We start from the raw sequence: 134865 nt of genomic DNA, 5'->3' as shown, positions 1-134865 counted from the left end.
TAGCCAAAGTCAGTTGCTGGTAGCACTATTTGTGTGTTAAAGCGAATATGTGTAGGGTTGAAATGTATAGTATATTTCGGGCATCCCCAAACTCAGCCCTCCACATATTTTGGGACTACAACTCCCATCATCCCTAGCTAACAGGAGCAGTGGTCAGGGATGATGGGAATTGTAGTCCCAAAACATCTGGAGGGATGCCTGGATATTTGGTATAGCATGCCTATGAGATAGTCTTACCCCACATATGCCCATTTGGCCATTTTGATCGGCGGAATCGGCACGACTACAGGTGCCACATCCCACCAGTTCCATGTTTGTAAGGACTTGATCGTTGAGTGTGGCCTTTGGAACTTCCTGCCTACTGAGTTCAGACAGGCACTTCCATGTAATCTTTTCGGCGCCTGCTGAAAGCAGTCTTGTTTACACAAGCCTACCCAGATGCTTATAAATTTGAGGTCATTTTTTTAAAAAATAATAAATTTATTTGTTTTCAATTAAGATCCAATAATAGCTTCATCATAACAATACCAATTTACAATACAATTACTAATACCAATTGTTCAAATACCAAATTATATAATTTATATATGGTTTGGTGGTTTTCTTTATTTCTGCGTTCCAAAATCTTAACTGATTTTAATTACATTCCAGTCATAATAATAATAATAATCCCTTATACAACAGATGCAATATTAATAACTTCTATTCATGCTGACACATTAAACGATTGATAAAACTACAATTTGAGGTCATTTTAATCCATTTTCATATTTTAACTTTTAATATGCTTTGAAGCAGGGTTGCGATTCCCCCCCTTGATTTTACTGTCTTGTCTTCGTAAGCTGCATTGAGGTTTCTTATGATCGAACGTTGTATATACATGTTATGAAATAAATAATAATAATAATAATAATAATGTCCCCACACATGCCAATTCCGCTTCCAGTCTTTGTACTCTGCGACTGAGACCTCTTTTCCAACATGCAAAGGTCAGGAGTGAAGCTGGAATGTGCAGGGACACAGGGGCAGGGCTTGCACGCCCCTCTCACCACTTTAAGCCTGCAAACTTTCAGATGAGCACATAAACAGGGCTAGCTACTTCTTAGCAGGAAAATAATTGTTTGATTTATTTCACTTAATCTATTTTTTTTTTAATGGCTTATAGCAGGCATATCCAAACTCGGCCCTCCAGATGTTTTGAGACTACAACTTCCATCATCCCAAGCTAACAGGACCAGTGGTCAGGGATGATGGGAGTTGCAGTTCCCAAACATCTGGAGGGCCAAGTTTGCCTATGCCTGGTTTATAGTCTTGGAGGATAAGGTTGTCAATGGCTTGTTGTTTAGTCGTTTAGTTGTCTTTGTGACCCCATGGACCAGAGCATGCCAGGCACTCCTGTCTTCCACTGCCCCCCCCAGTTTGGTCAGACTCATGTTGGTAGCTTTGAGAACACTGTCCTTTTTTTTTTTTTTTTTTTTTTTTAAATAATGTTTATTAAAATTTTCAAAAATACAGAAAGTAAAAAGTTAAGATACATTCAGAACCTTATTTTCGTATATCCACTTTCTGGGACTCCCCCCTTCCCCCACCCCTATCATATTCCTGTTTCATATTGTTGGCTCCACAAGCTCTCAATTCTGATTAAAAACTTAATTTGTTTAGACCATTGTTCGAATTTAAAATTTCTACACTCCTCATCAATACCCTTAATAAAAAGCCAAAAATTTCTTTCCCAGGGCCCACCCCATTTTTATTCCACAATTTCCCTTTCTTTTTAAATAATAAAAACACCCCACATAATAGAAATATCAGAAATAAGAAATAAAAGATATAATAGATGAAACAAAACCAGTTCAAAAAAAGAGATTGACAAGCCTTTGGATTTTAGTTCTCCCCCTCTGTCCCCGGTTTAATTTCCCCCTGACCACCAAACCATATTATCCGCCTGGAACTCTTACAGTCCATAAATCGCCTATTTTCCCCCAACTCCTTGCTGGTTTTTTTTTTGTTTGTTTGTTTTTTTTCCTTTCATAGTTATTTTTTAAAACACTTAGCTTCAGATCTTTAATAAAGCTCCCCCCATTGTTCTTTCCAAATTGTAGTCCAGTTTCCTCTTGTTCCGCTGCTGAAACGTTCTAATTCAGAAGCTTAGTAAGTCTGCAGGGATTATTGTTATTCAGGAACAAAAACTTGCGTTCAGTCCCTTCCTTTCTCCAATAGAAAATTCTATTGTCTCCTTTAGCTGTACACCCTGTAGACAAAATATTATTTCCGTTTTGCAGCTTTCCCAGAAGATAACCAGTTCTATAAAATTCCAATGGTATTTTTCCACTTACGACCATCTTTGTAATGTCCCGAAACTCCTCTAGGGGGATTGTTGTAACTTTGTTTTCTCTAGTCCAAAAGTCCGATTGTTATCCATGTTTTCGCCATTTTGTATCCAAATTTTAAAAAGTTGTAGCAAATTGTAACAAATTTAGCCAGCAAAGTTCTCATAATAAAATCCTCTCTGCTTTCCGACTTTGACAGCTACTTTGACAGCTGTCAAAATCTCCGACTCTTTTCACCAGGCTCTCTCTTCAATCACCCCGGTTCCCAGGGGGGGGGGGGGTTACGTTTCTTCTCCCTCAATTCGTCCTCCAGCACAGTTCTTATAATTTCCCATCGTGGAATTCTTAGTTTTTATCAACAATACAAATCTTTTTGGACCTTGGTTTCCCCGTCCTTGTCTTAGAAGGTTTACAATAGGGGGGGGGACTGACTTCCTTTTTGGATCCCCCCCCGCTCGTGTCCAAATCGAAAGGAAATTCTTTTTTTTCCTCCTTTTAAACCCAGTTTCCAAATTACTCACGGGTTGTTGTTAAAAAGTCCGAATTTTCAATGGAAGAAGTCAGCGCTCTCCGCCGGATGGCATGCGGCTGCGCTCGGCAGGGATAGCAGAGGACTCAAAGCACCACGCTTCTCCCCGGCACCCGATCCGTAGCCTTTAAAAAGGCTCCTTCACGAGTCGGGAGGGCGCTGACGGTGCCAGCCGAGTCTCCATGTCCACGGCCCTCGTGGCCGTGGTTTTTAAGGGTCCCCGCATCGCCGGTGCGGTAGGACCCAGCCCCTGCCGAGCAGGCTCCCTCCGGAGCTCGGAGGGAGTCCGCCATTCGGCGATGGCGCCAACCCGGAAGTGTGCTTTGAGAACACTGTCCAACCATCTCATCCTCTGTCGTCCCCTTCTCCTTGTGCCCTCCATCTTTGCCAACATCAGGGTCTTTTCCAGGGAGTCTTCTCTTCTCATGAGGTGGCCAAAGTATTGGAGCCTCAGCTTCACGATCTGTCCTTCCAGTGAGCACTCAGGGCTGATTTCCTTCAGAATGGATAGGTTTGATCTTCTTGCAGTCCATGGGACTCTCAAGAGTCTCCTCCAGCACCATAATTCAAAAGCATCAATTCTTCGGCGATCAGCCTTCTTTATGGTCCAGCTCTCACTTCCATGCATCACTACTGGGAAAACCATAGCTTTAACTATACGGACCTTTGTTGGCAAGGTGATGTCTCTGCAAGTTCTGCCTCTATAGGCAGAGGAAGCAATGCTTCTGAAAGCCAGTGGCTGGAAGCAACAGGAGGAGAGAGTGAGCTTGGATCCTGCTTGCTGGTTGGCCACTGTCAGAACAGGATACTGGACTGGATAGGCCATTGGTGTGATAGAGCAGTATTTTCTTACGCCTCTCGCTCATCCATTGCATCCAAAGCAACTACTATTAGAGGGCATTTTTCTTTTGCACGTGGTTAGCCTTCCTGATCTTCAAGACAGAGCAAATTCTCTCCCGGAAACTGGAGATATATTTAATCTGGTTAACATTCACACATTTTGTTTTCATACTTTCACACTTTACAAACTGTCCTGAGAAGTTCCTGAACAGTCTGGATCTGTGACAATGTTTGGCTTATCTAAAATTATTTGTGCCTCAAAGTATTTCTATCTTGAGAAAAATGTTTAATGCACAGATAAAAGGCAAAATACGCATGGAAAGTGGGTGTTGTGTTTCACTTGTTGCCAAGCATTTCGGTGGGTACACCAGCAACAAGGGCAGGGGAGAGAACTTGATCACTGTCCCCTCCATGCCTCCAACAACCATGGCCCCTGGAAGTTTTAAGGCCTGGGAGCCATTGGTACAATCTGGAACAGCAATGGCAGGAATAATGGCAGCAGGGACTTGATGAACTTGGATGAGGATGCTGAGGAACATCTGGCCTGCAGTAGAAGAGAAGAAGAAGAAGAAGAAGAGTTTAGATTTGATATCCCGCTTTATCACTATCCGAAGGAGTCACAAAGCGGCTAACATTCTCCTTTCCCTTCCTCCCCCACAACAAACACTCTGTGAGGTAAGTGGGACTGAGAGACTTCAGAGAAGTGTGACCAGCCAAGGTTACCCAGCAGCTGCATGTGGAGGAGCGGGGAAGCGAACCCGGTTCACCAGATAACGAGTCCACCGCTCTTAACCACTACACCACACAGTAGCTCTTTCACTACCACTGTATTTGAAGGGAAGCAGATTCTGGAGCCCAGGTTTGTTTGATACCATGAAAAGCACGTAGTCTTGCAAAGACACGGAGGTCAAAGAGGTGGCTCGTTCCTCTCATCTGGGGAATGTCCTCAGACCATCAGGATACCACTATTAGGAATGTAGCTTCTGAATACCAGAAGACACTTCACAGGATCTGTCACTGTGAGGGCAATATCACCAAACGATAAATCTGACTCAGTTATTGTGAATGGCTTCAATTGTTATGGCATATAAAAGTTAGGAATTGGACTCAAGAGGGTGAGACAGATGAGGAATGGTGGAGATCACCCGCCACTTCTCTTCATGTTGCAATAGAAAAGGAATGCAGCATTGATTTGCAGCAGGGGTTTGAGGAAGGTCACAGCTCAAAGATAGATGAACAAAAGAGTTGGGAAGTTTTAGAAGAAGGGAGGGGGGAATTGCAACAGGGCAGCCAGCTGACACATTGTCACTGGAGAGTATTTCTGACCCCCCTTCTCCCAGAACGTGGCGTTCATTAAGGGTGCAGGAGCAACGGAATCAGAGACATTTGACCATAAAGAAGGCTGATCGCCGAAGAATTGATGCTTTTGAATTACGGTGCTGGAGGAGACTCTTGAGAGTCCCATGGACTGCAAGAAGGTCAAACCTCTCCATTCTGAAGGAAATCAGCCCTGAGTGCTCACTGGAAGGACAGATCGTGAAGCTGAGGCTCCAATACTTTGGCCACCTCATGAGAAGAGAAGACTCCCTGGAAAAGACCCTGATGTTGGGAAAGATGGAGGGCACAAGGAGAAAGGGACAACAGAGGACAAGATGGTTGGACAGTGATCTCGAAGATACAAACATGAGTTTGCCCAAACTGCGGGAGGCAGTGGAAGACAGGAGTGCCTGGCATGCTCTGGTCCATGGGGTCACAAAGAGTCGGACATGACTAAACGACTAAACAACAACAACAACAGTCACCGTAAAGGGAGATGCTGTTGTTAGGAAAGAGGGAGGAGGAGCCCAGTTTGGAGCAACGCCATTGTTAAGGCTCATTGCGTTCTTTTGTCTCTCGCTATTAGGATTGACTAAAACTCATTAAATAGGACTCTGCCTTGTTTACTCTGCTTTGCTGCAACGGGGGAGGAATAGCTGTCCCGAAGCCTTGGCAGAGCCTTGACAATAAATTTCTGCACGATAAATCAAAAATGAATCCTCACCACGTCCAACCCAGCCTGTTGCTCTCCTTTCGCCATAAAGCCTTCTTGTGATTCTTTCGGCAGTCGTACTGATCGATCCACACCACTAATTCTCAGTTTGTGTGATGGACATGACAATGCACCTGCCAAAAGAAATCAGTTACAAGATGCTGCAAGCTTCAGTGCTTGCCCACAATGGATGGCACCTGTTACCTGTCTGAAGGAAGCTCTGTTCTGGCCTTCTTTCTTCCCATGCAGCCTTTGCCCTGGGCATGTGATTCTGCCTCATTTTCTACATCTGGAATCACTAAGTCATTTTTTTAAAACAGCAGAACTATCTTCCCTCAGAAAATGTTGCCTGTCTCCTTTGTTCATAAGCCCCTGCTCCAGACTTGTTTTGTGGCTGATGCTTTTGTTTTTGTAAGAGTAACATCTGGGTGTAAGCAAATGGTTTACCTTCCATTGTAATTCCGGGGTGTGGGTGGGTGTGGTGCCTCAGCTATCAGAAACCGGAGGTGTGCGTGCAGCAGGAAGTGCCCTTAGTGAAAGTGTGCCTCAGGATAAGAACGGTTTCAGCTTAAGAATGGACCTCCAGAACGAATTAAGTTCGTAACCAGAGGTACCACTGTATATATATATTTAGTGCTATCCACATAACCTAAAAAGCCAAGCTGGTCAAGATATGCAGTTATCTATGGGCTAGAGGTTATTAATAGGCAATAAAGACAGAGTTTATTGAAAAGCCTCTACAGACGTACCTTGGAAGTCAACTGGAATCAGTTCCGGAAGTCCGTTCAATTTCCAAAATGTTTGGAAACGAAAGCATGGCTTCTGATTCACTGCAGGAAACTTCTGCAGCGAATCAGAAGCCATGGAAGCCCTGTTGGACATTCGGCATCTAAAAATAGTTCGCAAACCAGAACAGTCACTTCCAGGTTTGCTGCGTTCGGGAGCCAAAACGTTCGAGAACTAAGCTGTTCAAAAACCAAGGTACGACTGTGTTTGTACACAGTGCTAGAGTCCAACTGTGTTAATCCAAGCTAACGTTACCTGGATTGGGGCCTTTATGGGCTTACTGCATGATTTCAACAGCCTCACTTTACCTTACTATGAAATGCAAATATTGATGAGCTCAATGAATTATCTGCGAATCATATAATTGTAGGGTTGTAAGGGACTATCATCTGGTCCAAGCGAATATGCAGCTGTCCCATATGGAGATGGAACTTGCAACCTTGTCACTAACCAACTGAACTATCCAAGCTAAAGATCGTAAAACCCTTTGCTGCAGAATTTTGTCAGTCCTTCGGCATAGCGGAGGGATGCCCATGACACACTTTACACAGGTGTGAGGGAATTGTGGGGTTGTATTTGGTAGGTTCCCCTCCTCCCGTGCAATGACACATGTGCTAAGCCCTACAGTTGGCACAAATATGAAGGGGTCCTTCACACAACTACCACACATTCATTGATTGGAAGATAGCCCCAACAGCTGCCAAGCATATGGTTGGTCATGAGAGCAGCCGATGAGCACATTGCCGTATGGGGTGAGACTAGCCCGCAGGATCCTATGAGCTGCCATACATGTTTTTCAAAGTACAAGAGAGTTTCCTCTAGAAATGTCCCTGAATGTATCAACCTTAGCATCAGCAGAACATTGTGGGACCAAGCATGTAACTGCTGATTTTTAAGCCTCCGCTAACCTATTTTGCAATGGTAATTTCAGATATTACGTACATATACATACGTACATATACATGGAACAGTAACAACGCAAGCTTATTTATTTTTAACCTTTGCCTTAAAAGGTAAAGGTAAAGGGACCCCTGACCATTAGGTCCAGTCGTGACCGACTCTGGGGTTGCGGCGCTCATCTCGCTTTATTGGCCGAGGGAGCCGGCGTAAAGCTTCTGGGTCATGTAGCCAGCATGACTAAGCCGCTTCTGGCGAACCAGAGCAGCACACAGAAATGCCGTTAACCTTCCCGCCGGAGCGGTACCTGTTTATCTACTTGCACTTTGACATGCTTTCGAACTGCTAGGTTGGCAGGAGCAGGGACCGAGCAACGGGAGCTCACCCCATCACGGGGATTCGAACCACCGACCTTCTGATCGGCAAGTCCTAGGCTCTGTGGTTTAACCCACAGCGCCACCTGCATCCCATATACATATACATGGAACAGTAACAATGCAAGCTTATTTATTTTTAACCTTTGCCTTAGGAACCTTTAAACCTGTCCTATATTGAAGCTAATCATTTATGAATTTAATTTAACTAAACTTAAGATCTTGCTTAGAAAACTTCAGCGCCCTTTCTAAATACATTGCAAACCTAATTCTAAAGCAGGTTGTTTTCCTAAGGTGGGGATAGAACTATCATGCATTCATATTATTTTCAAAATTTTCAAAGAAACTTCCATCTGGAGCATTGCTGGGGAGAAGAACGCTGGAGAATTTTGAAAAAAGTGAGAAATGCTCCAGTTCCTGTGTTTGCATCTGGTGAGGAACAGAAATCAGTCAAGCCAATATGATTGATAGTTGTTGTTCACATCTCTGCAAATGATACATAATTTTCTTTTGGGTTTTTTTTACATTGTTTTGACATTTGCTTTACAGCCATTGGAATGGATTTAAGTTAGCTAAATAGTTACATAGTGGGCAATGAGAGGAATAATGTAGTATCTGGCAGAAACTGAACTGCAGGCAAAGTAGAAAGAGTAGAAAAGAGCAGAGAAGTGACTGTAGGAGTTTTGAACTTTTCCTTTTATTTTCTGCCATCTATTGTAAAGGCCTTTGAATATATACGAACAAAAATGACTTGACTATAGGAGTGTCTTCACTGCTATTTGCAATGCCTGTTAAGTAAGAAACCAAAGTTTTTATAACCTATTAAAAAGTTTTTGTTTTGTTTTTTTAAAGGAAAAGTTGCTACCTTCTCTCAAAAAATTGTAACCTCCTCCCGCAATTGGCCAGTAATTTTCAAGCCCCCTTTTCACTGCCCCCAGTCTCCTTTAAAAGCTTTCTAAGGGGGAAACAATCAGATCAGCACTCCTTTGGATAAAAAGTACTGCATCTTCTTTTGCATTTCTCTGGAGACCTCTAGTGGGGAAAATCTTGTAAACATTTTTGTTCACCTTTCTAAAAAAGTTTTCATCTATTGTGATACAAAGCCAGCTTGCTTGAGTTTTTTAAAGTTGAGTTTCAAGAAAAGAATACAATATAGTAAAAAAAAGAAAAGAAAAGTGTGATACAGCATGTTTGCAAATGCTCAAACGTTTGCAGCAAGGATTCTCATACAGTATTGGATTCCAGACAAGAATACACATGTTTCAGTCAAACAGCATGACTGGCCTCCTCTATCAACTCATGCAGCTTTAAGGAGTGATATGGAGTTTGACTGAGTTAATACCAGCCCAGCCTTTCTCTTTATGCTTGGCTAGCTGATGGTTCCCTGATTGCTTTGCCTAGTGTTTGTTTATCCATGTGTTATGGACTGTATATTTGTGGGAGATTTCCCATTGCCTACTCATTTTGCTCATGAACAAATGGATAGGTGTACATACTCTGAGGTCGTGGTTGTTGTTTATTTCCTTGCTTGATTTTATTTGCTATGGAAAGGGTTATATATAGCCTCTTTCTAGTGTGCTTTCAAAATAGATTATTCTTACCTTGTCTGCTTCACAGACGCTTTGGCTGGATCTACACTGACCTTCGTAACATTATTAGAATGGTATTAGATATATTGTTATAAAACATTGCATACTGGTAAATTGAAAACATTCCTTACCTTATTTTGTCCGTCAAAAGGCAGTTCCCCTACTGTGGGTTCCTGGTTGCTGTGATAGGAATTTTGAGGTCTTAGATATATGTTAAATGTTCATAAGTGTACCAACCAAGCACATACATAGATCAGCACAGGAAGACCAACCTGGAACCATTTTATTCCCAAACTGTCCCAAACTGACCAAATGTTTTCTCTGCAAGGTCAAAGGAAAATGGAAAAGCCTCCCCGTTGTCTTTTCCTTCACAAATCCTGTCTTAAGTGTATGTCTGTGTTTGAATAGGGTGTGAGCCTGTGACCTGGCCCAGGAACTAAGTATTTATCATTACAAAAGAAGGGCCAGGCTCCCCAGGAAATCCAATCAAGTAACCTGCCAGACAGGAGATAAACAACGACAGGAGAAAAACAACATTCAAATTTCTGTTTTAAGACCGTCTTTTCTGTGATGTAGGTATGATGTATCTGAGGGGTGGTCTTAGGTTACATCTGTTCTGTGATGTATGTATGATATTTCTGGGGGTGGTCTTGATCTACAGGATGTGAATCTCAAAAGTCTTTATAAGGCCTTGTGCGTCATTTTTCTGGGTTCCTCCTCTCTCCTGTGGGTGAGGGGAGCACCCTGTTGCAACAGATCAATAAAGATCAAGCTTACTAGCTGTTTTGCTTCTCAGTATTCTCTGGTTGGCCTCTGTTATTCTTTCCTACCAATAGGGAACCTATGTAAGGACTCTATAGGGGCTCTTGGATACCCCATAAGGGAAAAGGGCAATTTTTGTTTACAACATTGCTCTGCAGTGCCCTATGGTGTCACATTTTAAATAACGCATTATGAACGTTAAAAGCAGAACTTAATGTGTCCATTCACGCTATGAAAACCCTTCCTTAACATTATAAACCATGCTGCATCACACTCATGACGTCATGCATGTGCAATGCGCCCCTCCCCCAATCTTGGGCGCAAGACAGCACCTCTGTTCCATGCTAGGGATTCTCAGGAAACAATTGAAAATAAGACTGCTGATCTTATAATGCTGTTACATAAATCCATGTTGTGACTGCATTTGGAATATTGTGTACAGCCCTGGTCACCTCACCTCAGAAAGGATCTGGTGGAGATGGAAATGGTTCAGAAAAGGTTTTAAATGATGAAGGGGGATGGAGTGGAGGAAAGGTTGCAGTATTTTGAACTTTTTAGTTTAGAGAAAAGGTGAGGACAGGTCGACATGATAGAAATGTTTGCAATTATGGATGACAGGCAGAAAATGGATAGAGAAAAGCGTTTCTCCCTCTTTCATAACACTAGAATTCAGGGACACCCATCAAAGCAAAATCTTGAACAATTCAGGAGAGATAAAAGAAAGTGCTTCTTTGTGCAAACTATGGAGGTTCTTTCCCACATAAAACTGTGGTGACTACCTGTCAGGGACTGGACATCGGAGGACAAATGGTGGAGACCTCCTCCCCCTTCTCCAAACATCTGACAGGGCTTCCGCGGCTTCTGATTGGCTTCAGGAGCTTCCTGCAGCCAATCGGAAGCTGCACTTTTGTTTCCGAATGTTTTGGAAGTTGAACGGACTTCCGGAATGGATTCCGTTCGACTTCCAAGGTACGACTGTCTTCTGCACCCCACATCCATGCACCTTCCAACCATGCATCTATCTCTGTTACAGGATTAATTAATGCAACATTTTAATAGAATTTTGCCCCTCCGAATGCAGCTGCAAGTGGGAATTTTCTTTATATGGAATGGATCGGGGCAATAATTTGTAGAGAACTTCATGAAAACACACAGCCTGAATCTTGTGCTTCTGGAGGTGAATGTATGAGATCAAAAGAGCAATTTATATCTGGGGTTGGGGCAAAAGGTTTAGCATTTTTCTTCGAAATTGATTCTTACCGTGTGTGTGCGTTACAAGCAAGGAATGGAAGTACACGTGCTCCTGTTCCTTCTCCACTGGTGGCAGCCTGCTGTCCAAGGTAATTAGCTTTGCCGTTTGTGTGCAACACAGTGGCATTTTCAGCAGAGAGATCTCCAGCCCCAGGTTGCTTTTCCCAGCATGCCTCGGCATTAGAAAAAAAAACACCTGCTTTTAGGGAACTGCAAGGAGAGGAAAATGGGAAAATATTCTCGCTTTTATTGACAAGTTAAGTATTCTGCACTTAGATATGTTCAGAATCTGGATCATACAGTGTTCGAGCTCCTGCAGAGTTAATTGGGCTATTTCATTTGGATATGTTAAAAACAGCAGAAGGCAACTAAAATAAGTCCACTTTCTTTTTAGCATTACAAATGGCAATCATGCAGCGCAACTATTCAGAAGTCAATATTAAGAAGGTGTCATTGCAATTACTTTGCAACAGGGGCTGCTGGGGGGTTTTCTTCAATAAGGAAGGGCTGAAATCTCTCCCACAAAAGTATATTTTAAAAAATGAAACAGAATAATCTGAACATTTACTTTCTCCTCATATATTGTGCATTGCCTGGACACAGATACTGTGACCTGTGCACTGGCAACCTCACAACTGGACTGCTGAAATCTCCTCAGTGTGGGGCTGCCCTTAAAGTTGGATTGGAAACTGCAGTTGGTGTATAATCCAGCTGCTATACATAAAGAAGTTGCACCGGCTGCCAATAAACAGGGTTAAGGTTTTTGTATTTACCTACAAAGCCCTAAAGGGACACGGGTGGCGCTGTGGGTTAAACCACAGAGCCTAGGACTTGCTGATCAGAAGATCGGTGGTTTGAATCCCCGTGACGGGGTGAGCTCCCATTGATCTGTCCCAGCCCCTGCCAACCTAGCAGTTCGAAAGCACGTCAAAGTGCAAGTAGATAAATAGGTACCGCTCCAGCAGGAAGGTAAACGGCGTTTCCGTGTGCTGCTCTGGTTCGCCAGAAGAGGCTTAGTCATGCTGGCCACATGACCCGGAAGCTGTACGCCGGCTCCCTCGGCCAGTAAAGCGAGATGAGCGCCGCAACCCCAGAGTCGGCCACGACTGGACCTATTGGTCAGGGGTCCCTTTACCCTTTACCTTACAAAGCCCTGAACAAATTTTGAACCATAATACCAAAGGCAGCGCTGTATAGGGAAGCTTTTTAAGCTTTAATGTTTTACTATATTTTTATGTATGCTGGAAGCTGCATTATTATTATTATTATTATTATTATTATTATTATTATTACCTGAATGTACCTGTCTGTCTAGAAGTGTGTGTTCATGTGTGCTAAGCACCTGGCAGGCAAAACAAACATGACAAACTTCAGAAGTTACTACAGTGGTACCTCGGGTGCTGCCGCGCTGCCGGAGCACGATTTCTGTTCACATCCTGAAGTAAAGTTCTTAACCTGAGGTACCTCTTTTAATGGTGTCAACATGACGTCCTCATCCAAGTGGCAGCCTACACACACACACACACACACACACACCCTGCAGATAATCCGATAGCGGAAGAAAATAAAAAATAAAACCACAAATTAGCGGACCCTAGATGTACTGAACTGTATTGTGCTGATAGACTTCTTTACATGTGTGTTACATACCAGCCCAAAGGACAGGATGCAGCCTGCCCCTTTCCATCAGTTCTTGCTGTTTTGGCACTTGTATTTTTAAAACAGCAGAACTGCTCTTGCAGAAGACAGCTGTGTTTTAAGAGAAAATAAAACTTGCCCTTGCAGGTACAGGATGTGTGAAAGGAAAAGGGAAGTACAGTGGTACCTCGGGTTAAGTACTTAATTCGTTCCAGAGGTCCGTACTTAACCTGAAACTGTTCTTAACCTGAAGCACCACTTTAGCTAATGGGGCCTCCTGCTGCCACTGCGCCGCCGGAGCATGATTTCTGTTCTCATCCTGAAGCAAAGTTCTTAACCTGAAGCACTATTTCTGGGTTAGCGGAGTCTGTAAGCTGAAGCGTATGTAACCTGAAGTGTATGTAACCTGAGGTACCACTGTATTCTCTGTATGTGTAAGACGTACATCACAACCAGATTATCTTTGTAAAGTAGCTAAAAACACGGCTGTGAAACATTCCTGAGCCTGGTCACATTTTTTTTGTCATGTCTTCTGCATTATGCGCTCCCACAGTTGAACTGGTCAGGTTGCAGTAGGCATGTGTCAATCTGAATTTTTCTGTGTTTTCTTATTGTAGATGATGACATAGGGAAGAAAAGTAACATAACCTAATATAGCAAGAGATTCCCCCCCCATCCCAAACTTTGGTGACACTGGTACCAGTCAGATCCCAGCCTCATCTCCTGAAAGGCATTCAGGAAATTCTGAGTTCCTCACATTTTGCATAGAAGTCAGCACATGCAAATTTAGTTTCCAAGTGAAGTCCCTGAATGGAGACCATCAAGAAGATAATGTTAGATGATTTGAAGGCAGAGAGCAGAGAAAATGTAACCAGTTCAGTCACAGCCCACTGGAATGCTAGACTTTCAAATGCTTAATTTGCAAGAAAGGCAAGGTGAGAAACGGGCAAGAACTCTGGAGGAAGACAACAGAAACTATAGGAACTGGTCATCTCAAAGCCCCCTACCTAAAATTTGTAGTCAATGGCTCTCTTAGTTTTAACAAGGACCTTCATTCAGCTCAGAGTCACAAGGAATGAACACACACGTGCTTAAGGATAGCTATACTCTTCCTCCCTTGCCGTCCATTTCTTAGCTTACTATTACTGTGAGTCCTGCTGACAAAACTGCCACACTAACGTCTGTAGGCTTTTGAGACTAGATAGGGATTATTCCACTCTTTAGATCAATTTGCTGCTTGCCTAAATTGTAATTTCACTGTCTGAAACAGCATTTATGTCTTCTGCCATGTTCATTCATATAATAAACCAAGCTTCCTTTGTTGACGTGTTTTTTGAGAATCTAATAGTAAAACTATTTATTTGCCTTTAAACATTACTGGCTTGCCCAGCTGATAGTTAACAGGGTGTTAGGATCACCCACCCAGGACAAAAAATATATCAGGTGTCAGGAGTTTTATTTAGGCAGGAATAGAAGCAAACATATATTCATAAACAGTCACAAGTTATAGCTCTAGCAAAAGATCCCCAACCTCCTGATAGTGTGTGCATGGCTACACGTGAGTGCTGGACACATACGTGAGTTCAGACATGTACTGTGACAAATGTCATCCATTTGTTTATTTAAAACATTTTAATACTGCCCTTAAGACGACTGATTCCTCACCTTACAAGAGGAAAAAGAAAATATCTAAAATCAAGCAACAGCTAGCAGATCAAAGATCATCAAGTCAATATGTTTCGATTGTTGCACTCAAATAGAACACGCTCTATTGATGTGGAGATCACGATAGTCCTGTGCTATCCCTTTTTAATCAGCATCAGTTTGCCATGTTCTCTGCAAGAATGCTGCAAGGTGAGAGTGATTCCTATGAAAATCAATTGGAGCTGCTTCCCCAGGTTCCAGCAGAACTCTTGTTAAGAGCAAGATAGGCTCTTAAAAGCTTAAAATAAAGAACAGAGTCCTCTGACAATGATCTGATTTGCAAGATTGGGTGCATCATCCTTTTTGTGTGAAGCTTTCCAGACCCCTAATAATAAAGGAGGCCTGCTAAAAATTGTTTTCATTTTAACCACATTACTAAACATGTGGTGTTGCCAGATTTAGTTTCGTGCTATCATAGCTGTCAAGGGTAGGTGTTGGTTTTTCGATGTGCTATAAACAAACAAAACAATATATAGTCTTCTGGATCGGGCATATTGCATTGAAAAGCAGGAGGATTCCTGGTGTTCGGGTGAGATTATCTTAATGATGAGACATTAAGGTCTTCCTGGAAATTGAAACACACAGAGCTGTGATACTGTGAAAGCTCCATCTGTTTCTTCATCAAACCCAGAACACTTCAGTGCACCTTGAATGCAGTGCTAAACTGTTCTGAGAAATAGAGCAAAAAGGTTACTGGAAATGTGAGACAAAACTTGTAATGTGATACTGAAGTCTGTGAAGTGATAAGGCCCTTATTCAAGAAAAAGCTTTAGGTTCAACACACTTCTGGCCACCTAGAGTCAGTCCAACCCCCAACCCCGCTTATAAGTTTTAGGATGAATGACATGCGGCTGTGCCAAACTGACAAGGACCATTTCTCAGACATTTCACCCCTTGGTTACCAGCTGTTTTGGAGGCAAAATCCCTCTGAGAATGAATAGAATCAGAATGACTGCTATCCCCTGCTCCCCAAAAGCCCCGTTTGAATGCTGGGAAATTCAAAATGGTGGTCGCCATAAAAAATGGCCGCTCAGTGATGGCTGCCATTAGACTGGACAACAGCTGAATATAAAGGTCATATTGAATTGCTGTTTTAGGGGTTGTTTTTAAAAGTCTGGAACGGATTAATCTGTTTTGCATTACTTTCTATGGGAAAGTGCGCCTTGGTTTTGGAATGCTTTGGTTTTGGAATGGACTTCCGGAATGGATTGAGAACCAAGGTACCACTGTATTGATTTAGAAGAGTGGTTTGCAGAGGGGCATAGCCCAGAGGGGGAAAAGCTGGGAAAGACTGGGTGAGGAACAGCTAGAAGAGAAAACACCAGGAAACAGCTGGCAGATTCAGTGTCCTTGGACAACATTCCTGACCCCAACCCTTCTTCTTAAGACTAGACAGGCTTTGAGAGTGATAGAACAGAGAGCGCAACAGCAACAAGCTCAGATTACCCGACATAGGTGTGATGTAGATTAATGGGGATGAATTAACTGGGAGCAACACCATTTCTAGAGAGATATGCATTCCTTTGTCTCTCGCTGTGATCATTAAAGAAACTAACTGGTAAGAACGCTCCTTTCATTTGATCTGCTCATTTACTGCCACCAGGGGAGGGATCCAATTTCCCTAAAAAGGAGAGAAAGCCTTGGTACAGTTCAGTGCTGTGTTTCTATAACACGCCCTAACCTGTAGTCTTTTCAAAATATAGAAGAAACACCATCAGGAATGAGCTCTGGATTTAAATAATAGGTGCTGATGATGTGGTTTTTTTGTTGCAAGTATGAGCCATTCTGTACTCTGGAAGCTCCCCAAAGGACAAGCCTGCTGAGCCACATTGCAAGGTGTGTTGGTCAAGATCTGCAGCTCCACAGGTAACCGGGTGAGTCAGTGTAGTGGGAGGATGCAAAAGAACATGGCTCTTTCTCTTCCACCTCCAGTGAAATGGGCCCGTTTCATTCATTCACCGCCTTAGAGCTACATGCATATTATTCCATTTTTGTTCACACTGTGAAAAATATTAAGAGAGAGAGAGGAAAAAAACAACTACAATGTCCTTTCAATACAAAGCACAGTCGCAACTGATACAGCTGAAAAACACTTTTTCCATTACAGGAACTGTAATTGTTACTTCATGTGGTTTTCGGATATGAAAAAAAACTGTATCACTACCATGGGAATGTAAAATTAGTCTTTTAGAAATGCATTGTAAAAACATATTTCATTAGCGTGGATTCACACGGAACCTTCGAGGATACAGTACATGATCCCAGGCGGGAGCACTAGACTTGCATACCCTTCAACTTTTTCTACCCCAAACCCCACCAGGCTGCTGCTGCCTGCCCACTGACACCCACCCACTTGCTGCCAGAGCCCGGGGGCACCTTCCCCCCAAATGGGGCTGTTCCACTTAATACAGGACGCTTAGCACCTAGGTACAGGTGTTGGGGGAAGAAAACTAGACATTATGATGCCCATAATGAGCTCCCCATCAAAACCACACTCATTGACTTTAAATGTGTGCTGAGTGTAGCATTTCTGTGAGTGTAGTAATGTGGCAGTTAGACTGGTGATTGGGAGGGGCTGCCGAGACCACATAACACCGGTTCTGAAAGACCTACATTGGCTCCCAGTACATTTCTGATCACAATCCAAAGTGTTGGTTTTTACCCCTGACCATTAGGGACCCCTGACCATTAGGTCCAGTCGTGGACGACTCTGGGGTTGCGGCGCTCATCTTGCTTTATTGGCCAAGGGAGCCGGCGTGCAGCTTCCGGGTCATGTGGCCAGCAGGACTAAGCTGCTTCTGGCGAACCAGAGCAGCGCACGGAAACCCCCTTTACCTTTCCATTGGAGTGGTACCTATTTATCTACTTGCACTTTGACGTGCTTTCAAACTGCTAGGTTGGCAGGAGCAGAGACCGAGCAACGGGAGCTCACGCCATCGCGGGGATTCGAACCGCCAGCCTTCTGATCAGCAAGCCCTAGGCTCAGTGGTTTAGACCACAGCGCCACCCACGTGCTGACCTCTAAAGCCCTAAACAGCCTCGGCTCAGTATACCTGAAGGAGCGTCTCTACGCCCATCGTTCAGCCGGGACACTGAGGTTCCAGTGCCGCGGGCCTTCTGGCGGTTCCCTCACTGTGAGAGGTGAGTTTACAGGGAACCAGGCAGAGGGCCTTCTCAGTAGTGGAACGCCCTCCCACAACTATCTGCCCTGTTTAGGGAAGATTTTAATGTTTTATTGTGTTTTTAATATTCTGTTGGGAGCAGCCGAGAGTGGCTAGGGAAACCCAGCCACATGGGTGAGGTGGAAAGAAAGAAAGAAAGAAAGAAAGAAAGAAAGAAAGAAAGAAAGAAAGAAAGATTAGGTTTTGTTCTGAACAATTATCCATATAACACACACACACACACACACCGCCCCGGGATGTTCGCCACTGAAGAGACACAACATCCTATTTGGGCATATCAGAGGCTGGCAAGTGACACAGATTGGGAATTTTTTCTTGCTCAAGAGAGATCAGAACTATGGAGAGATAAACGTCAGTGCTCCCATTCTAAAAACAATTTAGATTATATGGGATTGTATTTCCGGATGTCTGGTGGAAGAGAAGTGTCTCCTCGATATTTTTGAGCTGAGACCTAATGCCCTGTTACCAACCACTAACATGAGTAAATCAGATCATTGTGTGTTGCTATGGCAATCCCAGGCACAGAAAGCACAGTCATTTGCGACGCTGCCAATGAGGAAGACCTTCCTTCCTCTAAGAGAGGGAGTCTGCAACAACAGCACAGAGCATCGTGCTACATGTGGTGTGGGCCTGGTAGCAGGTTAATCATAACATTCAGCATAGAAGGTACTGCCTCAAGTGTAGTGCGGACCAGAACTACATGAACAGATTTCAGGAAGGGTTGCCAGATCAGGAGTCTAAACCTGAATCCTAGGGGCAGCCCCTGGTGATGTCATAGGAGACGGCCCCCAGTGATGTCATAGGGTGGGCTCTCATGATGTCATTAAGTATGATGCATTAAGTGTTAACCACAATGTCTAACTAATGAGAAACTCATAGAATGGTAGAGTTTTAGAGTTGGAAGGAAACTCTACAACTCTGCAAGGGAACTTTTGCTTTCAGTTATCTATGCTCTCTGCCTTACCGCAGCCATGCTAAGTAACACCATGATGATCACTTTAGAACATGGTGTATCAGCCTGTCCTCCTCACTGACGCAATATGGTGAACAGTGAAATGCTAACTGGAATGGTCAATTTGCTAGAACAGATGTTCAGATATGAATGTAGTGTATATTAGTCTTTTTATAACATAAAACACCAGTCGTTGATGAGAAAGAAACAGACTGTTTAATTTCAAAAATTATTTTGGCTGACAGTAAAACACTTGTTTATGAAAATACTCTCAGATTAATAATATTGTACATTTAAAAGCCAATGGGCGGTAGTCAACTTTGTTTTAGTCAGAGTATACCTACTGAAATTAATGGGGCTAACGCAGTCATGTTCATTAATTCCAGTATGTCTACTCTAAGTAAAACTTAGTTGAATACCAGCCATCGTATTTATTGTGCAAAGAGTCAGAAAGGAGGCCACCAATATCTCGGAAAGAGACTGAATTCGTTTCAGATTTGTCTTTAGAATATTTTGAATGATTGTCATAATTTGATAGCACATCAGTTAGATTATTCTGAAGCACTCTTGTGTTGCTAGTGAAATACACTGGGATTATGAATGCAGAAGTGAAAAGAGACTTCTCGCAAGAGTACGACTCACAGATTAATCCAAGCTTGAGTGTGTGTGGAGAGTCAGAACTGCTTCCAGGTTATCATTCAGAGACATTTTATAAAATATGCTCTCCCACCCCCCACCCCCCGCAACCCAGACCATTGAGGGGTATGCGTGTGGCTTGGAAAGGCTAAGGATGGATTAACCCATTTTCCAGCAAAATGCATGTGCAAAGTTGCTTTGACATGGGCATCTTCCACTAAAGAAGTCTTAATATTTTATTTTGCTGCAGGGTTATATCTGAAGTTTTCAAATTTAAAAATTCGGCTGCAACATTTTTTAGGTATGGAAATGGTGATCGCTAATAGGGTATACATAAATAACAAATTTACGCTATTTTACATAAATAGCAAAATGATTACTAGTAAATTATAGGCACTAACAATTTCAATAAATTATTTCACTGTTTAAAATTTTATTTATAAATAAGATTTCTAACTAGTTAAATAATTTTGGGTAAAGCCAGCTAAATCATATTCAGAGCAGACCCACCAAAATCAATCTATTCAAGTTGTCCATTGCTTTCAATGGGTCAGAGTAGATATCCGACATTAATCATAGAGTAATACTGGCTATCACCCTTTGACAGAAAGCACTGACGATTCTCTCTCGTCCATTTTTAGGAATCCTAAAAAAAGGTTCATAAAGGCTCGCACCTTTGTTAAGCTACATTTATTTGCATAGAAAAATATTTACCATAGGCAATTAACTATCACAGGAGAGAAATGGCATTTATTTCAAATTGAAAAAGATAGCTAAAAAGTATCTGTGGGTTATTGCAACAGTACAAGAATACAAGATGCTCCCATTTAATAAAAAATGTAAAAGAAGCTGTGAAAGCTAAAGCAGGCTACAAAACAGAAGGCGCCTCCATTTCCTCTTCTTCACTGAGCTATGTTACAGCTATGTTGCCTCTGAATGCTTTGATTCTTTATTTTCTGATTTAAGCATCACCACCGCCAAGTGTGTTTCTATAGGCTTCTGCCTCTGCTCATCACAATCTTGTCGTCAGGTAATTGTCCTGAACAATTGTTTCTTGTTTCACAACAGAGTCACTACTACTGAAGTCCTGCTCATTGTCTGGAGAATCCTTTGGTGTGGGCAAATTAGCCTTCTTTATTTCAGAAGCAGCAACAACTTTCTCATCCACCTTTGAGTCCAGCGCCTCATTTCTGGCCTGATTATGAGTGCCTACGGTACAGCTTTCGCTGAGATCCCGAACGTTGAGTTCACAGTTCACAACCAATGCTTTCACTCCCATATCAGGAGTTTTCTCACATTCTTCTGTTTGTTGGCGGGAAACTTCTTCAGAAATCGAGTAAATACTCGTCCTTTGCTCAGCACTTTTGGATTGTCTGTGAAAGAACCCAAACTTCTTCACATCACTCACAAAATTCACTTTCCTCTGCTTTTCCTTGGAGGAAACTCTCGTCATCATGGCTGACCCATTGCTGTGGCTGTGGGCTTCAGAGGCTCTTGCCACTGCTTTGGGGTGAATCATTGAAGTTATGTCAAAAAGGCTAAGGTTTCTCTTCTTAATTTTCTCGTCTCCTCCATTTTCATTTCCTTCATCAGATTCCGGCAAAGAGGACTCTTCTCTGCTGACTTTTGAGGACTGTAAATTAGACAGCTTGTTTCCTTTTAACAAACCCAGGACTTCAAAGCGGAAACTGGAAATATCTTGCTTTAACTCCTAAAACATTAGAAGAAAAATGCTATGCTTAATGTGAAAGGAATTGTAAATAAATAAATAGCCACCTTTCATCCGAAGATCTCAGGGCAGTTCACAAGATAAATGCTGGAATATCATTAAATTGCTATTTTAATAAGTATCTTGCTATTTATGAGTAGCAGAAATGTTTTCGGCTGTTGAGAATTGACTATAGGGATGTCAGAATGAGAGATAGAAGGAAGTCTAAGCTCACTTTGAGCAAATAATATAAGTTGTGAATATGTGTATTGAATTAAATGAAATATGGGAAAATTTAATAAAAATTATGTTTAAAAAAAGAGAGAGAGAATTGAAACTTGGGTTTGGGGATGCAGTGTGGGTTTTGGAGGGGGAAGGGGGAAATAAATAAAAGTTTACTTGAGGCCATTTATAGTATTCCAAGTTCTCCACACCCCCACTTAGTGAATTGTTTCACGCAAGGTGAATACAGTCTGCCTATGGAAAGGTGCAAGAGACATCATAAAGTTTAGCTGTTACGATTTTTTCACAAACCCTTCCCTGCTATGTTATGAGATCATTAAGTGACAGTGTGTGGATTCCTGCCATGTTTTCCTCACAAGGCATCCAGATTTCATGGGTTGGCTGTGCTTCTAGGTCTTGGTTCATTTCTACATCCAGTAAACCCTACAGACTGTGTTTCTATTTTTAATGTTTCATATTTGATATTAGACACTGTATGTGAAAATTGTTGCATTACAATGTATTTCATGTACGTTTTTGTGTGTAAATGCACTCAACTTTCAGCAGCAAATATCTTAGATTATTCCCCACCACCACCACCACGTGAAGCTCTTTAATGTTTTGATTCATTGTTATTAAGGAGTCCAACGTAAGAGCAGTCACCTTAAAATTCTCTTCGGTCAACCCCTCTTCAGTTTTAGCATCTCTTATCATTGCAGCCACGTATCTCTTAACCAGATTTCTCATGACCTCCTGAAAGATAAGAACAGTCCAATTTTGACAGCACTTCTAACTGTCCTGCTTGACATTTGATGTATCAGAAATTTCATCACCTTTTGCTTTAAATTATGCCATTACAAAAAAAAAAAAGGACTAAAAAACATTATATGTAGAGTAATTGCCAGCTGGTCACTTTTCTGGGAAACAGATTCTGCCACACAGGAGTTGTAAGGATCCAGGGGAACCTGTCTTCATTTTGACCCTTGTTTATAGAAAAATTAAATTTGTGCAGGTGCCATGTTTTGAACTGAGCTGAAGGGCCACAATAGCCCTTAGCTTTGGCCCCTGACTTACTCTAGCACAAGTTGAGACATCGGCAAAAATGTCATTAATTTTCACAGTGAATGGCACTGCTCACTCCAATTTACTTGTGATCTGACAAGTGCCAGTCATTGAGATGCATAAGGGAGGCAATGTTACATAGACACAGTTGATCTTCACACTTTACATGTGTTAACAGTTGGGAGAAAGCAATTGAAGTAAATACATTTGAAAGTAGCTTGCATTAGCCCAAAGGTGGATGCTGTCCATTACATTCAATGAGATGATCACCTGGCTGTACAACCAGATATTCAAGCAAGTGGGGATGCCTTCCTGGCTTTCAATGAGATGTGCACCTGCATATACAGTGGTACCTTGGTTCTCAAACTCAATCCGTTCCGGGAGTCCGTTCGATTCCTGAAACGGTTCGAAAACCAAGATGCAGCTTCCGATTGGCTGCAGGAGCTTCCTGCACTCAATTGGAAGCTGCGTCGGATGTTTGGCTCCCAAAAAGCGTTCGCAAACCAGAACACTAACTTCTGGGTTTGCGGCGTTCGGGAGCCAAGCCGTTTGAGTACCAAGGTACCACTGTATATTCATTTGCAAATTCCCCAGGCACTAACGTTTGCACCTGCAACTGGAAGCATTTATTCTTGGACAGCTTTGGGCAGAAGATAAGCTCAAATAATTGTATCCAACAACGGAACGGCAATATCTGTGTTGGAAACTAAATCGGTATCCTATCCTGAGTGACATCCTGAGGAAAATGCTCAATTCCTTCCAGTAAAAAAAGTAAAAGACAAGATTGGTTACCTGATACTGATTATGCCTTCTCAAATTATCAGCTGCACGCCTCTGAAAATAAAGAACATAAATTAGCTGGAATGATATTTGAAAAGCAATTATGTCTGAATAGCAGAAATGTCCACCGTGGCCAAAATCATCCACAAAAGGACAGCCTCAAAATTGGGCTTAATTTGATGCAAACCTTTTGTCAAAAAGGTAATACCCAAGGAAGAATATGAATAGTGTTACATCTTAATGTGAAGTCCATGTCACTTTTACAGGAAAGACCCATTCACAAGAGCTCCCAAATTAAACCTTTTATTTCAAGGAGAGTAATACTTGGCTAGGAGTGATGGTCAAAGAAGAGGAGAAGAAGGAGAAGATTGATTGCTTAAGACAGCTGCAAAATGATGAGTAGAAGTGAACATGGATCAACTTCAGTGTCCAGGAAAGGCATTAGGATTTTGAAAACAGAGGCCACATTCAGACTACAGTGGTACCTCGGGTTAAGTACTTAATTCGTTCCGGAGGTCCGTACTGAACCTGAAACTGTTCTTAACCTGAAGCAGCACTTTAGCTAATGGGGCCTCCTGCTGCTGCCACGCCGCTGGAGTACAATTTCTGTTCTCATCCTGAAGCAAAGTTCTTAACCTGAAGCACTATTTCTGGGTTAGCGGAGTCTGTAACCTGAAGCATATGTAACCTGAAGCGTATGTAACCCGAGGTACCACTACTGTACTTCTTGGATCAAGCCCTGGCTCATGGAAATTGGACAGTGTAGGCAGAGCAGATATGAGGCAGTCAATAAAGAGAAACTTTGACTGAAAATTTAGTGTGTGTGTGTGTGTGTGTGTGTGTGTGTGTGTGTGTGTTAGGGGTGACATAAGACCTTATGGAGAATGTGCATATAATCTGCCCATGAAGAAGGAATTGTGTTCATTTCCTGGTCAATATACATAAACCAGCATGCATGTATCAATTGCATTTTGTACATTCTCTAGTCAGTAATTCATAGCCTCCAAGGAACATGCTCTTGTCTTTTTTAATCTATCTCTTGTTCAGAAGTGTGATATCTGTGCCCCCCTGCCTTCTGCTTCTGGCCCAGTGTCTAATCTTACATGGATTACAACATGCCTTCCCTGTGATCAGTCAAGCACTGGAAAAAGGGGGTAGGTCTGCAGATAAATATTTATTTATTCTGTTAAGGATTGTGCAGAATGGCCAGAGAGTGCACAAAATGCAGTTGGAGAAATTTAGTCCATTTTCCCAAAGGCCTGTTGGTGTGGGGGTGGGGGTGGGGGGTTTCATTTATTGACCAGGAAAGGTGCACAATTCCCTCTTCATGGGCAGATTCTTCAGGAGGTCTAGTGAATCACAATGGCCAGTTTTTATGCATATTAACTGCTCATCTTACAGTACACTAACATATACATTTAGGAAAAATATCCTTTGTAATGAGGAAAAGAAAGTGGCAAAATAGTGACTTGGGAGACGCATGACTACAGCCATGCTCGTGTGTGTGTGTCTGTGCGCAGGTGTGTGCGTGTGCGCAATTCCACACTTTATATGGCAATTAACTAGGGCTGACTATTGAATGTCCAATCCTGACTCCCTGATGTGTGTATTAATATGATACACATGCACAAACATTACTAATTCAGCAGTCTTTTTACATGATAGTAAGTCGGGAGTTCTCATCCATAGCTTTTTGGTAATTAAAACCATTGGGAATTGCTTGGGGGAAAGTTATTTTAAGATGTCAAAGTTACGGTATGTCTTTCCAAATTCGTAACACCTGACTCATTATTTTGGTGGTGATAGGCAACACCGATCAGTTCTGGTTTCCCTTAACCAGAAAAGGGAAGGGGTGGATATTTTCATTTTGTGCTTGTCTCCCAAAAGTAGTATAAGATAGATGGAAAATAGTAGTGCCCAGGCTGGCTTTTGCCCAACATGCTGGTGTCTAATACCTATGATAACACCTAAACATAAAGAAAGGCATGTGGTGAGGAAAACGGCAATTATTGCTTACCCCAATTGTTCCAAAACTTTCAGGTTTCTTTCTGATTTTTTTCCTGAACACTTGTCTCCACAGCCATCTGATCAGGTACCAGAGAGATTTGGGACTTGGTATGACATTAAACGGAGTAGGCAGAGTCCCTCCTTCTTCAAAGTAACTCATCCAAAGTTTTGTTCGAGCAAATTTCCATTCAATGTCTGCATGATCCTGAACACAGGAAATATGGAAACATATTTTCATTTCTTATTGGAGAGATCTGGAATTCTCACTATCTGTTTTTACACAGGTGCTGAAAATCTTTTTAGTCCATCAGGTATGTTACAGATAATGGTTTTTATGTTGTCTCATTAGCTTTTAAAGCAAAAGTTTGAGTTATTTCTATTCTAGAAATTGGACCCAATTTGGATCACGGCTGTGTTACAATGGGAAAGGAACCTCCTCAAGTTGTTACTCTATACCAAATTAGAATCCCCTGTAGCTTTTTTAGGGGAAGCACAATTATGTCGGGAGATCAAATCATGGATTTTCCACATAACTTTTACTTTGGTTCTAGGAAAGGGGGAAATAGATATAGATCTTGAAGGCAGAGAATATCTTTTTCAAAACCTGATCTGTAAAGCTATTTGAGGAGCCTTTTCTGCTGAAGAGGAGGATGGGAAATAATAAATAAACAAAGACACAGCAGTTAAAAGTAAAGAAAGAAGTAGGACAAAAGTAGGTGTGTTCAATGTATGATAAGTAAAGCAAACTGAATGGTATGGGGAAGAATGTAGGGAAAAAGGAAAGAACAAATGAAGGAAAACAGAAATGAGAATAATGGGAAGAAGATAGAGAGACCCAGACAGATTTGGTCTTCTCAGTACAAGGAAAAATAAAAGTATGAATGTAAGCTGATGAAACTGAGAAGTATCTAGAAAAGAATCGAATGTATATAAGAGAATATAGGTCTAATAAGATGGGTGGCTAGGAACAGAAAGTCAGTAACACTTTGGCATACTTTGGCAAAACTAGAAATCTCAGCTTTCTTGCTTAGAAAAGTAGGTTCTTTATATGTCCCCCAATGCTGAATACTGATTAAATTATGAGATGTTGGGTGCTGAATACCAAATGGTATGCAAAGCCAGGCTTATTTAATTTTGCACCTGGTGAAAAATTATTCGTGCTGGAATGCTCAGGTAGCTGATTTCTGCTTCTTTGGAGGCTAGAGCACATTCTAGGGAACCTAATTTTGTAAGCATACTTAAGCACAGGGCTTATTGTTCTCAAACAGCTGGAATTTTGGTCAACTGACAGATACGGCTTTCAAAGTGAACAAGAATCAAACCAAGGAACTGACAGCAATGAGCTGATAGGAATTGTTCATCATAGCTATCAACATGTTGAGAAGGACGACCAGAGAGATGACATTGTAGGTCCCAAACATGGTGGCCCCAACAAACTCAGTGAATTCATGTCGTGCGTCTACATTGGTCACATAAAGGTTGATGAGCCCAAACACGGACCAAAACAGTGACTGGAGAGTTTCAAACAAACTGCAAAGAAAGAAAAAAAGGAAAGGAAAAGTCTTAAAGAAAACAGAAGCATCTCATTTGTTTTAAATACTACGGTACATCCTCACCCCAAACTTTAATTAAAACCTTTAAACTTAAAACAGCAAATGAGACATTTAAATGCAATTAAGTTATAGCCCAGTTCTAGGCTGTGCTCACTGGGATTCGAGCATTGATTAGCACATGGGGAAATCTGGTCCTCTTGCAAAGCCTCAATGGATCATAAAGGGATTTTGGATAGCAGGGAAATAGCGAATAGGGAGGGTGGGGTAGGCTATCTATCGTCCCTGGCATAGCATCCTAAGGGCACGTTGGTACCAGTGGAAACAGTGCAGCTATATAGGACTGGGTGGCTTTTACATGGCACTAGATTAGGTATTGAAATGCAAATTGGGGCTTGCAGTTCAGGACTGCAATTAAGGTGAAACTAGATGTTACAAATAAACACTGAGCTGCCGCTGAAAAACATCACCCCCAACTGAAGTCCCCCCCCCCCGTACTTATATATGTGCTGACATCATCATGCTTTGTATCTCCCCAGCTACTGCAGCCAATTATGCTGCCTACATGCAGGAAAACGCACAGGATGAGAAAGCATCTGTACATGATGTAAGTTTTGCTGCATGTTACAGAGAGGAATAACTTGAAACAATGCTGTCACTTTGGGTGGCAGCTCCATTTCATCATAACGTCTAGATCTCCTATTACATTTCCTCAGTCAAATTTTTGGTACCGTAGGTGGAATATTATTTCTTTCACATCTGGTTTTTTTTTAGCAACATTAACGGTATGATTCATAAGAATATAAGCAAAGCCTGCTAGATCAGGCCAATGGTCTACAGCAGGGGTGTCCAACTTCCAAGAGACTGGGATCTACTCCCACTATTAAAAAACTGGCAGCAATCTACCCATCAAAGTTGTTGGGCTTTTTAGGGGAGAGAATGAGCCAAAGTTGCTGCGATCGCAATCGACCTGTTGGACACCCCTGGTCTACAGAATCCTGCTCTCACAGTGCTCAACCACATGCCCGTGGGGAGCCCACAAGAAGGATTTGAGGACCCTCTTCCCTCATGTGGTATCCAGAAACTGGTATTCAGAAGCATTACTGCCTCTGGTCATGGAGGACAGCATAAACCATCGTGGTTAGTAGTCATCAATAGCCTTCTCCTCCAGGAATTTGTCTAATCTTCGATTAAAGCTGTTATGTACTGAGTTGAATAGGATCCAAAATGCAGCAGTCTGATTGGTCCTAGAACAATAGGATCCAGAATGCCGCAGTCTGATTGGTCTGCAGGAGCCACCCAATCCAACTCCAGGTGGAAGTGAATCCACAACCTGATTGGCCTACAGGAGAATCCCAGAATTAACCAATCATGTGGGGCCCATTGTGTAACTAATGTATATAAAGCAGACATTTTGGTGGAACTTCCATTCCTCACTACCATGAGCTGAATAAAGAGCATGAAATCCACACTTGGCTCCAAGTATATTTCACTGGCGATGAAGGTGCGATCCCACTGAGCTGACCGCCACACACAGCACCGCCACCTGCCACACCGCTGCCTTGCACCATGTAGCCAGGCTTCAGCAAAGCCATCTAAATCAGTGACCATGACTGCCTCCCATTGAAGCGAGTTCCATAGTTTCTATGTGTTATATGAAGAAGTACAGTGTTACCTCGGTTTTCAAATGTCTCCGCTGATGAACATTTCGGTTTTTGAACATGCCTCAGAAGTCGAACATGTCACACGGCTTCCACTGAGTGCAAGATCCTGAGGCCTAGCTGTTGGCTATTGAGTTTTCAGATTTTGAACGTTTCAGAACTCAAAAGGTCTTCCAAAACAGATTACGTTCAAAAATCGAAGTACCACTGTACCTTATTTTATCTGTCCTGAATTTTCCAGCATTCAGCTTCATGAGATTTCCATAGGTTTTAGTGAGATGACAGTGGGAGATTTTTTCCCCTCTCTAGCCACTTTCTCCATGCCATGCATAGTTGCATAAATTTCTATCATGTCACCTCTTGCTCTTCTTTTCTCTAAACTAAGAAGTCCTAAATGCTGTAACATTTATTCATAGGGAATCACTCTTGATCATTTTGGTTACCCTTTTCTGACGCTTTCCCAGACAGCATTTAATATAGTGCTATATTCCCCACAAGAATCCAACAATGCCTATTCCTATGTAAGACTGAGCTGGAATTTCTCACTTGAACTCTTTTGGCTCAGATAGGCTTGTGGGTGCCTTCATTTTGTGTGTGTGTGTGTGTGTGTGTGGCAGCAGCAGCAGCAGCAGCAGCAGCAGCAATATCCCTTCCTGTGGCTGTCATTCCCACCCATCCCAAGAAAATCTGCTGCACACTATGTCATGACCTAGTATCACATCAAGGAAATTTATGGGGCAGACTGCTTTTCTGGGGCAACTACCGTTTTTCTTCCAGAAGCCCCCATCCACAGTGTGACGCAGCATCATTCAACAGTGTCCTGGCAGCAAAACTGTGACCACATATTCCGAAACTTTTGTTTAGGAATATCTCTTACCCCCAAGTTACTGATCACTGAATTGACAGTAATTAATCAAAATGAAAGGTAATCGTTTTTGATTAATGCTTCCGGAGGTAAATTCCATCCCTTCCAGTCATAAAGTCATCCCAGTCCCTGAAATTTGCAGAAGTCCCTTTTGGTTCTAGAAAGTGTACTTATGGCCCCTTCTGTTTTCCACCAATGAAATGAAGAGTGGTTAAGCAGCAGCAATTATAGGAATGGAAAACGTGTTATGTTTCCTCTGCAACCTCATTGTGCCCAAAGGAAGCCTAATTCATCATCTGTACAAGCTATCATAACATTTTAAAACACCCTTCCCCAACTCTGTGCTCTTCACGTGTTTCTAACTACAACCCCCATCATCCCTGACCACTGATCATATTGGTCTCTCCAGCAGAGAATTAGCCACCAGACAGTTTTGACGTAGTCTAGCTCACATTATTATTGTTGTCAAACAATAGGTTTTGGTCAATGTTATGACCAAACCTTTAAGTATCGGTTTGTTGCCTTGTATGTTGTGCATTTAAATTCCTTCCTTAAAATGAAACCAGTTTGCCGCCCTAGACAACTCTTTAGCAACAAATCAACATGGAGCACTGTGCAATACAAAAAGAATACTATGAATCATTTAAGTAGCTAACTTACGTTGAAAATGCATTATTTTGATTTTCACACCGAATCCCTTTACAGCGATTGGCATCATTTGTTTCATAATAGAAATATAGCTGGTTAAGTCCATTTGCGAAAGCTAGCAGCACAAGACAGTAGATGAAAAGAAACTTTAAAATGTCCAGTAACATTCTTCCAAGAGAGATCTGCAATGGTCCCAGATGAGAATTTGCAGTGAATAATGAGATCAGGCGCAGAGAACTAAATATGTTTGCAATAGCAAACAGTGCCTCAGCCACCAGTGTTGGGTGCCACATATCCCAGCTCTGTCTTGGGAGCAGCCCACTGTACTGAAAACAATAGAGTTATGCAAAATTAGCAAGGTCTTTCCCCAACAATACAAAAACCATTATGTTCTGCAATCACTTTTCATTTCAGCAAGACCATACTCTTCCAAGACAGACCCTCAATGAGTAATTGTTAGATGTGACTCCTTTCATTTGCTGCTTCACAATCCTTTTGAGAATACAGTGGTACCTTAGTTCTCAAACGCCTTGTACTCAAACAACTTGGAACCCAAACACTGCAAACCCGGAAGTAAGTGTTTACGAACTTTTTTCGGAAGCCGAACTTGGCTCCATTTTGAGTGTTATGCTTCCAATTCGAGTGCCACACATCCGTTTTGAGTGTTATACTGAGGTCTGTCAGTTTTTGCTATTTATTTTGCATTTTTATTTCTGTGGCTTTTTGTTTTGTTTTTGTGACTGTGTGGAACCCAGTTCAGCTACTGATTGATTGATTGTGTGACTGCAGTACATTGTTTCTTGCTTTCATTTTATGGATCAATGGTCTCATTGGATAGTAAAATTCATGTTAAATTGCTGTTTTAGGGGCTGTTTTTAAAAGTCTGGAATGGATTAATCCATTTTGCATAACTTTCTATGGGAAAGCGCACCTTGGTTTTGGAACGCTTTGGTTTTGGAATGGACTTCTGGAACGGGTTAAGTTTGAGAACCAAGGTACCACTGTAATAATAATAATAATAATAATAATAATAATAATAATAATAATATAACAATAATAATATATTTGTACCCTGCCCATCTGACTGGGTTGCCCCAGCCACTGTGGGTGGCTTGCAACACATTTAAAAACAGTATTTTGTGAGGGACCCTATATTCTGAGCAGATGAACACTCCTTCCCCTATAACTGCGACCAGACCACTCACCTGGAAATTCCCCACAGATAGTTACTCTGTGTTTTGTTTCTGAATATGTATCTTCCAGAATATACACCTTCTTCACAAAAGCTAACTGGCCAGAACTGGGTAGATATTTTGACATGTCACACTCTACAGTCATTGGGAAAGAGAGAGCAGTCTCTAAATAAATTTCTAAAACATCACCTACACTATGCTGCAAAATCGAAGTTAAAACATCACAAATCTCTTGCGATGATGGCAGTCCTGTGTTCAGGACACTCATTATCTGTGCTATCCAACAAAGTCTGTATAATCCATGTTCCAAAGTTAATTGTCTTTTATGACCACTGGATGGTGACCCCACTGGGCACAGTAATCCAGTCAGAGAAAAATGGTGGCAGACTATGTTTAGGGCACCTTTTCTAGCCCCTCCCCCTTTTTGGAGTGAGCAGAGTGGATCCTAAATAGGACTGCTCAGTCATGGATACAGCTGCTGAGCTACTCAACTGCTTCATTCCTTGAGTCGGAACAACTGAATCTGTATTCACTGCCCATGTGCCGGTTCATGACGAGGGGCTTCCAAATTTCATAGTCCTGCCCCCATTACCATTTGCCGATTGCCATGGGACTTCTTTGGGTCCGGGATACGCTTTTGGAAGACGCCTGTGCATGAATTTGTTTTATGTTGCAGTATTCACAGTAAGGCTTTATTCCGATGGCATGAGTATCACAACGACCAGTAGGTTCTTATCTGCTGCAGCCTTCATCTGCCTTCACAGCCATTGTAACATACCACTTGTTATCTTCTGCCTGTTCTGCCGTTGAGGACGTCTTGGATTATTCCTTGTCTCCCTTTGACCTTACTGCCTTGGGTGACCCTGCTGGGAGTACGAGACTCCCGACAGCTTTGTTCAAAGGGTCATATGAACATGCAAGCCCACTCACCACGACAAGGTGATGATCCAGCAAGTGAGACATCAGGAATGGAACTGAACTGGTACATAAAATAATTCATCTCCACAAGCAGGCTGGATTTTACTGGTCTCAGATACCTATGAAGTTTAACCTGAAATTGAATCCAGTCAAGATGTGCTTTGCAGGCTCTTGAGTTTGGGAAATGAGTAGATTTCCTGTTCTTGCTGGGATTGCTCTCCCTTGGAGAGTTCAGGTATGTTGTTTGGGAGGTACTCCCTGATCTGATTTCATTTCACAATCAACAGAAATTATTCAGGAAATTGTGACATTTGAATTCCTTAACAGTGAATTTCCATTTTGCTTTTGTCCTATTTGTTCACTCCAAAAATTCTAATTCAGAATGGGTATTTTCCACAATGAGCCAAAACTTTTGTTTAGGATTATATTTTATCCCCAAGTTACTGATTACTGGATTGGCAGTTATTAATCAACAACGAAAGGCAATATAAAGAGAACAGATCCTGAGAAAGGGAAAACAAAATAAAATCACATTCAAAGTAAATGTCAAGTATATAGTATATTCACAATATGAATAGATGTCTTGATTACCTTTGAAAATGCAACAATTTTTAAAGATATTGTTGCCAGGTACAATGAGTTCATTACAAAATCCATCAGGTTCCACCAGTCATGAATATAATCCTGCAGGCCGCCATCCCACATTTGTTTAATTTCACCCCAGATAAACCCTGTAAATATAGAAAGCAGTGATATAAGTTAGTTGTATGAATTGCTTAAGCTGTTGTGTTTATTTGCTTAAAATGAAATAAAAGCACATGACATTTTAAGCATGCTCAACTACAACCGTAATAACCATTACAATCTATTAGTCACATATATTGTTATTTTTCATTTGTGATTCACGTTTCCAATATATATATATGGCATAATCAATGGGAAAATTTCCAGTGCAGTCCCATGGAAGAGAACAGGAGCTGCAGCAACAATGGTTACTATTCTGCTCACCATGTACTTTGGTTCCACTGACTGTAGCCTAAAGGCAGTGGGGAGAAGAATTACTCTGAACTTGGCAGGCTGTGAATTCAGGTTCAAATTTATAACTGCTTTTCAAACTTTGATTTTTGACCTTTAAACAACACTTCCTGAAATTTAGCACCAGTGGTCACCTGCTGTTTAAATGGCACTTCAGAGGAACTGTATGTGATGAAAAACTCAGTCACCTAAAGTGAAATTTATTATTGGGAAATAATTGTTTTATTACTATTCACAGCAACGAACACCACCTTTTTGTTTTCCATAGCAGTCATAACTGATTTAAGACACTCATTCTGGGGAACAGCTAATAGGATGGCACTTATCAGATGTTATGCATACAGGTAGCTTTGCTTGAACAAATCAGGAAATATTTCAAGCAGCTAATAAATTTTAGTGTGGCTGATATACCTTGGAAAATAATAGTTCTAGGGAGAGAATGTAAAGAACCTTTTAGGGTGTAATCCAGTACTGAACATCCTTCAGCTGAGGGGCTAAAGGATTTGGTGGCAAACATGGTAGATGCACTACCTCTGCGACTCCAAAAATACAGGTGAAATGGCCAAAACAGGGCAGACAAGGGTGAGATGTGGGTGGCAAAGGAGAGTAAAATACTTGGATCAAATCTTATACCCTTAGAATTTTACAACAGCCACAGACCTGCTGCAAAGAACTTTTCTCCTATTGCATTTTTTTAAAGAATAGGCAACTTCCTGTGCCATCACAAGAGTGTAGAATGTGAACTCAGCATCCAGTTACAGCATATTGCTGCCATATATAATTTCCCAAAAGAGATACCATAACTCAAGATGACAGGGTGAACACAACATGGGATTTGGTTATATATTTTTGTGCACATTTAGGAGTTCTCAAGGAGGAGCCCTTAAATTCCAGCTTTTTCTCCATCACATTCACACATTCCCAAAACATTGCTAATGGTCTTTTTGATCGTCATGAATAGCAAGAACTGGAATCATTACAGCCAGGACCAAAATAATAATGCCAAATGTATTCAGCAAAAGGACTTGGAAGTTAAGCGCATGCTTAAATCTCTTCTGTTGATTGAAATCAGTGGGTGAAAAAGAACATATGAGATGGTAAACAGCTTGGAGGAGATTCTGATCAGAAAAAGGCCAGGAGTAAAGAGAGGTCAGCACTTCCTTCCATGTAACTACTTTGCTGAAAACGGCAACCAACTGGGGCTGATTTTAGTTGTTGTTTTTTATTTCTAAAGAGAAACTTGCCAAGACCTTATTAATGTGCACTTGCACGAAAACACAGAGTTTGACAGTCTATCTTTTGCTCTACTGGTAATCCTCTCTCTCCCCTTCATCTCCGGTAATCTAGCAAAACCAATAAACATTAACCTATATTGTCTCAATACTAAGGTCAGTGACACAAGCAATTATTTTAGGGGAATGTCGCAAGATGTTTAGTGAACAAAGAAGAATGGTAGCCTCTTTACGGGAAACAAACATTTTGAAACTGCTTTTAGAATAAAGTCAAACTGTTCAAGATCTGACAAGAATCCCAGGAGCATAATGACAGGAATGATTAATATATTTGAGGCTGCATTCCTGCTCACGCCAGTCACAGGTTTCTTCACATAAACCCACTAGAACTTCTGCTTCCTACCCCAAGCAACTGCTAAACTCACTTTTCACCTTACCAACTCCATTTCTGCAACCACTTCTCCAACAGCCCTACAGCCCTGATCTGGACCTGTTTTCCACCTTTGCCCCCATGTCTGTGACTCCCCTTGCATCTTCCTCCTACCTTGCAACTACTAAACATCCTTATCATCCTCCACCCAGCTAAGAAGTCACCATCACCTTACATATTTCAGACACTTTCGTGTTCCTGCTTTCATCTTTAACCCCTTTCCCATGCCTTCTACTCCCTCGTTTTGTGCAACTCCCTTTGCACCCCATATTTTCACCTCCACTCGCTTTCCCCCTCTACCTTCCTCATTCTTCTTAAATCACCCCCATTTCCATGCCATCTCCTCTTCTCCTATTGCACAGCCCAATTTGCACACATACACCATGCTGATGTATGTCCGTTGCTTTCAGATGACTATAATCCTAACAGCAAGCACGACAGCTTGTTCTGTTAAGAGAATACTAAGTTCAGTTGATTGGTGTTCATTTATGGGTGTTTGTTTGTTAATAAACGCACGATTGTGGGAAGCTACGATGGAATATTTGATGGCTTCACATACTTTGCAGTGTCAGTTCTAGGAGTAATGTAGCTGAGGGGGCCGAGAATCACCCCCTTGGGGGAATCTCTAGTGCCTTGCCTTGAAATGCCCTGTTTTGGGGCTCTCCACTTGCTTCTGCTGGTAGCTTACTGAGATAGGGGCCCCGCCCCACATCGGTGGCACTCCTATCCATCATCAAAAGCCAGAAGAGGGGTCTGTACTATAGTCTACCTTTCTACTGATCAACATCAGGTGTTAGGATTGCAGCCTTAGTGTTCATTGCATGTACCCTGATATGTATGTGCACTAGGCACAAAATGAAACTGACTAAGAAAAAAACAGAGGGAACATAGATATGTATCAAAACAGGGACAATTAGGTGTCCCAGAAAGCTGCCTGAAAACAGGGACTGCCCCTAATAAATTAGAGCACATGCAGTAACAGTCTCAAGAAACCGGCCCAAAATGCAATGTCAAAAAATCAGACTTTGCCACAAATCAGTCAGTTATTGGCTCTTCAGTGGAAAGATATGAGTTATGGGTGCAGATTCTTATTTATATGGATGGATTGTTTTCTATTAAGACTGAAGAACTTCCATTAAAATGGTGGAAAAAGCCCAGACTTTTGTTATGCAATTTACTGCTGGCAATGAAGCATAATGATCTATTTTGTGTTTTCCCTAGTGGAATGGTGGAACTTTGTTTCTGATTCCCCCTCTCCCCATATGTTTTTTTTTTTTAAAAGCTACATCATTTCCCATTTTTAAAATCTAGAGCAAAAATGCTAGTTTAGCCTATTTGTCCAAGTGGAGAAAAGCATCTGGATCTGACTGCCCACCATTCAACATATTAATTTGAAAGTAATTTTAATTCTGAAATGAAATTAAAGTTGAAATTCCTTTCCTTAAAAATTCCTTAATCTTAAATGGAATTTTCTGTTATTGACCTAGATGGGTTGCGGATAGATTACTGAACTAGTTTATAATAGAATCATAGAATAAACTACAATGCCCTGCTGTATATGCTAGGCAATGCTAGACAATTATGGAAGAGTTATGCAAGTCAACTGAATTTTCTTTACTAATACATTTACCCAGGACCCACGGTAATATCATCCATTCGACGATGGTTGGTGGAGGTCCCTGCATGTTCAGATCTGACCTGTCAATGTGCTGAGAGGCAAGCAGCAGAAGGAACAAGAAAGTCAAGTAGGATGCAGTATGGCAGATAAATTTGATGAATGGCTTCCTGATGAACAGACCCAGTGGGCTCTTGGGAGCTATCAGGTAGCAGATAGAAAAGACGGGGAAAAGAAATCCAATGATGACGCAAGTCAACATCTTCACGGCCCAGTGGCGCCTCCTCCAGCCAGGGAACTCATCATACCAGCGAGAGGCAAGCAGTTGTTGGCAGTTTGGCTGGGCAACAAACTAAAGCAAAAGAAAAAGAACAGTCAAATCTCTCCCACCTACTACATCATTACCTGTACATTGTACCATGGCGAAGGAATTTCAGCAGGTACCGAGCTGTTTCGCCTGCCTGCCTAATGGAAATTATCTATATGACAATCTGAAATGGACTCCCTTTATGACCAAATATTAAAGGTACAAGAATCTTGTCATCCATTGCCTCCAGTCACATTAATGCATTTTCTTCTTCTTCTTATCTCAGTGGTACAGCCATGGAAAAACCCACCTAGAGGAAATGTTCTCTTCAGTGCAACTTTTACTGGATCCCTCTCAAGGACTGGACTTAGCAACACTACTCAGCCATCATTAGATCAACTTTCAAATTCAAATAAAAATTAAAAGAACACAAAAGTCCCAGTTGCTATGCAATTCATCTTAGAACACCAAATGTTCTGAACCTGCTGTGTGCGTCCATCAATAGGGCCCTGGAACTGAATCCAAAGTGGCTTAATTCGTGCAGATTTAGGTTTAGCCCAGAACTGCATACATGCACCTTTTAAGAACAAATGTTCTGTAATGGTATTAGGTTTGCCACTGTTTTATCAACCCTGACACTGCATCCAATGCACAGAAATTAGGCAGGTGGAATTTCCCCTTTACGTCAAACCAGCAAATGTTTCATCTTTGTCATTTTTAGCTGCTAGTAAAGACACAGCAGCAACAACTCTAAATGGAATATGCACTTAGTGCACAAATATCTGCAATTTCCTCTGCAACATACAATAGCAGCCACTGATAAAGAAGCAGCAGAGAAACCATAGTTAGTGACTTTTGTCCTGCCTAATCCCTGCCCCCACTTCATAGAGATGGAACAGGCATATCCACAATTAGGATATAATGTGAACACAACAGGAATCGTGAAGGTTATGACTAGCCACAGCTGAAAATAGAACATTAGACTAGATGGACCACCATTTCTGATGTTCAGGAGCGCTGATGCTGAGAAAGCAAGAGGAAACTCTAATATTGTGACTATCTTAAAGTGCTTCTCTTGAGGATATACAGGACGATCTATTTCCAGTCTGTGTCACTTTTACATCAATTAACTAAAAAAAGAGAAAAGTATGAAAATTTGAATTTAAATACATATTTTAAAATGTCTTTTCTTTATTTCAAAAAATAAGGATTGTGATGCCTTCTAAGTCAAGAATTATGTTGCAATAGTTAAAAAATTTGAATTGCATATTAGTTTGGAAGGGGCAAATCAGGCCAGCTCATACTGGAATTTGTAAAAATTAAATCCAAACATCTCTAGTTTCTCTTCAGAAGATAATCATAGGAACATAGGAATCATAGGAACATGGGCAACTGCCTTATAGTGAGTCAAACCACTGGTCCATTTTTCTCAGTACTTCATTTTCTACACGGGCAGCAACATTCCAGGATTTCAGGCAGAGAATATCTCCCAGAGTTTAGGGCAGGGGTCAGCAAACTTTTTTCAGCAGGGGGCCGGTCTACTGTCCCTCAGACCTTGTGGGCGGGGGGCGGACTATATATTTTTGGGGGGGGGGGGGTGAACGAATTCCTATGCCCCACAAATAACCAAGAGATGCATTTTAAATAAAAGGACACGTTCTACTCATGTAAAAACATGCTGATTCCTGGACCGTCCACGGGCCAGATTTAGAAGGTGATTGGGCTGGATCCGGCCTTAGTTTGCCTACCCATGGTTTAGGGCAATGAAGCAAGCCCAGAGAAGGCTTGAATGCAAGTGGAAGGAAACTCCAGACAAATGGAACCAAACGCTAGTAAAGTGCTCATTTTCATGTTGATTTGGTAGCATTGAAAGCAGTGGAGAAAGCATATTTTTCTGCTTTCATTGCATCTCCACTATTCCATCCATTCTGCCTCTCTCCACATGAAGCCTGCATTCATCATCTGAGGCCCTTCTCTGGGTGCCCCTCTGAAGGGAGGTGGGGAGAGAAATGACGTGATAACAGGCCTTTTTCAGTAGTGGCTCCCCACTGTGGAATGCTCTCCCCAAGGAGGCACAGCTGGCAACACCATTGCGTTTTTAGCTGCCAGGCAAAACCATTTTTATTCTCCCAGGCCTTTGGCCCTGAAGGATAATTTGGTATGTCTGTGGCACCTTTTTGTGCTAATCGCTTTAGTGTGGTGGGTTGGATCAGTAGCAGTAGCATGTTATTTTTATTCTTACTTTTTAAGTCACTTTGAGACACTCTAGTGAAGAAGTGCCAAATAACTGTAATAAATAAATAAATAAATAAATAAATGGCAGCTCTAGTCATTGCACACAGTCAAAGCATGGCCAACAGAAGGAAACCATTAGCGTAATACTTAAGGCACTTTTCAGACTATTAAAACATGATGGATGGTTGAATTTAATTTAATCTACCGGATACTAATGTATTTTTAGAAACTCAATTATCTCTTCTAATTAAACATGTCAGTTGGTAGTTATTTAAATCCTACCAATTTATAATACATGCTTCAATGTGCTAGAATATAAAATCTATAGAAAGCATGGAGTAGGTCCCAGAATGCAATTACCTTACCCCTAAGAATTTTATCAGCATGGAATTATCATCCATACAATTGTTATTGGGTAACTATATAAATGTCAGAAATAAAATAAGTAAATAAACTAGATTTTTTGGGCAAATCTGAAACCCCTACCTTATGCTTGAGGGGTTTATTTTCTTTTCATGCTGTTGGAATAAAAGAAACTGAGACTCCAAAGTGTTGCAGGACAGTAGCAGACGTGATGGTGCTTATCTGAACACATGGTTTAAATATCTATTTGGGCATATGGATTGCTTATATTAATCTGTATATTTAAATAAGAATTGATGGAATATTATTATTGTGGCTGGGGAAACCCAGCCAGATGGGCGGAGTAAAAATAATAAATTATTTTTTAAAATAAATATGATGTCAGCTGAAAAGGCTGTTATCTCGGCTACCTTTTTTCTTTTTGTATTTGCAAATAAACAGATCTATTTAAAAAGAAGTAAAAAATAATGATTTATACAAAGTACTGTTTTCACTGCCCTGGAGTGGGGGGGGGGGGCTGGAAACCCTGGTTGTGTGTGTCTTGTCTTTACCTGTGTTTATTTGTGAGAATGCATGTTTGTGAGAGAGGCAGAGTGTGCCTTCATGCCTGGTGACTGTGTGCATTGTGTGGGGAATATGCATATATGTGGGTGTGGGTGGGAGAGACAGTTCACACACATACAAAATTAGCCATTCCCAGTGCTGGCATGTGGCCCTTAAGGAGGTGGGCTGACCATCAATATGACCCTCAAACTAAAAAATGTTTAGCCACTCCTGCTCTACAGTATGAACCTGGCTGATTTTGGAGGTCATCTGGGGAGGCCTTCTGACTATCTTGCTGATAACCAAGGCTTGATTTGTGGGAACATGTGATAGCACCTCCTCTCTTACTGTACTTAGGCTCGGAATGCCATAAAGCAAGGAGATCCAATTCCCTCTCTTCTTGATGTCCTTTTTATTTACAGACATTGTGGTTTTTTTAACTTACAAACTTTATTGAAACATTTAAAAATAAATTACCAAACACAAAGTTTTGTCTTCCAAGACAGATACCTGTACAGATATTAAGTCTTGTATGCAGTCATCCACGTGACATCGAAACAAATTTGTAAAATCTTGTAAATTAGAGTATACTTCTATCTAAAGCATTAAGATAATTTATCTACTGGCTGTTGCGACTGAGACCAAAGGGAGGTTACTGTACTGTTAATAAACAATAATACATTGAAAACCAACCTCTTATCACTCTCCAAAGGTGAGTCAAGTGTTCCATATGTGCTATATTACACACAAATTGGGTCCATGTTTCTGTGGTGGGAGGGGGTGTTTATTACAATTGGAAGCAAATATTTGCCTCTTTATGTTTAAAATTTGGGTTGGTATCATTTCACATTGACAGCAGGGCTAACATGGGATCGGGTACAAGATGTTGCCCTATAACGGTGGATTATGAAAAAAATTGGGTGCAGAAATCTTTAAGAGACACTCCCCCCCACATGTGGAGGAATGTGCCTTTAAGCTTATATCCTCTCCAGCATAAGGGTGAGAGATTACCATATTTTTCTGTCTATAAGACACCCCCATGTATAAAACACCCCCTATTTTTGGGGACTCAGATTTAAGAAAATGGGGGGGAGACATTATCCGTGTATAAGATGCCCCCTAATTTTTGACATTATTTTTTAGAAAAAAACAACAGAGTCTTATACACGGGAAAATGCAGTAGCTAACTTCTTTAAAAGCATAGGGGCGTCCAGGGGCATCTTATAATGACTTCCTACAGTTTAGCCAAAATGGTATGCAGTGTTGGTTTAGATCATATAGAACCCCACTTGTGTTCATCAATTTGTTGGCCTAAATCTCCTTTCCACAACTCTTTCAAGATTCTGCCCATTGCCCATTTGTAGGTTCAATAGTATCTTATAAAGTAGAGAAGACTAATCTTTAAGCTCCATATTAGATCAAATTTCCAAAGCTTCAAACATTACTTTATTTATTAGGATCTCATGCATATCTATGACTAATTATTTTTTTCTTGTATTTTTGAATGTTTCAGTTCTTTTACTGAATATTGACAATTGTGGTGTCATCCTGTTGTAAATGATCCGGAGTACCTGACACTGAGGCAGAAAAGTAAAACATAAGGCCTTTAGATTAAATAAATAGTATATGAAGATGCTGGGGAATATTGTACTCTGATTTTGAGTTTGATGTCACCAAGATACTGATAATTCTAGCTCTCATTTCCATGGTATTCCAGGGAGACTGATGAGATTAGAGCTGTATAAAATTAGAGCTTGTGGTCAGAAATGACTGGGTAGGGGCAAACAAACTGGAGCTTTGTAGAGAACGGGCAGATGTTTAAGTCTATGCATTCGCCTCAGATAATGTGGCTAAGATGAGAATACTTGCCCTGGAGATATTCCGAATACCTCAGAATGCAGGGTGGCTGTGATCCAAGGAAATCCAAGAAACAGGCCAAAGCTTCAGAACTGCTTGTGTTGTTGTCTAGTTTGATATATTTTTGTGATCTCCCAAAAAGTCTCCATAAATGGAAACCATCAGGCAGTCAGGAGGGGAAAAGCAGAGGATGTGAGTGTAGGTCTGTGATTAATAGCTCTAGTTTCCAATCAGGGAATCTCTTTACTTGGGGTCTCATTTAATTTCCAGTCACATTGCTAGTTTTGCTTTGCCTCATGAGTCATGCCCACACCCAACTCTGTCCTAATTAGATCTGCACTATCTGCGTCATTAATGCGAATGAGTAGAGAATGTGTGTGTGTGTGTGTACCCTTTTGTACATGGTCCAGAACTGTAGTTTATAAATATAAACAACCAATTAAAAAATAAGCTGGGGACGTCTATCTGAAAGGCCTGGTTTAAGAATCACAATTCATTCTTAAACCATTTCATGCTGAAATTAATTTAGGTACTGAATCAAGTACTGAAAGGAAGGTGAATGAGGCTGACCAGTTAACTTGCCTCAGTGTTTTCTGCTTGTATATAATGAAATACATACTTAAAGATTCTACTTCTGATGTTCCAGCAAAACTAGGACCCTGGTTAGAACAAATTAACACACAACCCTTATGTAATATTTTTTAAAAACCCCAACTTGTCATCATGCTCCGCAGTTCTCGCATTCAGTAGGGAGTCACACCAACTGCGGCATTAGCCCTGGTGATTATCTAATGCTTATCAGATGGATTTCCCATAAATTGATTTCTGAACTTTGAATTTTATTGTTATTCATGTTTTTATACTGTATTTTATGCTGCTTTTACAATTAAGTGTTTAAATTTGTTGTTAGCTGCCCCAAGCCCGGTTTTTGAACCGGGAAGGGCAGGGTATAAATAAAAAATTATTATTATTATTATTATAATTTATTATAGGTACAGTTGGCTGGCCCAGATGAGCTGTTTAATGGAGGGGAGGTACTGTGAAGCCCTACCCCCTCCATTAAATGTGGCTACAGGAGGGTTTAATGGAAGGGAAGGCATTTCACACAGCAGTTTAGCAAGCCGCTTTGTGAAGCACCTCCCCATTCTTTGATGGGGGGGCAGGGTGGGAGGGGTGCGACTCAAGAGGGAAAAGGAAGGGCTTGGAGCAAACTCTGGGGGGACAGGGGGTGGCTGGAGGCACTGGCGGAGGAAGGAGTGCGGGGGAGCGCACCGCCCCCGGCAGCGCAATCCCAGTGGGGTGCCATCGTGGCTGCCCCCCCCTGCACTGGGTGCCACACCCCCAGGATGCACACCAGCCCCGCCCCCGCCAGTTCTCTGCCCCCCGGTGCCGGAGCATGAAGCTCCGCCACTGACTGGAGGGAGGAGGAAGGGGTGGGGGGAGGGTAAAGGAGTAGGTGAGGGTGGCAAGCAGAGCAGAAGCACCTACAGTGGTACCTCGGGTTACAGACGCTTCAGGTTACAGACGCTTCAGGTTACAGACTTCGCTAACCCAGAAATAGTACCTCGGGTTAAGAACTTTGCTTCAGGATGAGAACAGAAATCTCGCAGCGGCGGAGCAGCGGCAGCAGGAGGACCATTAGCTAAAGTGGTACCTCAGATTAAGAACAGTTGCAGGTTAAGAACAGATCTCCAGAACGAATTAAGTTCTTAACCTGAGGTACCATTGTATTAATATTTTGTTAAATAACTTCCACCTCTAATCACATTTTTAGCTTGGCTTAGTGTCAAATTCTGAGTAACTCAGCCATGCATAGGCTTCTGGCAAATGATAAAGAATGTGCTAATGCAGTCCTTGAGGTTAGCTATTTACAAGTATCTCCTGCTTTGCTGAATCCATTTCTCTGGTAATTAAATATTATATCTCCTACACAGCATTATTTTCTCTTTAGGCTTTTGTTGAATAAAAAGAACATTGATCCACATTTCCGGCAAGTCAGCATTAATTTCACCGCTGTTAGCAGTGGGATGGCCATTTAGACTCTGCTCAAGTTGCACAGATGCATGCCTGCTCTAGAAAGATGTGGATGGCAAGTGGCTATTTCTTATGCACCTTTGGCTATGTGTTTTCCCAGTTCCTTTGGGTAAAGTCTGCAAGCTGCAAAGAGCTCCCTCAAAAATTGAGAACCAGCTTGGCATGGGCAAGGCATTTCCAAGACCACAATGCAGCCAGCCTTCTAAAAAGGAAAAAAAAAAGTTTAAAATAGAGAGGGGTAGGCAGGCAGCGTTTGTGCTTATTTTATGCATTTTATATCTCTCACTATTTTTTCTCTCTAAGCCATGAACAATAAAATTGCATGAAATAACAAAAAGTTCAGCAATCAAATAAACTAATAATGAAAAAGTTGACCACAATCCTGGAAAAAGATGGCAAACAAAACAACAAAAGCAATATTGATATATTACATTGAGGAAAATTTGAGTTTATTTACTTATGTATTCAAATATGAAAGTACAGTATGAACTGTTTTGCATAGTTTAAGTATAATAAGACAGTTGTAATGGATAAAAGAACGAATGCTTGAAGCAACTATTAATGAAGAAGTTCCTCTTTTTTGAAATTTGTAACTTGTATAGCTATGAAATGATACAACAAAAAGTAATTTGTGCACAATATAAAGTAAAAGGTAAGATAAAGGACCCCTGGACGGTTAAGTCCATCTAGGTGAACATGTATGCATACTGCAACTGATCCTTCTTATCAGGGCTCCCAGAAGAAGTCTCCCAGTTGCTCAGGGCCTGGAGTAGCTAGCACAGTCAATCTTATTGCCGCTGTGCTCATTCAACAGAACAGAACATTGCCCTGGGATCAACAGGGCTTGATGTTCCACCGCTCTTCTAAAGTGGACTTGTGATCCAATCTGGATACACTTTAGTCAGATCGGGTGAGTCCATTTTGGAATCCAAGTTCTGCAGATCCCTCCTCCACAATTTCCCATCACTATGCAAGTGGGGGGAGGGCATTAATGGGTTGTCTTTGTTTTTGTTATGTATTTTGTTTTGTTTTTAATCTCATATTTTTATGTTCTGATCCGCCCTGAGAGCCATGGATGAAGGGCAGTATACAAATTTAATAAATGAAATAAAATAAAATTCCAGCCCACTACCACGTAAGAACTGGATTAAAATGCCTTCCAAACCAGTTGTTACAAACTTGGCAACCACTAAAAAAGAGGAGTTCAGTTCAGTCTTCTCCCCAGGAACTGTTTCTTAACTGTTGCCCTCAATGACAGCTTTTCCTCAATTTGCACCTTGATTCTGCTCCTTAAATGGGAGACCTTTGCATTTATGGGGGTGCTGGATAATCCACATCAGTTGCACTCTAGGATGAAAACTTAATCCTTTGCTGTAAATGCAATATAAAATTTCTGGATTTTTATTAGCAATATGCTGTTTCCATGTCAACAGTCACTTTGAAAATTCATTGAAGACACTTTTCTATATTTATTGGAATATGAACCATCCTTACAAATTTTTCCCTAACTTGCCAACTTTTAACTCCTTCCTAATTGCCACATATGGTGAAACTGTTGGCTCTGACTCATTTGCTGCTGCTTTTTATCTACCGGTATATTGATTTTTCTTCCAGTAGGTGTTGTTAAAATCATAATTATCTTTGTGCAGACAACACGTTGGAGACAAGGAGAGCAAATCAATCCTAGGTCAAGTTATTACATCTTGCTAGTATCCCACAAAAACAATGGGGTTGGAAATAGAAAGGCATACAGCAAAAAGCCAAAAATGTGAAATAATTGGCACGAAGGAGGTCAACCCTGTTCCACCATACCCTGGGACAGACTCATAGACTTTTGGCACTTCCAGATTAGCTATTTGCTGGTGGGATTCCATCACATACTGTTATATCTAGCCCTGACCTGGTACCAGACATGAGGTCCTTGAAGGATCAACCAGACACCCCACAGGTCAAGAACTTTGAGGAGCTAGCAGGGTCCTGTGAAACCAATGCCGAGTATCTTCTTGAGGGGTCCTCCAGGTTGGGACCTGCTGGAGAACCCCTGGAGCTATCAGAGGAGGAGGTAGCACCACCCACCAGTTCTCAAGAACACTGGTGCTAAAATATTTGGGTCAAGGCTAAAGAGAACATTACAGTATGCATCTATGGACCCAAAGTCAGTGATCTACTGATGAGTAAGGGGTATACACATGAGTATGCAACTAACATCAACTGTGGTCAGGCTGTGGTCCAGGAGGCCAGAGTACATAATGTCTCCTTCCCAAGTCTTTCATTTGCTGGAAACAACACAACCTTGTTTCTAAGTCTAGTTCCCACGGCTTGATGAACTTATGATACTGATCTTGGACTGTTTCCTAGACCGATTCCCTGTGCTTGACCTTGGTTTGTTTGGACTGTGCTGCACTACCAACCCTGACTATTCTGTTGACTAATTTGATGAAAGGCTTATGCCTCCTGGGATTGGGACCTTAGCCCCTGAGGATATGCGCTGTTTTTACTGATGTCATTGTTACTGAGGATTTGTCCTCTTAATGGTGTTGCATTAGTCACAAGTGCTCCCACATTAAAGTTGATTTGTACTTTTAAAACTGATGAGATGGTCACATGGCATAAGTAGCAATCTGTGCATGATCCATAACTTTTGGCACATATCATTAAACTTTTCATACCAGAAATGTTCCCTTTTTTCTTTTTTAACTACTGATGTGCTATGGTACTATGGCAATGTGCCGAATTGAAGTTGCTTCTTTGTGAAATAGCTACTCCTACATGCTTCCTGTTGATGCTGTTTTTGTGGAACCGAGTGAAGGTTTAGCACAGTAATCACAGCCTGAATATTAAACTGTAAAAGTGGAAGTATGGTGCTGGCATGCTGCCATTCTGCAAATAACTTGTACTTAAAAGGGGGATGGGGGAGAGATAAAATTGCTGCCCACCTGCTCTTTTTTGCTGCTTGCTGGCAGCTATGGTGGCTCCACTTGTGTGTGGGGGGGGGGGTCAAAGGGAAGCTTTGTGACTGGCTCAGCCTCTTAAGGTTTTGTTTTGCTCAGAGATGGGTGTATGCTTAAACGCAGAACAATGTGGTGGCTGTGTGTGTGCAGAGCAAGAGAGAGACTAGAGAGGTGATTGTGTGCCACTGCAACACAGAGGCAACTGACGATTTATGTATTTTCCTCCTTCTTTCCCAGCTCCCTTCCTTCCAGATGTCAGATCTTTGCCCAGCTACAGGGCACAGGGAGGGAAGAAGAGATCAGACTTCTTGCTGCAGACTGAGAGAAAAGAACAGCTGTGCTACTGCTGGTGTTTGGAAAAAGCACAGTGATATGGCAGCATGGTATCATACAGCACAACTAACTTCTACTTTTGAAGAGGGGGAGGGTCAATAGGGTGGATGGTGAGGACGCAAAAAATGGCCTTGGAATTGCTGGAGGATGCCAGTGCAGAGTCAATAATGCAGGAGTATTGGAAAACATTAATGTAGCAGGAGGAGGATCAGACAAATACATTATAAATCCACATTGAAAGTGTATAATGCTTATTGGTGCATAAACCTGGTATAAGACATCTGTCTGGAGTTGCTCAGAGCGGCAAATTCAGGTTGTGCAACTCAAGCTGTTTGGGAGGTTGCATGCAACAAGTCTGCTTCCCCCCAAATTCAGACTTGGTGCGAAAAGAAAAATAATGCAAAGTTGCACTGGGAAGCAATGGGATGGCACTTGCTTTGACACAACATCATCAAACCTCCCTGCAAGCCAATTGGAATGAATACTCATTAAATGGCCAATATCATCTATTCTCCCTGCAAACAAATCAGGATGTATGTTCAATAAACAGATATTCTGGAAGTGCCCTTACAAAAGAGAGGAAATCAATATATATATATATATATATATATATATATATATATATATATGGCTGAATGAATTGGATAGCAGTGTTTCATTGCATAAATCAAGCTTTATGAATTAAATTCTTCATACGTTACATTAAAGGCAGACGGAATGGACTCCACAAAAAATAATCTAGGGTTCTTCTAGAATTCTCATGTGATGGGATTCTGTGCAAGCAGAAAATGGCTACATATTCATAACTGATCTACAAATTGTTGCAACAGATGAGCTGTTTGGATAGAAACAGGCAGGTTAATCCAAACAGAGATGCAGGCTGAGATTCACTTAGACAGTCACCCCTCCTGGCTTGTGTGTTTCTCATTGGGAGCTTTTTACACTCCCTCCACACATACTTTTGAACAGCAGAGACTCTTCCCACTACGGGTTAATCACAGACTGCTGTGAGAATATGCCTCAGTTTTAAAGGAATTTTATTGCTTGGGATGATGGAGCGGCATTAGAAAAGTACAATTCTAAAAGCCCACTTGGGGCTGCAGAATTGGTAGTCATGTGGTTCTTGGAATCTTAGCCATAATTAGTTTCCTCCTCCCTACAGTCTGATTTCAGGTAACAGCTAATTAAAAGGCAAAGGATGCCATCTGTTAAAATGGAGCTTGAGGAAATTGCTCAGCTTCGAGAAAGTATGAAAGACCAAAGGAAACCTCTGCAATATCACATTTGTTATGATGGCTTTCTAACTTGGTTATACTTTTGTTATAAAGCATAAAATGTTAAGGTGGCACAACCAAATAAGCAATGCACACGCATAACTAAATATCATCTTAGGACTGTTTCTTTAAATGAACTCTGTTTTAAAAATATTTGCATTTATGTTAGCTATTTGCAATGTTTGAAAATCTTAAAATATAATATAAAAAATATTCTCATGTTACACAATAAATTATCTGAGTAGAACCATGTGCTATGAGGCAAACAGGATACCATAACCCTGTGTTTACATTGTAATGCTGAAGCTCCATGATTTGCAAACAGTATCTTCCTGCACCTATCTTCACATGACTTTCCAGTTATAAAGAATTATTTTTACTTAGTTATTAAAAATTATATACCACTTGATTGTAAAAAACAAAGAGACCTTGAGGTGGTTTACAAAAAAACTCCTATTATCAGTTAAAAACAACTATTAAAAGCATTCAAAAATAATTAAAATCAATGCTAAAGGGTATGATTAAAATATCAACATGTGGAAATTCATCAGTTATGATAAAAAAATAACTTTGAATCAAACAAAACAGGCTATCATCTCAAGCATCATGGTGATCCAAATCCCTTTATAGACTAATTGGCTGGAGTTAGTCTCACTCACTCAGTGGTTGAAGCAGAAAAATCAGAACTTTCTGAATGAGTCTAAGAGGTGATAAAGGAGGTATTGCTCCCCTTGAGAACTGCATTACTGCATTCCTAATAATATTTTTTATATTTCTTCTTTATGCTTTTCAGCTTCAGTAAGTAAATTGTTTGGTGCAGCCTATTTATTCAAAAATAGTTTCAATTTACCTCAGTGGCACTTATTCCTACTAAATGTGCATAGAATTTTCTAAGGCATACTTGCAACTACAGTCGTATCTTGGTTTTTGAACAGAATGCATTCTGGAAGTCTGTTCGACTTCTGAAATGTTCAGAAACCAAGGCACTGTTTCCAATTGGCTGCAGGAGTGTTCTGCAGCCAATCGGAAGCAGTGGAAGCTGCGCTGGATGTTCGGCTTCCAAGGCAGAGTTCTCAAACCGGAACACCTATTTCCGGGTTTGCAACATTCGAGTTCCAAGTTGTTCGTGAACTAAGCTGTTCGAAAGCCAAGGTACGACTGTATCGGACTTATAGAAGACATCTGAAGGCAGCCCTGTTTAGGGAAGTTTGTTTTTAATATTCTGTTGGAAGCCACCCATTACTATTAGTATTTCAAAGTCGTTTTGTTCTCACTGAATTACTGGACTATTGTGGCTCAACCAAGAGGAACATAACCTTTCTAAGTAGTTGTTCACGACCAGCACCTGATGTGAAGGCTGGAGTCAGAGTGGTAGCTGAAGCAGGGGCTGAGCCAGGAACCTCTAGGGCTGAGCCAGGGAGTTCCAGAACAGGACAGAGGGAGCTGGAAGAACATTAATGAGCTCAAAATGGAGCTGTTAACCTAACGAAGGTTCAGAGAAGACCCAAAGAATTGCACAGTCACCACCAGCTCCTCCTCTAACAGGTTCTTTGCTGGGTCATTCCTTGAAGCTGGATTCTCACCCAAGTAGATCCTGGCAATAAAGCACTCTTCCTGCGACTCTGGGCTTCCTGTTTGGTTCTGCTGCCATCTTCACTTATGAGAGCTGGAGGGGGAGAATCAGAGATCGTGGCAGAGCTTGGCATGGGGTCCTTGGGTAGCCTAAGTTAGACATCTCTGAAGTGGGGTACTTCAGGCTGCCTTTGGATTACCTCCAAGTCTTCAGTTGGAAGAGAGTCTGTAGGGGGCCAAGAACTCTTCCTCTGAAGGGATCTCACTAGTGTCTGGGTCAGATAGGTTCCTACCAGTAGCCTCCATTTCCTCACCCAACACAGTGCCATCTGTCTGATTTCTATACCTTCACTGATTTGATTATCATTATTACATCATCATGAAAGCCTCCACACATTTACAAGAAGCAACTATTTGCAGTAATGCACATTGCTGCTTGTGGAGGAATTCTAGGCTGTAAAGTGAACCAGAAAATACTTCTGTCTTTCCACAGAGCTTAACGTCAGGCAGATATACTAACAGGATCTTTTTTTCATGAGAAAACATGAGCAGCAGTACTTCTGGATTTCTTATATGTTGCAATATTTCAGTTTCTTGTATCACAAGAGCCTAATAACCGAATGTGCCCATTACCTTTTTTAAATTGAGACAATATGGTGAACAAAAGACCTTGACAGCAATTTGTCTCATTTGATGGGTATATCATCTATCTCATACATTATTTCAATTAAATCAGAAAAATATTCTTCTATACACTTACCTCTTTTTGACGGTACTTAATTGCCAGTTTGAGTCTTGCAAGTTCATTACCATTCTGCTCTTCTATTAGACTGTTATCATCTCTGTAGTTAAGAATAATTTCAAGTTCCCTGGAACTCCGTGTCTGATCCAAGAGGTCTTTTGCAAATTGCTTGCATTGCTGTGATAGTTCTTCATATTCAGATTTAAACTCATTCTCCACTTTGCTCAGTTCCTGAAGTTCCCAACTTAATTGGAAAGCTGTAAGAAAAGGATCCTCGCTTGACAGGGAAATCAAAGACGGACTTGAAAGAGCTCTGTAGATATTGAGCCTGGATCGGGAATGGCGAAGGCTGTCCACATCTGAGCTAGAGACACATTCCACACAGTTACAGCGGACTTCATGCGGTCTGGGAACAGAAACACCTTTCTGTACTAAAAGTTTTACGATCTCATAATTGTTTGTATGGGCAGCCAGGATAATGGGTGTGATGTCTGGTGTAAACTCTGAGAATTGTTTATCCAAAAGAATGGGTGGTACCTGTGGGAAGGAAAGCGAATACAGTTATATTGGATAGGTGTTATCTGTAGCTCAAGGTACAAGATATCAAGGTATAATCATACGAGGACTTATCCTTTTGGGTAGTACAAACCCATCCAGAACACAACTGAACTGGATAGATTACCTACCTGCCAACAACATCTCCATCTTATCTGACCTACACTTTATTTGCTGCCCTCCAGTGACTCAGCTATTGATTAAGCTCTTCCAATGTACTGCCTGAATCTGATGAAAATGAGAAATACAGCTGGGTGCTATCCACATGCAGATGATACCAAATCTACTCCAAACCTTGCACAATCTGATTTCCTGACCACATGGAAGCCTATGTGCACACATCTCTATGTAAGGAGGCTTCCTCTTTGCAGACATCTTCAGTCAAATGGGTGGCAGGGTCTATGGCCCTGAGGTCGGGATGTCCTGCTTCCCCTCTTCATATATTGCTAACATCTAAAAGGCTTGCTTTGGCTGGAGAGAATCAATCCCAGTCTTAAAAGAAACAAGAGAGTGAGGGGAAAGACGCTAGGCTGGCTGCTCTTTTATTCCTCAATTTCAATATTTTTGCATTCCCTGTTTGTTCACCTTCTTATTGTTGCCGTAATTATTTCTGAGATATCATTACCTTCCTCCCCCAAAAAGACAAATGCTTGTTTTGTACTTCTTATTTACCTACTGTAATACTGTATATAGTCTGGAAACAAGTATTGTCTCCTGGTAATGCTCCTACCATTTCTATAAGGAAGAACAGAACCTGGCTTTGCCTTTTTACAGTAATTGCTCCCAACACGTGATGAGAGAAATAAAACAGTGTGAGGAGGGTTTTTGTTTTGTCAGTAAATACAGAACAGAGGAGACTTGATACGTTTTAGAAGCAGCTATTTATAGTGCACAGGTGCTATTTTTAAATCACTTACTGATGGTGTGAATATGAAATGATTCTCATAGATACAATCCTGCATTTCCCTCACTGTTTGTTTGAATGGACCTCTGTCCTGTCATGACAGAATTCCTTTCATTCCTTTTCCATGCCTGAAAATCCCCCAACCACTCCCAATTAAACTTAGGCTGGTTCTTACCTAAATTCACTTTAAATTCAGCTATTTATCCATATTTGTAAGCATTTACTTCCATTCAGGACCTTCAGACTTTATTCCACTTATAGTTCCTTCTTGTCTCACTACTGTTGCTAATAGTTCAAGAAATACTATCAATGAACTAGGGCAGGAGTAGCTTTGCTCTGTTCCTCCTTTTGTCTTGGAAATTTCCCTTTTATTAGGAACATTGGTGCTGGCATGGTGTATATCATATCCACCCATTTACATAGGATAAATCTTTTAAATCTGACTTAAGCTTCCCTTGTATCTAAAAGAAAATGCAGGCAGTTGTCATCTATTTTCAATTGCATAAAAGATAAATAACTGTTCATATTTATTTGCCTTTTAAAAAGGCTTTTTTTGTCTTTTTGAATATATTTTTAACACTTTAATCATCTTGTTAATACTGACATTAGTGTTTTATAGTAAAAATGTGAAAGTGTTAAGGGTGTTTGAACCCAACATTGTTTTTATTTCCCCCCTTTGTGAAGAGAGGGAGGTACTGTGGCTTCCTCGGAGCTCTGGTGGGCAAATGGGGCATCTAGATGTGCAGATGAGTATTCTAGAAGTGGGTGGACTAAGAATGCCAATGGAGCATTGGTGACTGATTGGCAGAGAAATAAAGCAACAGAAGCTTGCATAGGCAGTGGGGTCCCGAGCAGGAAACAAAAGAAGCCAAAATGGAAAACAAAGGCACAGAAAAGCAAGAGAGAGAGATCAGCAGAAGGAAAGCAAGCAAACGAGTGAGGACAAGGGTTGGAGACAAAGACAAAGAAGAGGTATGCTGGGGTTCTGAAGGTACTTGGCATCCTCAAGCTTTGGGGAAGAATGAGAAAATGGCTCACACCCTTTTTGCATGAATTGTCCACTCCTGTGGTATAACACCCACCCATCTAGATCATTAGTTAATGGTTCTCCTATTCCTTCTACATAGCTCTTAGAGTGTTCAGTTATTAATCCGTCTGGGTCTGGTGCTTTGGTTGCTTTTAATTCTTTAATTGTCTGTACAATTTGTTGGCATCCAGCAGTCTCAAAAGACAGTGGAGTGCACCTCCAGGGATGAAGTCAAACTGTTGTATTAGCAGCACCAAAGTGAACTCCCCGGGGCATAAGCCTGGGCAGTGAGTATGGAGGTGCTGGGCTGCCCAGACAACAACTCCCCTCTTGGCCTTGCTGATGTGGTCCAAAGGAAAGTAGAAAAATACGTTTGGCACAAGCTTAGTGGCAGGAGTTGCTGGAAGGAGGCATACAAGGCACCATCAAACCATCTTAGGGACTACACTCTGGATTGATGTAGGGTTTACTCCTTAGTCTTTTCTTCTCCCAAAGATGTCCCACCAGGCAGCAGAGATTTAGGGCTACCTTCCCAGGTTGACAAGTCCCATCTGCCTCTCACTTTCCTCTACAGCTTGTGTAGAAACCACCTTCTTGACCATTGCACCCACTATTGGTTTTGTCCACTCAATCCACCAAAGCCTGTCTTCGCATGCAGAGGAAGTCCTTAACTCACCAAGGATTTAAGACTCATCAGCTGCCCTAACATGGTTTAGCAGGCCAGTTGAAGCCATTTCCTGGGGTGTGGCCGCTGTCATATGCTGACAGCTTCTAGGAGCCACAGGTGAGAGCTGAGTGCAGAGTGGGGACCAAAGGTGAGCAAACTCCTCCTCTAACATTCCACACACCCCATTGCCTGTACAGGCATGTTTTATTAGGAGACCTTTGAACTGAGATGCTGGTAAACTTTCATGGGGACTTCTTTTAAAATGCAAACTGATGAGGGCATATGGAGAACTATGTTTAAGATTAGGAAAAAATGAGAAAGTGAGAGAAACCGACACTGACATATTCTCTTATTCTTACTCACATTTTAAGATTCTGACCTCTTATCATTGAACTCAAACTTCTCCTGTTTGTTTATCTTGTGCAAAAGAGTGTCCAATACAACCCAGGTTACTTTGAGGGCTATACAAGACAGTCTTAACATTATGTAGGCTGGGCAGAGCTTTATAGGTCTGAGATAACAGATTTTGAAATTAGCAGCTGTCCTGCAGTTTGTTACATTTACCCTCCATACAGGTTCAATAGCTTTGAAAAGAAATAATGGAGCTAAATAAAAATAGGTTTTCCATTTCTGTTATCACTTCTTGCACCATAACAAAGGGTCCTATTTTTCTTAAAATCATAGAACTGTAGAGTTGGAAGGGACCTGGAGGATCATCTATTCTCCTGTAATGCAAGAATATGCAGCTGTCCCTTTTGAGGATCAGACCTGCAAACTTGGTGTTATCAGCACCAGACTCTAATCAACTAAGCTATGTTTCTTACATATGTTTCTTACATATGTTTCTTACATATGTTTCTTACACTGGGCTGTTCTTGCCAAGAAAATATCTCCGAAGTTGTGGATCATTTTACATCCTCTCCCTGGCCTAAGTTTTGGTTGCCCCTGATTTCCTTGATGCCTCTATAGTCTTGCAAAGAGTTAAGTCTTCCAATCAGGTGCACATCACTGTATACTGTGTCTCCATGAGGAGCTCCTTGGAAAAAAATAAAGGTCTCTTATGAACGGCTCAACAGTTTCTCTAGACTTCTGAGCTCTTTGATAAAAACAGGCCCTCTCAAAGAAGACTGTTGGCTCATAGTCAGCAAAAGTAAATTTTTATAATTTATAAATGTTGCTGGCTTTTTGCCTGTAACATAAAGAAATGAACTTCGGTTCAAAATTCCTTTGCTGTGAGGCAAAAAGAAGCATTTCCCCCCTGTTCATGGCATACTGCAGGGTTACTAAAGCTGAAGGTGTCTGACACACTGCATGTGATTTGGCTTGTTTTTCAAAGCTCTACAAGTTTGAAACTTAACTTCTCTGGCACCATACCACTGAAGGTCATAGAACATCAATCAGCCATGTTCTTCACTGTCTCAAAGGAACAGGGACAAAAGAACAAAAGGAAATTCTCATCTCAATCAAAACTGCACCTTGACCAAGCCATAGAATGGTAATTTCTCCTCTCAGTTAACAATGCAAGTCTTTCTCCTCATTATATTTGCCTTTGAAACAATGCAGATTAGAGAAACGTTTTTGGGAAACTGTGAGTGAGGACTGTGTCAACTCTCATGCTCTGTAAGTTGTCAGAAAGTTGTTGGGGCATTTCAGAAATCATGGGAAAAAGAACCTAAATGTGTTTAACCTAAATGTAAAGCTGTAGAGAAAAGAACACACTCCCCCTAGTGGTGGAAGAAAGTACAGAGCAAAGTAGCATCTGAACCCCAGCATGCCACACTTGAATGGATAGAGTTGCACTCTATGTTTTAATGTAACTACTAGAATAAAGTTGTTAATTTATATACAGTACAGTCATACCTCGGGATAAATATGCTTCAGAATAAGTATTTTCGGGTTGCACTCCGCGGCGACCCGGAAGTAACGGAGCACGTTACTTCCGGGTTTCGCTGCTCGTGCATGCGCAGATGGTCAAAATGACATCACGCGCATGCGCGGAAGCGGCAAAAGGCAACCCGCGCACATGCAGACACACAGTTGCGTCTTACGTTCTGTTCAGGATGCGAACGGGGCTCCGGAACGGATCCCATTCGCATCCCGAAGATCTCAGGGCAATTCACAACATAAAAGGATAAAAGCACAAAATAAATAGTTAAACAAAAATATATATACTCCAATACAAGGACCACTTGGAACAATGCTGAGGCCCAGTAGTGGGCCATAGCCCATGGTTTGAGAAACACTATTCTCGGGGTTTTGTGATAGTGACATAAGCAGTAGGGGTGACAGTGAAGCTTGCATATTGGAGGGGTTGGGGAGCCAGAAAGGCCTTGGGTTGCCATTGGCTCAGCTGCTCTAATTCTAGAGAAGGTCAGGGCAGGCAGAAAATCCTTAAGCAAAGAGGAGGAGTAGAAGAGGCAGAAGCCTAGCAAAGAAAGAATGAAAGGGGAAGGATGCAGAAACATGAGTGGGAAGAGAAACTGGGAGAAAAAACAAGCTGAGGAGGGATGCACAAGGCTGGGTACCACAGAGTTCAGCACATTGCTTCACAGAATTGAAGTATCGGGCTGCAATACTTCTAGTCAGGTTGTAACATGTTTGGCAACAGCTTATGATGGGATTCTTCTCCCTCTTGCTTTTGCCTCTTAGTACAGATGTTTCCATTTGTAAGGTTAAGGGTCAATTAATGTTTTAGACTCAATATAGGAGCAGAAATGAACCCTGAGACTAGTTTGGAATAACATTCTAAGTTGGGAACAAAACATTCCATGTTGGTTTACAAGTTTAGAACTCACCATCTGATATTTGTGTGATGCCTTAGGATTGTAAAAATATAGACTTCTAGTGTATTATGCCTGCTGTAACTTTGCAAATCATAATACTGACAATCACTCAGTATTTGCACAGCAAACCATTATAAGCGGTATATAAACCTTGATAAACTACCGGTACTGTAAATGCCATTGTCAATTGTATTCCTAATTATTCTTCTTTATCTTGCTCCATTTCAGTGTATTGTTATTTCAACCAGTATGAACATAAAATATTCCTTTCTCCCTTCTGGTCATAATAACGTATTAAATTACAGACTGGTCAACACATTGCAATGTGAGTTGGTATACTGTGGTTGCCATGGGTATAAGCAAGAAAGTCCTGGGTTGAAATGTCAGTTTTTGTAGTAGTAGAAGAAAAGTCTCCAAACTTTTTTCTGTGGGCACATTTAGAAATCTAAGGAACTGTTGCAGGCACACCACAAAATAGTAGCAAATGTCATCCACCTCTCCTAAAAAACCCTGGGCACCACCCAAGGGCAAAACTGAATAAATTCCAGATTTAAAAAAATGAAAGGGTCACCATAGTCACCATATTGGGGATTCCAGAATTATAAACTCACTAGTGACCTGCCATGAGATCTTATGATGAAGGGCAGTATATATAATAATAAAAATCATAACAACAACAATAGCAGCAGCAGCCTTGGAAAAGACACTAGCTCTCAGCCCCCACTCCCACTTCCATCTTTAGTACTGAGTTAATATAGGTTTTTTTTCTAAAGTTAATTTTTAGCATATATTTAATGTGTACATTCTCCTAGAAGTTCACAGCAGCATACAGGTCTTACCCTCTTTTATCTCAACAATATCCTTGTGTGCTAGATTTAAGATGAGATGGTGCTGCTGACCAAAGATCACTCAGTATTTTTGTTTCACATTTAGCCTGAGGGTGGTTTTGTGCAAATTAGTTTCCCTCGCTGTGGTGTTTGGTTGGTTCTAATAAATCAAAGGTATTGTGTGAGTTCTGCTTTCAGGATATGCAGATCATCAAGGAGATTATGACAGCAGAGAACAAAGTGGACCCACATGAACCAAGCAAAGGCAACATTGGGACAAGCAATCTGGTTAGTACAACCAATCCAATTTATTCAAAGAAGTGAATCACACCACACTAGACAGGGCAGCAGAAAAACTAGCCGACAGCAAGAACCAGAGTAGTCCATCAGTATTTCTAACTAACATCTGCATGATGAACTAGTGCTATGGGGAAAGGAAAAAAAATTATCCCCTTTGACAATCCATCTTTAGTCACAAAGTGATAGCTGGGTTCTCAAACCTTTACTTGATGTAGACAAGAACCACAGGCACAGTTTAGCCCTAAATTAGTTTGAAGTGCTCAGTTTGTTGAATTGTTTGCATAGATATCTTAGGAAGTAATTCTGGCAGGCAACTGACTACACTGAGAACTAGAGTACTAATCTGATTGGCTTCAGGTTTATGCATGTTTTTTTCCCCCATACAGAGAAACTCGTTAGTTTTAGCAATTCTTGCAAATCCACCCGCCTCGCAAAATTGACATAGGCCCTGGAGCTCTCATTATCTTGGAAATTTCAGGAAAGCAGCTACAGGCAGCTAAAGGTATATTTGAGCGCAGAATGAAGACTGAAAACAGTTTCCCTTCTCCCTGTCTGTGTAATGTTGCTAAACAGTTTGACATCTCTGCCTTTGACACTTGCAGCAGACTAATCCCACAAGCAAGGGAAATACAAGTTCTGAACCATGTGCTTTAATTCTGTGCATAGTAGACATTTAAATAATTCAAGCTTCAAGAGGTCAAATTTCTAGAGAAGAGGTGCTGTAGAAATGTAGAGTCATGATTTGCCCAGGAGATTGTGACGCAGTATATAGCATATAGACTGTTCCCAAAGTCTTGTAGGAGGAGCATAGCGAAAGAAGGCAAATACATTGTCATTATTTATGTGTCCATGTTCATACATCTGCTGAATTTAAATGGGTCTGTATATCTGGATGTGACTCACAGTCTCCTCAATTATGATTGTTTCCCTGGCATAACATCATAAATAAAGACCTATCTGTCTTAGTGTGAAGGGGGAACGTTATTGACATTCCAGAGAGCATTCTCAGATAGGTTTGTCAGAATGAAGTGTTCTTGTTTTGCTTAAAATATTTGCAGTCACATTCTTCTAAAAAGGAAGGCTGAATTGAAATACAGAGTGCAGCAGCAAATAAACCGTGTTTGGTATTCATGATAAGGGAGATCAGGGGCACAGAGTTATGCCTCAGTCCCTCTGGTGCATCCCTTTTGCCCTGTTTATAGCCCTCCGTGAGTTGGAGGGCAAACCTCTAAAGCAGGGGTTCTAAACTGTGGAGGGAACCTCTAAGAATATAGGAGGTGCCCCATTTCACAATTCTGCCCTCAAGCACATGAAGGGCTCAAAAACAAGAACATGACATGGTGGAGGGAGGTGGAGCTTCAAAATGTTGTCCCAGTTCTCCCTCATGCCATTATTCCTGCAGAAGCACACATATAAGGCTTTAGTCTTTCACCCCAAGGTATCTGTGGCTGTCTGCAATTTTTCTAGCAGTTTCCAAGATGGTTGTGGAAGCTGATTTGAGGGTAATCCCAATTATGGAGGGAGCCTGTGTGGGCATCTGTATTACGTGTGCATCAGGTAACATGCTCAGCAGCAATTTGTCACGGTGGTTAGGAAAAATGCCATTAAGATTAAAGCAATCATTTCTGACCATATGCATAATTGCCCAGTCTACATCTGCATTTATTCAGTTTCAACTATATACTGCAGCTGATTCATGTGGCCAAAAATATACAGTGGTACCTCAGGTTAAGAACTTAATTTGTTCTGGAGGTCAGTTCTTAACCTGAAACTGTTCTTAACCTGAGGTACCATTTTAGCTAATGAGGCCTCCCACTGCCACTGCGCCACCGCCGCGCGATTTCTGTTCTCATCCTGAAGCAAAGTTCTTAACCCGAGGTACTATTTCTGGGTTAGCGGAGTCTGTAACCTGAAGCGTCTGTAACCCGAGGTACCACTGTATTGTGCAAATCAGCCTTTAATTGATTAGCAAATGTAGGGCTCTTTTGGAAGAAAATTCTCTTTGTTTACTGTGCCTATACAATAATAATAATAATAATCTTAAATTTCTTCATTTCTATTTTTTTCAAAGTATTTTCCTTTGGTAATCATCCTCAAAAGTAGCACCAGAGGTATACTGTTTCTGAGCATATTGATTCATTTAGATTCTCTGGCTAGTAGCCACTAACTGTCCTCCAGCTGCTTTTTAAATTATTAATGTGGCTATGTTTTTGGACATCACTTTAAAAAAGGCGAAGGCAAGATAAATTTGCAGAAGGTTGGCAGATATCTAATGAATATTACAAGGGGTTAAGTTTATTTCATAAACCTGACAGTTCAGAAGTCAGGTTTGATGAGGATAGGTAAATTTTTATTTAATACTAGAGATTGCATGCCTGTCAACTCCACTTGCCAATTCTCTTGCCGTTCCCCATCACATTAAACCCCTAGGGCTTGCCCTTCTCACCCCATGCAACTGTAATGCTTGCTTTTCACCTTCTTAAGCCCATTTGTGAAGCTATGTCTATTTTATTGCCCCACCAACCCATCCCTCCTTCTTCCTCACCTTTTGTGCAACACCACCTCCTTGTACACAAGCCAACTTCATGGTGACCTCCTGCATCTTCCTCTTCTTGCACACTGCAATGAATACTAACCAACCTTTTCATCTTCTGCCCAATTATGAAGTCACCATCCCCTCCTATTCTGCAGACCCTTTCATGCCCCTGATTTCATCTCAACCCCCATTCTTGTGTCTACTACTCCCTTTTTCCAACCTTCTTTGCACCCCCATTTTCACCCCTTTCCCTTCTCCCCCCTCTACTAGCTTTTCTCAACTCTTCCTTCTACATAGATCATCCCTGTTTCTATGCCTTCTCTCTCCTGTTCTGCAACCCCTTTGCTCACGTACAGCATGATCTATGTTACTGTATCTGTAAGATTAATAGAATCTTAAAAGCAAGGCTGTTTGTTAGCTTGTTCAGTTAGAGAAGGTTAAGTTCAGTTGATGGATGTTGTACATCAGAGGCACCGAGTTCCAACCGACATTGGGGGCCTTGTCATGTGCATGTGATGTCAGGGGCAGACTTTGGTAATATGGGGTCCTGAGCAAGGACAAAATCTTGTGCACTCACACCCAAATATTTCTTATTTTCGCAATAATTCCTTTGGAGAGTTGCTTTTTTATGGATCTTCTCAGTAGGTCCCCATGTAAATATAGGCAATATTGTTATTGTTGTTTTGTGCCCCCTCAGCTCGGTGCCCTGTGAGAGGGAATTGCCTGAACTGTTCTAAATCCACTGCTGGCAGAGCACCCATTTCATGTATATTTCCTGGTACTAGGGAATGATTCTTGTTGTTATCAGACAGCAACAGCATGTGTGTGTGCACGCGCTCATGGGTTTGTGTGTGAAATCCATATTGTGTGATCTCCCCAATCAGGACCAGCAGAACACAGCTAACTTTCTGCAGTAAACATTAGGCTGTCTGTAGGTTAGTGAAACAGCAGGAGTAAGTGTACTCTAATTTCATGTTACATCACATTCCCATGACAGCCATTTTGTGTTATGCCATGCCTCTGACAGCCACTTGGTGACTTACAACATTTTGACAAAATTCACTGTCCTATGGCTGTAATAAAGATTCTTCTTGTTGTTGTCAAAATTCCTAATGTGCCCTTTTGCCCAGAAAAAGTTGGCAACCCATTCCAGGTAATTGGGCATGACTTTCGACAGCAGTCTAGCATATTCTACAGCTTTTTCAGATTCCTGGCATGCACTCATCTCCTCTTTTACATGTGAATATACACATCCCTCATTTTCTCTTTAAAAATAAAAAATAAATAAACCCTGCTACTGCAGACATGTTGGTATATGCCCTAAGTTTGCTATCTTTGCCACATGAAACGGATTCTGTCAAGGGGAAAATAATGTGTGATCAGCTGGGCAATATTTGACATGCAAAGTAGCTAATTTCTTACATTATCACAACTCCAGTTGCCAGCAGGATGTGCGAAAAGCATAACAAAGAGAAGATAATTGAATTCCAAAAATAATGCATATTCATCAGGAGGCCAACTAGTGGATAATCTTCACCATAGCTGTGCTTTTCACCACTATAGAAACCATTGTTATGTTGCCCTTGAATAAGGAATCTGTTTAATTTGTAATGAGGACTGGCTCCAAAGTTGCTAATTTTCTATTTAATGTTGTTGACCCATCTTCAAAAATAAGAACAGTAGGTCAAGGGATTTTGTAGGCATTTTACAAACGGATGTAACATTATCTTCCTGCTGAATGGATTTGTATTTTACTGGATTTTTGTTGTTATTGTGATGGGTTTGTGGGTGCTTTGACTCCCCGAAATGCCTGTGTCTAATAGCTGCTGGGTCTAATTGGTGTTGGGAGTTCAAACAATGCTTGGAGTATTGAAATGGGCTGCCAGATGCTGGATTTAGGAAAAATATAGGCCAAACTAGCTTTCCCATTCAGGAAATCACCTGGGAGAAGAACCATCAGGAAGAACAAAGGGAAGGTGAAGAGCCATTAGGAAGATATAGGCTGTGCCAGACAGCAAGGGGATGGAGCCCCTCGTTCGATGGAGTAATAGTTAGCAGAGCTGAGTTCAGGATTGCAGGGGTGATTATGTGACCTGGGAGGAAAGTGGTTGCAGTCTGTTAAATGTGGCAACCTGAAGGGGGGACGGTCAGAACACAATATGAACTGACAGTTTGAATCCAAGGCTGCAGCAATGGGAGACACAGGACCCTCTTAAAGTGCAATGCTGGAAGCCCCCTCCCAATCCACATCATAGCCTCAAGTTGTATATATGTATAAACTGTGTGTGTGTATATATATATATATATATATATATATATATGCCATATATCAAAAGCACACCACAAAGTCTCCGCTGTGTCTCATTTCCAAAGGAAACAAAGACCCTGGACCCCTGGAATCTTGCACCTCTCAGAGACTGGGGTAGTGTGTAACATTATGTAGATATTTATTGTGAGCTGCTTGGAGGGCCTTAGTGGCGGGGGGAAAGAGAGGTAGATTTAAAAGTAAAGTAATAAAGAAGGCCAGTTGGGAATACTTCAGTAAAGTAATGGACAACTGGAGAAAATATAGGCATCTGAATACAATATACTGAACCAACTTGTTTGAACCTTTTCTTCTGGGTCAATCCAGAACTGACTCCAACCATGCCTGCAGGACATGAGTCACTAATTTTAATGGCACAGTGCGATTCTAAGGGTCTATAACTCAATGACTGAGCATAAACTCTGAATGCAAAAGACCCCAGGTTGACGCCCTGCTATTTCTGCCTAAATGGATCTTGGCTGGCAGACATGTGGGGGCAAGCTACACATTTTAACACAATGAAGTGTGGCCAAGATGGGATTAAAATTTTGAACCACTTGGGCATTGCCCAAATTGCTGTACTCTCACCTATCAAAGAGGGCTAACAAGTCATTGCTAGTGGCATTTTTGTGTAGCAAAGTGTTACAATATTGCAGGTGTTAATGTAGTGTTGCAGCTTGGGCAACATATGAAGTGATAATTTAACAGAATAGATGCAGGAGTCATCTGTGTTGTGATAACAAACTAGATGGAAATCCATCCAGGGCCTTCAGAATAGAACTTCTAATGCTGCTGCAGAAAAAACTGGGCTCCGTCATACTAAAAACTTCATAGAGATCCAAAATAATAAAACCAGGTCATATGGCAAAGTACTTATCATAAATAGTGACTTATTGGCTAAAAAAAGGTAATTAATGCTACAGGGCAAAATAATCCCAATCATAAACTGTAAAATAGGTTGTAATTGAAATAGCTGCAAAATACATTATAAAGATTGGCCTTAGTGACTTGGATTTAATTTGTACAAAGATCTTTTCAAAAATGAAATGCCTCATTTAAACACTAGATGGCATTTAAACTATAGTAAAATCAATAGAAAGTTAGATTGTTCGCTGAAAATACGAACACTAATTGATAGCTAGATCTTCTAGCACCTTATAACTTGTTCATTTTGTTTGACAATAAAACAGTCCGGAAAGTAAAAACAACCAGAGATGCAGACTATAAAAGAGCATTCCTTCTACCTCTCTCTCTGTGGCTTCTTCCATGAACATTAATAATGAGCTAAGAGGCTAATCATGTCAGCTTTTTCAGCTTCTTTACAGCTGATGTAAGGCAGAGGTGGTTTTAGGGCAGCGCCACTGGTTCCCAGTAAAGGTCTTGGAGTCCTCCTGCTTCTTTTCCCAAAGCTGGGCAAACACTTACTGAGCTTTGAGAAGGAAGCAAGAGGGCTCTAGGACCCTGTCAGAGTCTTACACCTGCTTCCCAAAGCCTGGCACAGAACTTCAGCTCAGGTTCTGTGTCAGGGCCTGATGCTGGGTTCAGCATCTTCACTGCTTACATGACTGGTCTTCTTGAGCTAGCTCCTTCCTCCTCCTTTGTGCCAGGGTTCTGGCTGTTGTTCAGGTTCAGGGTCATGAAATCCAGGATCATGTGCACTAAATATAAATAATAAATCTGGGCTTGAGCAATCTGGGAAGGTTTGGACAGTGTTTCCATGAAAGATGAGTGCCTTTGAAATTCTCCATAGAAATAACACTCCGTAGAAGCAAGTGACTGGAAAACATCCCCGGAACAGTTGATCCATTGCAGCAGCACAGCCAAAGATGGAACAGTCCATGGGAGTACAGACCACTGCAAAGTAGTGCAGCACCTTAATCACTGCAAATGCTTCTGAGTTTTGTTTGTTCTCTCTCCATCTTGCACCCACCCAGGGGAATAAAAGGGGGCTGCTTTTGCCCATTTTGAAGGAAGTATAATTCATGTCTACAAAGTATGTGGCATCTATCAGAGCAAAGCTGCAGGTCAGAGCTGGTGCAAAACATTGAATGTCTGCCTGAGGCAGGTAGCATCAATGCCATCACCCTGTTTATTCACCCACACCCTGAAATGTTTAGTGCTTTGCTGTGGCTAATGTGGCATTTGTGCGGGCTGTACCTTGGCCCCAAGCTCCCTCTTCCCTCTGTCTCACTGAGAAAGGGCCAGGAGTCCTTCAGAGCAAGGAATTTTGGGCAAGGTGACCCAACAGATTGCCTGTGTGGTGGCTAGAAATCTTTTTTAAATGGTTAAAAGTTTTCAATAATAAAATACAAAACAATAATGCAGTGTGTATTTACCCATTGTGGCATTACGCTCTTTTATTTAATCCCTGACTGGCAGTGGTCCTTCGTGTGAGCAATACAGGAAAGCGAATGAAGCAGCCAAGTAGTAAAATGGTACCAAAGCAGCAGAAGTAGCAAGGGAGAAACCGTAGTGCTAAAAGAGAGTTAATTATTCTGTCCCCCTTCCACTGCACTCCCATTCATAATTTTCTCCTCCCCACATTGCAACTTATGAGGTAGTAGATTACAATGGCTATAAAGGCAATGCTATTTGAAAAGAGCCATAGAATCACAGAATTATAGAGTTGTAAGGGACCCTAAGGGTCATCTAGTCCAACCCCCTGCAATGCAGGAATATGTAGGGGGTCCATATGGGGATCAAACCCATGACCTCGGCATTATCAGCACTACGCTCAAATGGGAGGGTTAAAGTGCAAAAGTTGATTTCTAGAAGGGAGCTATAAGTCACCGAGAAGGAAATGATTAGAGCAATGTTATGGGCCAAGAAAACAGTGCAATAGTTTATCTACATCTGAATAAATTTTGCATCTATTTTGGAGCTGTTAAGCAGATGCTCCATCAAAAGTGAATGGAAAAAATGTGGCTATTCTACTCCAAATTATTTTTTGGGATGGTGTCTTTGTTTTGGAAGAAATTGAAACTTACTAACATTCAGCCCAGCTCTCTATGGAGTGCAAGGTTTTGTTTTGTGTTGTTTTGTTTACCTACAGATATCCATAATGTATCCAGAACCAAATAGTCACTGAAAAGTGAGCTAACCTCCTCAACACTTTACTTACTTGTTCATGTTCCGAGCCCAATTCACTACTGTTTCCTAGAGTTTGCAACAAATCAAATTATTTTGTTCAGTGTAAGCAGTGGGGAACCTTTTTGGTTTGAAGGGCCTGATCCTTATCAGTATCAGCCTTGCAGGACAAAGTTGACAGGTAGGTGGAGCTGCCCACCTGTCAAAATCCCTTGTATGGGGTTTGCACTTGGGAACCACACAACAAAGGACAACTGAGCATATGGAGAACAAAGTGGTTGTTTTTCCCTCATCCACCATTAATAAGGATGGGACAAACAAGGCTGAAATTTGCAAGTGACAACAGCAAGTAGGACTTCTAGGCTTTGCTGCTTGATTGGGAAGAGAGAAGCTTAACACTGGGTTCAGGAGTGCCAGACAGCCCAAACCCAACACTTAAAAATATATATGATATATGGAAATATGTAGCTCACTTCATAGTTGGGATTTACTGCAGTATTTTGATATAGCCTGATACCCTTTTTTTGGCTTTGATTTACATAGCCTCCTTCTCTCATTTAGTTGCACTAGCCAGCAATCAACTCTGAACATAAATAATGATATGTGTAATAAATCAGACATTCTTGTACACATCAAACTGTGAATATATATATCACCTTTGAACAAATTTTTAGCTCTCTGAGTAACTCAAAACTTGTTTGCACTCAGATAGGTAAGCTGTTGTAAAGATCAAGTGTCTCAGTTCTGCAAAGCCTTGTTCTGTGTTCTTTATATGTTGTGATTTGATATATTGCTACTATTTGCATGTCATTCTTTGTGCTGGAACTCTGAGTTATTCTTGCTTGTGAAGGGAAGTATTTTAACTTATTTTGGTCTTGGATGTTTGTTCCCGAGTCCATTTCTATGTGCACTTGCTATGAACCAGTTCTAATTTTTCTAGAGCGGCATTTGTTACAACTTTAGCATGCTTCTTTAATTATCTAGCTACATACCAGAGACATTATAGAATCAAACTCTGAACAAATCATTATTTGGCCATATAGAAAACTAACTGAGATGGTCTCTTGATGCAAGTATCTATTTAACATTGACCAACGAAGTTTGAAGGATGACACACATATCCTGTGAGGGGAGTTGCTGATATGAATCAAGTGTGTAGGAGTCATGTTACTCTCAGATAGAAGGAAAGTGTGTTCAGGGGGCATTCAGGGTCATGTGCTTAGCCCCATGCTCAAATTCATACTGCTTTTCCTGCTCCCATAATTGCTGTCATTGCATTCAGCATAATGCTGAATAGAGAAGCTGCATGACTTTGAGTGTGAGACTAAATCAGAGCTGGATTATAATGGTGCAACTACAGCAGCTGCTCCAGGATCCACACCACAAGGAGCCTCAGACCTCCTCATGCACACTCACTACTCACATACAGACCACAGATGTATCCATGCCTCACTTACTCATATACAGTATATACATATCACTCATACATCTCTCCCTTTCTCTCTGCCTAAGTGTGTATCTCCCACACAGACCACACACACACCGCTAACATATTCATATTTCTTTTGTACACACACACCTCTCACAGACCACAGGTACAAACAGACGCTTCTCCCTTTTCACTCACACATTCACACAAGTCGGACTTATGCATCCAAAATATGCCATATTCAGGCAAGATTAAGATTGGTTGAAACCTTGGAGCTGTAATTTTCAGGGATGAAAATATATAGAGAGAGTGGTCCATCCTTTATAAGGATTGTGGAGTTCAGAATGCATTTCATATGAGAGAAGTTTCATAGTTTGTTTCCATCCTACTAAAAAAAAATGGGCATAATCCAGACAAATACAAGCATTTATATGTCAGTCTGATGTCAATGGAAGACATATAAACACACATTAATGCACCAACTGGAATGATTTAAATGTGCTTAACTGTGGCTGAATTGCGCTGTGTGCTTTGTACTAAGTTTAATTATCTGCCGTTTCTGTGCACCGAGAAGTATGTAACTCAGTTTTTTTTTAAAAAAAATTAACTTTCTGCAATCCAAACTGTGCCCCAAGGAAAGTTGGATTTTATATTATGTATTAAATAAGCAAATTAATATATTTGTATATTTTCTCTTATGCATAATGTATTCTGCAATGTTTGCTGTTTTTACATAATTCAAGCCCCTCTTCCATCTACTGGAATTATTATTCAGATTGGTCCTTCCTCCTAGCTTCTGAGATTTCATAAAGAAATTATATGTTCAATGTCATGTTCTGAGCTCTTCCTGCACTCCTGCGGAATTGTGGCATATACAGAGCCCATTCATAACTCCAGAGCAAAGTAAAAAGTAAAAGACAGCAAAAACAACAACAACAACAACAACAACAACAACGTGATTCAGGAATTTTGCAGCTTTGGTAAGGTTCATTCTGGGTTCTTTCTTAGGGAGAGGTTTTACTTATATAGAATTATTACTGGAATTTTGAGTCACAGAAGAATATATGAGGTCTGAAATTACAGGATACAAAACAAGCAATGTATGAATAATATTTAGAAGAGGATACAGAGATTTCTCCTGTTCTCTCTTCCAAAAATGGAAAGATAATAAAGGGGGGGGGGAGAATTCCAAAGGGGAATTGATTATTCCCTTTCATTCAGACTGCATAGCATTGCAGCAGTGCAAAAACAGGGATGATACATTGAATGCTTTCACAATACAACAATGAGCTCTTATTATGCTATTGAAGAAATGAATTATACGTTTTACTTCTCTTTCACTACTGAATCCACAATGAGAACAAGATAGTGTAATTAAATGATACCTTATGCATTGTGAAATGCCCCCAGACATTTCAATATGCTGTTCATTTCAATATTTTAACAGTGCCCTGATAATGTATGAAAATTAAAGCAGACAAGAAAAGACCAGAAACTTACATCTATTTCTAATCTCTACACAAAAATGTTCTAGCACATCATTCAGGGGTGCAGGTCTTATATTATCTCTCTTGCCTTCTATACATGCTCGGATTTTCTATTTGCTAGGACTCTTCCCAGTGTTTCTGACTGACACAGAGCAGCATTTGCTGCAACCTCAGAGCTACTTTTTGCAGTAATCTCACTTACCAATCTGCCTTCACCACACCTTTCTCAACATTTCAGGGAGTAGAGCACCTATCAGCTTTGCATAGCACTTTACTATAATCCTCCACTCTTCTCCTATGATATTACTGCCATTCTGGATACACACATTGTGGCACAGCAGGCTGTCCACTTCTGCATATTAAGCCTCTTCTCTCCTCCTGCCTCATTGACTGACTCTTACCCAAGGGCTCTGACATCCAAACTATTCTCATCAGAAGCAGGAACAGAGAGGCACAAGGGGACCTGGACAAATGTTGGATACTGGATACTCTAAAGCAGGGCTTGGGAACTGCTGGTGGCAAGGGAAAATATAGGTACAGTGGTACCTCGGTTTAAGAACAGCCCTGTTTACGAACTATTTGGTTTACGAACTCCACAAAACCAGAAGTAGTGTCCCAGTTTGGGAACTTTACCTTGGTCTAAGAATGGAAGCCGAATGGTAAAAGGGCACCAGCGGCGGGAGGCCTCATTAGGGAAAGTGTGCCTCAGTTTAAGAACGGTTTCGGTTTAAGAATGGACTTCTGGAACGGATTAAGTTCGTAAATTGAGGTACCACTGTATATAGAAAGGAGACTTTCTGGTTGCCAAGATCCAAGTCTGGGGCAAGTACACTTTGGTGAGAGAACCCAAAAAGAGATTTAAAAACACAAAATATGCAGCAAAGCAAATCATGGAAATAGACCTTTAAAATTTGTCCTTGTGAGTTCCAAAATTCTTGCCTTAACATAGAAAAAGGCCACACGATTGGTAAGTTAAAAATGATTTACTTACAAACTCTCCAAAGGTCAGATTCATGTGTTTTTCCATACAGCATTCAGAAAGAGTTGCACAGGCAGTAAAATTTGGCTTAACTACAGTGGTGTAGGTTCCTAATTGTTGGTATTGGAACACAGTAATGGCTTGTAAGAGCCATGTGGTCACAGCTGTAGCAACCTGCTCAAAACCTCTTCTTCTTAGGTAGGCTGGGAGAGAACAGTAGGCTTGATAACCTAGTTCCTCCAAAGGTGAGCTGAGCCTGGCAGGACAGCTTACTCTTTGGTCTAAAACCTTTCATGCATTAATTAGACAAGTATGTCAGTTATGTGTGTCTGGTTATCACACAGGAACCTTACGTCAGGGATCAGATGCATCCCTCCAGGTGCTTTTCAGTTACTGCACAGCTGTCTCCCACTAAGGGTTAGGATCTTTACAACTGGCCTTTTCGGAACAGTTTAGGAATACAAACCTTTCAAAGGCCTAACCATTTGATGCATCCACATGAGGCAATTGGGTTGTTGTTTTTTATAAAAAAAAAATACATTCGAGGCACAGTCTCCCTTAATTTCCTGCAGGATGGGAGGAGGTTTAAGCCTTTCTACATCAACCATGATCCTGAAAAGGATCGCCCCCTCTCCACACATACAGAGACTTAGAGCAGCAATTATCAACAGACAAAAAGCTTCCATTGGAAAATACCTGTTTCTCCCCACTGGGCCTCTTGTGGTTTAGCAGCAGCTCAACAGCTCCAACTACCTCTTTCCTGATGGCATGTAGCAAAGCATCCCCAACATAGACGTTAAAGTTCAAAAGTAGCTCTATGAGCTCCAGGTTCTCATTTTCTATTGCAATAAGAAGAGCCGTTCTTCCAAGGGGGTCAATGCAATTAATATTGATCTTGAAATATATCTCTGCTTCTTCTAGGGCTTGCTTCACACTGGCATAATCTCCTTTTTCCACAGCATTCAAATAGGCTTTCTCAGGAGGTGAGAGTTCAGACTCAGCTCGTACAATGCGTAGCGGGATTCGATCTCGGTAAGGGGCACTGACGCTTCTTCTATAATAGAACTGGGCCATAGTTCACACCAGCCTAACCATGTCTTTCTGCAATAGAAAAGAGAACGCACATCAGTTGAACATTCCTGGAGCACAATATAGCGAGTACACTATTATTATAGCAATGGAATTTCACAGAAATGGCTGTGTTCATGTTTAGCAACAGGAAGACGAAAAACTGCATAAATACGTAGATCACAGAAGCTTAACTGGTTTTATGAATTTATGTACATAGCATTATGTATTATCTTAATATTATTGAAAAACAATAGATGAATTAATATGATTGAATTGAATTACATAATAGACCTAAGACAGCCAGAGAGCTTAACCAAGAACAGTATTTGATAAGTGTTATGCAGAGTTAACTCAGGTGACCTTTGCCTGAAAATACAAACATTTTTCTTGCAAAGAAAAATTCAGAACCAAACAAAAGCCCAAGTCTTACACCGTGTAGTCGATATTTGTTGGGACTGCAACATAAGGTTTGCGTTTAGGCCCTCAAGCATTGCAAGGTTGCTCCATATTGTAGTTTAGGATTCTATTGGGAGGCACTTGAAATCATTTCATTAATGTACTGAAATATCTACTGACTGGTACTGATGCTGTTGCTCTAAATTTATATCCTTTAAAGTTGGCCTTGTTAAAAGGAAAGCACCTGGCCATTACCACAGTAACCTTTCTTTCCTCAAATTCTGTGTAGTCTCAGGGCAATATTTTTACCTCCTAAAAATAAAGACTGAAAATAAAATAATTCTGAAACATTTCGCTTGCATCTCAAAAGCAAAGGAAGCTTGTTATGATTTTGCTCTCCTTTGTTCCCTCAAGTGTCATTTTTTAAATGAGGCCAGAAACCACAGAATGAAGTTGAAAGACTAATATAATAGAAAAATGGGCCTAAACTCAAACCAAACTCCACAATAATAATTTTTCTTGTTTAGAATGAAGAACAGGTGTGTGTGCAGCAGGGATATCTGAACTGTGCAACGTTTTAAATGAAAAGGTTACTATTGCTGTTATTTTTGAATGATCAATTTTATACATTTTCAAAAACATTATTGGCCATTTAAAACAAAACAATTTGGGACTCTTAAGTGGCCATGATATCTTGCAGAACATCTGTTGAAAGGGTGAGAGAGACTGTGCAATAAGGTGAATCCGTGGTAATGTTAATGCAAGGAAATACTATAGCTTAGAATATGTCCTCTTTACTGTGAGTTCCTTCTGCAGCCTCTTCCATCACATTTCTTGCTTACCACTATGCATTCTCTTACAGCTTTCAGAATACCCAGTACTAATCACAATTACAGCATAGTTTTCCATGATACCCCAACTTTTTTTGTTGAACCCTTTAGACTACATTGCACATCCTCATTATACTGATCTCTTCCATCGATTCCCTTTGTTATCTCCCTTCTTTCAATATTCAAAACACCACACACACTCAAGATGGAGATAGACTGAAATTGCAGAGTTTTGAGAAATTAAAAAACAAAGTGCGAGATTGGCTTCATTATTATCAGATAATGGAGGCATATAATTTGGACAAGAAAATTGGCTTCCAGGTGGAGAAATCAAAATTAGAAACAGAACTGTTAGAACCCAAAACTAAGAATTTGTCAAAGATGTGTAACTTGCTGTTGAAATGGAATACTCAGGATGAAACGGTGAAATCAGCTATGATTAAATGGGCACAAGATGTTGGACATAACATAATGATGGCTGACTGGGAACAGTTCTGGACCACAGGTATGAAGTTTACGGCATGCAATGCCTTAAGAGAGAATATTATGAAAATGATATACAGGTGGTACATGACACCAGTCAAGCTTGCAAAAATCTATCATTTGCCCGATAATAAATGTTGGAAATGTAAAGAAACTGAAGGTACATTCTTTCACCTTTGGTGGACGTGCCCAAGGATTAAGGCTTTCTGGGAGATGATTTTTAATGAATTGTAAAAGGTATTTAAATATACCTTCTTGAAGAAACCAGAGGCCTCTCTCCTGGGCATAGTCGGCCAATCGGTGTTAAAGAAGGATAGAACTTTCTTTATGTATGCCACAACTGCAGCAAGAATACTTATTGCAAAGTACTGGAAGACACAAGACCTACTCACTCTGGAAGAATGGCAGATGAAGGTGATGGACTATATGGAACTGGCGGAAATGACTGGCAGAATCCGTGACCAGGGAGAAGAGTCGGTGGAAGAAGATTGGAAGAAATTTAAAGACTATTTACAGAAATACTGCAAAATTAATGAATGTTAGAATGATGTTGGATTGAAGTTAAGTGGTTTTTAGCTGTAATGGTATAAAGGAATATGAAAAAATGGATTTTTAACAGGTAAAAATTTAATGCTATAATATATTAAGATTAAAGATCAGGATAAAACAAAGAGGGAAAGGATTTGCTGAACTAATAAATTGAACTGGAATACAAAAAAGGGAGGTATGAGGAGGTCCGGGAAACAAGCAAATGAAAGATAAGTAATGGAAAGATTGAATTGTTTTTAACTATTTTTATTTTGTATTTTTTCTTTTTTTCTTTTTTCATTTTGTAATACTGTGAAAACCTTAATAAATATCTTTTTTAAAAAAACAAAGCACCACACACACTGATGATACTGTATAAGAACAAACACTTGCATTGCCTTAGGAAGGACTGTAGTTTGGGACTAATGTAGACCATTTCAGATAAGGAAATAAGTCTATGAGGAAGACCCTGTGAATGACATGCCCCCATAATTATTCCATATTGATTTTAATGCTAAAAGGGTGGCAAGTTCATATCAGTAGAGAGAGGCATGGGCCTGCAATGACCTTTATAGAACACAACTGAATACACCATGTTCATTACCAAGGAAGCAGTCTGAGTTTGTTGTAAGGGTCCTTAAAGGCAAGCTGCCTAGATCATTCATCCCCCTGCACTGGAGCTACAACCTGAATGCATTTCTGTCATGCAGCCATGTAAAGGGATTTATTCTTCCCCCCTACACCGTGTAAGAAGACTCAAAAGACACCATATTGGTGAAAATGTTATACAGTATTTAATGTTGTATGACAATCAGAATATCTGCAAAGTAACAAGCCAATTAAGTAAGTGTGGGCAGGTGTTGTTAACTCACAAATCTGAGGGAAACATCTGCATTTTGTGGCTTCCCGTCAATGACTGGGATAAATATCCCTTCTTGCTAACAGAACCCTGGAAACATGATCTGAGCCCAATGTAGCTTGCATTTCTTTATTAGACCCTAACTTATACACACATGTAGCATGACACCAAAATGTTCTAGGCACGAGAGGAAAATTCCCTTTGAGTCTTGACTCAGGAATGACTCAAAGGGGTGGGAATTGGAGGCACTGTATCACATTGGTTCCACTCCTACCTGCAGGGTCATCACCAGAAAATAGTACTAGGAGACTGTTGCTTGGTTCTGTGCCTTTTGAGCTATGGGCTCCCACAAGGGTCCATTTTCTCTCCTATGCTATTCAACAGCTATATGAAACTGTTATCTGTCATCTGTGGAGTTGGAACATGGCGCCATCAACATGCTGATGACATGTAGCTCTTTCTCTCTCCATTCAATCTGAATCAGGAGAGGCTTGGAAGATGTTGGACCAGTGCCTGGAAGTAGTGAAGCGCTGGAAGGGGACCATAAAATGAGGCTGAATCCTGGTCCTGTGGGTGGTTCCCATGTCTGAGAATTAGATGTACAACCTACATTGGGAGAAGCTGCACTTCCCCTGAAGGAACAGGATCATAGTACTCCTGGATTCCAGTTAGTCACTGGAGTCTCAAGTGGCTTCTGTGGTCAGGAGTGCTTATGCCAGCTTAGGCTGTTTCCCCAGTTTTGGTTGTTCCTGAACCAGTATAGGCTGGCCTCAGCTGTCCACACTCTAGTGACTTCTCGATTAGGCTACTTCAATGTGCTCTATTTGAAGCCACCCTCTTAGACAGTCTGGAGGCTGCCTCTTGTGCAGAATGTGGCTGCTAGGTGGGTAAGTAGGGCAACCCAATGGGACCATGTGTTACCTTTCAGTTTAGTAAGGTGTTAACATGCTTTACAGGGAGCTGGCTTCTGGCACCAGGCCAATTGGCAGACCAACTCTGTGCCACAAAGATGTCTGCAAACGTGACATGAAGGTGGGCAACCTTCATCAACCCTGCCATGTGGGAATCCCTTGCAGAAGACCACAGTGCCTGGAAACAGGCAGTCAAGTCATGAATTAATAGCAGTGACCAGAGGAGGAATGGCCGCTGGGAGGAGCTCAGAGAGAAGAAACACCAGAGAGCATCTACAGCAGCACAAACGGATGCCTTCATGTGCCCCAGCCATAACAAAACTTGTCTCTCCCATAGTGGTCTCTACAGCCACAATAGGTGCTGCGACCTTCCAACAGCTTGACCTCACCCACAAAGGTGCACCCTTCACTGTGTCCCAAGACAGGCAGATGCCAACAACGTAACAGTTTGTAAAACAGCAATGTTTAAGTGTCTACAGTATCTTTGCAAGTGAAAAGGATAGGGAGAAAAGCAGAACAACTTGGTCACACCCCTGTGACCTCCTAGCAGCCCCACTACCTGTCACTAGTCATATGACATCTCCATTTTAATTGTGCTTTAGGTAATGGCAGAAAAGCAAGGCCTCAGCTTCACTAAAGGGCTTTATTATAGAAGCACTTATAAAGTAACAAAATGTAAAAGACAGTGATTGCATTGTACAAAATGATAGTTTGCACATACCGTATTGCAAAATACAATGGCTTTGTAAATCCTGGCAGACCTCATTAAATCAAGCACTAAATTGCAAGCAAGTCCCTCAGCTGCAGTAAACAGAATTCATACAACAGGGTGGAGTGGGGAGTTCTTATTGAGTAAATAAACAAGTGGGGCTTATTATTAATAATAATTTGGAAGTTTTCAGAAGTGGTTACATTTTAACTCTGTGAAAGAATCAGTCTGGAAAAAAGTATTTTTTGTCTAAAAGTGTTTGTGTATGTGTGTGTGTGTGTGTGTGCACGCACACATGCAAAAGGAATTTAGTGTATTTGATTTTATCATTAGTGAAAATGATCTATTTTAACAGTTGGTCAAACTTTTCGGTGCCAAAATTTTAATGACAAATTGTGACATTTTCTTTCAAATATTATATGCATTTTTTCAGCTTTGCAGATGGTTAGTAACTGCATAATACACAAATCATTAAATCATTCTAACCAGCATTTGAAACCTGTTAAAATATGCTAAAATGGCAAACTTTCAAAAGATACTCATCTCTTATTAAATATACACTCTCAGGTCCAAAGAGATTTATCACTATTATTCTAAACCAACTAATTTGTTGGAAAGTAACCCAATGCCACTGAACTTCACATGATAACATGTACTAGTAATTTCCCCCTGCTATTTGCTTAAGTCTCTTTTCCACATGCAGTTCTTAATTCTTTCTGCTCAGTTCTACTACCTACATGGCCAAGACTTGCTATTGAGGACAAATAAACTGAAGCAGTGCTCACTGGAAGGACAGATCCTGAAGCCGAGGCTCTAATACTTCTGCCACTTCATGAGAAGAGAAGACTCCCTGGAAAAGACCCTGATGTTAGGAAAGATTGATGGCACAAGCAGAAGGGGACGACAGAGGACGAGATGGTTGGACAGTGTTCTCAAAGCTATGAACTTGAGTTTGAACAAGCTGCGGGAGGCAGTGGAAGACAGTGCTCTGGTCCATGGGGTCACGAAGAGTCGGACATGACTAAATGACTAAACAACAACAACAAACTGAAGCAAAACCAGCCTTGTGGGTAGATGGTTTCCAGGTCTGAGACAGGTCAGCTACCTGTTATGGACAGGCTTGCACTCTCCCTGAAGGACCAGATACCGTATTTTTTGCACCATAACACTCACTTTTTTCCTCCTAGAAAGTAAGGGGAAATGTCTGTGCGTGTTATGGAGCGAATGCCTGCGGGTGGCGGGGGGGGGGGATCTGCTACAGTCGTGAGCAGAGGATCCATGGTTCCCCTTCCTTCCCTCCTCCATGGTTACAAAGCATGGATCCACATGGATCCTCAGGATTTTTGCATTGGGCTACTCCAAACTCACTGTCAGATCACATGTCTGTGGCCACAGCATGAACCACAAAAATCATATATCCACTATTTTGTTTAGAATATTTTTTTCTTGTTTTCCTCCTCTAAAAACTACGTGCATGTTATGGTCTGGTGCGTGTTATAGAGCGAAAAATACAGTATGTCGCTTGAGTGTGCTCCTGGATTAATCTTTGTTGCCTGAGGTCCAGGTGGCTTCAACAGCTTAGAGTGCCTTTTACCAGCTTTGTTTGGTATGCCAGCAATTACCATGTATGAATAGGGCTCACTCAGCCACAGTGGTTCATACACTGGTGACCCTTATAAAGAGTATTAGGAGCTGATAAAAAGGCTCCCATTTTGAAACAGCTTTCTTTTTCCCTGCAATGAGATTTCCTTTTTGTTTGTTCCCCCTTGCTTTTTTGTTCTGGATGTAATTACCTATTCTCCACAAAGGCTCGGTTGGCAGAGGCTAGCACAGTTGCCTTCAAAAAAGTTGTGTACCTGGGATCCCTACAGTGCTCCTATGTATAAGGAACCTGACTTTGCATTTTCAAAGGTTTAGGCCTTTTCTCAGGCATCGGGGCCTTTTTTTGGACCAAGGAACCACTTGCCACTTAGGAGCTGTGAGATAGTGGGGTAACCAACAACAGTTGTGTAAAATGGGCTGTATCACAACTTCTGCTCAGCTAGCCACTTCACTCTTTAATTTATGAATACTGCTTTGAAACTTGTGTTATCTTACAGGCTGTTCGGGTTTTGCCCCTCTGAAGCTATGTGGGAATTGCATGCTTTGCTTATTCAAGGGGGTCTTATACACTCCAGGCATCTGCCTTGATTCACTGGAATATTTTAACTGGAATTTGTGTTCAACTGCTCCATTTTTTTCACAGGGCAAAAGTTAGTACCTCTTAATGATTAGATTTTAGCCAGCTCATCCAAGACTGGGATAGATTGATCTTCTACCCTGCTGTTGAGGTTTCGTTCTTTTTGCTGCTGCAGAGAGTCAATAATGAATCCTTCTGTTACCTGTGGATTTTATTTCTGCTTTATCTTAAATTTCTAGCTTTTTATCAAAGTGGGAAGAAACATCTGGCTTTGACCACCCATTTTTACTACCCTAAAACCTGGTTTCAAAAGCAAAATTTATTTATTTATTTATTTATTTATTTATTTATTTATTTATGCCTTTCATAAAATTTACACCTTGTTTAATTTTTAAAAACCCCAACTAGGAAGTGGCTTACAAAAATATTGAATTTGCAGTTCCTTTCTCCCCACTCCAAAGCTTTCTTGACCTATAATTAAACTGTCCCTCTCTGATATCTGAGTGAGGAAAATGAGATAGGATGACAAGTATATACTGAACTGTGAAACCAAAGTAGCAAGAGTGGCTGCAATCCCAACCTCACTTATCTAGGAGTAAACCCCACTAAATGCAATAGGACTTAATTCTGAGTAGACATAGTTAGGTTGCAGCCATAGTTAGATTTATGATGGGCTATTAGCCACTTTATGAACTCTGAAAGGGAACATGCCAGGAAGTTAATCCAAATATCTGTTAATGGCTGAGACAAGCTGTCTGTTATAACTATTCATTAAGTAGACATATATTTCTGCATCAGCAAATGATGAAACAAAACATGGACTTGTGCAAATTAAGCCAACTGCAGCGGAGTGGAAAATACCAGACGAAAGTGCAAATGAATATCATAATGGATTGAGGCTTGTCCGTACCTCCCTAAACTCAGCAGAACAAAGAATATAACCATATTTTAAAACAAATGAAAATCTGAAGTAGCAAATAAAAAGCAGTCCAGGATATGTTTTATCTAACTAGAGTCATCCTCCACCCACCCACAGAAAACCTCCATGAAATAAAATATTAGTGTTGATTTCACAAGAGTGCTGCTGGTGGTGGGTGGGAAGAAGAGAGATGAATATGTTTTTATGTCTATGTGCTAGTTTTGTCACATGTGGTTCTTTTCTGTTGTTGTCTTTATAGTATAAGATAATTGTTTTTGTGTGGCACCACTTAATCTTCTTTTGCACATGTCGTGGTATAAGTGGATTTTGGAATTGAAATCAAGCTCCCATCCTCAAACAGCATTCTCAGCACAAGTTTGGTCCTTTAGTGACTGGGTCATGGGAGATAAGCAGGATTTCAGAGTGGTGGCACACAGTAGAGCCGATACTGAGCAAATGCTTTCCTAAGAATTATTGTCCCAATTCAGCATGAAGCTTTCCAATGCAAGCCACTTTAAAATGAACAGGAGCTACACATGAACACAGCATAGTTCTAAATAGTTTTAAGTAGAGTTGGTGCAGAAGTATTTCCAGTTAGACTGTGTTCTTTGACAAATGGCAAGCTATAATGAATCACAACTTTTTCTTATAAGCAAATTTGGGCTGGTGTCAAGATTATATTTGCTTTGAATAAATAAGAAGCACAGAAAAAGAACTCCTGCAATGAAAATAATACTTTACATCTAAACAAGCTTTATCCCCACCACTGTTAATGAATGCACCCTGAACCTATTTTCTTACAGTCAGAAAAATATTCTCTGGGCCTGAAGCCCTATTCTAATTCTGGGGAATAACTCAGACGTACCAAGAGCTTCCCGCAAGTCATTGCAGGTGATGCCTTCTTCCAAAGAAGCCTGTCTTAACTCTCTGTCAGGGCTGGCCTGACTTCACAAGCAATACAAGTTTTTTGTTTGGAGAGCAGGGATTCTAACAGAATAGGATGAAATACAAGAAGTTTACCCAGGATCTACTGAATTCATCAGATGAGTAGTACAATGCCCAGCCTCTTCTGCAACCTTCTACTTTCACTCTGCAAGTGGTTGTCATCAGCAAGGGAAGTTTGCTCACTCTGCAACTACTCAACCACTATTTCGCAGCAATTCCACAGAGTTGCAAAATGTAAGGTTCTGTTTCAAGATCAGTTAGATCCATTTTTGGTGGGGGGAACCTAGAGAAGCAGACCCTTGCATTTCCGGAGGGGCTTCAACTGCCCACATTCAATCATCATCAACTGTCCACTCTGCTGACAAAAATCATCATTCCTAGAGGCCTAAACTGACCTAAATCCCTTCTTCAAAATTCTGGTAAATGGACTTTGGTGCAGCCCAGTAGTTGAGCCACAAGTTCTTAAATCGCATAAATCCCCAAGCCCCACTTCACTACAAGTGAAGTTTACATATATTTTGGTGATGTTGCCTTATATCTGGTACACCTCCTAAATGGGATCCAGGACAGTGTCCAGTTTTCTGATATGTGGACACAATCGAGGATCACCCCCTGAGAATGGAATCCTCAGTATTAAATAATGATTATAGTAAAAGGTAAAGGGACCCCTAACCCACCACAAAGTCATCCCACTCCACATCCCACAGCTTTCTGGTATGCCTATCCTTCTGTGGACTGGGCTCATAGTCTCTCTTTGTTCTGCAGTTTGCTAACTTCCCTGGGGTAAATGTGTCTCTGATTTAGTTTTAGTATACATTTGAGCCTTCAGATGTGCTGGGCATGTTCCCTCCATGGGGAAGGAATTCTTGGATGAGGAAAGAGCTTCTGAGATTATCTACACCCTAGGGAGCCCAAGAGGCTTCCTGGGGTGCCACACACATCATACTTTGTGGTGTGTATGATAAGCACTCTCTGTACTTTCTTACTTTCTCTTCCTTTAATATTCCTGTCTGGCGTAAGAAGTTTATTCTGTAGTGGCCATTTTTAAATACTGAGCATTTTTTCACTGTCTCTTTTAAATATATTTTGGTTGCCAGGTGTGCTGGGAATCGATCGAGGAGATGCTAGTGGAGGCAGTGCTTGTAAAAATCAAAATTGCCCAGTAGTGTATTCCATAGTTCCGAAATTCATCTTGTCCAGATTTATCCTATTTTATGGCGTGCCAGCTACTTCTTTTTCAATTCATGGTGCCTGTAATTTAGCCAGACCATCTTGGAGCTTACAAAAGTGAACACAATGCACAGATGAATTCCTTCAGTCACTAGGTTTACCATATAAGTCTGTCTGTTGCTCCTCTCACCACAGTTCTTTGCCATATAACCAACCTCTCACTTTCTTCTCTTCCCTGACTCCTTCTCTGTGCTTGCAGACTTCTGTAGCACTTGGCTTTATATGCAAACTGAAAAAGAACAAGCCTAAAGGGCTGAATGATGCAATATTCTACTTAAGATCTGTTGCATGTTTAACTGGCTCCTATCAACTTTGATTTTTCAGAACTGAAAAAGATTTTTTTTACTGTAATCTCAAAGTTCACAAGAAGAACAAGATTCTTTGGAGGAACCTTTGAAAATTTGAAGTCTTTCTGTTTAACCTTGAAAAGCAGTCTCAAACTGCAGGTGATAGTAGCACAACCATTTTTAAAGCAATGGTAAATAAAAATGTGAGGGCCTAATTTTAAGATTGTAAGGGGCAGCTGAGTGCCCCCTTTGCCCATGGCTTACCTCCCTGCAGTTCTTCCAGCAGAGACAGATTTAGGGTAGTTCCGCCGCATTGGGCACTGAGCCAAAGGGGATGCCAAAGGGTTTAGCAACTATGATGTAGTGCATGTGTAGAATGGAAAGGGATGCCAAATTTTGGCGTGCCACTGCAATTTGAAAGACTGAAGTTTGCCCCTGCCTCTAGGCACAGAGACCAACTGTGTAAGGGAGCAGGAACATAAGCTGCAGGAGGGAAGGGGAGTTCAGAACCCCTCACCTATATGGCCACCTGCACTTAAAAGTACCTCCTCCTCCCAAGTCTTGCATTATGTGATTAGAACAGGCCCAGGTTTAAACAAATGAACCGCCAGATTCATGTAGAAAGGGGTAAGGAAGAAAGGTGAATTTCACGGGGCTCTGAACCTCATTCTCTCATTTATTTTACAAAACAAGGTTTTAATCGGATCAGTTTTTTAAAAATCAACATCTGATTGCAATAATTATGATTAAATTTCATGTTAACTCAATACAGCACAGTATTTTTCTGTTGGTCCTCACTTCTCCAAAATTCTTTCCAGATATCACTGCATGTTTCCACTCTCCTTCTCTGATGAACGTATTGCCTCATAAACCAATTCAGACTAATGCTTTTGTACCATACTTTGAGTATTTCCCCCTCATTTCTCATCCATTTCTAGACAGAAAAAATGTCAAGCAAAAGTTGAAATTCTACAGAACAGGACTGTATTTCTTCTGCATAATCAATAACACCGAACCAATCTATTCAAATTCATCCAATGATGATGTGGGTAAAATCAAAAGGAGCAGCATTGGTCACCAAGGCTACTCATCTGTACAATAGGGTAATGTTCTCCCTTTAGTGCTACTGCCGTGCTCATATCTAGCAAGTAGATTTGAGAAACAAATCAATTTTTTTATTGACAGGATAGAACTGCAAAGTTATAGATAGCTGTTGTGTTGTTGTTTTTTTAAAAAAACAGCAACTGACAAGTTAGTAGTGAAATACCAAGACACATCTTGGTTCTGCATGAGATTTAAAAGAAACAGCCTTGAGTACAGTTCACACATGTTCAAGCGATGTACACATATATGCATGAACCGGCTCTTGACCGTACACATCACTGTCTTACAACCTCAGTCCTACATCTGAAAAAACGGGAACAACTTCTCTCACTGGCAGCAATATAAACAGGATTAAAAGTGCTGTCATTTATTTTTTTCTTTTGCCACCTAGCAAAACCGATGACCCTCTCTCCTATGTTCCATTCTATAGTGTTTAAAAAGCGCTCCTATGTCTGGGGGGAAAAACGCAAGAGAATTGGCTGAGGCACAGAGGCCGGTGTTTGCTTGGACCCGTTCACAAACACAGAAATAATTTGACAGAAACGAGGCAGCCCGGAAAGGGGAGACACAGGCCTGGGTCTTTTTGGCTGCAACGTGTGAAGTGACCCTTCTGCAAGCCTTCAAAGAGAGTAATAACAACGCCTCCCTCTCTACCCCACAACCTGCCTTCTTATTTTGTGAGGATTTTAAGTTCCTCTGGACCTTAGCATTGGGTGGATGGGGTGGGGGGAGAGAGAAAGAGAAGTCATGTTTGCCCCTCCAAGTTATGGGTCTCCCTAACCAACACCATCTTTTTCACCCCCTCTTCTTGGGGAGAAATAGCCCTTTTCTAAAGCTTATAAGCGCCTCACGCCAGGGCACGAAAAAGTTACCCCGGGTGCTAAGTGATGGAAAACCTATACAGTACTTCCCATTTGACTTTCCTTTGCCAATGTTTCATTCCGGATTGTTTTAAAACCGCTTCGAGGTGGTGGTTGCCTGCCCCCCCCCCCCAAATATCTACGATTATGAATAATCACCACAGAAGAGTTGGAATGGGACCCCCGAGGGTCATCTAGTCCAACCCCCCACCCTGCAATGCAGGAATCTTTTCCCCCTAAGAATAATAAAAACCGTTCTAGAAATACAAAATAAAACAACAACCCGTGCGAGCCGGGGAGAACTTACTGGGCGTGAGAAGGAAAGGCAGGCTGGGCGAGGCAGCCGCATTTTCCCGAAGCCAGCGAAGGTCTCTCTCTTTCTCTCCCTCAAGTCCTCTCGCCCGCCACCCCGAGGCGCCTTCGCCCGGCGCTCCCCTCAGGATCTCCTCAGGATTCCCCCCGGCGGAGGTGCCGCTTCGCCGCGGCGCAACAGATGAGTCCGGGCGGGGTGGGGGACCGGGAGAGAGCCGCGGCTTCTCCGGGGTTGGCGAGGCGGGATGTGGGCGTGCGTGGGGGATCCTTCCCACCCACCCACCCACCCACGCCGGCTCCGGCAGGGCGGGCAGCGTCGTCGGCGAAGCTCCTCTTCGGCTCCCCTCGCACAAGGAACGCCGCTCGCCTCAGACGGAGGAGGGTTTCTCCCCGACTGGCTCCCTCAGTCTGCCGATACCAGCAAGAGCGCGCGCGGGCACGAATACACACGCACACATAAACACCTGGGAAAGGCGGGAATTGGCGCCTCGCCTCCGCGCGCCCTCTCTAGGTTCCTGAGGGAACGCAGGCTTTACAACCGGTAGTAGCTGACAGGGCGACCCGGCGAGGGCTACGCCGTTCTTAAGTTAGGGCCTTTCCCCCACATGCCTTTACAGTGGTACCTTGCTCCTCAAGCTTATTCCGTTCCGGAACTCTGTTCCAAAACCAAGGCGCGCTTTCCCATAGAAAGTAATGCAAAATGGATGAATCCGTTTCAAACTTTGGAAAACCACCCCTAAAACAGCAGTTGAACATGAATTTTACTATCTAACGAGACCATTGACCCATAAAATGGAAGCAATAAACAATGTTCTGCAGTTACGCAATCAATCAATCAGTAGCTGAACTGGGTTCCACAAAAACAAAAGCGCAAAATAAATAGCAAAAACAGACAGATCTCAGCGTAACACTCAAAACGGAAGTGTGGCACTCAAAATGGAGCATGTTCGGCATCCGAAAAAAGGTTCACAAAACAGAACACTTACCTCCAGGTTTGCAGTGTTTGAGTTCCAAGTTACTACTACTACTAATAATAATAATAATAATTTATTATTTATACCCCAGCCACTCTGGGCGGCTCCCAATCAAGTTTTAAAAACAATACAGCATTAAATATTAAAAACATTCCTAAACAGGGCTGCCTTCAGATGTCTTTTAAAAATAGGATAGCTGCTTATTTCCTTCACATCTGAAGGGAGGGCGGGTGCCACTACCAAGAAGGCCCTCTGTCTGGTTCCCTGTAACTTCACTTCTCGCAATGAGGGAACCGCCAGAAGGCCCTCGGCGCTGGATCTCAGTGTCCGGGCTGAACAATGGGGGTGGAGACTGTTGAGTCGTGGGTTGACATAGCAGCCGGCACAGCGATTTCTTCAAGTAGCTCTTTATTATGGTAAGCTGGAATAGAACTGACTGCGAACAGCTCAGCCGGCCTGTATTTATAGGCAGCCGGCTGTCAACATTGTAACCACAACAGCCCAGAGTTCCCGCCTAAAATAACTGCCGCGGACCTGAGTGAAAACTATCTACAGACCTGAGTGAAAACTATATACAGTATCCCCCTGTTGGCCCAGGGTGAAACTACACTACATAACACCCCTCCCCACCGAAATAAGGCGTTAGTTACAATCGTAATGGTTTCCTTATATACAGCACTACGCGTAATGGTTCAATTAGGCACAAAAGCATATCGGTTACATTTCCCATACTTAGACCAACAGTGATACCTGTCCAACAACATAGTCCTTTAAATGAGTTGGGCGCTTGGAAACTCTGCCAGACCGCCGGGGGCTGGTAGCCAAGTCCGGAGGGCCACACAGTTCTCGCTGAGGCTGTGGTGCGACCCTAGGTGGCGTTGGAACCAACTCCCCTGGATCCGCTGCTGTGAGTGGAGCCTCCGCAAGTGGAGTGGTCTGAGTCTGTTCTGAAACGGCTTGGTTCGGCTCCACGCTGGCAGTTTGCGAGGGAGGTGTAGGTGGGGCCTCGCCATCTGTACGTGTCTCTTCTGGAGCCGCCAGCGCAGTTGGGGGCACCTCGGTAGTGTCCAAGTCCCCAACCCTGCGCCTAAGCTGGTCTATGTGCCGTCGCCACAAGCGTCCGTCTTCGAGTGCCACCTGGTACGAGCGAGGTCCAGTGACTCCCACTACTGTGGCTGGCACCCAAGGGATGTCCCCCACATAGTTCCGGGCAAAGACCTGGTTTCCTGGGACAAATGACCGTGGTGCGTTGGCACAGCCTGGGGGTTCAGCCACGGCAAAGTCTGGGTGTAGCCGGTCGAGCGGTGACCTGAGGCGGCGGCCCATAAGCAGTTCAGCAGGACTCCTCCCTGTGGCCACGTGAGGGGTGATGTGTTGCACGAACAAGTATTCGGCGACCCGCTCATGCCAGTCTCCCCGGTCCAGGCGCGCCAGTGCCTCTTTTGTCGAGCGCACCATTCTTTCCGCTTGCCCGTTGCTGGATGGATGAAAGGGTGCCGTTAGGGCATGGCGGATGCCCAGTCCCAAAAGATATCGCTCAAACGTGCCTGACGTGAACTGCGGTCCGTTGTCAGAGACAAGGACATCAGGACACCCATGCGTTGCAAACAGGCCTCGCAGCACCCGGATGACAGCTTCGGTAGTGGTGGAGGGCATCAGGGCGACCTCCAGCCATTTGGAATAGGCGTCCACCACTACCATAAAGGTCCGGCCGTGAAAGGGGCCAGCCAGATCGATGTGCACCCTCGACCAGGGTGTCTTTGGCGTCTCCCAGGTGTGTCCCTTAGCTGCCGGTGGTGCAGGCCTCGACTCCTGGCACGCTTGACAGGCGGACACCCAGGCAGTGATGGCATCGTCCATATTAGGCCACCAGACGTAACACCGAGCCAACGCCTTCATTTTGACAATTCCCGGGTGGCCAACGTGCAGAGCCTCCAGGACGCGCTGACGGAGTCCCTGGGGAATCACGACGCGGTCTCCCCACAGCAGACAGCCGCGATGAGCTGAGAGTTCATGTTGTCTGGTTGCGAAGGGCTGGAACTCCGATGCAAAGGGCCCTTGTGGCCACCCCCTCCACACCCAGTTGAGCACCCGGCTGATGGTGCGATCCTGGGCAGATGCGGAGGCCACAGTGGCAGCCGATACAGGCGCTGCCGGAAGATCCTCAATCAGAAGGAGCGATGAAGCTGGAGCCGGGTCTTCCACAAATGCTGGAAGAGGGCAACGGCTGAGGGCGTCGGCATGGCCCATCGATTTCCCCGGGCGATGGATGAGCCGGTAGTGGTAGGCAGCCAGGAAAACAGTCCATCGCAGCATGCGTGGTGAGAGGACCGGTGGAGTTGGACGATCACCGGCGAGGAGGCCCAGGAGTGGCTTGTGGTCAGTGATGAGGTCAAAAGTCCTGCCATAGAGGTATTCATGGAACCTCTTCACTCCAGCCACAAGTGCCAATGCCTCCTTGTCGAGCTGGCTGTAATTCCGTTCCGTCGGAGATAGTGTCCTGGACTTCTGTTGGAACTTCCTGCGCTCCCGCTTTGTCTGGTGCACGTCATCGTCTTCACTGGAGGATGCCTCCTCACTGCTGGCCTCTTCATGATGCACCGGAACTGGCTCCCTAGCAAGACGCGGGCTGCTGGACTTGCGGATCTCCTGGGCGGAGCGTTCAGCAGCTTCTGAGGCCACAGCCTCCTCAATGGCTTTCTGTAGCGTGAGGTCTGGCTTGGCTAGGAGGCGCCGTTGCAGATGGATGTCCCGGACCCCGCAGACGATTCGATCCATCAGGGCATCGTCTAAGTCTCGGAACTCACAGTGCATTGCAGCCTGTCGCAGGGCGGTGGTGTAGTTGTTGATTGACTCCCCCTCTGCCTGGTTCCGGTGGTAGAACGCATGGCGGGCAGCAATCTTGGACGGCTTTGGTGCGTAGTGGTTGCGGAGCTTCTCTTGGATCGTGTCCCATGGTGTTGCCTGGACTGCTTCAGGCGCAACCAACGCTCGGGCCGTCTCAAACACCTCAGGCCCACAGAGGCTGAGGAATAGGCCCCGCTTCCGATCCTTTGATACTGCTGTCAGCTCGTTGGCTTGGAGGGAGCAGTCGAACCGAGCGAGGTAGGAGTCCCATGATTCAGAGGCTGGCGCAAACGGCAGTAGAGGCACAAGTGAAGCCATGATTCCGATGCCGGCGTGAAGGGCGATGGATGGAACACAGTGCTCTAGCCAGAACAGTCAGCTCTGAATTGGTTCTGCCCAGTGATTTCGCTCAGTGATTTCGCTCTGTGATTCAGCTCAGTGATTCAGCTCAGTTCAGAGGCTGGCCGCATCTGGCTGTGCTCTGATGTCCATCCATCCCATCCTCGTCGCCAGTGTTGAGTCGTGGGTTGACATAGCAGCCGGCACAGCGATTTCTTCAAGTAGCTCTTTATTATGGTAAGCTGGAATAGAACTGACTGCGAACAGCTCAGCCGGCCTGTATTTATAGGCAGCCGGCTGTCAACATTGTAACCACAACAGCCCAGAGTTCCCGCCTAAAATAACTGCCGCGGACCTGAGTGAAAACTATCTACAGACCTGAGTGAAAACTATATACAGTATCCCCCTGTTGGCCCAGGGTGAAACTACACTACATAACAGAGACGCTCCTTCAAGTATACTGGACCGAGGCCATTTAGGGCTTTAAAGGTCAGTACCAACACTTTGAATTGTGCTCGGAAACGTACTGGGAGCCAATGCAGATCTCTCAGGACCGGTGTTATGTGGTCCCAGGAGCCACTCCCAGTCACCAGTCTAGCTATTCTGGATTAATTGCAGTTTCCAGGTCACCTTCAAAGGTAGCCCCACGTAAAGCGCATTGCAGTAGTCCAAGCGAGAGATAACTAGAGCATGCACCACTCTGGCGAGACAGTCCGTGAGCAGATAGGGTCTCAGCCTGTGTACGAGATGGAGCTGGTAGACACAGAATTAACCTGTGCCTCCATGGACAGCTGTGAGTCCAAAATGACTCCCAGGTTGCACACCTGGTCCTTCAGGGGTACAGTTACCCCATTCAGGACCAGGAAGTCCCCCACACCCGCCCGCCCCCTGTCCCCCCAAAACAGTACTTCTGTCTTGTCAGGATTCAACCTCAATCTGTTAGCCGCCATCCATCCTCCAACCGCCTCCAGGCACTCACACAGGACATTCACCGCCTTCACTGGTTCTCATTTAAAAGAGAGGTAGAGCTGGGTGTCTCTCTCACCAAAAGCGTTTGAGTACCAAAGCGTTTGAGAACCAAGGTACCACTGTACTGTGGTGGCTGGCTAACTTGGCAAGGTTCAACAATGCCACTCCGCAGGAACTTCTCAGTTCCTGGCCAGTGGCGTGGTTGTGGGAGACGCCAGCTTTGTTGCCCCCAGAGGCTGAAGGGTGCCAGCTCCCTGCCCCTGAGCCTGGCATCGCTGTCGGGCTGCTAGAGCTGGTGGTGCCAGGGGCCGGCCCACCCATGAGGCAAGGCAAGGTAACCGCCTAATTGGCCTCTTGGCAAACAGGAGGTGCTGATGGTTCCACCACCCCTTATTCCTTGATATAGGTCTTTACCCACCCACCCCTTTGTTTCTGAGGAAGATCTTAGCTCACCCCTTCTTCCATGGCTGGCAGGAGGTGGTGCCATTTGGCGGCTCACCTCAGGTGCCAAAATTTATTGAGCAGGCCATAGTTGTTGTTAATGTTATTACTTTATATCCCGCCTTTTCCCCCTGACAGGGACTCAAGGTGGATTACAGATGAAAATAAGACCACTGAAAACATAAAGGGGAGGGAGGCTCACTTAAAAAGCAATGGAAGCAGTGCTTTTCTTCTAAAAAAATGTTTAGGGGCACATACCTCATGTTACGGACGCTTCAGGTTACGTGTTTTCGGGTTGCGGACCGCGGCAAACCCAGAAGTACCAGAATGGGTTACTTCCAGGTTTCGCCGCTCGCGCATGCACAGAAGTGCCAAATTGCGCCGGCGCAGACACGGCACTTCAGGATGCGAACGCTGTGGGTTTTTGCGGACGTGCCTCCGTCACAGATTATGTCCACAACCCGAGGTTCCACTGTACTCTCATTTTCCTACTCATATTGAAATACTGCCCCTCAATGAGGCCAAACTTAGATTCACAAAATGTTTAGGCGTATGCGTACCCCTGTCCCCCCCCCCCAGAAAAAAAGCACTGAATGGAACATTGATAGGATTAAAATGCACATCTGCACACACTCTCCACATAGGTAAAAAGGTAAAGGACCCCTGGACAGTTAAGTCCAGTCAAAGGCGACTATGGGGTTGCAGCGCTTTCAGGCCGAGGGAGCCGGCATTTGTCCACAGACAGGCTTTCTGGGTTATGTGGCCAGCATGATTAAACCGCTTCTGGTGCAGTGGAACACCGTGACAGAAACTGGAGCGCACGGAAACGCCATTTACCTTCCTGCCACAGCAGTACCTATTTATCTACTCTCACTGGTGTGCTTTCGAACTGCTAGGTTGGCAGGAGCTGGGACAAAGCAATGGGAGCTCACTCAGTTGCGGGGATTCAAACCGCCGACCTTCTGATTGGCAAGCCCAAGAGGCTCAGTGGCTTAGACCACAGCGCCACCCACAAACACACAAGAAATCGTTTAAGATCGTACAGATAATTACGATGAGATAATTATGGCTCCAGCTCTTTCATTAAAAGCAGTCACTTTGCAAAAGTCTGTCGGAACAAGAAAGTCTTCACCTGCTGGTGGAAGGACAACAAGCCGGGAGCCAGCCTAACTTTTCCAAGGAGGAAGTTCCAGAGTCTGGGAGCAGCCACTGAGAAGGCCCTTTCCCACCTCCCCACCAAGCGTGCCTGTGATGGTGGTGGGGCCAAGAGAAGGCCTTCCCCTGAAGATCTCAGAACCTGGGCAGGTTCATAAGAGGGAATACAGTCTTTCAGGTACCTTGGACCTAAGCCATGCAGGGCTTTATAGGTCATAACAGCCAGTGGAACTACAGTGGTGCCTCGCAAGATGAAATTAATCCGTTCCGCGAGTCTCTTCGTCTAGCGGTTTTTTCGTCCTGCGAAGCAACCCTATTAGCGGATTAGCGGATTAGCGCTATTAGCGGTTTAGCGGCTATTAAAGGCTTAGCGGCTAAAAGGCTATTAGGGGCTTAGCGGCTTAGAAAAAGTGGGGGGAAAGCGAAAAAAATCTCAAGACTCGCAAGACATTTTCGTCTTGCGAAGCAAGCCCATAGGGAAATTCGTCCTGCGAAGCGCATCGAAAAACGGAAAACCCTTTTGTCTAGCGGGTTTTTCGTCTTGCGAGGCATTCGTCTTGCGGGGCACCACTGTATTGTAACAAGGCAGTCATATGCACTCTATAACCAGCCCTGGTCAACAGTCTGTCTCAGTGTTAGAAGCTGAGCTATGAAAGCTAGGAGCTAAATGGCACCTTAAACCTAGATTATGAGCACAACAACGGAATGCCTAGGTGTGTTTCTTTTATAACAAGGACACAAAGGTGAAAATGAATGAACTGCAGCTAAAATACTATGTTCACTTTTCACATGGTCTAGTCCTTCCCCTGCCCACCCCCCTAATATCTCAAGAGGGTCTCTTTTCCAGTCTTCAGAGAGTAGCTGGAAGTGGGGAGGCAGAAAAAGGTCCTCCTTTCCTTCCACTCTGCAGTTTTAATCTCAAATCTGAGGTGCAGTACTGCGTCCAGAGCTCAGAAACTGCTCACGCTAATGAAATTCCTTGTCGCAAAGTGCACCTAGTACAATGGGAGTTTCAAACATTGGTCTGGCTGCAGATGTTTGAGCCAGCTGAAGTTTCTGAGAACTTTTCAAAGGCAGCCCCATGTTGTGTTTACTTGCTTATAATTTGCTTTTTCCCCATTTTGTATTTTTCTCCCAAGAGCAGCTAGGTGGGGGGAGGCCTCAGGATACATCACCAGCCAAGTACAAACTGTAAAAGGGGCTGTAATTGTGGGAATTGAACTAACTCAGAGGCGCCATGCACATGCGATGTTGGGGGCAACTTGGCGCACCTGAGCTATGTATTTGTCTCTGTGTGTATGGAAATTCATTCTTCAGCAGTGGAAAATGGAACTGAAGAATTAAGTTCCTCTAGTGGGCACCACAGAGCTGTTTTAAGTGTCACCAAGGCATTACATTAGTACCATCATCTCACAATTATGACGTGCACTCTGGTTATTTAAAATGGTCTATCCTATTTTTTCTTCTAAACCAAAGAACCCAAACATAGACATAAAACAAAAACATAAAACAACAAAATCAATATTAATGCTGAATCTATGATTTAAAAAATGCAAAAGAAAGGGCCAGGGCTGGCTCAAGATATTTTGCTACCTGAAAAAAGGACAAGATGGTTACCTCTCTTATTCAGTGTACAGAAAGTGACCATACTGACAGCTGAATTTTTCTTCCAGCACTGGGTGGGATATTGTCTACCACTATACCTGAAAGCAGGAGTCTAGCAAAGGGCAGGCCATGTAGCCAAGGGTTTGCTGGGCCCAGTCTACACTTGCCAAATAACACCCACATTTGCATAAAATTGCATATACTTTATGTCACAGGCAAATTTGTACCCTCTTCCACAAGTGGGAAAATAAAAAAATAAATCAGGAGTCACACACAAGTCATAAGATGCCCAACAGATAGAATATCAGCAGCTGAAGCTTTTCCCATAATTGTAGTTCCATACTACAAAGGGCTTACTCTGATTAATATCTGGCTGCCACATAGCTGTTAAAGGCACGAAAGCCATTCTCTCTTCCAGAGCCAACTCATGCAAGGAACTCAAGTTTCATGAGGTTTAACTTGTAAATGAGTTATATTACGTTGTTAGGCAGGCAATACTACATTCATTGCAAGACCAGGCATGGTATTTCAGGTGGAGGGGGTAAAAAAATGACTTAAGATTTACAGCACGTCTGTTTAGAATGCTTGGATAAATTCAAGATTTAAAAAGTTGAAAAGCAAGCAGTGTAATCATTTAAAAGCAAAAGCATTTTTTCCTTTTTCTCTTGGAAAAAAAAGGGAGGGATTTGAGATCCCCACCCAGCCATGAAGCTTTATCACTTGCATGCCAAGGCTTTGTGCCTCCCACCACCCTGACTGCGTAGAATAAGGACGCCACACACTTGACTTTGGATCGAATAAGGCCACAACTTTATTGAATACTGATGAAAATGGTTTGGCATAGGCACTGGGTAACCATTAATTCTGGCCCGCTTGCCGGAAGTGACGCCATAGGTCAATCCAAGCACGGGAGTGCCTAAAACTTACATCAAAAAGGAGTACCCCTGCAGAGATCGCTGACTTGAGAAATGCTATAAGCCCCAGCCCTCATCTGAGCATATGGACATAGGCAACTCCTGGATCCCTTTCACAGGATCCCTTAGGATTGGAGGGGCAGGTAGAAACTACAACCTCCGCCCATCATGCTTTGATTGCTGTGTTCCATTTCTGTTTCTTTTACAGAAAACAAAAGCAAAAACCAGTTTGCCTATACAGTGGTACCTCGGGTTACATATGCTTCAGGTTACATACGCTTCAGGTTACAGACTCCACTAACCCAGAAATAGTACCTCGGGTTAAGAACTTTGCTTCAGGATGAGAACAGAAATTCCGTGGTGGCGGCGCAGCAGCAGGGGGAGGCCCCATTAGCTAAAGTGGTGCTTCAGGTTAAGAACAGTTTCAGGTTAAGAACGGACTTCCAGAACGAATTAAGTACATAACCAGAGATACCACTGTATAAACAGACAAAGTATGTTTCCCACAGGCATCTGGTTAGCTAATGAGAGAACAGGATGCTGGACTAGATCGGCCATTGGCCTGATCCAGTAGGCTCTTCTTGTGTTCTCATGAAATATACCTACATTAACACATGCACTATGACGCGCGTGGCGCTGTGGTCTAAACCACTGAGCCTCTTGGGCTTGCCAATCAGAAGGTCGGCAGTTCAAATCCCCGTGATGAGGTGAGCTCCCGTTGCTCTGCCCCAGCTCTTGCCAACCTAGCAGTTCGAAAGCACACCAGTGCAAGTAGATAAATAAGTACTACTGTGGCGGGAAGGTAAATGGTATTTCCATGCAGTCTGGTTTCCGTCACGGTGTTCAGTTGCGCCAGAAGCAGTTTAGTCATGCTGGCCTCATGACCCAGAAAGCTGTCTGTGGACAAACGCCGGCTCCCTTGGCTTAAAAGCGAGATGGGCACCACAACCCCATAGTTGCCTTTAACTGGACTTAACCGCCCAGGGGTCCTTTATCTTTATGAACATGAGCAGTTTCACATTTTAAATTCACTTAACTCATCATTGTCTTTTCCTTACTTTCTATCTTGGTCCAGTCAACAATTCTCAGTCAAACCTACCTGACATCCAGGCTTTATGTTAGGGGGCGGGCAAGACACCCACCTGTCACCATAATCTGTTTGGCTCTGTCTAGCAGATTTGGAAAGAGATGTCTCAACAGCAGTTGTTTTAAATTACTTTCTTTTGACCCCAAGTGTTCAAGTGCTCAGAAAAATCTGTCAAAATCTCCAGTCATTTGAAAACTATTTATTTTTAAATAAAAACATTATCATCCATCCACACTTACTGCATAATAGAATCTGCAGAAAATAATTTATAGGGAGTATATGATCTCAAACAGAGATTACAAAGAGACAGAAACCACTAGCCAGAAAGAAAACGGCAGAGAAGGGGAGCACAATGCCTCTTTAGGACTTCAGGGATTCCTGTTGTCCAAACAACTCACTTCTCACAGACACACCCTAGCCCAGTGATGGCGAAACTTTTAGAGACGGAGTGCCCAAACTGCAACCCAAAACCCACTTATTTATTGCAAAGTGCCAACATGGCAATTTAACCTGTATATCTCATTTTTTCTGTGTGTTTCACGTTTCTTCTTTATGACTGCTGCTGTAATACATAATCCTCCATAAAGGTTATTGCACTACATTCTTCATTAAATTATCTTTCCATTGATATATGATCTTATGGTATAACTCAGTGCTTTTTTTCTAAAATAATGTTTATGGGTACTCTCATTTTGACTCAAGAAAATCACCACTGGTTCAATCGCGGAAAACAAATACAGTTCAAATTGGGGAAAATAAATAACTTCAGATGGTGCAGGGGCTCTCAGATGCAGCTTCTGGCGATGGTGTGTGTGCCCACAGAGAGGGCTCTGAGTGCCCTCTCTGGCACCGGTGCCATAGGCTTGCCACCACTGCCCTAGCCCCTGTATCTACCAACAAAAGCAGCCACCTCACTCTACCTAGTGCTTGGAAAAGATTACACACTTCCATTGATATTGGATTTTAAGAAAGGCAAGTCTGATTCTGAGACCCATAGGCTGTGTCCACAGTTGGGTGTTAATATGGGGGTGCTTTTTCTATGTGTTCATCTGCACCCTTTTGTCCACATGAGAGCACTTCCAATTTTATCCCTCCCAAATGTGACTTGGTGTTTCTGCCCACACAAGTGGGTGGTGCCTGAGGGGATACATTCACGCTGTGTGTTGTTTTCTTCTCCCTTCAATTAGCACTTCCTAACCCACCATAGGGACGCGGGTGGCGCTGTGGGTTAAACCACAGAGCCTAGGACTTGCCGATCAGAAGGTCAGCGGTTCGAATCCCCGTAATGGGGTGAGCTCCCATTGCTCGGTCCCTTCTCCTGCCAACCTAGCAGTTTGAAAGCATGTCAAAGTGCAAGTAGATAAATAGGTACCACTCTGGCGGGAAGGTAAACGGCGTTTCCGTGCGCTGCTCTGGTTCGCCAGAAGCGGCTTAGTCATGCTGGCCACATGACCCAGAAGCTGTACGCCGGCTCCCTCGGCCAATAAATCGAGATGAGCGCCGCAACCCCAGAGTCGGCCACGACTGGACCTAATGGTCAGGGGTCCCTTTACCTTTACCTTTAACCCACCATAGCTTCCAGAAACCTGAGATTCATTATGAGCATGCCTGCAGGTATTTGTTTCCCCGTGCATGAATATTTAGATGGTGGGGGGGGGGCTCATTCTTTTTTTTACAAAAACCCAGATTTACACAAAAGAGCAAGCAACAGCAACAATGTGTGTGTCGCTTCAAGCCACGAAACAAGAGGTCCGTTTTGACATGCATCCCTTTGCTGGAGGGGAGCAAGTTCAGTTTCACTAGACTGTGAACAGAGACTTCAGCATTTCTTGGTAAGTTTTGGCAGAATATCACATCAAAACACGGCAAATTGACGTTTCTGTTTCAGAAAATATGCAATCAAAGGGGAGTGAATATGCTTGGTTTAGCATGTTTCACTAGTATTCTCGGTCACGTACAAAGGTTCAGGAGAGGTAGAAGCATCCAGTGTATATATTGCATCTAAACAATAAGCAGCTGCATTAGACAATGAAGTGTGGGGCTATTTAATTTTCCTGTCTGCAGAGGAAGTGAACCAGAAAGCAGCTGCAGTGATGTTGTTTACTGTTATTTGTGGAGCGTAACTTGCCACTGGCAACAGCAGCAGCCTCTGCAGTTTCTGTCAGTGTGCACGATTCACTGCCATTTCATTATCCTTAAGCAAAAGAGCAACGGATGTTTTTATTCTTAGTTCCACTGACATTGCCCTAAAACTGCCCTTGTCGTATCACTGTAAACATGACACTTTTCCTAGAGAGAATCGCCATGTTGGAGAAACACATGCAGGTCAACAGTGGGAGAAGATTTTTATTCTTTGGTCTAGAAAATTCAAATACCAAGAAAGAAAATGAAAAAATGAAAAACAGAACAAGTCATGGAAAATACATATGTTAAGAAACAGAAACACCAATGGATGTATGATGTAGACAAAGAGAAATAAAAAGACTAATCATTTTGCTATATTGTTTGAACCGTGGTTTTTTTTTCAATACACACGTGCACACACACACTTCAATAAAGCAGTGCATGAAAACATTTTTAAGGTAGATGTTTACTAGAACATTAGAAGAAAATTGCAAAACATTATGCAGAACAGGACAATCGAAAGAAAACAAAGACCAAACATCTGGTGTATTCTGGCATTATCACCCCACTGATACCTATTTGTTGGTGTCGACGGAGTTCAAAAAGCATTAATCCATAATTTGGCTTGCTGTTCATATACAATTTGAATGGGAACTATGTTACAGTAATTAAAACAGTTTTATGATCTTCCAACATTTAATTCCCCCCCTCATATTCATTCTGTCCATCTTCCTCCTGAGAGACCTCAGACAACCTTCCAGAAATGTTGCCACTTTCATTTTGTTGAGATCCTTATGTAGTAAGTTCTCACTGCAATCCTCAAAGATGGTTAAGAGTCTGTGAAGGCTCAATTTTCTGCAGAGTTATGTCAGGCACGATAACAAAGACTTGCTTCCAAAGCTATCTATCCCATTCAAAATGCTGCCACATATCTGCTAGTGTCCTCCTTTCTTTACATCCTAGCAGTACAGAAAGAATAAGTTATTGATTCTGCGAAGATGTAGCAGAGTAAGTACCACCTGTAAATCAGCTACTTTGATCTAGAGTGAAATTGTTTTGATGATTTCGAGACCCACAGTGAACTCCATTGCCGCTCTGAGATTGCAGGAACTGTAACTCAACTGTTTGACTTAACTCACAAAGCCACACTCTTCCACTGTCTTCCGAGACAGACAGATGCCAATCATTTTTGGAATTTTATTTCTCGTTCTACAAATTGCCTTATGACTTCTGCTGGTTGTGGGATGTGACCAACAAATTCACTAAACCACTCATCCACAAATTGATCGATCTTGTGCCTTACCTTATCGATTTGCACTCCCTCTGTGTCTTTTAGGCACCGGATTTCATCTGCTGGAATAGGTTTTGTGGTTATTAGAATAATAAGTGTAACCCCATGTGACTTGATGCAGCTGCCTCCATGATCACACTGAGACTATGCAAGTCCAGTGTGTACAAGGCAGTCAAACTCTTATATGAGCTGTCTCTCTCTCTCTTTTTTTAGTTGAAAACATAATTTAAATCATGTATTAAAATATCGGTTTTCTAAACAATTCTAATTTTTCTCAAGCATCTCAGCAAAAAAATGCTTCTAGTCATTCAGGCATTAAGAAGAGCCTAAGGTAAGATGCAAACACCCCCTTTCCTTGTTCCTTCCATTGGGATTATGAAAGGTTGTTTATAGTACATTTGTTGACTAATCATATGCCTACTTCCCTATGATGTAGGTGTGCCTGCTGTACTAATTTTTCCTCTGAACCCAGATCATTTCAATTGACGTGTGAGCTTATTGCTTCAGGTACATTCCTTGGAGCAGCATTCTGTCTGGGTGTCCCTTCATACAGCCATTTCTGTCCATCTTTTAATGATATCATAGAACCACAGGGATGCAGGTGGCGCTGTGGTCTAAACCACTGAGCCTCTTGGGCTTGCCGATCAAAGGTCGGCGGTTCAAATCCGCACAATGGGGTGAGCTCCCATTGCTTGGTCCCTGCTCCTGCCTCCCTAGTAGTTTGAAAGCATGCCAGTGCAAGTAGATAAATAGGTACCACTGTGGCGGGAAGGTAAACGGCATTTCCGTGTGCTCTGGCACTCATCACGGTCCTCCGTGTGCCAGAAGTGGTTTAGTCCTGCTGGCCACATGTCCCAGAAAGCTGTCTGTGGACAAACGCCAGTTCCCTTGGCTTGAAAGCGAAATGAGCCCCACAACCCCATAGTCGCCTTTGACTGGACTTAACAGTCCCAGGGCTCCTTTACCTTACCTTACCTTACCTTACCTAACCTAGAACCACAGAATTGTATACAGTCATACCTCGTGTTGCATTAGGTTCATGTTGCGTCTTTTCAGCTTGCAAATGCAGCAAACCCGGAAGTGTTCTGCGTGCTTTGGGCATGCGCAAAAGCGATCTGTGTGCTTCGGGCATGCGCAGAAGCGCTCGATCGCACCGCACACATGCACAGAAGAGGCGCTCTAGTTGTGGACTTTTTGGGGTGCAAACGGCACCCCGGAATAGATCGTGTCTGCAACTAGAGGTACCACTGTAGTTTTAAGGTACTCCCAAGGGTCATCTAGGGGTGCAAGGCAGCAAGCACAGCTAAAGCATCCCTGACAGGTGGCCATCCAATCTCTGCTTAGAAACCTCTTATCCATCACCTTCTGAGGAAGTCTGGAGCTGCTATTTTCCCAGCTCATTTACCTTGTGGCGTAATCTGCAATTTAGCTATGGCTACAAAACGCAATTCAATTTCTTAGGGCAGGGCTCTGTTGATCTAACTGTGGAGTGAAGGACAACAGATTATTTGCAAATGCAAAAGGTCACAGAACAGCATAAAACGGAACCAGGAAAGAGTCCCGGATGATGGGCTCCTTGTGACAAGGTTTGCATGGTCTCTTCATCCCAAGGGAGCCTGCGGGGAGGAAAGATTGTACATTATACTAGAAATTATAATTAAGTCCAGCATATTGGCATTAAATCCTTATAAAGGTTAAACTGGAACCCTTTGATATTCTTATAATGAGCCACAGAGAGTTGGAAGAAGCACGGAAAATGGCCATTTTATCTTGTAGGTGAGTTTTTCAGCGGGGGACAACGGGTGTGGGATGCTGATCACTTCTCATTCTCCTTCCCCAGGCTTCCGAGTGCAGCTGAGCAGAATGAGTCCCGTTGTTGTCAAGTAACAGCAGAGCAGGAAAACACTGATTAAAGGGTGCCTGCTTCCTTCTCAAGCCTTTCTTAGATACTGGGCATCTGAATCCAGGCGCAAGATGCAGATCGGCAGTTCCTGTATTGCCTTAGTGAAGCCGTTTCAGAATGTCTATTCTGCCACTTTCTGGCAGCTGCATTTAATTCTCCATAAGCTTTCCTTCCTCCAAAGACACCAAACTACCTTGTTTAAAAGCATGTTTTTCCCAGATAAATCAGCGGAAGCAAAAAAAACCTGTTCATCAATCACAGACCTTGATTTATTTGGGAGAGAGAAGGTTAGTTTAGTAAATGGTTTAAAATGATTTGTGAACACAAAAGAAGTTGGAATCAGTCAAAGTTATATGAGCTTCCAAAATTCTCTTAATCTAAATTACTCTCATGATTTTTGAGTCTCAATTCTGCAAGAGCACATTGAAAAAGCATGGAGAAAAGGCATTCTGTTAATGTAGAGAATACGTGTTTATAAATAAAAACTCATTAAAAACTCATTTATTTACAAACAGGAGTCGATATGAGGGTGAATCCATATCAGGAAATGTCAAGGTATTATCACAGTGTGTGTTTATGACAAGTTCAATGCTTTCAATCCAAATGCTCGCAGGACTGAAACTTTGCTATTGAACTCTTGATTCAGAGCGAAAATGGCTTAGTGGCTTTCTTTTTAAAAATGTGAAATGGCAAGAAATCACAACTTAAAAAGAAAAGAAAAAAAACAGCTTACTGTTATGCTACTACAACTGTGTGCTGCTTCAGTGTGGGAGAATCTGGGGCAGGGGTCAGCAAACTTTTTCAGCAGGGGGCCAGTCCACTGTCCCTCAGACCTTGTGGGGGGCCGGACTATATTTTGGGGGTGAAATAAACGAATTCCTATGCCCCACAAATAACCCAGAGATGCATAAAAGCGCACATTCTACTATTGTAAAAACACCAGGCAGGCCCCACAAATAACCCAGAGATGCATCTTAAATAAAAGCACACATTCTACTCATGGAAAAAAACGCTGATTCCTGGACCGTCTGTGGGCCAGATTTAGAAGGCAATTCTGCCGGATCTGCCCACCGGGCCTTAGTTTGCCTACCCATGATCTGGGGAGTTCTTTCAAACTTCCCACTAAAAGGCAACAGAGAACAACTGCTAACTATATTAGGTTTGGGGGGGAGGTGATGAAACTTCCCCAGATTTCCTGTTCATTTTTATTTAGGAGGGAGCAAGAGTCACAGAGCAAGAATTGAAGTGGCATAGAAAGTGACACAAAGTGGAAGGAAGTGAGCAAAATGAAAAGGTGAGAGGGAGACAAAAAGGCAATACTAGCAGGTGAAAGGAAGTAGAATAAGGTGAAGGGGGCGGGGTGGATAGAAATATTCAAGAACTCTAAAGAAGCAGAGAGAAAATTGGTAAAGTGTGGCACCCAGAGTGGAGAAGAAGGAAAGGGAGGCGGCCCCACTGGCCCCCTGGGAAACTCTGGGAACTTTTAACAATTTCTAGCTAATCTTCATGCTCATTCCTTCTCTCTTACACATGTCCAGCATGGGGGCAGAATCTTAGCACACACTCTCTCTCTAATTTGCTCTCTCTCTTGCTCTCTCTCAAAGTAAGGCAATTGGACATCTATAAAGAAAGTTAGAAAGCAAAATGTGGAAGCAACATTATAAGACAGCAACAGAGGCACCACTGTTGCTAAGAATGCAGAATCATTGGATCACTGTTGCTCAGCAATAAGATGGAAGGGATGCAAAGCGTTCCCCTGCTGAAAAAACCCACTCTTGGTACAAGAGGGTATTTTGCAGTGAGAAGTATAGGTAGAGGAACAAAGCAAATGATGGCTTATGTCTTTAACCACACATTATACAGGGTAAGCTTTTTCTAGTACTATAAGGAAATACAATTTTGGGGAAAGATCCATTTGTTGACATTCTGTCTGTCAGACATTTTATTACTTGCATGTGAGCCCGATGTACTTTGGGGTCCTATACTTTAGCACAGCAGCTTGTGACATTCTGAATGCCAATCACTCGTTGCAGTTGTCAAAAGTTCTATGAACTAAAAAGTTCATTAGGAAGAACTTGAACTGATCTAGCTCATTGTGTAAATGAACTGAAACGAGTTCCTTTTTGTACAGGATGAATCATTATTATTAATATAATATTAATTACATTTATATATTGCCCTTCATCTGAAGATCACAGGGCAGTTTACAACATAAAATCCTTTCATAAATGAACTAGTTATACTCAGTCTCCTTGCTTCTTTTTAATTGCCTTCCTGTAGCTCCTTCCCTCTTACATTTTCTCACCTTGCTTTGTGGGTGGAAAATGCTTTTTATTATGCCACTATTTTAGACCCCTGTGTGTGTCTTGCGTGCGCGCACGCGCACGCGCGCACACACACAGACACACACACACACACTATAATTGCTATAATTTTCTGAAACCTGAAGTTTTTCCAATCGTGCGGTAAATAATAAACTTCTCAAAAATGTCTAGAAATTGCTTGCATGGGTATTATAAGTGTAGAACTCAATTTCAACTCTCTTTACAAGAAAGTCTGCAACGCTGTGTTATGCTCACCAAGAACCTTGCAAAATAGAAAGTTACCGTCATCTTTTGTTTGAGTTCCAACAGGCTCATAATTCTGTTTCCTGAAACAACAATAAAAGCACTTGTAATCAGATGGAAAACCATTGGCCGGAACTTTAGAAGATGAAAAGCAATGCTTTCCCATTTCCATAGTATGCATACTTAATGACATTTGAGAAGAACATGAAGACAAATGAAGGATGGAACAGCGCTTCAGATTTCAGGGCTGTGTGTGTGTGTGGATTTCTAGGAGGAAATAATATTCAAAGTATGATTCAAAGATCTCCTGTAAAGTACAATCAAAGAGTGAACTGCAAAAGGCCGCTGTACTTGAAAAGCATCCATTATTGTTTATTTTAACATAATTCACAATGGGCGGGAGTGGTACCTGGTACTATGTCACAGAAGGTACACTTAAATGTGTACAGTTTAACAATAGTCAATCAGCTACAGAACCGGTTAGCTAGCCAGAGATGCAGGTGCTCCTGTAGTCTAAAACAAAAAGGGAAGGAAGACTGATTCCAGACTCTGTGACTCCTGTGTAGGGACCAAGGCCATATTAAAGAGGTTGGGGGGGGGTCTTGGTGCAGTCCCAAAAATAGCCCCTACCCCACCCTCAAAGGAACACATGAAATAATGTATCACAAAATATTTTTGTGTTAACTCCCTTTTATCAGCCAGCAACAGTGTAATTGTGTGTGTGTGTAAAAGAGAGCATACCCTTCAACATTTCTCTGATGAAAATAAGGACATCCTATTCCATCATCTATATATGAAAACATAATATGTTGTTGTTGTTGTTTAGTTGTGTCCGACTCTTCGTGCCCCATGGACCAGAGCATGCCAGGCACTCCTGTCTTCCACTGCTTCCCCCAGTTTGGTCAAACTCATGTTCGTAGCTTCGAGAACACTGCCTAACCATCTCGTCCTCTGCCGTCCCCTTCTCCTTGTGCCCTCCATCTTTCCCAACATCAGGGTCTTTTCCAGGGAGTCTTCTCTTCTCATGAGGTGGCCAAAGTATTGGAGCCTCAGCTTCACGATCTGTCCTTCCAGTGAGCACTCAGGTCTGATTTCCTTCAGAATGGATCGGTTTGATCTTCTTACAGTCCATGGGACTCTCAAGAGTCTCCTCCAGCACCAGAATTCAAGAGCATCAATTCTTTGGCGATCAGCCTTCTTTATGGTCCAGCTCTCACTTCCATACCTCACTACTGGGAAAGCCATAGCTTTAACTATATGGACCTTTGTTGGCAAGGTGATGTCTCTGCTTTTTAAGATGCTGTCTAGGTTTGTCATTGCTTTTCTCCCAAGAAGCAGGCGTCTTTTAATTTCGTGACTGCTGTCACCATCTGCAGTGAAAAAACATAATATATAAAACATATATAAAAACATAATAAAACATTAAACATTAAAAACAACTTCCCTATACAGGGCTGCTTTCAGATGTCTTCTAAAGGTTGTATAGTTACTTATCTCCTCAGCTCAGGGGTTGTGTAACTCCATATCATCCAACATTTCTCTGATGAAAATAGTAGTAGTAGTAGTAGTGGTGGTGGTGGTAGTAATAATTTTATTATTTATACCCCACCCATCTGGCTGGGTTTTCCCAGCCACTCTGGGCGGCTTACAGCACATTTCTCAACACAGGGTTGCCTTCAGAGGTTTTCTAAAAGTCAGATAGTTGTTTATTTCCTTGACATCTGATGGGAGGGACATCCTAAGGGAAAGTGGGACATTCCGGGATCAAATCAGAAACCAAGACAGCTTCTGTAAATCTGGGACTCTCCCTGGAAAACAGGGACACTTAGAGAGCCTTAGAGAGAAATCAGTATTGTGTGATCTCCACAATGAGGACCAGCAGGACATAGCTGGTTTCCCACTGTAAGCTTGAGGTTGTCTGGGATGGATGGGGGGGGGGGGGACTGGCAATGACTGTACTCTCTCTAATTCTATGTTATGCTAATGGCAGCCATTTTGTGATTGGTGCCCACACAGCACTCCATCAAATTTCAAAATGTACCTGCTGATCCAAAAAGGTTGATGATCCCTGCTGCTATTTATATGGCAAAAGGTAAAGGTAAAGGGACCCCTGACCATTAGGTCCAGTCGTGGCTGACTCTGGGGTTGCGGCGCTTATCTCGCTTTATTGGCCGAGGGAGCCGACGTACAGCTTCTGGGTCATGTGGCCAGCATGACTAAGCCGCTTCTGGCAAACCAGAGCAGCGCACGGAAACACCGTTTACCTTTCCGCCGGAGCGGTACCTATTTATCTACTTGCACTTTGACCTGCTTTCGAACTGCTAGGTTGGCAGGAGCAGGGACTGAGCAATGGGAGCTCACCCCGTCGCGGGGATTCGAACCGCGACCTTCTGATCGGCAAGTCCTAGGCTCTGTGGTTTAACCCATATCGCCACCCGCGTCCCTATTTATATGGTAGTAAGGCTAACTAAACACAAAATACTTACTTCTGAGTGGAGCTGGATCTACACTGATCTAAAAATGAAAAAAACACATTATATAGCGCGCAACACAATTTTCCATTGACTGCTGTACTGTACAGTGCCCCCTGGTGTCTCATTTATAACGTTATAACCCACCAGTATAGATCAGTCCCTATAATTTTACTGTAAATTGATGATACGGTACCTGCATAGCAGGAGACATGCCTATACCTCTTTGCAAAGTTTCCACATTTAGCAAATGGATACATTTGTCCTGCAATGCAAAGCATCTCACTGAGAAAGGCCTGGCGCAATTCCAAGGGATCCCAGGTCCTCAGAGAAGCATCACTTAAAAACCTAGCACAGGGACAAACCAAGTCTGTACAGACATCTTCGGAATTATGCAGGGTTTGACCGACTAGCACTAGGAATTGCCATCCGAAACCATTTGATAATGGGGATTAATGTTTTTAAAGTTTTATTTAACAAAATGTGCATAATGCTTAACTGTAAACAAAACCTCTAAGCGGTTTACAAAGATTATAACAGCATAGAAAACTGTACGTAAAAAAATAATAATCAGAGTTGAAAACAAGATTATATAAAAATGGGTTAGTTTAGGAAGGGTAGTGGATAATTCAACTTTTGTCTGGCTTTGGAAGTAAATACCAGCCAATTTCCATTCTGATTGACTTCCGTTCTTGACCATAGATGAGCAGGTAAACTGCAACAATTTTCACGTTTTCTGTTAGTGGTAGAATTCTCCAACATCCTTAGGTGGGAAGGGGGAATTTTTCAAAACTGGGGGATTTGGGGATATTCTGCCTCTCCCAACAGCAATCCCCCCCCCCCAATCTGTATCCCACATTCTTGCATGAATAGGGCTACTAAGGGCTGCTTTTTTCCCGGCCAGAGGTCACTGGAACTCAGTTCCGGCGCCATTGCCATTCTAAGAGAACAAGGGAGGTGTTCATGGTGAGTTCCAGTACCTCTTTTTCTAGAAAAAGAGCACTGGGGCTACTCAGAACAAAAGTAAATAAATGTACTGATGATCCTGTAGTCTCAAAAATAGGCTGGATTATATATAAATAAACAGTCCAAGGAAAATATACTCCCCAGAGAAAAAGTGGTTCCTTCATCATCAGTCTTTGAGATGTTGGGTTACAACCCAGCAGAAAGCTAAGCATGCCTTAGCCATTCACTTCGCTGGATTTAAACGTTCCTCATGTTGTTTCCGATTGCAGTCAGAATATGTAAATAATAATAATAATAATAATAATAATAATTTATTTATACCCCGCCCATTTGGCGGGGTTTCCCCAGCCCCTCTGGGCATCTTTCAACAAAATATTAAAATACAGTAATGCATCAAACATTAAAAGCTTCCTTAAACAGGGCTGCTCACGGGAGCTCACCCCATCATGGGGATTTGAACCACCAAAGCCACTCCCAACCTAAGGAGGGGGGGTTGCGGGCTCACGCCCCCGTCTACATTCTTGCGGGGCTGGCGCCAGCCCCGCGGGACTCAGAGAATTCCCAGTCACATTAATATTCATTGCCTACAGCGCCAGCCAATCGGCTGGTGGTAAGGGCGGGCTTACTCGGGGGCGCTTAAGGTCGGGGCAGCCCTGGCTCGCCCCTTTTCTTCCTTTGCAGCTGGGAGGAATTCTTCCCAGCAGTAACAAATAGAATTGCAGTTGAAGGACCACCCGAGGCGCTTGTCATCCAACTGGGCGAGAACGACCTGGCTTACAGAAAGGGGGTGGACTTCATGTGGAATATTTTCAATGACCTGGAGGAGTTGCGGGCCTCCTATCCTAATCTAACAATTATATGGTCATCTTTGCTTGAGAGGCGCTTTTGGCGGGATGCCACAAATCCTGTGGCTGTGAATAGAGCCAGGAGGATCCTGGAGCGCTCGGTGGCACGTAGAGTGGCTGCGATGGGTGGGCGGGTCATTGAACACCCATGCATCCAGTTTAGCAAGGAAGCACTCTACCGCGGGGATGGCGTGCATCTCTCTGATGCTGGTAACGATATTTGGCTGGCTGCCATTTTTCAGGGGATTAGGGATTGGTTACAGGTCTGAGGGTATTGTTATGCAAATGAGGACGGGGGGGAGGAACACCATCACCTCCCCCAAATCTTGAAGGGTAGTTCGTTAAAGGACTCCGGGGGGTGTCACCTTGTCCGAAACCTACGGAGGCTAGGGCCTAAAGCACGCTCCCGAGTGGTAACCCCTTGGGGAGCGCCTAGGGATGTGCATCTCGGGGGCTCCCCCCTGTTGGTGCTTAACCCTTCTCAGTTAGACCGGATAGTCTGTTAGGGCCATTGCCTAAAGCCAATACCGCTCTTACCTGTAATCAATAAAGTTGTGGCCATTTTTCACCCATTAACCTAAATTCTGGTGTCCGGTGTCTTTATTTACTCTATCTGTGGGAGGGGGCGGGAATCGCCACGCAACCTAATAATAATAATAATAATAATAATAATACCCCGCCCATCAGGCTGGGTTTCTCCAGCCACTCTGGGTGGCTTCCAACAAAATATTAAAATACAATAGTCTGTTAAACATTAAACGCTTCCCTAAAAAGGGCTGCCTTCAGATGTCTTCTAAAAGTCTGGTAGTTGTTGTTCTCTTTGACATCTGGCGGGAGGGTGTTCCACAGGGTGGGTGCCACTACCGAGAAGGCCCTCTGCCTGGTTGCCTGTAACTTGGGCTTCTCGCCCTGGGCGCTGGACCTCAGTGTCCAGGTAGAACGATGGGGGTGGAGATGCTCCTTCAGATATACTGGACCGAGGCCATTTAGGGCTTTAAAGGTCAGCACCAACACTTTGAATTGTGCTCGGAAACGTAAAATATGAGTCAGCAGCTGGAGGCCTCGGGGGCCCTTTTTGGTCTGTATTGAAATGCCTGACTGGATTGGTGAGGTGGGGGGAATTTAAAAGGGTCAAATGAAAAGGCGTGGGTTGACAAATCCCCCTCTTTCCCCTCGTAGAAGAGGCTGGGAATATGGGGGTAAGCAAAACGTTAGAGCAGCCAGGAATCCTTTGCTCTGCATTTCACAGCCTGAGATGAATTAGGTAGGAGAGCGGCTGCTCCTTGCTCCTTGCCTTCACAGCAAGCTTACAAAATAAAACCATAGAAGTGGAAAAGATCCTATGAGAATGAGATAAACAGCACTCCGCTGCGGTTTCAGAGGGTGTACTTATTATTCTGCATAATCATAATACATCTATTATCTCTCTGTTTTCACTTGTATGGAAACAAAGAACAGGCAGGGAGGCCTACCTACTTTCTCCCCCGGAGCCGAGTTAAAACACATTTTATTCGGCGCCAGCACTACCAACAAAAACACCAAAAAAGAACCACACACCCCTACCCAACATAATTCATTTCATTATACAATAAATCTCCATTTTGTCAGAAGTCAACACAAGCAGGTTTCTCATCCTCCTGCAAGTGGGGTTGAAACACAGAAGTTGGAGTCAGATCTACTTTTTATTGTAGCCTCATTTATACATTCCACCTACACATCCACATCAGGCAAACGGTAGGTGTATCTTTCCCAGTCCTTTCTTCCTCATCTGCAAAGGGGAAATAAGGAGTTTCAGATGATACAGACTCACTGGACCCAGCTTCTTTAGCCTTCTTCATTTATTGATTTCTTATCTCTGTTCCCACCCCCTGCTATGCCTGTGGGGTGGGGAAAGGGTGTCAGAATTTAGCAGAGAGGGAAAGTTAATGGTCAGAGGAATGGAAAGGAGCAAAGTTGGGGATCTTTGTTGTGCTGAGAGGCAAAAAGAGATACACATGCACACTGATATTAACAGACAGGATGCCCCTTCCGTTCCCAGCTCTTTGTTCCTGAAAGCACAGTGCACAGTCTAATGGAAAATAAAGGCTATAGTTCAATGACTGCTGAACAGTGGAACAAATGTTGCAGAAGACATATTAATTCTGCCAGCTTGAGAATAGTTCAAGGGTCCAATGAGGTGACCTGTGGATCAGGAGATGGAACCCGAAGAATGTTGAATGTTATAAATTACCACATTTACTTGAGTCTAATGTGCCATTGAATCTTAATGTGCACCTCAATTTTCAGAACCTTGAAGCCAAAAAAAATATATTTGCTGGTGAATGTAAATGTGCCATCGAATCTAATATGCACCTTAATTTTTGCAACATAATACAGCCATACCTTGGTTTTTGAACAGCTTAGTTCTCGAATGTTTTGGCTCCCGAATGCAGCAAACCCGGAAGTGACTGTTCTGGTTTGCGAATTATTTTTGGAAGCCGAATGTCTGACAGGGCTTCCATGGCTTCCGATGGGCTGCAGGAACTTCCTGCAGCCAATCACAAGCTGCGCTTTGGTTTCCGAACGTTTTGGAAGTCGAACAGACTTCCGGAACAGATTCCAAGGTACGAAAGCGTGGCCAAAAAAAGTGAGCATTAGATACGAGTAAATACGGTATTATTCCCCAGGTTCTGTATCTGAAAACAGATCTTCTTGGCTATGGTTAAATAAAAGCAACAAGTAGCACAGCATGCAAACGATGTAGACCGGTGGTGGCAAATGGACTACTAAAAGATAATTTCTTGAAGCGGCCATCCAGAAATGCAGTAGGCATAACACGAAGTCTTAATTCTGGGAAAGCAGTTGTACACAATTCTGCATGGAGCCAAAGCAATTAACTCCAAACAGCTTCCTGGTGGTCTGTCTTAATACATGGATGCAGCCCAGAAAATCTCAAGGAATTAACACATCAGTCAGAGAGGCTCTCTCTCACACAATAAAACTTTACCTGCAATTTAGACATTGACTGCATTGTATTCGGCTCACTGTCAGGTTCTCTAGGAAGGGTATCTAAAGTAGCTGCTTGCTTTTGATAATTCAAGGTTTAGCCATACACTATGGAAACCAGAGATGAAGATGGTTGGCTGCCGTGGGGACAAGATCCTGGGCTGTATGGGCCATTGGCCAGACCCAGCTGGCTCTTCTTGTGTTCTTACACATGAGCCGCCCACCATTTCCCCTCCCAGCCACGCAAAAATAAATGCAAAATGATTACGTAAAAAATAGGGATTAATTATAGAAAGAGACAGCTTCGCCGAGTGCCTGTCACATGTACTCCTCCTTTTCCCTATTGAGAGGTGGCAGATGTCAGGTGGGAGCCAAGGATCCAGATGGATATCATCTACGTGTGGTGGGCATTATAGTTGTAGCAGGAGGTGGCTCTGATAACTCACAGATACTTGCTATAATTTGTGAAGAGTGAGCAGGGACATATCTGTGATGGCTGGTTGGTTTGTTTTTGCTTCTGTTTTTGTTGTAAGCTGCCCATAGTTGCTGGAGCAACCCAGTAGGGGGGGTATAAAAATTTTAATTGTTACTGTTGTTGTTGTTGTTGTTGTTGTTTTTATTACAGTGGTACCTTGGGTTAAGAACTTAATTCATTCTTAATTCATTCTCATTCTTAATTCATGTTAGAAAAATGTTGGAATGAAGTTATATGGCTTTAGCAGAAATGTTATAAGGAATTAAGTATAGATAGATTAATAGAGTATTAAAGGGAAAAATAAGGTTAGAATGTGTTAAGATAATTATAGGATAGAAAACAGAGGAAGAGGGAAAGGAATTGCTGAAACAATTAATAGAAGTGGAATACAAAAAGGGAGGTGTGAGGAGGTCGTGGAAATAAGTGAATGAAAGATAAGATATTGAAATTGGATTGTGTTTTAAATGGTTTTTGTTTTGTTTTGTTAGTTGTTTGTGTGTTAGTGTTTTGTAGTGTTTTTTTGTATTGTATTGTATTGTTGTATTTTTTTTTTTTTTGGTTTTCTGTAGTGTTGTGTTTTAACTGTTGAAAAATTAATAAATATTAATTATAAAAAAAAAGAACTTAATTCATTCTGGAGGTCCGTTCTTAACCTGAAACTGTTCTTAACCTGAGGTACTTTAGCTAATGGGGCCTCCCGCTGCCGCCGAGCAATTTCTGTTCTCATCCTGAGGTAAAGTTCTTAACCTGAGGTACTACTTCCGGGTTAGCGGAGTCTGTAACCTGAAGCGTCTGTAACCCGAGGTACCACTGTATTATCCTTCAGATCACCAGCTACCATGTTAAGCTGTGTTCTTTTCTTTCCCCTGTTTTAAGGGAACAGAGAAAAAAAGGTTTTGTATCATGCTGGTGCCCCAGCCCACCTCTTTCCTCCACCCTAGCTGCATGGAAAAATACATTTTGGGTTGAAGTAGGTTGTATTTTTTGCTTGCTGTCAAAACCTCACATTTCTGACTGAGGGAACAAAGCACTTTAAACCAGCAAGACTCTGCCTCCCAGAGAACAGAAGTCAAAGATTTCCACTGGAGGGTTGTGGTGGCGGCAGGTAATGTGTAGGTATAGGCATCAGAACGCTTTTAAAAGTATGAAATTAGTATCCTATTATGAATTTTCCCCTGCAGACTGAAGGTGGATAACGTGATGATGAATTAGGTATGAAAGCCAGAGAGAAATGTAAACAGTGAGAAATGATGTGCATGCCTGTGTCAATTTCTCTCTCTCAGTCCTTAGAACAGGGCCTTGGAAGTTGATGCTTTCTGCTCTTCTAAAATAATTCCCCTCAATTTCCTTTAATAGTATAGTTCACGGGTCTGCAACCTTTAAGACAAAAAGAGCCACTTGGCCCCGTTTCCAAAGAAAAAACAACTGGGAGCCGCAAAACCACTGCGACATTTAAAACAAATATAACATGCCTTTATCTGTGGCTGGCCTACCGGGGGTCCAAAACAGGGACGTCATCTTCCTCCTCGCAGTCGTAGGGGCCTCCGATCTGACAGCGGGCGGGAAGGGGACGTCGGGACTGTGCGTGACTGATGCATGCACTGCCCCCATGCGACGTCACAGCCAGTACAGCGCCCGCCACAGTGGGGAGTGTCGGGGCGCACAAATCACTTCCTCCCCTCGGTAGTATCCGCCCCGGAGCCGCGGCAAAGGTGTAAAAGAGCCACATGCGGCTCCGGAGCCATGGGTTGCAGACCCCTGGTATAGTTGATTACTAAGATCAGGCTGTATACATGCTTATTGGATAAGAGTGCTCCTTCCTCTGCCCCACTCTTTCAGAAAGGGAACACAAGCTGCAGAACTGGCAGGCAACCGTGTGGAATGACATGGAGAGAGGCCGGTGAGGAGAATATATTTAAGACCTCTTTCCCCCCACACCCCCATTGGACTGCCAGTGGTACCAAGTGGTAAGTGAAAAGGAGCAGCCTGTGCCAAATGGCTTTCATAACTGGCCTGCTCAGTGTTTGGGGAGTCTTGGAAGGGTCAGCCAGGAGTGGATAGGTGAGCAAGAGGTTGAGTGGCCCATGGAGCAGACAGGAGGTGGAGAGAGAAATTCTGCCCCACAGTTTATTGATGCCTCTAAAGGTCATCTAAAGGCCCCCAAGAGCAGTTGGATCATTGAGGGCAAGGCAGCAGTACCCAAGATACGGATTGACTTTTAGGTCCCAAGCACCCCCAAAGGCACTGATTGCACCACTAGGAAGATGTCACAAGCCACAGTGCTGAAATCTTTGTCCCTGGCCTTGGAAGAATCTGTTGACAAGGAGCAACGTGGACCATTGAAAGAGCAGGAGAATCAGAATACATTACTATGAAACGGTGGCTGTGGAGGATGAGTCCCCAAGTCATGCGGTTGTGGGGGCTACAGTTTGGGATCAAACTGATATATTTGTACAGGGCTGGTCCCATTAACTGGTGCAGAGAGCAGGACTTTTATGTCCAGGCAATGCCACTGGGTCAGATTAGGGAAGTGTTGCCACAGCTGGGATTTCTGCTAGCAGGTCTGGATGGGCCGTCCCACACCACCCAATCTTTGTTGGCAGCAAGGTTTTGAAACTAAGCAAGGAAAGGCAGGATACTTGTATTCAGGAGCATAGGTGAAGGCCATGCTTTATGACCTTCTTATCTGATGAGATCCTTGGAGCAATAGAAACGCTTGAAAGAGTCAAAATGACAGCAGGAAAAATCCCTTTATTTTGTCATGACAAAATTGATACAGACACGCGTTTGCCTGATGTCTGCCCCCGAATTCTGAGCGAGCCAGCTTTTTATACATTTGCAGAATACAATACCACCTGATTTCTTGTAAACCACCTGATTTCTGGGAAATCGAAAGTTTTTTTTTTTTTAAATAATTTTTTATTAAGGTTTTAAACAAAGAAAAAAGAAAAACAACACACACAAAAAAACAATACAAAACTTAACAATAAAAACACAAAGCATAACAATTAAAAACAAATTCTCTTTTCCATTTCCAATTTTAAATTACTTATTTTCTGGACTTCCTCATACCTCCCTCTTTTGTATTCCAATCCACATTATTTGTCCAGCAGTTTCTTTTCCACTTTTTTAATCCCAATCTTTAATTTAATAAAATGTTAAAATATATAACTTCAACTTTTTTAAACTTAATCCTTGATCTTAATGTCATATAGCTTTAAATTTTTCCCTTTTATTATCAAATTTCCATTTCTTTAAACATCTTTAATCTTGATCTTTAATCTTAATCTATCCTTAACTTTAACCTGTACAGCTGGAAACCACTTATTTTCAGTCCAACATCACTTTAACATTCCTTAATTTTGAAGTGTTTCTGAAGATAGTCTTTGAATTTCTTCCAGTCTTCCTCCATCGACTCTTCTCCCTGGTCACGGATTCTGCCAGTCATTTCCGCCAATTCCATATAGTCCATAAGTTTCATCTGCCATTCCTCCAGAAATCGAAAGTTATAGTAAGTTCCTATTACCATGTAAGGTCTTGGTTTCCCTCCTTCCTGCAATCTCCCTCCTCCCTGCCATCTCCCACATCACCACGGCCATGTGCATTCCTGAGTTTGCTTATCTCTTTACAACCTTCAATAATAAACATTTGAGTCTGCTCCATCAATGCCAGCCTTGTTCTCCTGATGGACCTCTCCTTTCTAAGAAAGTTCTTTGGGGGGTTTGCTATGGCCCTACATAGGGAAGTGTCCCTTCTCCTTGACAATTACATGCTGCTGGGTATGAGAGAAATGTGGAACCAGATTTTCTCTTATGCTTCCTTCCGGGACCTGAACTGCGAGGCTTTTCATCTTGGATCATTGAGAAGTGACCCACACACCACTTATTATCTAGGGCAGAGGACAGTCTTGACCATGAGCTTAAGGGATCATAAGGATCTGTAACTGGTAAGATGTTGGGTACCAGGCATGGCCATCTTCTGATTGGACCTTTTACAGCACAGAGAAAGCAGGAAGGGACAAGGAAGCCTAGGAAAATTGATAGGGCTGGAAGGAAAGTTGACCTACACAGTATGCCTGTGTTAATTGCAGGAGTATTTACTCGGGCATCAGTTTTGTTTTTTCACCTGTATGGGAAAGATGTGGTGTGTTTCTGAACTCTGCAATATGACCATCTTGGCTTCAGAGAGGGTTGTTCACGGCAGGGTACACTGGCGCTGTGGTCTAAATCACCGAGCCTCTTGGGCTTGCCAATCAGGTAAATTCTGTGTCCAGGGCAGCTGTTTACCAGCTCCATCTGGTACGCAGGCTGAGACCCTATCTGCTCGCAGACTATCTCGCCAGAGTGGTGCATGCTCTAGTTATCTCTTGCTTGGACTACTGAAATGTGCTCTACATGGGGCTACCTTTGAAGGTGTCCCAGAAACTACAACTAATCCAGAATGCAGCAGCTAGACTGGTGCCTGGGAGTGGCTGCCGGGACCACATAACACTGGTCTTGAAAATCTACATTGGCTCCCAGTACGTTTCCGAGCACAATTCAAAGTGTTGGTGCTGACCTTTAAAACACTAAATGGCCTCGGTCCAGTATACCTAAAGGAGCTGCCCATTGTTCTGCCCGGACACTGAGGTCCAGCTCCGAGGGCCTTCTGGTGGTTCCCTCGCTGCGAGAAGCCAGGTTACAGGGAACCAGACAGAGGGCCTTCTCGGTAGTGGCACCCGCCCTGTGGAACGCCCTCCCACCAGATGTCAAAGAGAAAAACAGCTACCAGACTTTTAGAAGACATCTGAAGGCAGCCCTGTTTAGGGAAACTTTTAATGTTTAACAGACTATTGTATTTTAATATTCTGCTGGGAGCTGCCCAGAGTGGCTGGGGAAACCCAGCCAAATGGGTGGGGTATAAATAATAATAATAATAATAATAATAATAATAATAATAATAATTATTATTATTATTATTATTATTATTATCAGAATGTTGGCGGTTCAAATCCCCGTGATGGAGTCAGCTCCCGTTGCTCTGTCCCAGCTCCTACCAACCTACCAATTCAAAAGCACACCAGTGAAAGTAGATAAATAGGTACCGCTGCGGCGGGAAGGTAAACGGTGTTTCTGTGCACTCTGGTTTCTGTCACATGATCCAGAAATCTGTCTGTGGACAAACGCCGGCTCCCTTGGCCTGAAGCAAGATGAGCACCACAACCCCATAGTTGCCTTTGACTGGACTTAACTGTCCAGGGGTCCTTTACCTTTTACCTTTTTACAATCGAGAGCATGGCCTACTCAAAGCAACCTTTCTAAGGCCTGAGGGGATCTGGCATGGGAAGCAACCTTAGGTACTTCTTCCTTCCATGGAAACCCCACCACCACCAAAAAGCTTAAACGTTTGGTAATGCAAGATGCTGCCAAGCACTTCCTCAACCTTTCCCCATCATCGATCCACAGGAATTGCAGTTTTATTTGGGATTCTTCTCCATAGCTGCAAAGATGCGATAGCTGCTTTGAGAATAGAAAAGCACAGATGTTCGATGCATCACTCATCACATTCTGCCTAGAAGGTGGTAGCAAAGACAGCTCTCTCCATCGCTTCTGTCTCATCATGTGTAACACCCCTGCAGCTGGGAGTGCTGGCTGTAGCAACAGATGGGATCCAGAATTGGACCCAGCCCTTGTGCAATTGCACTTGGACTTGCATGACAGTTATAAATATCAAAATCAACAGCCTGCCAAATGGTCCGGTGCTAAAGAGAGTCCCAGTCGTAGTCAAAACTTTTCAACTACACGAACACAGTGGGTGGTGTCGGGCTGAGCTGGCGGCTGCTGCTATTTCTTTGCCCTTTCATTAGATGCTCCAGCCTTCCATTTCTCTATTACAACCCCATTCCCAGTCCTGTCACCCTCATTTCTCACAAAACAGTCCAGCCAAGTGGAAGCAAGGGAAGTTCCACGTAGAGCAAGAAGGATGGGAAAAGAGCAGACATTGGGTACAAGTCAGCGGCTGTGGGGTAGAGAGCAGATTTGCATATTGTGCCCTTGCTTTTTCTCACCTAAGTAGTAGGCATGAAATATACTAGGAGTCGAGTGTGGATTTCATGCTCTTTATTCAGCTCATAGTATTGAGGAATGCCAGTTCTCCCAAAATGTCTGCTTTATATACATTATTTACACAATGGGCCCCACGTGATTGGCTAATTCTGGGATTCTCCTGTAGGCGAATCAGGTTGAGGATTCACTTCCACCTGGAGCTGGATTGGGTGGCTCCTGTGGACCAATCAGACTGCTGCATTCTGGATCCTATTGTTCTAGGACCAATCAGACTGCTGCATTTTGGATCCTATTGCTCTAGGACCAATCAGACTGCTGCATTTTGGATCCTATTCAACTCAGTACATAACAGGCAGTTGGGGTTAGAATATGAACTTGTGTATATATTGAACAATAGTGGTTGGCGCCACATTAGAGGTATAACCTAGTGCTCTAAGTAGGGATGAAGCCTTTCCTCAAACAGACCCAGATTCAAGTTTGCCCCAACCCCCAGCCCTTGGCATTGCGAGTAGGTGAATGCTATGGGGGAGTCCTGTGTTACTTACAGGTACTATCAGTCACCTTGGCTAATTTTTGAGCTGCCTAATTAATATTAATGCAATCAAATATATTCATTAGCATCCCTTTGGGAGCATATACATTTATACTTCCTTTGCTGGTTGACAAACAAGCTAAATAGGCTCCAGAATAAAATTAAATCCATGAGACCATGCAGCCACAAGGACATCTTCTTAACATCATTATACAAGTTTGGACCAGCAGACATTTAACAGTTCCTTTTTCCAGCAGCAGTGGCTTTGTGGTGTGGTGTTAGGGACAGGCTGGATGAGGAGGAGTGGTGGGAGCCGCCAGCCCAAGAGTCCCCCAGGGAGGGCTCTGGAGACGACACCTTAGAGCCTGGAGCCTGGTGGTGGGACACTGAGCAGCGTTCAGCAGAAGGGCGTTTCCCTAGAGTGGACACAGGCAGGGGGATGTTACTACAGCCAGTATAACTTCCTGTTCCACTGGTCTGGAGCATCCTCCCCCTGCATGTGACCAGGCAGATGGGCATGACCCTGGCTGACTCCATAAAAGAGCCAAGTCACGCAGCCATCTTTCTCTTGATGCCATGCTGCTCTCCTGCAGCCATTTTGTTCTCTTGGTGCTGTTCTCTTAATGTATTTTGCTGTCTGTTGGCTCTCAGCCAGCAGTACATGGGCTCAATCCCCATCTGGGAGGAACTCACACTTAGTTATGCCATTACAAGCTAAAGCTTGCATTCAGGGATCATACTGTGAACTGAATGTGAGTAAACTTCTTGTTACTTTTAAGGAAAGACTCTTGTGTCTTTATTCTTTAAAGAGGGATAAAAGGGGACACCAGGACTAATCCATCTGGGCAAGTCAGACTGGATTGCTTAACTAAAGAGATTCAAACGAATCTGCAAACTAGCCTCCTGCAATATTGAGGGGAATCTTCTCTGCTACATGACTCACTAGCGTGAGTGAAGGAAGGATAATACAGTGGTACCTCGGGTTACATATGCTTCAGGTTACAGATGCTTCAGGTTACAGATGCTTCAGGTTACAGACTCCGCTAACCCAGAAATAGTACCTCAGGTTAAGAACTTTGCTTCAGGATGAGAGCAGAAATCGTGCTCCGGCGGCGCAGCGGCAGTGGGAGGCCCCATTAGCTAAAGTGGTGCTTCAGGTTAAGAACAGTTTCAGGTTAAGAATGGACCTCCGGAACGAATTAAGTATTTAACCCGAGGATGCGGGTGGTGCTGTGGGTTAAACCACAGAGCCTAGGACTTGCCGATCAGAAGGTCGGCAGTTCAAATCCCCACAACGGGGTGAGCTCCTGTTGCTCGCTCCCTGCTCCTGCCAACCTAGCAGTTCGAAAGCACGTCAAAGTGCAAGTAGATAAATAGGTACCGCTCTGGCGGAAAGGTAAACGGCGTTTCCGTGTGCGCTGCTCTGGTTCGCCAGAAGCGGCTTAGTCATGCTGGCCACATGACCCGGAAGCTGTACGCCGGCTCCCTCGGCCAATAAAGCGAGATGAGCGCCGCAACCCCAGAGTCGGTCACGACTGGACCTAATGGTCAGGGGTCCCTTTACCTTTACCTACCACTGTATTTAATCAATATATCTTCTCCTACTATCCTTAACGTCCCCACAAGTCTACCACCTGAGCAGGAAAGGGACCAATCTGAAAGGGTAGCTTCCATGAACCAAGACAGTCCAAAACATGAGTGGAATCAAGGCCAATGACTCACACCAAAATTCTATAGCAGCTAGGCTTCTTAAGATAGCAAAAGAGCAGCTAGACAAAGATCCTGTAACCCAATGAAGAGATTTTTTTTTTTAAAGATAAGTTATAATTACAATTTTAGGAACATTTGAATCACAGCACACACACAGCCAGAAAATACGAAAAAGCTAGCTTAGGTTGCAAAGCTTTTTACTACCAAACCTCCGAACCCCCAAAGAGGATTTGGCTTGAGGAGACTGGTCCTCAAACAGAGCTGAGGGGAATTCAGGCAAAGACAAAGAGCCGGCAGTAACTTCACGTTGGCAAGGGTGCTAAGGGGTAGCAGGTGGCAGAGGACCTGCAAGGTAGAGATGTTTCATACCTCTTTGTCCAAAGAGAGCATATCTTGTCCTCAAACAATCCCAGGGCAGGGTTGTTGGAACTTTCCAGAAACTAGTCAGGAGAAGGACCCCTGCGGCAGGCCAGGCTGCAAGACATTATTAATAGAGACTCAGGAATGCACCGTGACCTTGGGACTGTGCTTCCAGCCACAGGATAAGGGCTCTTAATCCCAGGCAGATAGTAGCCACTATGAGAGGAACTGGATTCTCTCCTCCCCCCAATATAATTTTAATTGAATTTCCTTCCCCCCCCCAATTAACTTCAAATTAAATAGCTTAATTGTTTCATGTACTGACTTCCCACCCCCCACCGCCACAGGTTTTTATTCAAACTCTTTTTTACTGCATTATATATCAAATTCTCGTCTATTACCAAAATCCTTATAATACAATTACATTATCATTTTCCTTCTGCTGCTCCTGTCTTGAATCCTGCCTATAATTTCATTTTTTGTAGTGCTTTTCCAAATAGTCCGAAAAAGCCTCCATTCTTCTATAAAACGTTCATCATTTTGATCTCTTGATATTGCTGTCCGCTTTGCCATTTCCGTAACTTTTAAAAGCCACTCCTCTTCCATTGGAATCATTCTCTTCTTTCCATTTCTGTGCATACAGAATTCTAGCTGCTGTTGTCACATACATAAATACCGTAAATTGATCATTTTATTCGGGATATCCGTCCCTAATATCCCTATAAGAAAAGCTTCGGGTCTTTTGGGAATAACCCATTTAAACATCTTCTTCATTTCATTATATAGGTAAAGGTAAAGGTACCCCTGCCCGTACGGGCCAGTCGTGACCGACTCTGAGGTTGCGCGCCCATCTCGCTTAAGAGGCCGGGAGCCAGCGCTGTCCGAAGACACTTCCGGGTCACGTGGCCAGCGTGACGAAGCTGCTCTGGCGAGCCAGCACCAGCACAGCACATGGAAACGCCGTTTACCTTCCCGCTATAAAGCGGTCCCTATTTATCTACTTGCACTTAAGAGTGCTTTCGAACTGCTAGGTGGGCAGGAGCTGGGACCGAACGACGGGAGCTCACCCCGCTGCCGGGATTCGAACCGCCGACCATGCGATCGGCAAGTCCTAGGCGCTGAGGTTTTACCCACAGCGCCACCCGCGTCCCCCCAATTTCATTATCTATCATTTCCCAAATGCCTTTAGCTTTTTTACATTACCACCACATATGAAGAATGACCCAAGAGAAACTGGATTCTCGGAGGCCCTGGAGCCTAGCTGCCAAAAAGCCAAAGTTTGCTCAACGGCCCCAATTTGCCCCAAAGTGCCCAATTACGAAACGTAACAGATCTAATTAATAATTAGTTCATCACCAGGTTGGGAAAACCCTGACACCCCAAACCATTTTGATACTGTCATCCACATCCTTTTGGTCTGAAACTGCTTTAAGTTTACATTGTAAAAAAGGAAGAAATGGTCTGGTATCAATAAGCCAATGGAAGCAGCAAGGGTTTGGGCTGCGGGGGCTTGGCCTGCTATTCCAGTTCTTTCATTGGCCCTACAATCCAAAGCGGGTGTGTAAATTAGGTATTGAAGAAGGGGAGCAATTTCCATTCCAATCTGCATTGTTCACAATCAGTGCTCTTTCTGTTCTGCTGCAGTTCAGATTCTGCCAAATACCACATTATTCATCTCACCATGCTCTGTTTGATGCAAATTATATACTCATTCATATAACTTATGTAACTTGCATTCATATAAATGTAAAGGAAACATCAAACCGAGGTAAAACAAGTCAGTAGTTACATATAGTTTGCAGACTTAAAAATAACAATGTCGTATTCACTTGACTGATTTCCATTCCTGATCATAGACAAACATTCAAACTGTAGCAATTTCCACCTTCTTTTCTATTTTCAGTAGAATTCTCTGACATCCCTGCTTAGAATATTTATACGGCGTACCTAATGCTTTATCGCTTTTTTGACTATGACCGTGGCAAATAGAGGAACACATCTAATGTAAAATTATGCATTATATTCCAAGAATTGCACTCTGCTGCACTGGAGATACACTTCTTTTTCCTGGTGTGGTATTTTTGAAATAGATAACAGATATTCAAAGCAATATGGATGATGGATGAGCTCTCCCAGGCTCAGGTTGGGATCAGCTCGCTGCAGACAAGTGGATTTCAGTGCCATATAGCTCAATCACAAATTAAGCTTGTTTAACCTCAGTCTCATTCTTTGCTAAGGCCTCTCCTGATTATGCTACCCACAGTACAATGGAAGTTTTCCACAGCCCATTGAAGCTGCTTCTGCTGTCCTTTTACCTTTCTCAGAAACCTACCTGATGGTAGTGCCAAAGCCACACACAGAGAGGTTTTCCCTGATGCCCATTAAGGTCTCCTCTCCATGGTAAAATCACACTTAAAAGAAGTATTCTATATATGGCCTTTGAGAGCCCTTCCAACTGGACCCTGCGATTTATTTATTTTTTTAAGCCAAAAGGCTCGGTTGCGGTATGTGCTTGTTTGTGTGCTGTTAATGGTGCCCACTGCAGTCTATATGGTTTGGAAATGTGCCTAAAAAGATTGGCGACCCCTAAGGAAATCAGCCCTGAGCGCTCACTGGAAGGACAGATCCTGAAGCTGAGACTCCAATACTTGGCCACCTCATGAGAAGAGAAGACTCCCTGGAAAAGACCCTGATGTTGGGAAAGATGGAGGGCACAAGGAGAAGGGGACGACAGAGGACGAGATGGTTGGACACTGTTCTCGAAGCTACCAGCATGAGTTTGACCAAACTGCGGGAGGCAATGGAAGACAGGAGTGCCTGGCATGCTCTCATCCATGGGGTCACGAAGAGTCGGACACGACTAAACGACTAAACAAGAACAACAAGGCTGTGATGTGTCAAGACTGTGTCAGACCAGGGCTGAAAAGCCTGGTCCCTCTCTCTCTCTCTTATGAATTCAGTGTTCTGTGTTTGCCTGAGCTTGAGCCTGGACTAAGGATTCTGAGCTCCTGTATTCTGGTTTGATACATGATATCCAATCACAGAACATTTCAGGATTTGGGCCTCTGCCATTGGCCCTTAAACTCTGAGTCATGATTCGCAGCTTGGAAGTTTAGACAGCCAATCATGTTGGGAGTGGGAGTGGCCCAAGCCTTCAGAAATGCATATAAGCAGTTGCTTTGCCCCTGTTGTCCAGTTCTGTTAGTTCAATAAAAGTTTGTGCTGTTATCACTGTGTCTTGCCTTGTGGGAACCCGCCTACACTTTACAATCTACCTCACAGGGTTCCTCATCTATGCTGCTTTGAACTGCAAGGGAGATAGGTAAGATACTTCTGCTAAAAGATCTCTCATGGATCATTGTGTTTGGGAAGCTGCTACAGCAGCACTCATGGTCTGATAGAAGAGCCATAGCAAGATCTGGGCAGCACAGACACCCAGTAGGCTTGATGGGAAAGGGAAGACTGCTGTGCCTGGTATGGCCATAGTTGGCCGAGTCCAAGTTTGTAGGGGGTTTGCACTTGGCTCTGAATTTCGAAACCCCTCAAATTCTAAACTTTTGGTCCCATGAATAATAACCAGAAGTGTTTTGAAACACTGCCGCACCCCAAATGTCATCCCTAACCTTAAGTCAGTTCTTCTTGGCATGAGACTGCTTGGGGAATACAGCCCAAAATGGGTGGTAAACCCCTAACTTTAACGACATTATAAAATCTTGCAAAGAGAAAAAATAATAACCCTCCTTTCTCCTCTAAGAGAACTACATTTCAGTCAAGTCTTTAATACTATAATTGCAACTCATCACTTTGTTAATCTGATATTACTAAAAGCCAGAGAATTGCTTTATTGAAGCTCTAATTTCAGACACAAATATATTTTTGAACTACTTACAGCAATTTTGTTAAAATGTGATGACTTTCCTGCCTTTGCCTTTCACACTCTGTATTTTCTGATACTTATCGGCATGCAATTTTGGAGAGAAAAAGACAGCTGTCTCCAGAGCAATAACACGAATATGAATATATTAAAGCAGCAATATCCACGCTCCTTTAAAATTACAGGATTTCTTCTTCTTCTTCCGTATGTACGAAGCAGATCTATCAGCAGCCCTTCCAACATTTCGGTAACGCAGACGTATAGAATTTGTACGCACTCTCTGATAATTGCTCTAAGAGAGAGAAAGTGTGGTTACATTGTGCACGGTAAATGTTGTGCTACAACAAGGCAGCTGATTTTATGATGAGTTATATTCATTCAGCCCATCATGGGAGTCTGAGGAACAGAGGTAAATAGTGGTAACCAAAGCAAGAGATGAAGTTATGGGCTTTATAAACAAGTTACAAACTAATAAAACACCAGGACTGGTGGCATCAGCCCAAGAGCTCTTAAAGATATCCAGTATAAAACTCCTTATCTTCTCAGGGTCTCATCCAGACCCAGCAGTAAAGTGCACATTTTACTGGTAATAATAATAATACAAAATTTTATTTATACCCCGCCCTCCCTGGCCAGAGCCGGGCTCAGGCGGCTCACACCAGTAAAATTACAGTAAAAACATAATAGGAGGGAAAAAACCAATTTAAAATATAGGTTAAAATGCAATTTAAAATGCAGCCTCATTTTAAAAGTAGCCCATAGATCAAAACCATAAGGAGAGGGAAACTTAAGGGTCAGACTAAGTCCAAACCAAAGGCCAGGTGGAACAGCTTTGTCTTGCAGGCCCTGTAGAAAGATGTCAAGTCCCGCAGGGCCCTAGTCTCTTGTGACAGAACGTTCCACCAAGTCGGGGCCAGTACTGAAAAGGCCCTGGCCCTAGTTGAGATCAATCTAACCACCTTGTGACTTGGGACCTTCAAAATGTTGTCATTTGCAGACCTTAAGGTCCTCCGTGGGGCATACCAGGAGAGGTGGTCCCATAGGTATGAGGGTCCTAGGCCGCATAGGGCTTTAAAGGTCAAAACCAGCACCTTAAACCTGACCCTGTACTTCACTGGGAGCCAGTGTATGTTTTGACAGCTGCCTGTCCTGACCTTCCTCAGATCCACCTCATTATTTTTCCTGTCATATGTTCCTTTTGTTGTTCTGAAGCAAAATGGGCAATTTGTACTATACTGTGCCACTCCACAGGACCTTCCCACTTCCCCCAGTCAAAAATCCCCGCCTGCTTCTCCTTGTGGTCATACATGGTGTTCAATACTCTTTTTTGAAAGAAGGATTGTGTTGCATCCGGTTGACTGTCTTTGTTTTACTTGATACACATGGCTTAGTGCAATGGTTTTCAAACAGCGTGCCGTGGCACCCTGGGGTGCCTTGAATGATGGTCGGGGGGAGGCCTATGGGCAACACTCCCCCCCCCCAGTTTATACATTTCATTAGTTTTGCAATCAATTTAACATTTCAAAGTTTGACTTCCCTCCCCCTCTTTCTGCGGTTCCTCAGATTTATTTTTTAATATCTTCTGCACATTCACATTCATTTAATTTGCTCCTTTTATTATCTACTTTAAATATATACTCTTATCACCCCAGAGGAAATAGATACAGTCCTCAAAAACCTGAAACTACACAAAGCCCCAGGCCCAGATGGCTTCACAGCAGAATTCTATAGGAAATTCAAAGAACCCTTGATGCCATACATGACCCGCCTATTCAATGACATCATAAAAGGGGGACCCATCCCCAAAACCTGGACCCACTCCAAAATAGTCTCCATGCCAAAACCACTAAACGACAGCCTCAAAGAGAATCATACTGCCCAATCTCATTAAAATATATACTCTTATGAAACTGCAGGTTATTACAATAATCCCACCAGTTTTCATCTGTTTGCAATTTATCTGTAAATATTCAATAAACCATTTCCATATATATATATATATATATATATATATATATATATATAAAGTTTGTTACCTTGATTGCTTATTCTTCCGCCATTTCTGCATATTCCAGAAGTTTTTATATCTATTCTTCCTTTGCTGGGATTTCTGCTTCTTTCCACTTTTGGGCAAGTAGCATTCTTGCTGCTGCGGCAGCATACATAAATAAACTTCTATACAAGTTAGGTACCGTAGTTCTGTCCCTATAATTCCCCAAAGAAGAGCTTCTGGGTTTTTTTACAAAAGTTATTTTGAACATCCTTTTCAATTGGCAGTGAGCAACACTGGCCTCTGTCCCTCTTTCCTTCCTTCCCTCCCTCTTCTGATGCCCTCTTGCGGCTGTTTGTCGCAGTAGCCCTGGCTACAAGTTTCCCAAGCTAATGGCGCCTTAGAGGCACCTCTCTTTGGGGCTCAGAGACCAGGGGCAGGAGCAGCTGCCTGGAGGACTCCCAAGGAGAGGGGAGAGGAGAGGAGGCTGAGGGAACACCCCACAAGGGAGGGTGTTCAAAAAAGGGTGAGAGGCTGCCAGCTCTGCAGGAAAGGGGTGACATAACTTGGCTCCTGGGCCCCACAGGGGTTGTCATGTACTGAGCTGAATAGGATCCAAAATGCAGCAGTCTGATTGGTCCTACAACAATAGGATTCAGAATGCAGCAGTCTGACTGGTCCTAGAACAATGCGGCAGTACGATTGGTCCGCAGGAGCCACCCAATCCAGCTCCAGATGGAAGTGAATCCACAACCTGATTGGCCTACAGGAGAATTCCGGAATTAGCCAATCACATGCAGCCCATTGTGTAAATAATGTGTATAAAGCAGATACTTTGGGGAAACTTTCATTCCTCCTCACCACTATGAGCTGAATAAAGAGCATGAAATCCACTCTCGACTCTGAATATATTTCAGGGGTGCCGCAAAAAGAATGCACTTGCTTAAGGGAGCTGTGGGCTCAAAAAGGTTGAAAACCTCTGGCTTAGTCATAGAGCGTATGTGTCATGGACTGGCACAAGAGTGATGGGAGGCAGGAATGGCAGATGAAGATGATGGACTTTTCGGGGCTAGCCAACCTGACTGGAAGAGTCCGCGACTAGAAGGAGGAGGAGTATCAGGAAGATTGGATGAAATTCAAATACTATTTAGTTAACTATGCTAAGATAATTTAACTGGAAAAACTTAGAATCATAGAGTTGGAAGAGACCACAAGGGCCATCGAGTCCAACCCCCTGCCAAGCAGGAAAAAACTTGCAAATACCAGATAGGCTTGGGATTTATAAGTGATGTTAGAGAATAAAATGTTTAAAGTTAAAATGAAAAGGAAGAAAGAAGTTAAGTGACTAAGTTAATTTTTATGAGAAAATTGGTTTTAGAAAACTGTTACAATGATATACAGTGGTACCTCAGGTTACATACGCTTCAGGTTACAGACTCCGCTAACCCAGAAATAGTGCTTCAGGTTAAGAACTTTGCTTCAGGATGAGAACAGAAATCATGCTCCGGCGGCGCAGCAGCAGCAGGAGGCCCCATTAGCTAAAGTGGTGCTTCAGGTTAAGAACAGTTTCAGGTTAAGTACGGACCTCCGGAACGAATTAAGTACTTAACCTAAGGTACCACTGTACAATGAAACTCAGCCAGGGGGATTTGAGGAACTCATTTAACAATGTTACTAAGTTTGGATTAAGTACAGTTAAGATGTTTGTTTGTTTGTTTGTTTAGAATTTTGGAAAATCAATAAAAAAAATTGGGGGGGGGGAGAGTGATGGGAGGCACTAGCTGCGGAATCCCTAAGGAACCTGCAGGGGATGAAGGCTTATAGCCAGGATATTGATGGAGGGATGATGATGAGTGGTCAGAGGGAGAAGGGGCAGCAGACGGGGATGAGGTGGTGTCCAATGCAGTGGCGGAGCAAGCTGATTGGGCGCCTGGGGCGGCGTGTGTGCCCTGCGCCCAGGGGCGGGGCAGATGCCCGTGGGGCAGGCCAGCTGGGGCAGGACGCTCTACAGCTGAGGGGGAGGTGGCGGGTGGAACATTTGGGGCAGTGTGGAGCCTGCGGACGCCCAAGCCACCGCGTCACTCCCAGGGGAGACGCGTGGCTCAGACGCGCTGCAGGCCCCATGGTGGGTGCTGCCTGACATTTTGTCACCCTCCTCAGTGGTGACACCTGGAGCGGCCTGCCCCCACTGCACCCTCCCTTCCTCCAGAGGTAATGTGGTACAGTGGTACCTCGGGTTACAGATGCTTCAGGTTACAGAAGCTTCAGGTTACAGACTCTGCTGACCCAGAAATAGTACCTCAGGTTAAGAACTTCACTTCAGGGTGAGAACAGAAACTCGGCCCTCCATATGTTTGGGACTACAACTCCCATCATCCCTAGCTAACAGGACCAGTGGTCAGGGGTGGTGGGAGTTGTAGTTCCAAAACATCTGGAGGGCCGAGTTTGCCTATGCCTGATATAGATAGAGGTGAACTGGTCAACCTCATGTACTTAGGTTTTCAAAAAGCTTTTGATAAGACCCCCCACCAAAGACTCCTGGATAAGCTTTGTAGTCATAGGATTAAGACAGGGATCAATAACTGGTTAAGGAACTGGTTAAGGAACAGGAAGCAGCAAAAAGGAAGGAATGGATAGCTCCCCCATTGGAGCGATGTAGAAAGCAGAGTTTTCCAAGGATCAGTATCGTGACCTGTGCTTTTTAACATGTTCATAAAATATCTGAGTGAGTGGTGCAGTAGCAAAATATTCAAGGTGGTTAAAGCAAAAGGGAATTGCAAAAAAAGGATCTCTCCAAACTGGATGAATGGGCATTTAAATGGCAGGTATGATTTAATGCATCCCATCGCCTCTCTCTCCTTATTACTAATTCCTTGTTATCCTTCCTCCTCCTTTTTCACAAAACTTACAGTGGTACTTCGGGTTAAGTACTTAATTCGTTCCGGAGGTCCGTTCTTAACCTGAAACTGTTCTTAACCTGAAGCACCACTGTAGCTAATGGGGCCTCCTGCTACCGCCGTGCCACCGGAGCACGATTTCTGTTCTCATCCTGAAGCAAAGTTCTTAATCTGAGGTACTATTTCTGGGTTAGCGGAGTCTGTAACCTGAAGCGTATGTAACCTGAGGTTCCACTGTATTCTTCTCAAGGATTCAGTCTATTGGGTCACAAAGTATCCCACTGTACAAAATCCTATTGCCTTTGCAGCTCCAGCTTTAAGATACCATCGCACAGTGGAGTCTGATGCTGCTGAAAGAGGCAGGAGTCCTACATGCTCTCCTATTCTCTTCTGTACTCTGCTGCTGCTTTTGTGGGAAGGATAAATGCACAAGTCAGAGGAGAAAAGAACACACAGATGATCAAAGCAAGCAAAAGGGCTTGTTTTTCTGACAGCAGTTAAGACTAATAGACACAAGCAAAATTTCAGTACTCTTCCTTAGAAGCGAAACGCAAATTACCAGGCTGGAGGAGAACTAGATTTCTGTTGATCTCGAAGCAGATACATAAATTGTACTGCTATTAGTCCATTTATAATGAGACCACACTCCCGCAAGCAGACGTTGGTTCTCTAGCAACATTTAGTGTAATGATTAAGTAATTTTCCTCTGACATTGGTGCTGTGTGAAGATAGCATGGGCAGATTAGAACACTAAGTACATAAAAGGTTTCTAACTGTCTGCCTTTGCATCCATTATGGTACTGCTGTGTTCTCTCAGAGAGAGGGGGGGGGGAGAGATGGAGAGAAGGGGTGTCCCACCTATTTTTTTCCTTTGACCCTGCTTCCTGTCACCAGTATGTGGCCCTCAACCACTTTCCCAAAGACTGAAAACGAGACACTGGAGTTGAGGGATTTAATTAATGTGTCTCTGATGAAGGTATTAATAGAACCCATTTGCCCTCTGAAAGATCAAGTTGTCACATCTACTGGAAATAATTAGTTTCTGAAAGGAACAGCACACATAAACTTGCTTCATGATAGAGAGCTGGGTGTGTTAAAATGGCACAACTGCAGAATGAATGGCTCTTTATTTGCGTCAGCCATCGGCCATAGCAATAAAACAACAATACGATACACAAAGAATAGAAATAAAAAGTCAGTTATACAAAATACATTTTAGGGTTTTGAACCAATAGTCAAATAGTGGATCTTATTCTGATTGCCCCAGCTAAAAACCTCGCAACCTTTGCTGTCACCTGCTCATCTTGATCTGCCAAGAGAAAGGACACTGTGGCAGTGGTTGGGCAACCCAGAATGGACAATAAAAGAGGGGTGATAATCTCATTCCTCAAATCTTCACAACTGTAGATGTGCAAACCGATGTTATAATCTTTCGTATACAACGTGGGAGAAACATAAACCTTTGTTCTGACATAATCTGTGCTCAGATATTCTCTCCTTCTTTAGCTCATAGCATCATGTATAATAAGTTCATTAAAAGTGAAGTGTCATAAAGCTAAACTCAAAAACATTATGATTAGCATCTTTACCTTCTTGATATATTGCACTAGTGAGATCTTACCTGGTTTCATTATGGAAACAGGTGAGATCTGTTTATTGTTTAAACCCTCATCTATAGATCAATGGCACCTTGGGACTTCTGTCTCTGGACCAGGCTGAAATTAAAGGTAAAGGGACCCCTGACCATTAGGTCCAGTCGTGACCAACTCTGGGGTTGCGGCGCTCATCTCGCTTTATTGGTCGAGGGAGCTGGCGTACAGCTTCCGGGTCATGTGTCCAGCATGACTAAGCCGCTTCTGGCAAACCAGAGCAGCACATGGAAACGCCATTTACCTTCCCGCTGGAGTGGTACCTATTTATCTACTTGCACTTTGACGTGCTTTCGAACTGCTAGGTTGGCAGGAGCAGGGACCAAGCAACGGGAGCTCACCCCATCGCGGGGATTCGAACTGCCGACCTTCTGATCAGCAAGTCCTAGGCTCTGTGGTTTAACCCACAGCGCCACCCGTGTCCCATTAGGCTGAAATTACGTAGGTTAAAAACAAGCCCAGGCCAAGCCCTAGAGCCAATTGCTTGTGCTTTTTTCTCCTTCTTGACATTTTTCTAAAAGAATAGCAGTGATTCCATGTATCGTGCTGCTGACTGAGTACTGCAGTGCATCCTATACAGTTGTCCCAAGACAGAAATTTTGTTCGCTAGAATAAATGCAGCAGCATTTACAGCAACAGATGTGTTATGACATGATCTTTGAATAGATGAAAGGACCCATTTCAGGAAATTCTCCTCCATAAGCCCCACTGAGATGAAAAAAACCATTTTCTTCATTCAGCACTTCTGCATCAGAAATGTTTTCTACAGCCAGTCATGCTCTAGAACGTCTTTCCTAGGTCTGCACATGAATTAGCTTTTCCCCCCTAATCGACCTAATGGGAAAACACTGCAAATGCCACTAATGTTCAATTTAAATTCAGTAACTGGATGTAGATGGCGACAAATATCCTACCAAGATAACAAGGTCTCTTTAATGATACACAAGGTTAAAATGATTCACATAATATATTTTTTTGTAAAAGTTTTACAATGGCTATGCTAACCCCACACCTAAATAAGTGAGGGCATTTTATGATTTGCGGCATGTTTGGGGTTGCCATATTTCAAAAAGTAAACCCCAAATTTGCTGAGCTTTTTTTTACGGAGATGCCAAAAAACACAATTCTTCAGTCCAGGACAAACCACGGCCGATTGAGGGCACAAGGAGAAAGGGACGACAGAGGACGAGATGGTTGGACACTGTTCTCAAAGCTACCAGCATGAGTTTGACCAAACTGCGGGAGGCAGTGGAAGACAGGAGTGCCTGGCATGCTCTGGTCCATGGGGTCACAAAGAGTTGGACACGACCAAATGACTAAACAACAACATGTTACATAGTTCTGGGCTAACAGGAAACAGCTCCTGAGCAGAGACGTCTATTCAAGGGTGCTCTTTGCCTTGCAGAAAACAGCTGTTGATGGAATGGTATTTCTGTGGTGAAGGAGCATTGCATGAGGAACAAAAATCCAGAGAAGTACTTCTATTTGTTAAAGCTCTTTCTGTAGGCTTTTAGCCCACTAGCTCTTGCTGACTGGCTGAACTACTTAAACATAGGAACAACTCCTGGGGGCCTTAGGCCTCCACAATACAATATTTGAGAGGGCTGGGGGGGGCCTAAAGTTAATGGGCATTCCCATTAAAATGTTGTGTGTGCACTGCATCATGTGATTGATTATGTGGGGCGGGGCTTACCTGGGCCCCCACAATATTTTATTCAAGTTGCCACCCTGTAGTTAAGTATATTGCTTTTACCCCCTGGGCAAGGTAGGGAGAGCTAGGAAGCCACTACTGTTTGCTGCTAAGTTGTGGGCAGCGTTAGGAGGAGAGTCAGAAGTCAAGAGCTATAAGGCAAAGCCAGTATTCAGGACCCAAGAGCTGGACCATAAAGAAGGCTGATCGCCAAAGAATTGATGCTTTTGAATTATGGTGCTGGAGGAGACTCTTGAGAGTCCCGTGGCCTGCAAGAAGATCAAACCGATCCATTCTGAAGGAAATCAGCCCTGAGTGCTCACTGGAAGGACAGATCCTGAAGCTGAGGCTCCAATGCTTTGGCCACTTCATGAGAAGAGAAGACTCCCTGGAAAAGGCCTGGATGTTGGGAAAGATTGAGGGCACAAGGAGAAGGGGACGACAGAGGACGAGATGGTTGGACAGTGTTCTTGAAGCTACCAGCAAGGGTTTGACCAAACTGCGGGAGGCAGTGGAAGACAGGAGTGCCTGGCGTGCTCTGGTCCATGGGGTCACGAAGAGGCGGACACAACTAAACGACTAAACAACAAGAACAAAAGCAATTGAGGAGGCAGGACTGAGACCAAATGAAAACCAAAAAGCAGGACAAAAGAACATCTAACGGGTACAGGAACATTCTAGAGCTCAGGAAGACCTTGTTACTCAAGCTATGCTCAGCAGGAAAAGGGGGGCGGGAAAGATGCAGGAAGATGCAGTGGTCACTCTTGGAGCGGAGGTGCTAAGCTGCTGCAACACACACTCCAGTGGCTGAGCACATGAGGTAGATACATACTAGTTCCCAGTCCAAGCCCTATATAAAAATGCAAACCAAACACACAGCGCTCCCTTTCCCCACATAAGCTACTGCATTATCCCCACCCATCTCTTAAAACTGGTGAAATGCTCCTGATTTTGTCTCAGGCAATTTTTCTTTAAAAGATGAAGTCCAAAAAAATTATTAAGGTTGCTATCCTACAGCCAGTTATAAGCCAGCTGAGGAACTTTCTTACTGCTCTGCTGGCACCTGGGCCGGCCCACCCATGAGGCAGACTGAAGCAGCTGCCTTGGGCAGTGGAATCCTGCAGGACGGCACCCCCATCAGAGTTGCATGATGCAGCTTCCAATGAGATCTCTCCAGAAGCCACCATGTGACCCCAGGAAGAGAGGTTTCAAAGGGAGGGAGGCACCTTACTGTTCTGCCTCAGGTGGCAAAATGGGACAGGCCACCCCTGGCTATCAGAGAGGGAGTTCCATATACATAATGACAGTTACACAACTTGAGGCCTCCGAGAAAGTTATTCCAGTATAGATCTCTGACCTGTGGTGTTCGATCAGCAGCGGGGGCAAAAGAGAACATTCTGGAGATGTGTCTGGGCAGCTGCGGCTTAACAGGATTCAGACCCACCTTCTCCCAACATGCCCACAAAGCTGGTCTGAAAATGCACCGGACCTGATACAGTGACACCTCAGGTTACATACGCTTCAAGTTACATACGCTTCAGGTTACAGACTCCGCTAACCCAAAAATAGTGCTTCAGGTTAAGAACTTTGATTCAGGATGAGAACAGAAATTGTGCTCCGGCGGCGCGGCAGCAGCAGGAAGCCCCATTAGCTAAAGTGGTGCTTCAGGTTAAGAACAGTTTCAGGTTAAGTACAGACCTCCGGAACAAATTAAGTACTTAACCCGAGGTACCACTGTATAGTTATTTCTCATTGGAGTCAGGAAGAGAAAAAATATTTTAAAATTGTGTCATCGTCGTCTTCCTGTCCTGGTCACAAGCATGCTGGTAGGGGGATGAGTGGGTGGTTGCTTGCCACAGAATCTCTCCCTTCCCAAGGGGAGCACCGCATGTGTTTCAATTGTACATTGATTGGTTCACATATATCATTTATTTACCTCTCAAACGAAAATGTCAAGTACATGAAATAATCACAAGTCTAACGAGGTTGCTCCTGCGTTTCAAAATCCCACTTGAGAAGCTTTTCTCCAATCTCGTGTATTCAGAAGTCACGCCCAGTTCAGTCCAGTTTTTCTCATTATGCCAGTTTGCCCGCAGTATTCCTTCTCGCAGTCAGTTAATGTGAGCAGATCTCTAAAAATTGTCACTCTTCACGAGGAAACATGAAGGCAGCAGTTACCTTAGCAACAAGAGCCATGTGAAACTTCTCTCACCACAGTTCCTTTGACATTCAGATTTTCCCTAGCAGAAAAACGGTTAAAATAACAAAAAAGGAAACAAATTGTGTCCAGAGCACTGAGAGCAATATATGATGGGAAGAACTGCAGAGGTGCAGCTATTGCCAGCAAATGGAAGTCGGGGATCTTCTCCCCTCAAATGCTATGCTGGCACCACAGCAGAACTAGTCTACACATCTCTTTATTAGCTGCAGCCAGCAAAATTATTGCAAGGATCTTAGCAAACCATCTCTTAACAATATCCGAGGTGACCCTTCCAGAATCCCTGTCAGAGGCTTAATGCTGTCCAGCTGGCCATAGATAAGACTCCGGGCTCCCAGCCAGTTCCAAACAATTTGATTTATTTAACAAAGTTCAAAAGTACATCACCAGCATTTCAATTAGCGTCCTTCCCCTTGTGCGCAGTTGCTCCCTCTAATCTTTCTTCTTCCTTTTCCGCACCCAGCATGCAAGTCTGCGAAAACTCCTCCCCTTACTTCCTCTGTGCACAGAATGACTAGTTCCAGGCTCATTCTCCTCCCCCTCTACGTCAGACCCACTGTCAGATGAGAAGCTGCTGATAATCTCTTTAGGCTCTCTATAACTGCTGGTTTCTGTCCTTTCCTCTTTTCCCGTTTGCCTCTCCCTGACAATCCCAAAATGGTTTTAGACCTTCTAGGGCAGGTATGTCCAAAGTCCGTTTCAGGGGCCTAATCCAGCCCTCTGGTCAGTTTAATCCAGTGCATGTGGCAGTTTATTTCCTGGGGTAAAATCCTAAGAAGCTCAACGACTTCAATCTTAATAAAAGGTAGGCCCTTTGGTCGGCCCTCATGGCCCTTCACTTCATTATATCTGGCCCTCTTTGAAAAAAGTTTGGACACCACTGTTCTAGGGGGACAGTGGACATGATTTTCACCGCTCAACAGCTTCAAGAAAAATGCAGAGAGAAAAATAACCCTTGCATATGGTGTTTATTGACCTGACTAAGGCCTTCGACACTGTAAATCGTAATGCCCTGTGGACTGTCCCTCTGAAAATTGGCTGCCCAGATAAATTTGTGGACATCGGCTCCTCCATGATAATATGACAGCAACAATCACAGATAACAATGGCTCTCAAAGTGAACCATTCACAGTGGGATCAGGTGTTAAACAGGGTTGTGTTATCACCCCAACTCTAGCCATTATTTTCATTGCCATGATCCTACACTTTGTCAAAGGGAAACTCCCTTCCGGAGTAGACATCATGTGTCAAACAGATGGAAAGCTCTTTAATCTGAGCAAGCTGAAAGCAAAGAGTAAGGTTACTGTAACTTCCGCCATAGGGCTTCAGTATGCTGATGACAACGTAGTGTGTGCACACTCAGATGATGACCTCCAAACCATCCTAAATATCTTTGCAGAAGCTTACGAAAAGCTTGGCCTATCGCTCAACAGCCAAAAAACCAAAGTGTTGCACCAAGTACAAAATAACCCCTCTGCAGTGCCACAAATCCAACTCAATGGTGTAACGTTGGAAAATGTCAATCACTTCTCCTACCTGGGCAGTTATCTTTCCACAAGGGCCGACATTGATGCCAAAATCCAGCATCACCTGAACTCTGCGAGTGCAGCTTTCTTCCAATTGAAGTACAGAGTGTTTGAGGACCGGGACATTCACAGGGAAACCAAAATGCTTGTTTACAAGGCTATTGTACTACCAACCTTACTGTATGCTTGTGAAACATGGATCACTTATAAACGCCATCTCCAACTCCTCAAAAGATGCCATCAACAGTGTCTCCAAAAAATTGTACACATCACTTGGGAAGACAGGCGAACTAAAGCCAGTGTACTGGAAGAAGCAAAGATCACCAGTGTCAAAGGAATGATTCTTCAACATCAACTTTGTTGGACTGGTCACGTTGTGCGGATGACTGATTATCGTCCTCCAAATCATCCTCCTGTATTCCGAACTTAAAAATGCAAAGCATAATGCTGGTGGTCAACAAAAGAGGTTTAAAGACTCTCTCAAAGCAAATCTAAAAAAATGTAGTATAAACACTGACAACTGGGAAACACTGGCCTGCACAGGCTCCAATTGGAGAACAGTCTTTACCAAAGGTGTCATGGGCTTTGAAGGCACTCAAACTCAGGACGAAAGGGAGAAACGTGCTAAGAGGAAGGCACGCTGGGCAAACCCTCACCATGATCAACTCCTGCCCAGAAACCAATTTCCCCACTGTGGAAGGATGTGTGGATCCAGAATTGGCCTCCACAATCACTTACGGACTCACTGCTAAAACCGTGTTTACGGAAGACAATCTTACTCGGCTACGAGTGATCGCCAATGAAGAAGAGTCTATACCAGGGGTAGTCAACCTTTTTATACCTACCACCCACTAATGCATCTTTCTTGATGGTAAAATTTCCTTACCGCCCACCAGTGCTCGATGGAAGGAGGATTCAGCTTGTGCCATAGAGAACCCCCTACCGCCCACCTAGAATCCTGAAACTGCCACTAGTGGGCGGTAGGGACCAGATGGACAACCCCTGGTCTATACAGTAGCACCTGGGGATGGTATTTACAAAGTGGGTGCCAAGTGGAAAGTATAACGGGATTTGGAGGAAGGGGAGTCTTCTGTGGAGCAGGCTGGCAGACCAATGATAGAGTGTACTGTGGTACTTAAAAGAGAGAGGGGCAGTGCTTTTTTTCTGGGGGTACGCAGGGGTACGCATACCCCTAATCTTTGTACTTTTGTCCATTTACTGTATTTATTTCCCCCGATTTGAAGTATAAAATGGTGATTCTCTTGAGTCAAA

The 134865-nt window shown here is 42.9% G+C and overlaps 1 protein-coding gene and 1 long non-coding RNA gene across 3 annotated transcripts; one reads left to right on the top strand and one right to left on the bottom strand.

Moving 5' to 3' along the window:
- Nucleotides 1–19060: 19060 nt before the first annotated feature.
- On the bottom strand, nucleotides 19061–83612 carry TRPC4 (transient receptor potential cation channel subfamily C member 4). Of its 2 annotated transcripts, none has more exons than XM_080987751.1 (11): nucleotides 83141–83612; nucleotides 70219–70623; nucleotides 50655–51173; nucleotides 36609–36777; nucleotides 32705–32844; nucleotides 30015–30328; nucleotides 26613–26808; nucleotides 25289–25483; nucleotides 23284–23325; nucleotides 22093–22182; nucleotides 19061–21210 (listed from the first exon to the last, which is right to left on the bottom strand). In XM_080987751.1, exons 2-11 carry the CDS (start codon nucleotides 70594–70596, stop codon nucleotides 20512–20514), a joined length of 2742 nt encoding a protein of 913 aa, XP_080843877.1. In that variant the 5' UTR covers nucleotides 70597–70623; nucleotides 83141–83612; the 3' UTR covers nucleotides 19061–20511. The 2 variants fall into 2 exon arrangements, with proteins under 2 accessions (XP_080843877.1, XP_080843876.1); XM_080987750.1 differs by having other exon boundaries at nucleotides 36441–36777; nucleotides 83141–83611.
- Nucleotides 68061–70035, top strand: LOC308466834. The gene is made up of 2 exons (XR_013980997.1): nucleotides 68061–69845; nucleotides 69881–70035. It is a non-coding gene; the product is annotated as an uncharacterized lncRNA (long non-coding RNA).
- Nucleotides 83613–134865: the final 51253 nt, after the last annotated feature.

Source organism: Podarcis pityusensis, assembly GCF_964106645.2.
Source record: "Podarcis pityusensis genome assembly, chromosome: 17".
Classification (NCBI taxonomy): domain Eukaryota; kingdom Metazoa; phylum Chordata; class Lepidosauria; order Squamata; family Lacertidae; genus Podarcis; species Podarcis pityusensis.
Note: the sequence above shows the minus strand (reverse complement) of the source record. Positions and strands in the feature narration are given on the sequence as shown.

What these genes read in the sequence shown, in the direction of transcription:
- TRPC4 (XM_080987750.1), bottom strand. Translation starts at nt 70,596, where the DNA reads ATGGCCCAGTTCTATTATAGAAGAAGCGTCAGTGCCCCTTACCGAGAT. An exon ending in GGCCCAGTGGGGAGAAACAG is followed by an intron (nt 51,174 to 70,218) that starts GTATTTTCCAAT and finishes TCCTTCCCACAG; the next exon opens with GTACCACCCATTCTTTTGGA. An exon ending in TTAAGTACCGTCAAAAAGAG is followed by an intron (nt 36,778 to 50,654) that starts GTAAGTGTATAG and finishes CTTTTGCTTTAG; the next exon opens with TTTGTTGCCCAGCCAAACTG.